Consider the following 144,179-nt stretch of genomic DNA (forward strand, 5'->3'; position numbering starts at 1 on the left):
TGTCTAGGGCCCCTGGGGCAGGTCCTTGTGCTGAGAACCAGTTTCCTCACATTGAAAGCAATAACAGATATTTATTGTATAAACAAAGGGTGGTTGACCATCATTCTAAAAATATTTCACTCTAAATAATTTGCTGCCACCTGGGGAAAGTATAATCACTGCATTTATTCATTAATCAAACAATCAAAGATGTTTACTGTACATATATCATGTGAGAGAATAATCCTGAGTGCTAGCGAGGGTACAAAGAACTAAGAGACACAGGGATCCCTCCTGAGAAGGTACAGTCCTGCAGGGAGACAGAGTGTACTCATAAAATGAATGACACTATGGGGTAAACGTTAGGAACCAGTGACTCATACAGCTAATGTCTGAAGCGTGAATTCAGAGAGAGAGGGAGAGATAGGCTTTTGTGTGTTTTGTTAAGGAAAGAGACCTGAAAGGAGGATTTGCATGAGGTGTTGAAATAGAGGAAGGTTTATGAGGAAGTGGCCTGTGATATGGAGGAAAACTAAAGATTCTAGGATCTAGGGGAGGTCCGGACACAGCAAACTCAGCAGTGTACCAGGTGAACATTTGTAGACTTCACCTGGAGTCCTAGCCCTAGCATTCAGTGGGAGTAGGCAGGGAATCTCAGTGTGCCCAGACCTGAAATTTTTCTGAGTAGATGAGTTCTTGAAAAGGTAAAGCATGAAGCTTCAGCATGAAGCCACTCTGTGTGGGAAGCTTCCTGGATGCCAGTTGGCATCTGGGTCTCTGCTGCTGACGTGCTGGCTTGTATCACATGCAAACACAATGGTTTATGAGGGTATTGTCCTGGGCTATCAAGGAGCTTGCAGTTCGAGTGTCTCACCTTGGTAGAAATGAGACACAGCAGCCCCAGTGATGGCCAGCAACCTGGCCTGGACACTCCAGGAGGCAAAAAAGTTATTGTCCTGCTCTTTTTTCTCTCTCTTTCTTACACTAGGGCCATAACCCCCACATGGTGTAAAGGTCTGAAATCATGGACTAACTAAGCTTAAGGGAGTCCATTTCAAGCTGCTGAGACAAATGACCTGATTTTGGAAGGAGTGAATGAGGTGGCTACAGGCTATTTCCAGCTCACCTGCATGAGTGCACTCTGGGACCCTGGGTGGAAAGTAAGGGGAGGCACTGCCTTCCATGCAGGTGGGACCCGCTTCCAACCTCATTTGGCAGCCAGATTCTTGGACGTCATTAGAATTTTTGTGTTGCTCTGTTCATTTTTAAAATTTTTTCAAACTTTACCTCCACCTTGTTTTACTTTCTTACTTTTAAGTTCTTTCTTCTGGTCCTTTCCCCACTTATCTTTTGTACTTCTGGAAATGAAGTGAAAGTGCTAGTTGCAACCGGCCTTTGGTGACCCCATGGACTGCAGCCAGTCAAGCTCTTATGTCCATGGAATTCTCTAGTCAAGTATACCAGAGTAGGTTGCCAATCCCTTCTCCAGGGGATCATCCAGACCCAGGGATCAAACCTGGGTCTCTTGCATTGCAGGTGGACTCTTTACTGTCTAAGCCACTAGGAAAGCCCAGTACTCCTGTAGGGCATGTTGAATAAGAGGTGAGCAGAGAACCCACTCCAGTGTTCTTGCCTGGAGAATCCCAGGGACTGGGGAGCCTGGTGGGCTGCCGTCTATGGGGTCGCACAGAGTCGGACACGACTGAAGTGACTTAGCAGCAGCAGCAGAGATTTGGAGGCACTGTTAGAAGACTGAGGGGAGGGCAGGAAAATTAGGAGCATCCCCTCACCATGGGTGGACAGACTCTCACAGGCTTGTGTGGCCAGAAGGACCCTAATGGGAGTCATCTGTCACTTGCTACCCTTCCAGCAGATGCTGAGCATGTCTAGAGGCTGAGCCCTATCTGCTCTCTTCTCAGGATGGACGTCTCCACCACAACGGGGGAGGGTGCAGGGAATGGCAATACCCTTTGCCAAAGATGACAGAGAAGCTCCCTGACACCTGGGCATGGCCCCACTTGGAGTTAGGTGCTCCAGGGTTGGAGTACTGTGGGCATCCCTGGTTAGGAATCCAGCATTTTTCAAGCTGCTCCTCAGGGCATCTTTGTGCTTCATTTGCTTCACCACTTTCTCCCCATACCCTTGACCTTATAAATGCTGCAACCATAAATCTCAAACTTGGAAAGTGCCTTAAATGACCCAAGGCCCCCCATTTTTCCTTTCGAATCTGTAACTGTTTGCTTTCTGCTTGAACAGTCATGGCAGGGACGTTTCTAGAAGTGTCTCATCCCGTTGATAGTCTCGTTATATGATTAGAATGTTCTCTCTTGCAGATGACTTACCGTTATGGCAGAAAGTGAAGAGGAACTAAAAAGCCTCTTGATGAAAGTGAAAGAGGAGAGTGAAAAAGTTGGCTTAACGCTCAACTGCCAGGGTCCAGCCCCAGTGGATCCAGGGAATTTGAAGGGTGGACGGAGACAGCAGGGAAAAAGTTACTTATTTAGAAATATAAAGAGAGATTAGGAAAGAGTAGTATAGTAGGAAAATTAGTGTAGAAAAGATGCTGAATAACTTGGTTTATGCGGAAAGCTAATAAAACCTCAAGACAAGAGGTTTGCACTATCTACGTTAGGCCACAGGTGCCCGCTTGAATAGCAGAGGGTACCCTGCCTTGGCTCCCTCTCACGTGAGTCTTAGAAGCCCTGGCAAGCGGGCAAGTAAGTAGACTCGGAGAGCCTCCTCACTCCAAGGGATCAGCCTGTAAAGGAGAGGGAGGGAGAGGGAGAAAGAGAGAGAGAGAGTCAACATGGGGGAAACCAGTCTTCCCAGAAACTGGCCCATTCTTTATTGTTCAGGAAAGCTTTTTATACTTTTGGTTGTACATGGAGATCAATGGATAATACAAAATTATGCAGTGTCAGCAGCCTTGACTCTTTTCGAGACCAGGCTTTCTCTCTGCATACCTAGCTGTATACACAAGTCTTAGGTGATTTACATCATCTTACGGCCAGAAAGCCTATTAGCATTTTACGGCCCTTTTCTGATAAGGGTCTGTCAACCAGAAAACTTATTTGCCTTAATAGTGTTGTTCTTTTCCAAAATCTGGTGCCACTCTCAGAAAGCACTAAATAAAGTTACATTCTTACATAGCAAGGACACAACAATTTATAACAAAGAAAGAGGAGTACAGTGATTTATAACAAAGAGAAAGTTCACTAACTCAAAAGTCTAGTGTTGCTAACATCAAAACTACTATATTCCTTTTTCTATATCCCAATTACATTGATTAATATTCTTCAGGTGCCTGAAAGGTAAAGAATATGGAGGCCTGACAGCACACATTAACTCAACAATGAAACCCTTCACCAAACTAATTCTTAGCTCTAAAAGGCTCTATATCTTTAAGATGCTTTAAGCTTCGTGCCTCTCTTGGTTGGGGGGCTGTAAGCAATCACAAGTTGTAAAAGTCTCCAACTGTCAGGCAAGTTAGAGAGCCATCAGAGGGATTTGAGCTGAGACACTCCTTTCATATGCAGGAGACCAGTTGGAGCTCTGTTAACTTTTTCCAGAGAAAGGTGGTCGGGGATAGCCCCCTGTAATGTCAGAAGAGTATAGTATAGCAGACAGTAAACAGACAGATTTTGGTTTCAGGGTAGATGCTCAGGCAGAGGACTCCTTGAGACCTAACTCACCTTGCCCCGTCAGGTCTCTCCGCATGACCTTGTCATGGGTGGGATCTCCCGTGCTGGCTCCTGGCACTCAACATTCAGAAAACTAAGATCATGGCATCTGGTCCCATCACTTCATTGGAAATAGATGGGGAAACAGTGGAAACAGTGTCAGACTTTATTTTGGGGGACTCCAAAATCACTGCAGATGCTGATTGCAGCCATGAAATTAAAAGACGCTTACTCCTTAGAAGGAAAGTTATGACCAACCTAGATAGCATATTCAAAAGCAGAGATATTACTTTGCCAACAAAGGTCCATCTAGTCAAGGCTATGGTTTTTCCAGTGGTCATGCATGGATGTGAGAGTTGGACTGCGAAGAAAGCTGAGTGCCAAAGAATTCATGCGTTTGAACTGTGGTGTTGGAGAAGACTCTTGAGAGTCCCTTGGACTGCAAGGAGATCCAACCAGTCCATTCTAAAGGAGATCAGTCCTGGGTGTTCATTGGAAGGACTGATGCTAAAGCTGAAACTCCAATACTCTGGCCACCTCATGTGAAGAGTTGACTCATTGGAAAAGACTCTGATGCTGGGAGGGATTGGGGGCAGGAGGAGAAGGGGACGACAGAGGATGAGATGACTGGATGGCATCACCGACTTGATGGACATGGATTTGGGTGAACTCCGGGAGTTGGTGATGGACAGGGAGGCCTGGTGTGCTGTGGTTCATGGGGTCGCAAAGAGTCGGACACAACTGAGCAACTGAACTGAACTGAACTCTTGCAATGATTTTTAAATCTTATGCCCTAAATCTTCCACCTGTTAATCCTAGCTCTGCCCTGTGAAGATTTACAAAATGAATTCACATACTGTTTTTTCTCTGCAGGCAGCTATCAGATCATCTTCAACTGTCTTTCCTCTGGGCAAATGCCTGGAATATTCCTGCCATTTCTCCAAGCTGAGTTTCCAGACCTGTCACTAGTCAGGCAGTCTCACCTGTCTATGTGCCAGGTCACTGAGGTCCTTGTCCTGTGTCCCACCTGGACTGTCCAACACCCTCCAGAAGTGAAGGATGTCTACTTCTTCAAGGGCCCACATCAGCAATACAGCCTGGAGCTGGTTGGAGGATGGGGAAGCTTCAACTCATTCTTAAGGCCTGTACCCGGCTGTCAACTCAAATGGGGATTTTTTTTTTTAACTGTGATAAAATGCACATAACACAAAATTGACCATCTTAGCCAATTTTTTTTTTTTTTTGGCTGCACCAGAAGGCATGCAAGATCCTAGTTCCCCATCAGGGATCACACCTGCACCCCCTGCATTTGGAAGTGCGGAGTCTTAACCACTGGACAGCCAGGATAGTCCCTGTCTTAGCCATGTTTGAGTGCAGAGTTCAGTGGCATTAAGTACATTCATATTGCTGTGCAACCGTCACCACCAGCCATCTCCAGAACTTTTTCATCTTGCAAAACTGAAACTCTGAACACATCAAACAAGAACTCTCCATTTCCCTCCCCCACCCCACCTCCCTCCAGGCCCTGACAACTATGAGATTCATCCTGCTTTCTGTCTCTATGAATTTAACTAGCCTAGGTACCTCACGTAAGTGGGATCATATGTTATTTGCCCTTGTGTGATTGATTTATTTCACTTAATAAGTGAAAGTTATTCACTTTCACTGAAGTGAAAGAACTTCAAAGTTCTTTTGTATTATACTGTGTGTATAATATAAAGAATTTCATCCCTTTTTAAGGCTGAAAAATATTCTGTTGCCTGTACATACTACATTTTGCTTATCTGTTCATTCATTGATGAATTCTGGAGTTGCTTTCATCCCTTGGCTATTGTTGACAATGCTAGGAACATGGGTGTACCTCTTTGAGTTCCTGCTTTTAACTCTTTTGAGTATAAACCCAAAGGTGGAATTGCAAATATTAACATTTTGTGCTTTTTGCTGCTGATTTATTGGTTTTTCCCAACCCTGTGTTTGTGAATTTCACTTTTTGATCCCCTGGTGAAAGACTTTCCTATAGAACTCCTGTCTCTACAAATGGTTCACATCATCTCAACCTGCTGAGATAATTAAAGCCATTTACATGAACTATTTGCCACTTATACCTAATTATCCTACAGTACAATGATCTTTTGCATCATTTGCTCCTTGTAAGATTGACTTGCAAGCTCTGTGCCAAGTGCTAAGTCAAGTTTGTCTCTCACAAAGCTTGGTCACCTGTTTCAAAATTATGTCAATTAATGAGAACACTGACGTAGAAAGCAACCTCGATATTGTGACATACTGCCTCTCTCATTTCCCACCCACTTCACCCTGGCCCCCTGCCCACTTCCCTTTCTACTTTGCTTCCTTCTTGGGAATCTGCACTCTTCTCTGATGTTTCGTCCACATTCCCCCCACCTCCCTCTTTTTTCCTGAGAAATACTTGGGAGGGCCTCTGGCAGGCTGGGTGGGGGTAGCTCCAGCTTGGATGGTCCCAGGAGGCCAGAAGGGAAAAGGCTTCTCAGCAGTGTGGTACCTAGAAATCATGTGGAGTAGAGGTTTAACAGAAGGAAAAATCCTAACATCACTAAGATCATTAACTAGCTCATCCCCTCCCCTACCCCCAGCTCCAGGTTCCACCCAACAGATGTCACATGTATGGCAATTTCATTTCTATATGTAGTGTGAAGGCAACAGGTAATTTTATTTTTTTGGTTTTTTAATTTAACACTTATGTTATTTTAGAATATAGTGGATTTACAATGGGGAGAAGGCAATGGCAACCCACTCCAGTACTCTTGCCTGCAAAATCCTATGGACGGAGGAGGCTGGTAGGCTGCAGTCCATGGGGTCACTAAGAGTCAGACACAGCTGAGCAACTTCACTTTCACTTTTCACTTGCATGCATTGGAGAAGGAAATGGCAACCCACTCCCGTGTTCTTGCCTGGAGAATCCCAGGGACGGGGGAGCCTGGTGGGCTGCCGTCTATGGGGTCACACAGAGTCGGATACGACTGAAGTGACTTAGCAGTAGAGAAGACTCTTGAGAGTCTCTTGGGCTGCAAGGAGATCAAACTAGTCAATCCTAAAGGAAATCAACCCTGAATGTTCATTGGAAGGACTGATGCTGAAACTGAAGCTCCGATACTTTGGCCACCTGATGCAAAGAGCCAACTCATTGGAAAAGACCTTGATACTGGGAAAGACTGAGGGCAGGAGAAGGGGGCAACAGAGAATGAAATGGTTGGATAGCATCACTGATTTAATGAACATGAGTTTGAGCAAACTTCAGGAGATAGTGAAGGACAGGGAAGCCTGGTGTGCTGCAGTCCATGAGGTTGCAAAGAGTCTGATATTACTTAGCAATTGAGCAATTCTTTTTCAGATTCTTTTCCCACATATGTTATTACATAATGTTAAGTAGAGTTCTCTGTGCAGTAAATCCTTGCTCTTTATCTATTTTATATATGTAATAGTGTGTATCTGTTAACCCCTAAACTCCAGAAAAAAACATAATCCGAAAAGATACCTGCACCCCAGTGTTCACTGCAGTGAAGACATGGAAGCAATCTAAATGTTCATCGATGGAGAAAAGGATAAAGAAGATGTACATATATACAATGGAATAAAACAGGTAGCTTTAAAAATTTTTTGTTGCTGAAGATTTCTTTTTGATATAGATCATTTTTAAAGTCTTTATTGCATTTGTTACAACATCGCTTCTGTTTCATGCTTTGCTTTTTGGCCACAGGGATGTCGGATCTTAGCTCCTCGACCAGGGATTGAACCCACACCCCATGCACTGGAAGGAGAAGTCCCCACCACTGGAAGGCCAGGGAAGTCCCCAAAGAGATGATTTTAAAGTATCAATATTTGGTATCCCTGGTCTGGTTGTTATACGAAACTGGGCAAGAGTCTCAGCCAGATTAGTGAAATATGTGAAAAGAACAGCCAACACATTGGAAGAAAACATCTCAAGACAAGTTTTAAAGTTTGGTATAGTCCAGATGCATGCTGTCCAGGCTTTTCTATCATTACCTGAAAAGCTCCCCCAAAACATCATGGCTGAAAACAACACCCACTTCATTACAGCTCATGATTGAAACCAAGTTCAGCTGGGGGATTTTTCTGTTGCGGGGGGGCACTGACTCCCTGGGTGGTGTTCAGGCAGATGACCAGATCTGGAGGGCTGAGCCTGGCTGCACTCGTGTCCCACGCCTCAGTGAGGATGGTGGAAAAGCTGGTTTAGCTCGAACTGTCTCCTGGAACACCTCCATGTGGCTTCTCCAGCTTGGCAGTTTACCTTGACTAACCTCAAGGAAACAAGAGACCTTAAGTGGTGGCTTCAGGCTCTGAGAGAGGAGTGTTCCAGTGAATGATGCCCAAAGCTGGGGGCTTTTATGTGCCAACCTTGAAATCACCGAGCGTCATCTTTGTTGACTGAGTTACAAGCCCACACAATTTCAAGAGTAGGAAACACAAAACCCTACCCTTTGATGAGAAAAGGGTCCAAGAATTTGCAACCATGTGTCAAAGCAGGCATACATGCGTATGTATATTGGAGTGTGCGGTGATCAAACCACACTTGTGTTATGCAGTTGTTAACCCCATGTATGCCACAAAATGCGGCGTTCAAAGGGTCCTAGGGACTTCCCTGGTGGTCCAGCTGCCCAGAAACTCCCAATGCAGGGGGCCTGGGTTCGATCCTTGGTCAGGGAACTAGATCCCACATGCCGCAACTAGGAGTTTGCAAGCTGCAACTAAAGATCCTGCATGTTGAAAATAGGACTGAAGATCCCATGCACAGCAACTAAGAGCTGGTGTGGCCAAATAAATATTTGACAACAAAAAAAGGATTCTGTGGATTGGGTTGTTGTTCACTCAGTTGTGTCCAACTCTTTGTGACCCCATGGACTGAGGCACACCAGGCTTCGCTGTCCATCACCATCTCCTGGAACTTGCTCAAACTCACATTCATTGAGTCAGTGATGCCATGCAACCATCTCATTCTCTGTTGTCCCCTTCTCCACCTGCCTTCAGTCTTTCCCAGCATCAGGGGCTTTTCTAATGAGTCAGCTCTTCACATAAGGTGGCCAAAGTATTGGAGCTTCAGCTTTAGCATCAGGCCTTCCAATAAATATTCAGAATTGATTTCCTTTAGGATTGACTGGTTTGATTTTCCTTGCCGTCCAAGGGACTCTCAAAAGTCTTCTCCAACACCACAATTCAAAAGCATGAATTCTCTGGTGCTCAGCCTTCTTTATGAGGAGGAAGAAATCACATCCCCTCAGGGCACTGGCAGTGTTGAGGATGAGGTATGGCATTTAAGCTGGGCACTGAAGGACAGGTACATGCAGTACGTTACAGGTTGGGGCAGGGACTGTCTGAAATACATGAGCAGAGACATTGAGGCCAAACAAGACAAAGAAACAAAAACCAAGAAAATAATGACACTGGGAGAAAAGCCATCATGATACACAGAAGGACAATGAGTGTGCTGCAGGAGAAGGTGACCTCAGGAGCAAGGAGGTCCCCTGATATGTCACACTGGCAGTGATCAAGAAGAATGGGGCAGGAAGAGCAAGCATTGCAAAGCAAGTTGGAGAGCATGTTGTAAGATAGCGTAGGCTGGAGGTGATATTTTGCAGAGAAAGGAGCTAGTAGACCAGGAGGGAATCAGGTTCTAAAAGAGCAGGGGACTGACCGGGGAGATCACGGTTCCTAGAGACTGAGGAGCTCAGAGTGGTGGGTTAAAGACGTCACCTTGAAAATAAGCAGGAGCTGTTTTCCTCAGTGGTAAGAGGACAGAGGAGCCTGGAGGGCTACACTCCATGGGGCCACAGAGAGTCAGGCATGACTTAGTTTTTAAACAAGAGGAAAGAAAAGAAGTGGATCACTGATTAAGACATTTTGAAGTACAAAGAAGTAAAGGGGAGAGATCTTTTCAATCCTCTGAGTAAAGTAGGAGGTAAAGCTCATTTATTGGAAGCAAAATAAACAACAATAATAACAATTAAAAAAAACTGATGAGGATGTTAAAGATTTCCATGAAAATTTCTAAGTGAACACAAAATGTTTTTCATTTTTAAATTTTTTAAAATTTCTTAAAATAGGCAGATAGGAATTCTAAATAATTTTGTTTATTTTTAATGTTTCTTTGAATTATAAAAATAGGTCCACTGTCAGGAATTCCCTGGTGGTCCAGTGGTTAGGACTCTGCCCTTTCATTGTTAAGGGTGCAAGTTCAATCCCTGGTCAAGGAACTAAGATCCCAAAAGTCACGTAGCACATAGCTTAAAAAAAAAAAAAAGGTTCATTCTAGAAAATTTAAAAAATAAAAAAATGTCAAAGAAATAAATGTCACCTATATACTCCACTGTCATACAAAGACAACTATTAGGGGATGGTTTGATTTATCTATTATACAGACAGTTCTGTTTCATAATATAAAATATAACTATTTTACATATTTGATATTCTATACGTAAGACTGTATACACTCTCTATATGAGATTGTTTACGTTTCAATAATCTTCACGCTGTAGAGATACCATAATTTATTTACTTTATTTTATTGAAGTATAGCTGACTTACAACGTTGTGTTAGTTCCTGGTATATAGTAAAGTGATTCAGTTATACGTATATATACTCTTTTTCATATTCTTTTCCACTATGGTTTAAGCACAGGATATTGAATGGAGTTCCCTGTGCCACACAGTAGGACCTTATTTGTCCGTCCTATATATAACAGTTTGCATCTGCTAATCCCAAACTCAGAGTCTAACCCTCCCTCACACCCTCTCCTCCTTGGCAACCACAAGTCTGTTCTCTGTGAGTCTGTTTCTCTTTCTAGATAAGCTCATTTGTGTCATATTTTAGATTCCACATGTACGTGATATCACATGGTATTTGTCTTTCTCTGACACGTCATTTAGTATGATAATCTCTGGTTGCATCCATGTCGCTGCACATAGCATTACTTCATTCTTTTTTAGAGACACCATAATGTATTTAACCATTCCTCTATTTTGGAATAGTTCAATTGTTCCCGACTCTTCATTATTTCATACATAATATAGATACACATTGTTTATATATCTATATATAGCCTTGTCTATAAATCTTTGCCTGCCAGGTTATTTTTTTCTTAGGACACATCATGCAGTCAGAGCACAGAAACTCTTTCAAAGCTCCTGAAACCTATCTTCAAAGGGCGTTTGTCAAAACGATACGCGGACTTTGACTCTCACCCACAGTAAGGGCGTTCCCGTGAAAAGAAATGCCACTTGGGAAAGCTCGGTTGCTTCTGGGAGTTGGCATACTGGGACTTTTCTTCACTCTTCATGTTTTAAAGAATTAGGATTCAGAAGTGTGACGTCCAAAAGTCTGACTTACTCTTCAGGTTCAAGGTGCCTGCCAACCTTGAGATTCCAGGATTCCGGTATTTTCACCGTCATCAGATTGCTCAATCCTTAGGCCAGTAAAAGAAGATGGAAAGTATCCCAGCACTTGCTTTGTAGAAACTGTGCCTTTGATTAAGAATAGGTGGGAAACTGTGTAGCTGGGGACAAGGGGCTTGGGTCCACAGCGCACAGCCCAGAGGTGTACACGCACCCACACACACACCCACCCACCCACACACACACACACACACACACACACACAATGGCCTTCAGCGCATAGCCTATGAATGTACCCCACGCACACTCCCTCCCTTCGTTGCTCCCACCCCGCCGGGTGCACTCTGGTGCCCGGGTGGGTGAACCCCGGCGGGCAGCTGGAGGAGCCCGGGGGCGGGGCGAGAAAGGGCGGGGCTCCCAGAGGCCCGGGGGGCGGAGCCCAGGGCGGACGCTGCCAGGCAGCGCGCGCAGCCCCCGGCTCAGCCTCCAAGTTTGCCCGGCGGTTTGGGGCGACTCTCTGGTTACCTGAGCCAGTCACCACGTCAGCGCCACATCATCTGGGCCCTTTCTGTTAGAAAGGAAACAGGAAAAGAAGGGAGCAAAAGCTCTCCGGAGCGGCAAGCCAATCGCAGGCAGCAGGCGCTGCGGGCGGAGCGCGCGCGCGGGCAGCGAGGCGGGCCCGAGGGGGCGGCGGGCATCCGGCGAGCGGCGGGCCGGTGTGCGGCGCGGGCCTTGCGGCCGGGCGGCGGGGAAGATGCTGCAGTCCCTGGCCGGCAGCTCGTGCGTGCGCCTGGTGGAGCGGCACCGCTCGGCCTGGTGCTTCGGCTTCCTGGTGCTCGGCTACCTGCTGTACCTGGTCTTCGGCGCCGTGGTCTTCTCGTCGGTAGAGCTGCCCTATGAGGACCTGCTGCGCCAGGAGCTGCGCAAGCTGAAGCGGCGCTTCTTGGAGGAGCACGAGTGCCTGTCGGAGCCGCAGCTCGAGCAGTTCCTGGGCCGGGTGCTGGAGGCCAGCAACTACGGCGTGTCGGTGCTCAGCAACGCCTCGGGGAACTGGAACTGGGACTTCACCTCCGCGCTCTTCTTCGCCAGCACCGTGCTCTCCACCACAGGTAGGAGGCCCGCCCCGCGCCCCCGACCCCCGATCGGCCTTTCGATCCGCCCGCCCCCTTCCGCCCTCTGTCCCTGTGCCCCTCCGGCGCTGCTCGCGGGGGACCGGCTCCGCGGCGCAGGAAGCCGGCGAGGTGGCCTTAGAGCTTGGGGGTGGCCTCCCGGAGCTCTTGGATCGTGGTCCCTAAACCTTAGGCCTGGGCAGCAGCAGGGGTCCCCCTCCCTGGGCTGCCTTCTTTGGTTCGCGACACTCTACCTCGAACTGCCCTCTTGGAGTCGTGCAGTCCTGGCGGCCGCGCGGTGAGGCCCGGGCTGATGGAAACTCTCGGGTGCTCCGAGGGCGCTCACCTTCCTCCCGCTCGCGTCTCGGCGGGGGAGGGCTGCCGAACCTTTAACGCGCTGAAGGGTCACTTTCCGGAGGGAGCCTGTCTTTTCATGATACGGTGGTGTTTCGGCTCTTTTCTATGTGGGGGCCCTTTCGGGGTAAGCCGAGTGACATCATTCTGCTCTTCGCAGGTGACCTTTGAGCGCAAAGGCGGATCCGATTGCTTTTCGGAGCGGGAGGAGGGGTGAGGGAAAGGAGCATCCGATCCCCCGTGAGCAGGCAAAATGGGGGCACCCTGATTCAGCAGTTTTTGGTTTTCGCAACTTTTCGTGTCCGAGGCCACCCTTCAGCTTCCAAGCACCACTTGGCTCGCACGGCTCACCTGGCAGCACATTCGCTAAAGGCGGGTGTCCTGGGGGCGGGCGAAGGCCGTCCCTGCGCCTCAGGGCGTCGTAACTGTGCCACTTTGGGTGGCGAAGGCTGAGCTGTCCCAGCCATGGCTAACTGGTGCACAGACACCTGAGGGGAGTTGTTATCCATTGGAATTTGGACCCCGGAAAGTGGCCTCGAGCATCCAGCGCAGATCAGTTCTCTGAACAGTCCGTCTCGGCTTCCACAAGGTCACCGGCTTCCTAGTTGCCAGCGACGTCCTGGAACCTAAGCCTTGTGATTTCCCTGCCAGGGGCGTGTGGCACCCCACCCCCACCTTTACAGGTGAATCAGCTTTCTGTTTCTCGGACTCTTCCTTCTCCCCACCCCCTCTCTGCCTCTCGCGGTTTATTTCTTTATAATCCCCTTGGGCTAAACCCAGTTGATTGTTCTGGTAATTATTTGGTAATGAATAATGGTAAGCCATCCAGGTATCCTGTGAAACAGTGATTCGCCAGTGTGGGGTGAATTACTAAACTGACTTGAATTTGCCCTGCAATAAAAAGAAGTAGAATTCTAGTTTGCATTGAGACACTTTTAAAAGTAGCCTTAAGGCAGACCTGTTATTTTACTTTTTAACTTTTCCAACACTCCTCTTGAGCTTTTTTTTCCCTCCCTCCCCTCCACGACCAGTTCTGCTTTCTCTGTCTTTCCTGGCTCTGTTCCCCAGAACTCAGGGTGCCTTTCCTTGGAGTATGTGCTAAATTGGGAATCGTTTTTTTCCCTGCAAAAGCAAGTGGTTTCACAGAGCTGCAGAAGATCCACAACTGGGTCACAATGTTGGGTAAATATTGTGGAGAATGATGGTAACTTTTAGTACTTTCTAAGTAACAGAGTAAGGACAGTGTTATGAGGAAAAGGACAGGTTTGCTGCTCCTGGGCAACACACTTCCATCACTGACAGCCCATATACAATTTCAACATCACGGGCACGTAGTTAAATGTCAAATATATTAGTTTACATCTTGAACAGACTATTATTCCCGAGATTCCCTGCTGTCCCTTTTTGCAATTACAAAAATCCACAGTTCTTGTTAAAAAAAAAAAAAGATGGGGAAAGATGTCTTATTATATTGGTATTCAAATTGCATTGTGGTTCCTAAGAAAGTGTGTATTCAGGCAAAACAAGAGTTCATTTAGGAAATCAGTGCAAGGAGCACTTAAGGATAAACTAGATGAAAAAGGATTGCCTCTTGGTTTGTAAAATTAGCAAAGCAATGAATTCTTGTTACTGATAAAATAGAAATTATTGATTCAGATAGAATTCTATTAAAATGTAGAACTGTATTCTGAATCAAGGATACTCTTCTCTTGGTTTTGTATTGACCCATCCCCTGGTTTTGTATTGACTCATCCTCTTCCATGTTTGATGTTCCATGTGTTTATTGGTTTTGTAGCAGAGGATCAGGTGATTTTTGGTCAATACATTATACTTCCTTACCAGCAAAGTGTTTTCCAGAAAAGTACCAGGCAACTCAAATCAACTGGAATTGTGGTTTATGCTTTTCTTCAAGTAGATTTTTTTTTAATTTTAATTTTAAAAATTTATTTTTTATTTTTGCTGTGCTAGGTCTTTTTTAAGGCACTTGGGCTTAGTTGCCTCATGCCGTGTGGGATCTTAGTTCCCTAACCAGGGATTGAACCTGCATCCCCTGTGTTGGAAGGCAGATTCTTAATGACTTGTCCATCCCCTAGACATGCTGTAATTTTTTTTTTAACTCTTCCCCCATAGTGGATGGCAACTCACAGAGATTATCATTGCCCAGTCAATCAGTGTGGTCAGCTCTTGGCCTGGCCAGAATGATAACAATTCCTGTTACAAAAATGTGGTTCTTGGTAGTCATCGTCATAATATGGAGCATGAACATTTTATGGCAGAACCTAGTCATCGTCATAATATGGAACATGAACATTTTATGGCAGAACCTTCTCATCCCAGAAAGCACAAGCTTCCATTTATGGAAATAAGTGGGTAGAGTCTTCGTGGTCTGTTTATAAGAAGCCTTGAATTGATAATTCAGTCATATTCTTTTCATTCTCTCCTCTGCCAAAGACTCTGAATAATTTCCAGAAAATCATGTCACATCTCTTTACTTTTTGATTTAAAAAAAAAAAAAAGATATAGCAACGTCCACGTAGAAATCATGAAGATGGAAGAAAGTACAGTTTCACTTTTTCAAAGGGAAGGAGATGTGGGCTTAAGAAATATTCAGAATCTAAAAGTTGAGACTTATGTTTCACTTGGTGGGAATTTTTAAGACTTCAAGCCTAGGAGACAGCATCTCAAGCGACCGTGAGAGAACTGCTCTGAGGAGGCGAGAGGGGGAGCCAGGTTATGTAGAAGTTTTGCAACCAAGGGCCTTGAACATCAAAAGATTAATGCTGAGAATTAAAGGAAACCCAGATGATATCTCAGGTTAAAGAATTTAGTGCTTGTCTAGGTATGGGAAGATGGAAGAGTCTGGGCTCACGGAAATCATTGCTTCGATATGTGCCTCATCTGTCTCAGGCCAGTACCCTGTACTCCCGTCCTGAGTTTCCTCATCAGCTCACGCTCCACGGCGGCGGCAGTGGCTGATGATGTCCTCGTTTACTGTTACAGGAGGAAAAATTCCGTTTCTCACAGGTTATTTTAGACTCAGCTATTTCCCACTTAGAACTTCCCAGGTGGTACAGCGTTAAAGAATCTGCCTGCCAGTGCAGGAGATGCAACAGACAGAGGTTCCATTCTTGGGTCAGGAAGAACTCCAGGAATAGGAAATGGCAGTATTCTTGCCTGGGAAATTCCATGGACAGAGCAGCCTGGCAGGCTACAGTCCATGGGATCGCAAAGAGTTTAACATGACTGTGTGCATGCATGTGTTAAGGTGCACACACCTTGAGGTGATGCTTGGAGAGTGAGAAGTCACTTTATTAAAGTTGTCTTTAGTAGCCAGATAAAATGATGATTGATCTCATTCATTCTTAAGAGTTTGTCATGTCAGTTACTATGATTTGCTTCTTTTTCTAAAAATTTTATTTGTTTATTTGTTTATTTATTTGGATAATAGGGTCTTAGCAGCACGTGGGATCTTCTTTTCATCATGCAGGATCTTTCCCTGCTTCCCATGGACTCTCTAGTTGTGGCACGTGGACTCAGTAGTGCGGTATTTGGGTTTAGTTGCTCCTCATGTGGAATCTTAGTTCTTTGACCAGGGATCGAACCCCAGTCTCCTGCATTGCAAGGCAACTTCTTACCCACTGGACCATCAGGGAAGTCCCAGATTTGTTTCTTTATTTATTCCCCTAAACAGGGGTCTATCATGATGGTGGATGATGGAAATGCAGTTTATGACCTTTGCTGCTTTGTGAGCATGGGGCTCACACGATTGCTGAGTCCCCCTTTCTGCCATTGGGAGCATGATGTCTTATCAGTGTTTATGAAGAGATGTTTTGAAACTTGTATTTAAAGAACTCAGAAAAGGAACATAATTTACCTTGTTTTACAGTGGCCTTTGTTTTAGCCAGGTTGGTAGCATTGGTATTTTTCACAAAGAGAAAGAGGGAAAAGGTAATAGGAGATACCTGACAGATCCTTAGTCTTCAGATTATTTTCAGAAGGAGAAATGTATTATCACTAACAGCAAATACTTAATTGAGCTTTTAGAGTAGAATCAGTTCAGTTCAGTTCAGTCACTCAGTCGTGTCCGACTCTTTGCGACCCCATGATGCTGGGGTCTTTGATGCTGGGAGGGATTAGGGGCAGGCGGAGAAGGGGACAACAGAGAATGAGATGGCTGGATGGCATCACCGACCCAATGGAGGTGAGCCTGAGTGAGCTCCGGGAGTTGGTGATGGACAGGAAGGCCTGGCGTGCTGCGATTCATGGGGTCGCAAAGAGTCGGACAAGACTGAGCGACTGAACTGAAGAATGGTTTTTACATTTTCAAATAGCTTTCTAAAAAGTCAAAAGGAAAAAAGTACTTCCTGATCTGTTAAAGTTCTATGAAAAACACATCTCAGCATCCATAAACAAATTTTATTGATGCACAGACACACACCTGTTTTCTTCTGAATTACAGTTGTTTTCTACCATGAGTAGTTGTGACAGAAACCAGAGGGCTGCGGGACCTGAAATATTTACTGTCCAAACTTTTGTAGAAAGTTTGCTGCTGCCACTAAGTCGCTTCAGTCATGTCTGACTCTGTGCGACCCCATAGACGGCAGCCCACCAGGCTCCCCTGTCCCTGGGATTCTCCAGGCAAGAACACTGGAGTGGGTTGCCATTTCCTTCTCCAACGCATGAAAGTGAAAAGTGAAAGTGAAGGCGCTCAGTCGTGTCTGACTCTTAGCGACCCCATGGACTGCAGTCCACTAGGCTCCTCCGTCCATGGGATTTCTCAGGCAAGAGTGCTGGAGTGAGGTGCCATTGCCGAAAGTTTGCTAACATCTGCTTAAGATAATGCTTGGAAGAAACCGTTCAGTCAGAGGAGTTCTAAGTGCCTGACTAATTTTTAGAAAACTTTCTAGAAGACAGTTTAGCTCTTCAGGTTTCTTTGTGGTTTTTTAAAGTGGTTTGCAACATTTAAATTAGGTACTGCCACCCACAGCTGCTTCTAGAACACATGATTATTATAGGATGTCACTAGTTTGGGTCAAATTTGTGACACTTTTTTAAAATGGTAACAAAGTTACACTTCACATTGGGATTACTTTATTTAAAATGTGTTCAGTTCAGTTCGGTTCAGTTGCTCAGTAGTGTCTGACTCTTTGCAACCCCATGAATCGCAGCACGCCAGGCCTCCTTGTCCATCATCAAATCCCAGAGTTCACTCAGACTCACCTCCATCGAGTCGGTGATGCCATCCAGCCATCTCATCCTCTGTCGTCCCCTTCTCCTCCTGCCCCCAATCCCTCCCAGCATCAGAGTCTTTTCCAGTGAGTCAACTCTTCGCATGAGGTGGCCAAAGTACTGGAGTTTCAGCTTCAGCATCATTCCCTCCAAAGAATACCCAGGGCTGATCTCCTTCAGAATGGACTGGTTGGATCTCCTTGCAGTGATGAATCCATATATTGTGTCTAGAGAAGAAACGACAACAATGAAGGGAATTCCACCAGAAACAAGCAAGTAAACTGGTCAGGAGAGAGATCCGACATCCCACACGCAGAAGTTTCCATTCTTTCTTTGCAGGAAAGGCTTTGGCCTTGCTTCTGAGCCTTTATACTAATTCTAACAAATTAAATGATCTGGTTTTCAAGCCTATAACAGCTAAAGAAAGGAAAGGCACAGCTCTAGGCAAACCTAAGTGAAAGGTCATGAAAAGGCATATACCTTAAAAACCAGGAAAATAAAAGGATCCTATGTGCCAGGCAGTGTTTCCACGTATTACCTTCTGTGTATTGCCAGGAAGTGATGAGGTGTAGTCACTATCCTCACTTTACAGAGGCTGAGGCAGAAGTTTTGCTTGAGTGACTTTTCTAACTAGATCACAGAGCTAGAAGTGATTGGCCTTGATTTGAATCTAGTGTCCCACTCTTTGGACCCCATGGACTGTAGCCCACCAAGCTCCTCTGTCCATGGAATTCTCTAGGCAAGAATAATGCTCACATTGCAGGCAGATTCTTTATCATCTGAGCCACCAGGGAGGCCCGTTGAATCCAGACATGTCTGAATTAAGAACTTGAGTTGCACCTAGTATCTGGGCATAGGAGGTTGTTTCTAGATGCATCTGATTTCCCCAGATTTGGAAGTCGAAGTCATCACCGCCATAGTTCAACATGTATGTTTAGAGGTAGGGCCTTTAAAGAGGTAATGAAGTTAAAATGAGGAGCCAGTGAGAAGATGGCTGTCTATAAGCTGAGGGAAGAGGCCTCAGAAGAAACCAACTTTGTAGATCCTTTGATTTTGCACTTCCGGCCCTCAGAAAAAGTGAAAGTGAAGTCGCTCAGTCGTGTCCTACTCTTAGCGAGGACCCGATAGACGGTAGCCTACGAGGCTCCGCGGTCCATGGGATTTTCCAGGCAAGAATACTGGAGTGGGCTGCCATTTCCTTCTCCAGCGGATCTTCCCAACCCAGGGATTGAACCCAGGTCTCCTGCATTGCAGATAGACGCTTTACCGTTTGAGCCACTAGGGACAGAACTGGGAGCAAATAGATTTCTTGGTTAAAATCACCCAGTCTGTGGTACTTTGTTGTGGAGGCCGGAGCAAACTAATATAGAATTACTCAGGTAATTATTGTTTAGTTCCATAAACAGAAATAACACCCCTCCCATGAGGAAATCACCCTTGAATATTCGCTGGGAGGACTAAAGCTGAAGCTCCAATACTTTGGCCGCCTGTTGTGAAGAGCTGACTCATTGGAAAAGACCCTGATGCTGGGAAAGGTCAAGGGCAGGAGGAGAAGGGGACAACAGAGGATGAGATGGTTGGATCACATCACCAGCTCAATGGACATGAGTTTGAGCAAACTCTGGGAGATAGTGAAGGACAGGGAAGCCTGCAGTGCTACAGTCTATGGGATTGCAGTGTGTTGGACATGACTTAGTGACTGAACAGTACAGATACAGGAGTACAAAGATAATTTTTTTAAACTTATTTTTTTATTGAAGGATAATTGCTCTACAGAATTTTGTTGTTTTCTGTCAAGCCTCAACATGAATCAGCGATAGGTATACATACACCCACTCCCTTTTGAACTTGCATCCCAATCCTACTCCTCTAGCTTGATACAGAGCCCCTGTTTGAGTTTCCTGAGCCATACAACAAATTCCCATTGGCTATCTATTTTCCATATGGTAATGTAAATTTCCAGGTTACTTTTTCCATGCATCTCACCCTCTCCTCCCCTCTCCCCAAGTCCACAAGTCTATTCTCTTTGTCCGTTTCTCCACTGCTGCCCTGTAAGTAAATTCTTCAGGACCATTTTTCTAGATTCTGTATATGCGTTAGAATATGATATTTCTCTTTCTCTTTCTGACTCACTTCACTCTGTATAATAGGTTCTATGTTCATCCACCTCACTAGAACTGACTCAAATGTGTTTCTTATATGTACCACAACTTTTTTACCCATTCATCTGTTGATGGACATCTAGGTTGCTTCCATGTTCTAGCTGTTGGAAATAGTGCTGCAATGAATAGTGGGATACATGTGTCTTTTTCAGTTTTGGTTTCCTCAGGGTATATGCCTAGGAGTAGGATTGCTGGGTCATACGGTGGTTTTATCCCTAGTTTTTTAAGGAATCTCTATAATGTCTTCCATAGTGGCTGTATCAATTTTCATTCCCACCAACAGTGCAAGAGCTTTCCCTTTTCTCCACACCCTGTCCAGCATTTACTGTTTGTAGACTTTTTGATGAGGGCCATGCTGACCAGGGTGAGGTGATATCACATTGTGGTTTTGATTTGCATTTCTCTAATAATGAGCAATGTTGAGCATCTTTTCATGTGTTTGTTAGCCATCTGTGTGTCTTCTTTGGAGAAGTGTCTGTTTAGGTCTTTTTCCCACTTTGTGATTGGGTTGTTTGTTTTTCTGTCATTGAGTTGTATAAACTGCTTGTATATTTTGGAAATTAATCCTTTGTCAGTTGTTTCATTTGCTATTATTTTCTCCCATTCTGAGGGTTGTTGTTTCGCCTTGCGTATAGTTCCCTTTGTTATGCAAAAGCTTTTAAGTTTAATCAGGTCCCACTTGTTTACTTTTGTTTTTATTTACATTACTCTAGGAGGTGGATCGTAGAGGATCTTGCTTTGATTTGTGTCAGCAAGTGTTCTGCCTGTGTATTCCTCTGAGAGTTTTATAGTTTCTGGTCTTACATTTAGGTCTTTAATCCATTTTGAGTTTATCTTTGTGTATGGTATTAGAAAGTGTTCTAATTTCATTCTTTTACATATAGCTGTTCAGTTTTTCCAGCACCATTTATTGAAGAGGCTGTCTTTGCTCAAGAGGCTGCTCTTGCCTCCTTCGTCAAAAATAAGGTACCCATAGGTGCATGGGTTTATTTCTGGGCTTTCTATCTTGTTTCATTGGTCTATGTTTCTGTTTTTGTGCCAGTACCATACTGTCTTGATGACTGTAGCTTTGTAGTATCATCTGAAGTCAGGAAGGATGATTCCTCCAGCTCCATTCTTTTTTCTCAAGACTGCTTTGGCTATTCTGGGTCTTCTGTGTTTCCATATGAATTGTGAAATTTTTTGTTCTAGTTCTGTGAAAAATGTTATTGGTAATTTGATAGGGGTCACATTGAATTTATAGATTGTGTTTGGTAGTATAGTCATTTTCACCATATTGATTCTTTCTACCCAGGGACGTGGAATATGTCTCCATCTGTTTATGTTGTCTTAGATTTTTTTCATTAGTGTCTTATAATTTTCTGTGTACAGTTCTCTTGTCTCCGGAGGTAAGTTTATTCCTATGTATTTAATTCTTTTTGTTGCAGTGGTGAATGGGATTGAGTCTTTAATTTTCTTAATCTTTCTGGTATTTCTTTCTTAGTATATAGAAATGAAAGTGATTTCTGTGTATTGATTTTGCATCCTATAACTTTTTAAAATTCACTGATTAGCTCTAGTAATTTTCTGATACTATCTTTAGGGTTTTCTATGTACAGTGTCATGTCATCTGCAAATAGTGAGAGCTTTACTTCTTCTTGTCCAATCTGGATTCCTTTTATTTCTTTTTCTTCTCTGATTGTTGTAGCTAGGACTTCCAGAACTATGTTGAATAATAGTAATAAAATAATAATTAAAGTGGAAACCTTTGTCTTCTTCCTGATCTTAGGGGGAATGTGTTCAGTTTTTCACCATTGAGAATAATTGCTGTAGGCTTATCATCTATGGCTTTTATTATGTTGAGGTAGATTCCTTCTATGCCCATTTTTTTTAAGAGTTTTAATCATAAATGGGTGCTGAATTTTGTCAAAGGCTTTTTCTGCATCTGTTGAGATGATCATATGGTTTTTATCTTTCAGTTTGTTAATATGGTGTATCACATTGATTGATTTGCATATGTTGAATAATCCTTGCATCCCTGGAATAAACCCAACTTGATCATGATGTATGAGCTTTTTGAAGTGTTGCTGAATTCTGTTTGCTCAAATTTTATTCAGGATTTTTGCATCTATGTTCAACATTGATATTGGCCTGCAATTTTCTTTGCTTGTGTTGTCTTTGGTTTTGGTATCAGGGATGGTGGCCTCGTAGAATGAGTTTGGAAATGTTCCTTCCTCTGTAATTTTTTGAAAGAGTTTTAGAAGGATAGGCATTCGCTCTTCTCTGAATCTTTGATATAATTCTCCTGTGAAGCCATCTGATCCTGGGCTTTTGCTCTTTGGGAGATTTTTTTAAATCACAGCTTCAATTTCAGTGCTTGTAATTAGGTTTTTCATAATTTCTGTTTCTTCCTGATTCATTCTTGGAAGATTGAATTTTTCTAAGAATCTGTCCGTTTCTTCCAGGTTATCCGTTTTATCGCCATATAGTTGTTCATAACAGTCTCTTATAATTCTTTGTATTTCTGCATTGTCTGTTGTAACCTCGCCTTTTTCATTTCTAATTTTGTTGATTTGATTCTTCTTTCTTTTGTTCCTGATGACTCTGGTTAAAGGTTTGCCAATTTTGTTTATCTTCCTAAAGAACCAGCTCTTAGTTTTATTCATCTTTACTATTGTTTCTTTCATTTCTTTTCCTTTTATTTGTGCTCGGATCTTCATGATTTCTTTCCTTCTACTAATTTTGGGGCTTTCTGTTCTTCTTCCAGTCGTTTTAGGTGTAAAGTTAGGTTGTCTGTTCAATGTTTTTCTTGTTTCTTGAGGTAAGATTGTATTGCTGTAAACTTCCTAGAACTGCTTTTGCTGCATCCCATAGGTTTTGAGTTATCGTGTTTTCTTTGTCATTTGTTTCTAGAAATTTTTTTATTTCCCTTTTGATTTCTTCAGTAACCTGTTGGTTATTTAGAAACGTATTGTTTAATCTCCATGAGTTTGTGTTTCTTACAGTTTTTTCTTGTAATTGATATCTAGTCTCAAAGCGTTGTGGTTGGAGAAGACGCTTGATATGATTTCAACTTTCTTAAATTTACTGAGGTTTGATTTGTGACCTAGGATGTGGTCTTTGAGAAAGCTCCATGTGCATTTGAGAAGGTGTATTCTGCATTTGGGGGGAATGTCCTGAAGATATCAATGAGATCCATATCATCTAATGTATCATTTAAGACTTGTGTTTCCTTATTCATTTTCTGTTTTGATGATCTGTCCGTTAGTGTGAGTGGGGTGTTAATGTCACCTACTATTTTTGTGTTACTTTCAGTTTCTCCCTTTATATCTCTTAGTGTTTGTCTTATGTATTGAGGTGCTTCTGTGTTGGGTGCATAGATATTTACAATTGCTATGCCTTCCTCTTGGATTGATCCCTTGACCATTATGTAGTGTCCTTCCTTATCTCTGATAATCTTTTTTAAGGTCTATTTTGTCTGATATGAGGATTGCTACTCCAACTTTCTTTTGCTTCCCATTTGCATGGAATATATTTTTCCATCCTCTCACTTTCAGCCTATATGTATCTTTAGGTCTAAAGTGGGTTTCTTGTAGACAGCGTATATATGGATCTTTTTTGTTTGTATCCATTCAACCAGTCTGTGTCTTTTGGTTGGAGCATCTAATTCATTTACATTTAAGGTAATTATTGATATATATGTTCCTGTTGCCATTTTCTTAATTGTTTGGGGTTGATTTTGTAGATCTTTTTCCTTCTCTTGTATTTCTTGGGTATATAAGCCCCTTTAACATTTGTTGTAAAGCTGGTTTGGTGGTACTGAGTTCTCTTAACGTTTGCTTGTCTGGCAAGCTTTTGATTTCTCCATCAATTTTGAATGAGATCTTTGATGGGTACAGTAATCTTAGTTGTAGATTATTCCCTTTCAGTGGTTTAAATATATCCTGCCATTCCCTTCTGGCCTGCAGTGTTTCTGCTGAAAGATCAGCTGTTACACGTATGGAGTTTCCCTTATATGTTACTTGTTGCTTTTCCCTTCTGCCTTTAGTATTCTTTCTTTGTATTTAGTCTTTGTTAGTTTGATTAGTATGTACCTTGGTGTGTTTCTCCTTGCTCTTACCCTGTATGGGAGCTTTTGCACCTCTTGGACTTGATTGGGGAAATTTTCAACTATAATCTAATACCTTTTTTTTTTTCTCATACCCTTTTCTCATACCCCAGAATTTTCTCATACGTAATTCGAAGGTTGGTGCATTTGATACTGTCCCAGAGGTCTCTGAGACTGTCCTCAGTTCTTTTCATTCTTTTTACTTTATTCTGCTCTTCAGAAGTTATTTCCACCATTTTATTTCCAGCTCACTGATTTGTTTTTCTGCTTCAGATATTCTGCTATTAATTCCTTCCAGAGTATTTTTAATTTCAGTAATTGTGTTGTTTGTCCCTGTATGTTTATTCTTTAATTCTTCTTGGTCTTTGTTAATTGATTCTTGTATATTCTCCATTTTGTTTTCGATCATCTTTAGTACCATGATTCTGAATTCTTTTTTAGGTAGTTTCCCTATTTCCTCTTCATTTATTTGGACTTCTGTGTTTCTAGTTTGTTCCTTCATTTGTGTAATATTTCTCTGCCTTTTCATTATATATATATATATTTTTTTTAACTTATTGTGTTTGAGGTCTCCTTTTCCCAGGCGTCTAGGTTGAATTCTTACTTTCTTTTGGTTTTTGCCCTCCTAAAGTTGGTCCAGTGGTTTATGGAAGCTTCCTATAGGGTGAGATTTGTGCTGAGTTTGTTTGTTTGCTTTTCCTCTGATGGGCAAGGCTGAGTGAGGTGGTAATCCTGTCTGCTGATGGTTGGGTCTGTATTTTTGTTTTGTTTGTTGTTTAGATGAGGCATCCTGCCTGGGTGCTACTGGTGGTCGGGTGATGCCAGGTCTTGTATTCACGTGGTTTCCTTTGTCTGAGTTCTCACTATTTGATACTCCCTAGGGTTAGTTCTCTGGCAGTCTAGGATCTTGGAGTCAGTGCTCCCAGTCCAAAGGCTCAGGACTTGATCTCTGGTCAGGATCGAAGATTCCACAAGTGGTTTATTATGGCATTAAGTGAAATTAAAACAAATACCCCAAAATGAGAAACTAAAGATGAACCTCAGACAAATGGCAGTTACAAAATCAGGCAAATAGTAATTAAAATAAGGGAATATACGCATATACACCCATAAGCAAAGTCAAAACAGTCCAACAAAAATAAAGTACAGTAGATTGATGCATCGAACAGAGAAATCAAAAATCACATCTACCAGTTAAGAACAAAACTAACTAAAGCACAAATCAGAAAACGAAAATAAACCAAAGTGCCAAGTGGGGAATAAAGCAATGAAAACAAAACTAACAAATATGTTGAGAGGAAAGGAAAGAATGAAAAGAGAGAAAGAATACATATGCAAAGTTAAATAGAGGTAGAAGAAGATTTATGTACATTAAAGATTAACTGCAAGGGGAAAAGTACAGTAGGAAAGGTGAACAAAGGAATAAAATGTAGAAAAAATATAATAGACTTTTAAAAATTAAAATTAAAAAAAGGAAAACTCCACAGAACTGCAAAAGCCCAACATAGGGGCAGATGTTTATAACAACAATAAAAATTGTATCTGAATATACACATATACATGTACACCCATAAGCAAAATCAAAACAGTCCAACAAAAATAAAGTATAATAGATTGACCCAGCAAACAAGGGAAACCAAAAATTATATCTACCAGTTAAGAACAAAACTAACTAAAGCACAAAGTGGAAAACAAAACTAAAGCAAGGTGCCAAGTGGGGAATAAAACCATGAAAATAAAACTGACAAATATGTTAAGAGGAAAGCAAAGAAAGAAAAGAAAGGAAAAATATATGTGCAAAGTTAAACAGAAGTAGATAAAGAAAGTTTATATACATTAAATGTTAGCTGCAAGTGGGAAAGAATAGTAGGAAAAGCAAACAAAGGAATATAGAAAAAATAATAAGAGGTTTAAAACTTAAAAAAAGAGAAAGAAAAGAAAAAAAAATAGGAAAACTCCACAGAGCTGCAAAAGCCCAACACAGAGGCAGAGTTTTATAACTACAATAAAAAAATGTGGGGGGAAGAAAAAGGTGCAAAAGTTCAATTAGATTTCATAGTGCCAAGAAAATCGACAACTACAACAGAGGGGGAAAAAAAAGAAAAAATCCAAAAGAATCTACAGAACAAGTACAAACATAAGAATAGTAAATATTTTTCTTGAGTCACTGCTATCAGGGTCCTTCCCCTCGCTGGGAGTCACAGTCCACCTCACCTCCCTAGGATGCCCTCCAAAACTGTGATCTCTGGACTTGCTGTGGGGGCAGCTCAGATTCTAGTCTGGTCTTACTCCTGTGTGTTCTTGCCTCCAATGTCCACAGCTATCAGAACTAGTGCATTTTCTTTTGTGGGAGCTCTCAATGGCCTTTTATATATTCCGTAGACACAGAGTCTGCCTAGTTGATTGTATGGATTTAATCTGCAGCTTGTACAGCTGGTGGGAGGGTTTTGGGTCTTCTTCCTTAGCCACACTGCACCTGGGTTTCAATTGTGGTTTTATTTCCACCTCTACATGTGGGTCATCCACTGGAGTTTGTGCCTGAGGCTGCCTTGGAGGCCTTGGATTTGCCCCTGTGAGGGCCAGGTGTGGAGGTGGTGCAGCTGGTTGGGTTGCAGGGGTTCTGGCAGCACCAGGTACTCAGGGGTGTTGGCAGCTATGGCAGCAGGAAATAATAGTGTTCTAGAAGGGTATGGCAACCAGTATTGGCCAGTGCACTCCAGTATTCTTGCCTGGAGAAAACCCCTGACAGAGAAGCCTGGCAGGCCACAGTCTACAGGGTTGGAAAGAGTTGGACACGACCGAAGCAACCCTGTGAGCATAGACACAAGGTTTTTCTTTGTTGCCTGTGGCAGCTCTGCATGAAGGTGGTGCAGCTGCTTGGCCTGCAGGGACCCTGGCGGTGCGAAGTGTGCAGGGACATGGACTGCCTCCGCCGCAGGAGTTATGGCCCTTTTTTTGACCCTCTTGTAGCTGGCGATCAGAAGGCCTCTTTGGCCAGTCTTTCTCTGTAGCTCCCCCCATTCAGACACTTAGGGGGCTCCCTTGCCTGCGGTCCTTCTCTGTTGTTCGGCGCATCAGGCACTTAAAGGGGCAGCCTGGCTGGGGTCCTGCTCTGCAGTTCAGTGCTGGCATGTGGGGAGGGAGAGGCTGTGGTGGTAGCTCGTGACTCAGCAGTATCGCCTGGCTTCCATGGCTGCCTGGCTTTCCTCCACAGGCATTTCCCACCGCAGTCTCCTCCCTCACATCCCCTCCATCCGTCTCTCTGCAGTCAACAGCAGCGCTCGCCCTGGGATTGCTCCACAATCACTAAACTCCAGCTCCCAGCCCTTGTGCCTTCCAGGGGACCTGCATCCCTGTCCGGTGTATGTATGGCTGCGGAGGACTGTCTGATTCTCATTCCATTTAGGCTGCCACAGATCAGCTGTTTCACTCTGAGCTTTGAATGTTCCTCCTCTGACTCAGACCAGTTGGCCCGATGTGGAGGTCAGACCCCTGCTTCCATTCCCCCACCCGCGGAGGGCAGGTCCGGTCCTCCTAACACTCCTGTTTCTCCCCCAGTTCCTTCCTCCTACTGAGTTTTGCGTGGTTCTATGTATTCTTTCCACTGGTCAGGTACTCCTGTCTGCTCTCAGCTGGTGTTCTGCATGCACTTCTGTGTCTGAAGGTTTACTCCTGATGTATCCGTGGAGAGATGTACTCCACGTTCACCTACTCCTCCACCATCTTGTTCTCCCTCAGAAATAACTTTTAACGTCCTTAGTATTGTGGCCAACGTTTTCATATGCTTGGTTTGGACATCCTTGTTGTATTATAGAACACAATCTCGTAGTTGATAGAACTGAAATATATTGAGTTGATTATTGAAATCTCAGGAGCAATACTACAACATGCTTAAGAAAGCAGAGATGAGTGTGATAAACTTTAGAACTATTTCCCAGTGATGATCAAAGAGTAGATACCAGTGTTTAATGTGTAAACTCAGACCTGTCTACAGAACATCAGTCCTTTAGTATTTTTTTTCAAGACTATAAATATGCTGTTATCTGTACCTATTTTATGACACCTGTGACATACTGTTATGGTTATAAATGACAGTATCTTCAAAGAAATGATGTGTTGCTTTTATGACATAACTGTATGTCTTGTGAAGAATACAATCTTCAGTTTTCCCAGGAGCCTCGGCGGAAGTCTGATGCATGTTAGGGCAAGTAGTTTTATGGAGCCACTTTTCAGATGACAGCTGGGGCAGTGCACCTGTTGTGTGTGGAGGAGGAGTGTGCTGGACGGTTGAAGCAAGTGGAGTTGCTGATGCTGAACTGTTTGGACCCATAACAACGTCCACTTCACATAGGTCGACTCACTACAATGTGGTTTCAAGCATAGAAACGAATCATCCACGCTGTACTCTCCCCTTGGCTGAGTGTCTCTCCCCGAGTGTCCCAGGCTAGATTTTGTCCTCAAGAGACATTATCTGATCCCAGCTGTGGCCAAATCCATGAAATACTGAGCCGCTTTGCTTCTCCGTTGACTGCTGTGTCATCACACTGCCTGTTACTGGCGGGAGACAAAGGCTCTCTCTCTTTTGAAAAGCAGGCAACTGTGAAGGTGTCTTCTTCACCCTATGATGTTTCTTTTCCTCTCTGGGACTCAGTTGGTGCTCTGACTTTCTTTGTTTCTTCGGGATGGACTCCTTGTCCTTAGAGTTGGTGGCCACTCTGTGTCAGGGCAGGGCTATGCTCCTAACCTGAGGCTAAAATGGAGAAGGGGGGGAGGTTGTCAGATTACCTGTTCCACATTTTCAACAAATAAAAACTGTAGTTTTCTAAAAAGATACCATATTTTTGCTTTACTCTCCTGGGTTTCTACTTGCTCTTTTCCGATAAATTTCTTTAATCATTTAAGTCAGGATCAGTTCAGTTCAGTTCAGTTCAGTCGCTCAGCCGTGTCCAACTCATTGCGACCCCATGAATCTCAGCACGCCAGGCCTCCCTGTCCATCACCAACTCCCAGAGTTCACTCAGACTCACGTCCATCGAGTCAGTGATGCCATCCAGCCATCTCATCCTCTGTCGTCCCCTTCTCCTTCTGTCCCCAATCCCTCCCAGCATCAGAGTCTTTTCCAATGAGTCAACTCTTCGCATGAGGTGGCCAAAGTCCTGGAGTTTCAGCTTTAGCATCATTCCTTCCAAAGAAATCCCAGGGCTGATCTCCTTTAGAATGGACTGGTTGGATCTCCTTGCAGTCCAAGGGACCCTCAAGAGTCTTCTCCAACACCACAGTTCAAAAGCATCAATTCTTCAGTGCTCAGCCTTCTTCACAGTCCAACTCTCACATCCATACATGACCACAGGAAAAACCATAGCCTTGACTAGACGGACCTTAGTCGGCAAAGTAATGTGTCTGCTTTTGAATATGCTATCTAGGTTAGTGGAGGTATAATTTACATATGGGAAAATATATCCTTTTTTAAAAACTGGAGTATAACTGACTTACAATGTTGTGTTAATTTCTGCTGTACGGCCAAGTGAATCAGCTGTATGTATACATATATCCCCTCCCCCTTGGACCTCCATGCCGTCCCCTTAGGTCATCACAGAGCACCCAGCTGAGCTTCCTGCGCTGCATATATATAGCAGCTTCCCGCTAGCTATCTGAACCTTCCATTCTTCTGTTACAGCGCTTACCACCTGGTATTGACATCATTTGTTTTCCTATCTGACCTCCCCCAAGAGCCGTCTTGAGGATAAGCACATTCTCAGTCTCCTTTGCATCCCAGCCTCAGTAAGTCCTGAGAAGCCCGCTCCAGTATTTTTGCCTGGGGACTCCCATGGACAGAGGAGCCTGGCAGGCTACAGTGACTTAGCAGAAGCATGTGCAATTTAAGGCACACTTCCTCACGCATCAGAACCTGTTTCCTCTTCTGGAAAATGAGGAAGGTTCTGAAGATGTTTCAAGAGACCTTAGATATAATCTTGTTGCCTTAATGGGGAAACAGAGTCCCAAAGTGCTTTAATAACTTTTGAAGTTATTCATATTGTTGACTGAAAAGTTTTACACCATCTAAAAATTGAGAGTTGTAATACTGTACCTATTATAATACTGTATCTTATGTCTACTCAGTGCCCTGTGGAGGGCCTTAGCTTATCTATAGGAAAGACAAGGGGATTCTTCACCCAGAGTCTTTTGTTTCTTGGGTTTTTTTTTTTTTTTTTTTTTTTTTGGCTGTGCTAGGTCTTGGTTGCAGCTCTCAAGCTTACTCTAGTTGGAACATGGGCTTAGTTGCCCCGCTGCGTGTGGGATCTTAGTTCCCCGACCAGGGATCAAATCCACATCTCCTGCATTGGGGATCTTGCCTTCCTAGATGTGTCTGTCTAGCAGGGGGAGAAATGCAGGAAACAAGATAACTAAAATACATAGCACTTCCTGTGGGGAAATCCGAGGAGAGCCACCCTGCAGCAGAGGAGACCAGGGTGCAGGGAGAGTGCATTAGTGCATGCTCGAGGCGGACTGGGGTCTAGGAAAGGGGGTCTTGTTTGTGAAGAAGCCAAACAAAGCCTTACCGAGGAGATAGCATTTGAGTAAAGAGCTGAAGGAGGTGGGAGGGCATTATACAGCATGGCGAACTGTTTCAGGACCAGGTCCCCATGTTGGAGACCACTGTGACTGGAGCCCAGTGCGCAGGGAGTGATGGGCACATGGTGAAGGATGTCATGTTAATGTTTAATTGCCAAGTTGTGTCCAACTCTTTTGTGTCCCCAGGGACTGTAGTCTGCCAGGCTTCTCTGTCCGTGAGATTTCCCAGGCAAGAATACTGGAGTGAGTTGCCATTTCCTTCTCCAGGGGATCTTCCCGACCCAGGGATCGGACCCGTGCCTTCTGCATTGGCAGGTGGATTCTTGACCCCTGAGCCACCATGGCACCCCTGCAGGATGTCACAGGCCACTGCCCAGCCTTGGGCTGTTCTCTCAGCCAGGTGGAGAGCCCTGGGAGATTTTGAGCAAAGGGCAGTGGAAGTTGGTGGTGAGACTGGTTGGATTTCGTGTACCTATTGATAATAGAACCAAGAGGATTTGCTGATGGATTGGACATGATTTGTGAGATAGAGTGGTCAAGAGGTACCCCAGGGTTTTTGGTCTTAGCCGCTGACCATATGGAGATGGAAGGAAAGCTGGGGAAGGATCAGGTGTTGGGTAGAGCTCAGATGTTGGCCTGCTGAACTTAAAATCTCTCCTGGGTGTCCAGGGGTCCCCAGGAAGCATGCTCCCACCCTAGCGTGGTGGTCCTGGGGAGACTGTAACTGTGTTTGCTCAGTGGGCCAAGATTTTAGGTTATGTCGATTTATCTGATGGCAAGAGGTTGTAGACTTGCATGGGGCGATATCTGAACTTGTCCTCGAAGGAGAGAGAGTATCCTTAAATAGGAAAGAGGGAAAAGAACTCAGATTGAAAATGTGAATTCTTTGGGCTGAGTTGTCCTTTGATGATTGCATTTAACCTTAGTTTAAACTCTGTACTTCAACCTCCAGGCTAGGAAAGAGCATCTAAATTATCATATTGTTCTTTTTTTTTAAATTTATTTATTTTCTACTTTAGTATTGCATGTGGAAAACTGAGGGGGAAAGGGCAGAAGGATTTGCTTCATATTTTCTGAAGTTTAACAATAGTATATTTAGTACTTGATAATAGTTCAATGTAAAATTTATGTTATATATTTTCAAAGAAACAACACATACAATGTACAATCTTTAGTACATTTTTTTTTTTTAGGAGCAGCTAACATCAAAGTTTGGAGAAGGCAATGGCAACCCACTCCAGTACTCTTGCCTGGAAAATCCCATGGACGGAGGAGCCTGGTAGGCTGCAGTCCATGGGGTCGCTAGGAGTTGAACATGACTGAGTGACTTCACTTTCACTTTTCACTTTCATGCACTGGAGACGGAAATGGCAATCCACTCCAGTGTTCTTGCCTGGAGAAAATCCCAGGGATGGGGGAGACTGATGGGCTGCCATCCCTGGGGTCGCACAGAGTCAGACACGACTGAAGCGACTTAGCAGCAGCAGCAGCAACCTCAAAGTTAGATGATGTTGACTAACATCAAAGTTAGATTATGTTAACCAACAGTCAGCTCCCGGTCTTGTTTTTGCTAGTTAAGGCTATGGTTTTTCCAGTAGTCATGTATGGATGTGAGAGTTGGACTATAAAGAAAGCTGGGCATTGAAGAATTGATGCTTTTGAACTGTGGTGTTGAAGAAGACTCTTGAGAATCCCTTGGACTGCAAGGAGACCCAACCAGTCCATCCTAAAGGAAATCAGTCCTGAATATTCATTGGAAAAACTGATGTTGAAGCTGAAACTCCAGTACTTTGGCCACCTGATGCAAAGAGCTGCTCATTTGAAAAGACCCTGATGCTGGGAAAGGCTGAAGGCAGGAGGAGAAGGGGCAACAGAGGATGAGATGGTTGGATGGCATCACCGATTCAATGGACATGAATTTGAGTAAACTGCAGAACTTGGTGATGGGCAGGGAGGCCTGGCGTGCTGCAGTCCATGGGGTCACAAAGAGTCTGACATGACTGAGCTGAACTGAACTGAACATCGAAGTTACTGTTCTATCAAAGTTACTAGGTCGTTTCTGTTTTTAGGAACTAAATAAGAAAAACGTGAATTTTTTTTTCCCCACAAGGGATCTAGACATTTTAGGAGTCTATCAGCTTCAAATAAACACATTTATAGTTTGTAACAGATGGGAAAATTATCATGTGACTCTGAAAACCACTTAAGTAATTTTCACTTCTTGAGAGTATTTTGTTTTTTATGTTTACTGAATTACCACTCAAAATGATCAAGTATCCTTTTCTTTTTCTAAAAAAAAAATTTTTTTTATTTGGATGTCTCTTTCACTTGTGCATAGCAGGAAGGGAAGTGGAAAGTTTGAAACTAGAATTAAAAGGTGAAAACAGTCTTGTAACTAAAATTCTTCAAATATTTGAATACCAGTTGCCAAGGCATTCAATTATTTAAAGACTGGTTAGGTGGATTACGTTAATTAAAGCAGCAGGAGAGGGCTGCCTGGGTGTCTGACGCCCCACTGAGAAGTTCTGGAGCCACCAGGTCACAACCTACCTACCCCTAGTGCTGTGACATGAGTCATAGCTGGTGACTCATGCAGTGCCCAGCGGGGTATGCAGAGCCCGACCTCACCCCCACCAAGGGGACTGGCAGTCTGCCACCTCCTGTGCTCCACCTCCATGATGCATCTCGTGTTTAAAGATGGAGAAAAAGGACAAAACTGAAATTAACAACAGCAACAAAAATGCAAACTCCTGTTAGTAGTTTATGGAACACGACCTAAATCTGCATTTGTTCTCGCGGCTCTGGCTAAACACCTGTGACTTGAAAAAATCATCTAAAAGAGGCTAAAAAGACACATTTGCCACCTGAATTTCCTCTCTTACTTCAGTCACAACTGTGTTTTGTGTGTTGATCGTTGCTGGCCATCCCCTGCCCTCTCAGGGATGTTTCATGCCACGTAGGGCTGGTCTGGGGAGTATGTGCTCAGGGCTGTTTCATGCCACGTAGGGCTGGTGGGGGGAGTATGTGTCCAGGAGTTTTTCTTGCTGACCCTGTGTTGGCCCTCTGCAGTGTCCACATGGCCAGCCGAGGGCGGGGGCACCTCTGGGCAGGGTCCCTCCTCGTCTCGAGCAGGGCTGGCTTTCCCTCACTGGCCCGGGGAGTGGAGCTGTGGAATAGGATTCTCCTCAGTGATATCGGACTGGATGAATACGACAGAGTATAGACAAATGAGTGAAAAAGTGAGAATCGTGAATTATTTAATATTTTTAGGGTTTTTCTGATGTACTGAGTGACTCAATATAGACTTCAGTCAGTGTTACTGAAAGTGTTCCTTGAAGAACTTTAAAAAGTGAGCCCAGGGGCTTGAGTGAAAGGTGATGGGATAGGTGGTGCAGAAACCTTGATCAGGAGAACAGAAGGAGTCATCTTTAGCAGGACCCACTGATGATTTCTCCAGAGGTCAGTTGTTTCTCTGTGCAACGAAGGGGCTGAGCTTCTCCTCCAGCTCTGAAGTCCTATATGGTCCTAGGTCTTGGGAGTGTCTACTGAATGCTTAGATACTGCGCCCCACATATGGAGCCACATACAAATCCTAAAAGTCGGGACTTCTCTGGTGGTCCAGCGGTTAAGACTTTGCCTTCCAGTGCATAGGGTGCAGGTTCAGTCCCTGGTTGGGCAGCTGAGATCCCACATGCCTTAGGGCCAGAATCCAGAACATAAGCAATAGAAGTAACGTGGTAACAAATTCATTAAAGACTTAAGAGAGATCTTAAATGGTCCACATCACACAAAATTCTGAAGAAATCAAAAAGACCTAAAAGGGATAACCACTGATCTCACAGAGCCTGCAGCCCAGCTACAGAGGCAAAACTCAAACATAAAACCCTCAGAGAGCCATACTGGTGTAGACACCTAACTATTGAATTGGGTGGGCCCCTGGGGGCATCTGGGCTTTTCCAGTGGCTCAGCTGTAAAGAATCGCCCTGCAATGCAGGAGCCACAGGAGATGCTGGTTTGATATCTGGGTTAGGAAGATCCCCTGGAGGAGGGCATGGCAACCTACTCCAGTATGCTGGCCTGGAGAATTCCATGGACAGAGGCCTGGTGGGCTACAGTCCATAGGGTCACAGAGTCGGAGACGACTGAGCAACTGCAAGAGTTTGCGGAGGAGAACAGGTTGGGCTTAGGTGTTCAGAGAAGCCGCATGTAGGGGACTGAGATGAACAAGCACGTTGTGTGGCACAGAGGAAAGGGGATCAGAAGGAAAGGCGTGTGTGCTCAGTGCAGGTGCCCAAAGAGGAACTGAGCCTGGCCTTCAGGAGAGCGTGGGTGGCCAGTCTCTCCCAGTCCAGAGCCATCTGTGGGCGAGGGGCTGAGAAGGACCTGCAGGTGGAGGCAAGAGCCTCAGATGCGAGAAGCTGAGTTTGCTCTGGACTCTGGGGGTTAATAGGGAGCCACTGCAGGTTCCTGAGCCTGCACTATGATGAACAGCCTGGTCTGCAGACTGGCTTACAATGGGGGAAGCTAGATGTGGGGACCATGGCTCTGAGGCTTCTGCAGACATTCAGACGCAGGTAGGTTGTACTAAAGCAGAGACAGAAGGATCCAAAGGACCACCAGAGCATGGGGAGTTGCAGGCATGTGGTATCTTCCTGGGCCACGGATAGAACTGATGTCCCCTGCCTTGGCAGGTGAATTGTGAACCCCTGGACCACTGTGGAAGTCTGCTCATAAATGCTTGGAGGCAAATGCACCCCTTAGTATACAACTTTAAATTCATGATCTTACTCTGTTTTCTTCCTCATCAGATGTGATACATATACATATGTGATACATATACATATGTGATACATATATTTTTTAACCACACACATGATCACATTTGCCGTATCTGCTTTTCCTTACTGCTGCCTTATTGGAAAGCTGTGAACTCAAGAAATGAGTTCCATGTTGAACTCACAGTTGTTCTCGTAGCCAAGATACTTCCACAGTTCCTAGGTGAGTCTGAGAGAGATTTCCATACATGGAAATGTTAAAAAGTAAAGCAAAATGTATCACATTTTTTTATTCTCTTAAAAGTCTGCCAAGACAAAGTTATGGTTACTAAGGGGGAAAGGGATGGATGGGGGGAGGATAAATTGAGAGTCTGGGATTAACCTATGCAAGTTATACATATAAAATAGATAAACAGCAAGGACCTACTGTCTAGCACAGGGACTTCAACTCAGCACTCTGTAATGACCTGTATGGGAACAGAATCTAAAAAAGAGAGGACATATGTATATGTGTAAACAATTCACTTTGTCATACAGCAGAAGCTAATACAACATTGTAAACCAACTATACTCCAATAAAAATTAATTTTAAAAAAGAATCTGCCATTTAACCCCTGAGGATCTACTCTGGTGCATTTCAGGGTTAGATACCACTTCAGCTGCACCTCCCCACCCCACCCCCAGCCCCACCAGCTCTCCTTTCTCAGATGTGCTCTCAGGGCAGTAAGAGCCCAATAGGAAGTCAATAGAGAGCTCTCCTGGGACTTCTTTGGCGGTCCAGTGGCTACAACTCCATGCTGCCAACACAGAGGGTTCGGGTTGGATCCCTGGTTGAGGAACTAAGATCCCACATGCTACACAGCGTGGCCAAAGCACACACACAGAAATAAAAGTCCAGAGCTCTCGTGCAGCAAATGAGAGGCAGGGCTTGCTCGTTTCCAGGAGACTAAATTAGCATAGGTTAAATATTATTCTTACAATGATGTTACCCTTACTTCCATTCTAATATGCTTTCTTGAATAGGGAAAAAAAAAAGTGTTACCTCTGGCCCAGAGACTTTTGCACCACCCGCAGTTTGTTTTGTTTATACCAGTGTTGAGAATTCGAAATTCTAAAAGACACAATGGTTACTGTTTCCTTCCCCGTGTCACCAATTGGATATCACATCAGGATGTATGCCCATGAGAGTGTGCTGCTCATTGGGTAGCTGATGTCTGTTTAGCTGTAGGGGGAAAGGAGAAGAATCATTGCTGGAAGACATGAAGTTTAATTAGCCCCACCTCATTATGTTTCTTCTTAATGCATAGGCTTTTAAACCCAAAAGTTATCAGCTCAAAAGCAGAAAATATTAACTCTAGCTTGTGCCCTGTTACCTTAAAGAGGGTACGCAATGTGTTAACTCAGTGTGAATGTAATTGAATTCCCCCTTGCTTGTACACATGATGGTTTTCAGAGCTACTTTCTCTTTTACCAAAAAGTGCAATAAAGCCACCCATCTCCCTCTACCCACTTGGCATGTTTTAGAAGGTGAGCACATTCAGGAACCCAGTGAGACGATTCCTTTGTTTTTGAGTATTTCCAGCCTCCTGTCTTTCCCGCTCACCTGTGCAATGAGTCTGGGCTGGGATCTAGCGATGTGTTCCTATAGAAGCATCCTCACCCTTCTCACACAGCCTGCTCATTCCTATGTGTGGTCTCATCAAAGGCTGATGTTGTTGTTCAGTTACTAAGTTGTGTCCAACTCTTTGTGACCCCATGGACTGCAGCACACCAGGCTCCTCATCCTCCACTGTCTCCTAGAGTTTGTTCGAATTCATGTCCATTGAGTTGGTGATACCATCCAACCACCTCATCCTCTGCCACCCCCATCTCCTGCCCTCAAACTTGCCCAGCATCAGGGTCTTTTCCAATGAGTTGGCTCTTTGCATCAAGTGGCCAAAGTGTTGGACCTTCAGCTTTAGCATCAGTCCTTCCAGTGAATATTCAGGGTTTATTTCTTTTAGGATGACTGATTTGATCTCCCTACAGTCCAAGGGACTCTCAAGCCTTTTCCAGCACCACAGTTTGAAAGCATCACTTCTTTGGCATGCAGCCTTTATGGTCCAACTCTTATATCCATACATGACTACAGGAAAAACCATGGCTTGGACTACACAGGTTTCATAAAAGGCTGATAGGTTCAGCCTTTTCCCTAGCAGGTAATCTGCATTTCCCCTTCAATGCAGAGGTAGTGAGAGTGTGTCTTCCAGAAGCTTCAGTGACTAATACTGTCTTCTGGTTTGATGATCCCCTCAGATTCAGGCAGAGCCCTGTCCTGGACCCTGGAGAGGGATTGTAGCTCAGCTTGGCTCTGCACCTGAAGCCCACTCTGACTTCCAGTCCCATAGACCAGTGTCTGCCCAAGATGCCAGGACCCTCGAATCCTGGCTCTGTATGTGTGCTGCTGAGCTCATTGCAGGAGGAAAGTATAGCTTTGTGGACTAAGTAGGAACCAGACATTTTGCTGACAAACTTGAAACAGTTAATATGTGTTTTGTCTGCTTAGTTCAGGCAAGGTTCTTTTCGTTCCCCTCAGGCCTCCTGCCAAAGTTAATGATTCCTCTCATGATATGTTCTGCATGAATTCACTTTTACATGGACATACTTGACCTGTTTCCCACTTTTTTCCCCTAAAAATACTAACTCTAACTTGAAGCTAATGAGTTTTGACATGCATACAACCCAATCAGGATGATATCAGGAGAATGTTTCATTGGTGCTATTGACCATGTAGGATGAGAAGGTCAATTCATAGACGAGAAGCCTCAAGGGTCCATTTTTTCATAATCCTACAGTACTGGCACTCATCTTTTTTTTTTCTTTTAATTGCCTGTAGTCCCTGTTGAGATCCACTGGCGACATTGCTGTGGGCCCTCCTGGCAATGATTTGTCCTCTGTTTGCTGCTTGGACTTCACCAGTGGATCTGGTTTGATGGTCCCGGTAACTACTACTGCTTGCTGACCACATTCTGCAGGCCGTACACAGAATGTGGCTTGTCTTGCACTTAATTGGGTCCTTCTGCTGTTCTACTTGGTGGTCTTGGTCACCTTTCCTGATTATCCTGGGTTTACACCTCATCCCAGAAGCAACTCACTGTTTCACTGTCCTGACCTGCCTGCCAGCTGCTCTCTCTGTCCTCCAGGTTTTCTTCCACATCAGGGTCTTTTGCAGTTCAGCTCTCAGAACTTAGCTTTTGGAAGCTTCTCATCTCTTACAGGCAATGGCACCCCACTCCAGTACTCTTGCCTGGGAAATCCCATGGACGGAGGAGCCTGGTGGGCTGCAGTCCATGGGGTTGCTAAGAGTCAGACACGACTGAGCAACTTCACTTTCACTTTTCACTTGCATACATTGGAGAAGGAAATGGCAACCCACTCCAGTGTTCTTGCCTGGAGAATCCCAGGGACGGGGGAGCCTGGTGGGCTGCCGTCTATGGGGTCGCACAGAGTTGGACACGACTGAAGCGACTTAGCAGCAGCAGCAGCATCTCTTAAAACAGTCTTTGCATTTGAAGATAAGAGCTGGGAGACCATACTGCCTATTCTTAGAGATATTTTTAAACCTGTCTTTCCAGGGTCCAGTGTCTGCCTGTAGCTCAGTGTCAGAGCTTCCTCCTTGGCCTTTACAGAGTTAGCTCTTTCTAACTTTGGTTTAATTCCATGTGTCATTTCAGTGGAAACTCTATTCCTTGCCAGTGAGTGAACTGTATGAAAATAGTTGTGGGATCCTTGAGACATGAGGGTGCAGGGTTAGGGGGTGGGAGGTGGAGAGAAGGTTGTAAGCAATTCAGGTTCATTTTGTGACTCTTAGAAATCTGCCCTGTGGTAGAGGGACTTGTCATTTGCATCCTCTGTCAAGTATGAAACAGTAAAAGTACTGTAATGAAAATTAACATTTTAAGAGGAAAACTCCATTTAGAGTGTGTATTTTAGGGCTCTTCCCCAGGGCATTCTCATGTAGGTCAGTACATTTTAAAAAACCAGATTAACATAATGTACTTGGGAAATGTTGATGGCTCATTAAACCTACTGTTTGGTTTTCTGAGGAATTCAGAAATATTCTTGAATCTAAGAATATTTACTGCTTTCCTTAAGCTGCCAATTTTATAAGACAATTTGGATGCCCATTTGATCCTTCTCTATAGAAGAACTAAAGTGTGCTGCCAATTTGTCTAAAATCTTGAATAATACCCAGTAAAATATTAAATTTACTTAGTGTTTAGGGACAGTCTGAGAAGGAGACACATTTTGGTAGTTTCTAGTGTCAAAAATTCTGTGTTTTGTTTTTTGGGGCATACATTTTTTGTTTGTTTTTGTTTGAGAGTGGGAAAGGCGATTTGAAATGAGATGATATCAGATGCACACAATTTACAAAGAACACACCCAGCCTCATTAATGGTAGGTGCCAAGGGAGAACCATTATAGCTTTTTGTACCCAGAAGGAGTTTTAGAATAGTCCAGTACACAGCAAAACAATAGTTCCCTTTATTCATTCATTTACTGAGTGTTTGCTGGTACAAGAAATTGTAAAGACCAGTGTTCAGCAGTGACAATGAATTAAATCTGGAGACAGCAAGAAACACAAACACTCAATAAGGATATTTACATTTTTCCTTTGCAATTTGTATATCGTTTTGCGGTTTTTTAGAATTGTTCTCACTGTGTTGCCTCCTTAAGCCTGGGTCCTATAGACTTAAAGATGTGAATGTAAATATCCTGTTTAACTGGAAGCAGTTGGGAATGGAGTATGGGACTCAAACTCCAGTGCCCAGACAGTCCTGGGGGCTCTTTGAGAGAGTGAGGTGTGAGCGCCTGAGTGTCCAGAAGTAGGACTCATGGGATTGTTACAGCCATGCACTACCTTGCGTATAGTGACTTTAAGTTCCTCCGGTTCTTCTTTGGAAACTTCTGCTAAAGATCCCGTGTTTACCCTTCCTTCAAATCACAGGCTTCCCTAGTGGCTCAGCTGGTGAAGAATCCACCTGCAGTGCAGGGGACCCCAGTTCAGTTCTTGGGTTGGGAAAATCTTCTGGAGAAGGGAAGGGCTACCCACTCCAGTATTCTTGGGCTTCCTTGGTGGCTCAGCTGATAAAGAATTCGTCCGTAATTCGGGAGACCTGGGTTCGATGCCTGGGTTGGGAAGATCCCCTGGAGAAGGGAAAGGCTACCCACTCCATTATTCTGGCCTGGGGAATTCCATGGGCTGTATAGTCCCTGGAGTCACAAAGAGTTGGACACAACTGAGCAACTTTCACTTTCACGCTTTCACTTTGGAATCACTTAATGCAAAGCTGAAAGAAAATCCAGACCATCTGAGTCTGAAATGGTCACTTTGTCCAGATGGGACACTTTAAATATTGATAGAGAGAAAGAATTGTTTCTTTCCAAAGTTAAATTGATGTTTCATAACCCTTATTGGTACTTAAGGCTTCTACCCTTTGTTCTAATGCCAAAGGAAGAATGTTTAAATGGAAATGGTTCTCCAGTCCAACCTATCCATTGTTTAGGCCAAGTCTTTAGAATGGAGCTGTTTTTTGGTAGGGGGAGGGGTGAATGCAGCAAAGCACAGAGGCGTTTTAGGACAAGTAAACTACTCCGTGTGGCCCTCTAATGATGGATGCGTGCCCAAACCACAGAACGCACAGCTCCAAGAGTGAGCCCTAGCGTAAACCGTGAGCCCGGGGTGGTAGTTTTATGTGAGGGATGGTGATGCTTGGGGGGCCGTGCATGTGTCAGGGCAGGGGCATGTGAGAATCTTTCTACCTTACGCTCGGTGTTTGCTGTGAATCAGAAGCGAACAGCTTTTTCTAAAAAAAATTTTTTAATGGAATTCTCAACATCTGAAGTAAGTAAACACCCATATTTTATTCTTTTTCAGGGACCACTTTAATATTCTGTTAATAGCAGTTACCAATTTGTAAATGGAAAAATAATTACCTTTTCCATATAAATGGTTTGTGTATATACCTACTGGGGTGAGAGTACCCCTGAGGTTGTATTCACCCTGACATAGCTCAATAAATAATGACACTGTATTGTAAAATAAAAGCCTTATTTATTGTTCATTCAGGCCACAGATACCTTTTGAGTTCCTGCTGTGAGCCATCCTCTGCTAGGCTTGAAATATGGGGGAGAAACAGAGTAAATACAATCCTTGCCCAAAGGGAACCCAGAGTCTGTCTCCAGGACCATTACATTTTGTTGCTTTTCATATTTTTGAGTGGTTGAATAAAAATGGAAAATCTAAGCCAGTAGAACATCACAGCTATGTATTTTTTACTTGACATTTTGAAACATCACATATGATCTAGTTAATAATGAACTAAGGAGCCAACAAAACCAGTACTTTGGGTTTTTGTTAAAGATTAATCTATAAATTTGCTTCTGCCAAGTGAAGTATTATTTCATTCACTCATTTATTCATATTGAATAAATTATTCATATTGAACGAAATACCTTTTGATACCTGCCATTTCCCAGGAACATTTTTAGGTGCTGAAGGAAGGTCAGGGAACAATGTAGACTGAAATTCTTACTGTAGGGTATACAGTCCAGAGAGAAATGATAATAATTAATATAAGTGACTTACAAAATTATAAGATATTTTACATAAAATAAGTAAGAAGCAAAAATAAAGTAGAGCAGAGAAGGATGACACAAGGTTTTCATTGAGGAGAAGATTGATATTTTATTTTTTAATTATTCATTTAATTTATTTATTATGGCTGCACTGGGTGATGGTTGCGGCCTGCAGGATCTGGTTCCTTAACCAGGGATTGAACTCAGGCCCCCTACATTGGAAACATGGAGTCTTAGCTACTGGACCACCAGAGAATTCCCAGCATTAGTTTATATAAGGTGCTTTGCTGAGGCTCCTCGAATAGGCCGCTTTTGAATAAAGACCTGAAGTTGGTGACTACGCCAGCCAAATGGATACTAGAGGAAAGACCATCCAGGCAGCCGGGACAGCATATGCAAAAGCCCTGAGCCCCGACTGAGCCTGTCCTGGAGCTAGGCGGCTGGTCTGGCTGGAGCTAAGTAAAAGTAGCAGATGAAATTGGAGCGATATGGGAGTCATATCAGGCAGGACCATATGGGCCACAATAAAGACTTGGGTGTTATTGTGAGAGAATGAGGCAAAGCACTGCTGGAGGATTGGAAGCAGGAAAAAACACCATGTGACTCATTTCCCAGGGTCGCTGTACTGCTGTTTGAAGAGCAGAGTGTCTGAGGCTGCACAGAGCAGGGAGTCCAGTTGGTGGACCATTACTGTGATCATCAGGGAGGTTTTGGTGACTTGGACTGTAGTAGTAGAGTGGAGAATGGTGAGACGTGGTCCAATATGGACATGCTTTAATGAAGAGACATATGTAAGATTCGCTGTTAGATTGGATGCATGTGAAAGGGAACAAGAAGAGATGAGCATGACTGTAGGGCTTTTGGCCTGGATACAGGGAAGTAGAGTTGGAGCTGCCACCAACAGAGGAGGTAAACCCATGTAGAAGCAAGATGGAGCTCAGCTATGAAAGTGTTATGTTTGGATGCCTGTGTAATGGCCAAGTGGAGATACTGAGTAGGGGGCTGGATGTATGAGTCTGGGCTGTTCCACAGGAGAGGTCAGAAAGAGGAGGAGTCGAATGAAAGACTCAGGTGGTCAGTGATGTCACAGGAAAACCAGGTGGTTGCCGTGGCCTGGAGGTCAAGCGATCAGTGATAGAGTTGTTGCGAGGAGGTGAAGGCTGAGACTGGCTGTCGTATTTAGCAATGGCAAGGTCAGTGAGTCAGTGTGGAGCCCAACCTGAGTAAGATTGGAAAGAAAATGAGAGCGTGTCCTTCAGTGGGTGAATGGATAAATCGTGGAACCTCCAGACAATGGAACATGGCTCAGTACTAAGAAGAAATGAGCTATCGAGGCATGGAGAGACATAGAAGAACCTTAACTACATATTGCTGAGTGAAAGAAGCTAATCTGAAAAGGCTACATACTGTATGATTCCAGCTATAGGACATTCTGGAAAAGATGAAACTATGGAGACAGCAAAAAGTAGTGTCCAGGGGATGGGAAAGAGGTGAATAGGTGAAACACAGAATTTTTAGGGCAAGGAGCAGCTATTCTGTATGGTCCTATAATGATGCATACATTTGTCAAACCCATAGAATGCACAACACCAAGAGTGAACCCCAAGGTAAACTGTGGACATCTGGTCATAATGATATGTTGGCGTAGGTCCATCAGTTGTAATAAATACATCACTCTGATAAGGGATGCTGATCACGGGGGAGCTGTGTGGAGTCAGGGCATCTATGGGGACTCTCTGTACCTTCTGCTCAAATTTGCTGTGAATGGTCCTGCTCTACAAAGTAAAGTCTATTAAACAGAGAGAGAGGAATAGGAATTGGAGGTAGGCGGTGGATAATGGTTTATGGTTTTGCTACAGAGAGGAGCAGGAAACTGAGCAGTAGCTGGCAGGGAAGTGGAGGATCAGGGGGACGGCTACCTGCTTCTTTAAGATGAGAGAGCAGCGCTGTCTGTGGAAAGAAGGAAAACCTGCTGCGGCGGGTACTGGTAGGTGCATGGGGCTGCGACCTCCTACCTGGGTGCAAAGCTAGCCTTAAAAACAGAAAAGTTGGCAGTCATTTTCCAGGTAGGGAAATATGCTTCTGGGTTTTTGTGGGAAGTCTTTTCTGTTGGCTTATGTTTGCTCAGTGGGATGAAAATGTAAGGAAAATTTGAAACAAAAGAACTTAAAAACCCATACTTAACCAGTGTTTCTGCCTATCTCTCAGTTTTCACCAAGCTAGCCCCCTCAGGTCATTCAAATTAAAATTTCCATTTGGCATTGTTTGTTTGTCTTTTCATAAGCACAGAATTACCAAGCTTGCAGTGGGACCTTTGTGACTGTGGTATATTTCCCAGGGCTGACCAGCGATGAGATTTCACCTTTACAAAACCTGCACAGTAGGAATTCTGCTTTATTAGTTAGTTAGGAATAGTTAGAATGTAATATTGCTTTGGGAAAATCTGGATTAAAAGTAAAAAAATTCAGGACTTCCCTGGTGGTCCAGTGGTCAAGACTCCTCCTGCCAATGCAGAGGACATGGGTTCAATCCCTGCTTCAGGAAGATTCCACATGCTATGGGACAACCAAGCCCATGTGCCACAACTGCAGAGCCCGCGCTGTACAGCCCGTGAGCCACAACTACTGAATCTCATGAGCCCTTGAGCTGGTGCTCTGCAAGAAGAGAAGCAACCGCAGTGAAAAGCCTGTGCACCGCAACTAGAGAATAGCCTCCAGTCACCACAACTAGAAAAGGCCACACGCAGCAAAGAAGACCCAGTGCAGGCAAAAAGAAAATATATATGTACACAAATACATAAATTCAGTTCAGTCATTTGGGGAGCAGAAATTCATTTTGCATTTTAAATGGTTCTATTTATTGGAAACACCATTTAAGGACTTCTCAGTGGCTACATCGGGAGAGGGAGATACAGTTTGAATACTATTATATTTTATAATTATTATTTATCATGCTGTTCACCAACTCAAAGCTCATTCTACTCACCATACAACAAGGCATTAAATTGAGAGAGAAGTTGTTGGGACAAGGAACATTGACTTTATTCGGAAAGTCAGCAGACTGAGAAGATGGTGGACTAGTGTCCCAAAGAGATGTTGATTCAATTGATTAAGTTAGAATTCAGGCTTCTTTTATACCAAAAGGGAGTGGAATGGCTGGTTGGTGCAAACTTCTTGGTGTGGAAATCCTTTGTTCTTGCAGCAATCCACATAGGTCAGGTCAGAATGTTCCTGTAAACCTCCAACAAGGCAAATGTTGTGTTTTGCAACTTTTTGTCTCTTTAGAAATGGGAAAGTATTAGCTTTTAAGGGTCAGAGCCTTGGGTTGTCCTGTGTATTTCAGGTTATGAGACAACATTCTTTAACTTGTAGCAAAAGCAATAGGAGACAAAGCTGAAAGTAAAAAACAAAAAGAAAAACAAAACGCCCAGGTCCAGATGGAGTCAGATTTGTTCTTCCCTGTTACAATACAGATGACAGAAATTAATGTTTGAGGGAATATTCTGGGCTGTGGAAAAACACAGTTATCCCTTCCCTCCCCACTCCATGATGGAAATTACTCTAGTTTTGTTTATCCAAAGAGGGCATTGATTTTTAAAATTAATAAAACCCTGATTTGGATATTCACTCTTACTGTCTTAAACAGTAAAACAAAGCCAAGTTAGCATTAGATTTGAGGTGCTTAAAAGGCGGGGGAGGGGACTGCACATGCCTTCACTTTCCCGCAGACTATGGTGAGTGTGCTCACCCTAAGCAGGAGGCTCTCTGCTTCTCTTTAATGAGGTCATACAAAGATGCGGGTTAGGAAAACAAAGTGACTCTTTCTCTCTTTGTGTTTTATTTAATGGTGTTTCCAAAACAGAAATCTGTTGAGGAAATGATGGCTTAGTAGAAGTGAGTATGTTTGCTAAGACAGATGGGCGGAAGCGCTGCAGAAGGAACTCTGTTGCGCAGTGCTGTGCAGCGACGGCGGATTCTGGAGGCCGCTGTGCAGCGGGGCGCCCAGGCCCCAGCCTCCACCGCTCCTGGCCTCCCAGCCTCCTCCCCTCCTGGCCTCCCAGCCTCCTCCCCTCCTGGCCTCCCAGCCTCCTCCCCTCCTGGCCTCCCAGCCTCCTCGCCTCGAGGTGCTCTGTGCTCTTTCTGGCTGAGCCGCCCTACTGCGCAGGCGCAGGCTGTGGGGCCCCAGCTGGTGGGAGGCAGGACGTGATGACTATCCCAGCTCTGCTCCGTCGGCTCCGTGACTAAGCTGAACCACACTCGGGAAAGTGTTTTATGCCAGGAACTAATATTTTTAGAAAGGGAAGAATTCGTGTGATTCTATCAAGCAGCTTGTCCTTCCTACGTCTGGCTCTGTGCGGTAGCATGTGTCCACAGAAATGGCAGATACATCTTCCTGCTCCCTCAGGGTAATTGCCCATAAAACAAATGATGCCAGTCTCTTTTTGGGAAAATAAAATAGAAACCCAGTGATGATTAGTGTCTTCTGACCAAAGTCTTCCAAAGTCTTTATATATTTCACCCTGGTATATATTTACTCAAGACCGTTGACGCTGGGATTGGGCTTCAGTCCTGAGGCACCAAAAGAAGAGGCAAATGTATAGGATTTGAGCTTTTCAGCCACATAACCCTAAATCGAGTTTCCCCGGTGGCACAGTGGGAAAGAATCCGCCTGCCAGTTCATGAGACCTGGGAGTTGAGGGTTCAATTCCTGGGTCAAGCAGATCCTCTGGAGGAGGAAATGGCAACCCACTCCAGTATTCTTGCCTGGAAAATCCCATGGACAGAGCATCCTGGTGGGCTACAGTCCATTGGGTTGCAGAGTCGGACACAGCTGAGCGACTGAGCGTGTCATTGGCTTCACATGCCTACCTCTTTTTTTCTTATATAGAGCATTTCTAACCACTCACTGTTCCCCTAATAATAGTTTTTTGTTTTAAATGTTCTCTTTTGTTTCAACAACTATATCTTTCATAAGACAAGAAGAGCGTAGTCGGTCCTGTGTCTCTTTGAACAACCTGCAGCATCTCTGTGTGTTTGGCATATAATAGGTGTGTCGTATTTTGAGCCATTTATAAGAAGGGTTGATTTTCCACCTTTTATGTTGCTTGGTTGAATTGTTCTCTCCCATTGCATAGATATACCTTGTATTTTAACACTAAATTGCCTTCTCATTTATCTCCCAATAATATTTAAAGTAGGAGAATCTGACAGATTATAAACATTCCCCGTGTGTTTGTGTTGAGCATTTGATCCTTTTCCCGATAATATCTAGGGGGAGAATCAGTGCTTTTTAGACTGTCCAGTGTTTAAAAGAACAGAGGCAGTCAACTCATGAACTTGGTATTGTGTTCATGACTCAGCTGACAGGGGTCTTGGCCTCCTTAATCAATAGAAATTGATCAGAGACCAGACAAATTCAGGCAAGGCTTTATTGGGGCCCCTGCTGAAGCGGGTGGAGTGGGGAGCAAGAAGAAACAACATGTTCTCTTGTTTGCTCACTCCACAAAGGACGATGAGGGTAGGGGTCTCTGGGAGTGTCCAGTGTGCAGTGTCCAGGGGTCGAGCTGGAGGGCTGACTTAGATTGTTTGCCCACCTTTAGGTGGTGGTGTGTGCAGGGGGCATGAGAGGTACCCTGCTTTTGCTCCCAACCCCCTGCTTTTGCTCCTGGCTCCTCAGAAGTGGCAGTTGGGTTTTTGGTCTTTTTGTATCTTGTTGTCCCTAATTTGCCCTTACTCTGCAGGGTGCAGGCAGGTATTTTTATTCACTTATAGTTTCTTTGTATTCTATCTCTCGGGGAGCCCAGGAGACATCTGTCCAGATGCAAGCACTGCAGCAAAGCATTCCAGGTCCCAGCCAGTCTCAGTTTGTTCGTGTTCACTACTGGGTTGTGGTTTGGGTTTAGTTTTAGTACTCCTAACTTTTATCCTGAAAAATCCTTCCTGAAAAGTACTGAATGCTGGTTCCTTCCTCTAGTTCGCACTCCTCTGCCCAGATCCTCTGTGCCACTCTCCCTCTGCCTCATTCTTGCCCTCTGCAGCTGCTGACCTGGGGTTTCAGGGTGAATGGGAAAAAACGGATTAGAAATTGAGCTCTGGCTGGGGAGGAGTAGGTGATGAGTCCTGCTATTTTTTCACCAGTCTCATCTTTTCAAGGAGGATTTGCAAAAGGGACTGTAAGCTCTCTTTCCAAAGAGAGATCTGAGATAAGAATTCTCTTGTCCAAACAGAAAAACAAGTCTCCCAGGTTTGTGGAAAGCAATAGAGAGAGAAAACCATATGATACTGGTTGGAAGAGTTTTTGGTAACATTGGAAATATGCTCCTCTGATAACATAGAACTTTCTTGGCACCATGAATAGTTTTGAAAAGGTGAGAAAACACGTATAAGAACTAGCTGTTGTGCAGTATTGTCAGTGTGGGCTGAACTCTGAGCCTGATTTATTGTAGGTGAGCAGATAAAGGTGAGGAACAAAGGAGCAGTTGAAATTCTCAGTGCTGAACTCTCAGGAACAGTGTGGAAGTCCAGCTTGGCTTCTGACCTAGTAGACTCATTCTAGTTCTTATTTCTTCTCCATGGAAAGACAGAACAGACTTGGAAGTCATTAATTAGAGCTAATGAATTGGCTCCAAAAGTTGTTTTCTTATCCAGTGAACTAATATCCCTATGATGGAAATTTGGTAATAGTTTACATACATATTTTTAAATTTTATTTTATTGAAGTATAATTGATTTACAATGTTGTGTTAATTTCTATTGCAGCAAAGTGGTTCAGTTATACATATACATTCTTATTCTTTTCCATTACACTTTATCACAGGATATTGAGTGTAACCTGTGCTGTATAGTAGGACCTGGTTGTTTATCCATCTTATATATAATAGTTTGCATCTGCTCACCCTAAAGTCCCAATTCATCCCTCCCCTACTTCTGTCCTCCCTTTTGGCAACCACAAGTCTGTTGTCTGCATATGAATTTTTAATCTCTGAAAGTGCTCTTGGAAATTGCTCTGAAAGAGGTGATTTTCTGGGAAAATGTTGAGAATAAGTGTCAGTTCTGTCTCGTGTCTGCCTAGAACAGCCTCTTCTAACTGCTTTCCCCATAAGCAACACCTCTGAGGTTAAAGCCTTCATTAGCTTGCCTTATGCAAGGCCCTGTGCTAGGATTTCAGAATTAGAAGAAATCAAACATATCTTAGAGAAACATGTAGACGATTATTATAATACAAGTGACTATCAATTAAGATTGCTTTCAGCTTCAGTAAATAAAAATCCCAGTTTATAGTGGCTTAAAGTGGTGTGTTGGTTGCGGGGGGTGGGGGGGGTGATTTTTCTCCTAGCATCTGGCAGTGAGCAGTTGGTCTAGCTGGCACTGGTCTAAGCTCTTCAGCATGGCAGATCCTTCCTGCCTGTCGCCCATCACCCTCGGGCCAGGCCCTCAGCATCACAGGATGGCTACCAACTATTGGTGATAAAGCAGGAACAAAGGTCACCCAGACCAACTTCCCTCCAGCACATTTCCATGTAGATCTGATTATCCAGAACTATGCTATGAGGTCACTCCTGGCTTGCAGGGTGATGAGGACAAGAACTGGGTGCCTCTGCCAGCCTCTGGTAGGGACGGTAGTGGGGGAAGGGCTGTGTGCCTTGGGGGTTGTCACAGCAATGCTGCGGGCACAGAGCAGAGACAGGGAGTATGGGGACAGTTCAGAAAGACGAAAGGGAGCAGCCATGTGAAACTGGGCAAGCATGAAGGGCAGGAGATGTTCTGGGAGCATCTCCAGATTCCCTTTGATCAGCCCTGAGCAGGCAGTGAGGCTGACTGACGGGCCCCAAGCATTCACCTCGGGGTCTGAGCCTTTGCCTTTTGCAGTGAGAAATGGCAGCGAGAGGGGTGCAGAGCGGGAGGAAAGCCGCTGAGGGCCCTGAGCACAGAGCGGGGATGATGAACCCTCAACCTGATGACGACAGAAAAAGCAAGGAGCCGGAGCAGTTCTCCCAAAGCCAGGGGCTCTGGGTGCCCCCTGCATGGCAGTGGCAGGCTATGAGTTGGGGATTACTCTCAGGTAGCTGGTGGGTGGACAGTGGAGCCGTCCCCAAGCTGGTTTGAGGGGTGAGCTTTCTGGTTCATTCGTACATTTGCTGGGTCAGAGGTAGTCCCAATCTATTTGCCCCTGGGTGGCTGGGAACTGGCGACTGGGTCTGATGGGGGATATGTTGGGGTGGAATATATACAGAAATGAGGGACTTTGTGGGGCATGGGTGGGTGGGGAGTAGGTACTCGTTGAAATAAAATATCTTGTTGGAGTCCAGGGTGACAGGGTGCTGCACTCACTTTACCCCATTGTAGTTCAGTCGCTCAGTCGTGTGTCTCTTTGCGAGCACATGGGCTGCAGCACACACGCAGGCCTCCCTGTCCTTCACCATCTCCCGGGGCTTGCTTAAACTCCTGTCCCTGCAGTTGGTGATGCCGTCCAGCCATCTCAACCTCTGTCATCCCCTTCTCCTCCTGCCTTCAATCTTTCCCAGCATCAGGGTTTTATTTTAATGAGTCGGCTCTTCCCATCAGGTGGCCAAAGTTTGGATCTTCAGCTTCATCATCAGTCCTCCCAATGAAAATTCAAAATTTATTTCCTTTGGGATGGACTGGTTGGATCTCCCTGCAGTCCAAGGGACTCTCAAGAGTCTTCTCCAACACCACAGTTCAAAAGCATCAATTCTTCAGTGCTCAGCTTTCTTCACAGTCCAACTCTCACACCCATACATGACTACTGGAAAAACCATGGCCTTGGCTAGATGGACCTTAGTTGGCAAAGTAGTGTCTCTGCTTTTTAATATGCTGTCTAGGTTGGTCATAGCTTTTCTTCCAAGGAGGAGGCGTCTTTTAATTTCATGGCTGCGGTCACCATCTGCAGTGATTTTGGAGCCCAAGAAATATAAGGTCTGTCACTCTTTCCGTTGTTTCCCCATCTGTTTGCCATGAAGTGATGGGACTGGATGCCCTGATCTTCAGTTTTTGAATGTTGAGTTTTAAGCCAGCTTTTTCACTCTCCTGTTTCACCTTCATCAAGATTTGTACATTGATGGAATTCATGTCAACCTTAGTTCATAGTTTGACATTGCACTCCAGAGTATAAGGTCTTCTGATGCACCCCTGTTAGCAAACACTTTCCCCAGAGTGGGTTCCCTTTAAGCACTGCGCCTCCGCCCTAGCCATGCTTCTCTTTCCTTACCGAGTACTCGGGCTGTGAAACCTGTCACTCCTTGTTTGCAGAATTCCTCTTTTACAGAGGAGGAGGCATGGAGACCTGGACTTCATAGCTGGGTTCCGGCTGCTGATGGGGTGTTGGACCAGCGTGGCAGGAACCGTCATGACTCCTCCACACCCCTCCCCTTTGCGTGATGTGATGTCGAATTCATATACATCACAGCTCTGTGTCAACCCACTCCAGTATTCTTGCCTGGAGAATTCCATGGACAGAGGAGCCTGGTAGGCTACAGTCCATAGGATCACAAAGAGTTGGACACAACTGAGCAACTAACACACACACATAGCTCACATCATCATCTGAGTTCACCTGCTCTCCCCAGCCACTCTCAGTGTAGACTGTTTAGACTGCGGAGGGAAAGAATAAGACAACAGAATCGTCTGTGCTGTCCCAATCCCAAAGGAGCTTTCGCAGTTCACATGTCTTGACAATAAAACTGCCGGCCGTATCAGGGACATTCATGGTGCTTTTTAAACAGATACGCTGTGAACTCTTATATATAGTCCACAAACAGTTATTCAGTGCTCCCTACTGATCAAGTGGCTCTTCTAGGCACTTAGGCTTGAAACAGTCGATAAGACATCTTAGTTAGTATGTAATTAAGTAAGGTGATATTTGGTGCGACGGGAAACTGAGATGGGGTAGTGGCATCAGAGCCTTGAGAGGGGATGGGACCGTGTTAGCGAGGGTGCCCTGAAGCCCTTTCTTGAGGCAGTGGTATTGGTCTGAGACCTGAGTGAAGAAAAGGAGTCGCTCCTATGATAGACCTTGGACTTTTTGAAGAGGAGACAAAGGCCGGTGTGTCTAGAGGGTAGTATGTTAGGGAAGTATAGTAGGAAGTTTGCTCAGAGAAGTACTCGAGGTTCACGTCCCATACAGTCCTATGAAAGTGAAAGTGTTAGTCGTTCAGGCGTGTCTCTTTGTGACCCCATGGACCATACAGCCTGCCAGGCTCCTCTGTCTGTGGAATTCTTCAGGCAAGAATGCTGGAGTGGGTTGCCGTTTCCTCTCCAGGGGATCGTCATGACCCAAAGATCTAACCCAGGTCTCCTGCGCTACAGGTGGTCTCTACCAGCTGAACCACCAGGGAAGTCCGTGCGGTCCTATATATCATGGCCATGAGTCTAGATTGTGCTGTATTTCCAATATTTGCACTGAAAAGTCGTTGGAGGATTTTAATCTGAAGAAAGATGGGATTTGGTTTTCATTACAGAAAAGTAACCTTGGGACTTCCCTCATGATCCAGGGGCCAAGGCGCTGCTCTCCCAATGCAGGGAGCCCCAGTGTGGTCCCTGGTCAGGGAACTAGGTCGCACGTGTAGAAACGAAAAGATCCTGTGTGCCACAACTAAGACCCAGCACAGCCAAGTAAATAGTCAATACTTGAAAAAGACAGCCTTCGAGTACTGAAGTGGGATGAATGGTGGTCCCCAAGTCGATGTCAGTGTCTTAAGCCTGGATCCTATCACCTTATTTGGAAAGAGTCCTTGCAGGTGTCACTGGGTTACACATCTCCCGGTGAGATCACCAGGATGGGCCCTAACTGCCATAAGAGGTGTCCTGATAACGAGACAGAAGAGGGGATGTGCAGATGATGCGGAGGGAAGGCCCGATGGAGCTGTAGGCAGACACTGGGGTGACATGGCCACGAACCTCCAGGAGGCTGCCTTCCTGGAGGCCTAGGACCACCAGAATCTGGGAGAGCAAGGAGGGAGCCTTCCCTGGAGCCTTCGGAGACTGTACAACCCTGGCAGCATCTTGGTTTCAGACTTCTGGCTCCCCCCAAAAAATTACTTTTCTGCCGTTTTGAGCCACCAGGTTGGTGGGAACGTGTGAAGGCAGCTACAGGAAAGGAACCCAAGTGTCTCACAGCCTGGGCATACATCCGGGGCTGGAGCAGTGGAAGTGTGGGGAGGGCTTGGAGGTGGGTAAAAAGGGCTCCAGGAGAGTAACCACGTGGCGTGGATCGGCAGCAGGGAGGATGATGAAGAGTGCTCTGATGTAGAACCTATTTGGGAAGTAGAACCGATCAGATTTGCTGATCGATTAGAGGTTGGAGACACAGGGAAAAAAAAATTTTTTTAAAGATCTCCATGGTGTTTGGGCTGAAGAACCAGATGTCAGTACTGTTAACTGCAACCAGGAAGACTAGACTAGGGGAGGGCCTCCCAGGTGGCACTAGTGGTAAAGAACCCACCTGCAAATGCATGAGACGTAAGAGACACAGGTTTCATCCCTGGGTTGGGAAGAGCCCCTGGAGCGGGGCGTGGCAACCCACTCCAGTATTCTTCCCTGGGGAATCCAACCCCATGGACAGAGGAGCCCGGCGGGTTACAGTTCATAGGGTCACAAAGAGTTGGACACGACTGGAGCAACGTGGCATGCGTGCAGACTAGGGGAGGGGCCGGTGTGGGCTGAGTTTTTCAGAGAGGTGATGGTCGGGGCAGAGATGGTTCTGAGTATGACATAATGGAGACACCTTTTCGGATATGTTAACTGAGACACCTGTGTCACACCTCTAAAGATGGGACTTCGAATAGGACGTTAGGCATGAATTTAAAAGCTCAGAATAGATGGGCTAAGTCTCTTCATTTGTGTCCGACTCTTTGTGACCCCATGGACTGTAGCCCGCCAGGCTCCTCTGTCTATGGGGTTCTCCAGGCAAGAATAACTAGAGTGGGTTGACATGCCCTTCTCCAGGGGATCTTCCCAACCCAGGGATTGAACCCACGTCTCTTATGTCTCCTACATTAGCAGGTGAGTTCTTTACCACTAGCGCCACCTGGGAAGTGACCAAAATAGAGGGGAGGACAAGTAAACTTGGGAGTCATTACAATAGTGAAAAAACATATACCAGCATCTGCACTCCACCCCAGACCAACTGAAATGAAATCTCTAAGGCATTTAAGAGTTCCCCAGGTGAAGCTAATGTGCAGCCAGGTCGAAGAGCCGTAGGTATAAAGATGGAACTTACAACCTTGTGTCTGGATGAGCTCATCCAAGACAGAACTGCCTCAAAGATGAGATGCTGCTGATGAGTCATAAGCAGACTTGGCTTATGGCTCTTGGGTGGCCATAGTCTGGGGCTGGTAGTGAGTATAGTTGAGGGGTAAGTCCTGGAGGTCTCAAGTCAGGCAGGCTCACCACAGAGAAGGACCCTGAGGAGGGTCTGTGAGCTGGGAGACACTGAATGGAAGGGAGAAGCCGAGAGAAGAGAGTGTTTCAGGAGGGGTTAGTCGGGGTGGGGGAGGGGGCTGTCAGCTTGATCCAGTGATGGTTAGAGGTTGAGAAGCGTGAGAATGAAGCTACTTGGGGATTTTCACAAAATGAAAGCCACTGGCGACCTAAAGGAGATGGACTCATTTGAACACAATGGTTTGGTTGGAGCTCATGTTGAATCACAGTTCAAAAGCATCAATTCTTTGGCATTCTGCCTTCTTTATGGTCCAAATCTCACATCCATACATGACTACTGGAAAGAACTGATGCTTTCTACCTGTGGTGCTGGAGAAGACTCTCGAGAGTCCCTTGAACAGCAAGGAGATCAAACCAGTCCATCCTAAAGGAAATCAGTCCTGAATATTCATTGGAAGGACTAACGCTGATGCTGAAGTTCCAATACTTCGGTTACCTGATGGGAAGAGCTAACTCATTGGAAAAGACCGTGATGCTGGGACAGATTGAAGACAGAAGGAGAAGAGGCTGACAGGATGAGACGGTTGGATGGTATCACCGGTTCGATGGACATGAACTTGTGCAAACTCCAGGAGATGATGAGAGACAGGGAGGCCTAGAGTGCTACAGTCCGTGGCATCACAAAGAGTCAGATACAACTTGGCAACTGAACAACAACATATTGAACCAGTAGAAAGAAGTGCATGTTTTTGTTTGTTTCTTTGTTTGCTTTCATGTTTATTTGGCTGCACCGGGTCTCAGTTGCAGCACGTGAGATATAGTTCCCTGACCAGGGATCGAACCCTGGCCCCCTGCATTGGGAGCGTGGAGTCTTAGCAACTGGACCACCAGGGAAGTCCCGGAGATCTTAGATTGGGCCCATAGATCTTCCCACTAAACCTGGAGGGAGTGAGGGAGCCTCTGATAGGCTTGTTCCTTCTGCTTTTCCCTCCTAAAATCCAGCATATTATCTGTGAGCTAGAAAATTCATTTAAGATGAGTCTATTGAGCCAAGTATTTCATCTTTGAGAATGTGGCACCTGAATCCCCTTATGAAGACGTCATCTTTATAAACGGTATGTCATCTGTTTCTGTTCATTTATATCTTTTTCTTTTCCATCTGCCTGAGCTACAGAGGGAGCCTCTTTGGGGGCTGGGGGATTGGTGAGCTTTGAGTGATTTCTTTTGAGTGAGATGGTTCGAGCTGAATGAATTCATACCTGAATGTAAATGGAGTTGTCAAACCTCACTGCCTGGAACACAGAGCTCAGCAAACATTAGTTGAAACTTAGAGCTAAAATCACCTTAAAGGCCACCACAGCTGCCCCAGGGAGAGCCAGTGCACGCCTGAGGGTGCCCTGGGGGGAGGGCCTCCAAGCTGCCGTGGTGGGTGGGGGAGGCTGACCCTTCATATGCCCCCTACTCCCAACGCCCTCACCCCTCCTCTCCTCTGCTCTGCCCTCAGGGGTCCCACTCCCCTTGATGATGAGTTGGTAGGGCTGCCATGCCTTTGGTTTCCGGCTTCAACTCCTCTTGTTTCCTTCTGGCACTCAGCGCCCCAAGACTCTGTTCTGCCTCCTCCCCGCACCCTGGTAGTCTCACAGGATGATGAAGTCAGGCCCAGCATGTGTGTTGGAGCGGACTGCGCTTCCTCCAGCCTCAAGGAAATAGCATTTTCCGGAACACTGCTCATTAGTGACAGGTTGGCAGGACCAGGAGGTGCTCCCTGGGCTGTGATCCACCCCCACCCTCAGCCTGGCAGATGGACCTGGGAATTGTGTTCCCACATGTAGGAGAAGACAGCGGATGTACATGGACCCCTGGAAGCTCACCTAAGGAAGCCCTGGAATTGAACCCTCCTCCTCATTTCAGCCCCTGCACATCTGAGTTGCCTACAGCCTGGGATTCTGTGCTCTCGAAGAACAATTGGAGGTGTTAACCCCTTTATCTGAGGATATTAAGGAATTGTTGTTTAGTTGCTAAGTGGTGTCTGACTCTTTGCAAAGCTATGGAGTGTAACCCACCAGGCTCCTTTGTCCATGAGATTCTTCAGGCAAGAATACTGGACTGGGTTGCCATTTTCTTCTCCAGGAGACCTTCCCGACCCAGGGATCGAACCTTCATCTCCTGCCTTGTGGGCAGATTCTTTACCACTGCACCACCTGGGAAGCCCAAGAAACTGTTACAGATCTGTTAGCAATTTAAAAAGTACATGTGACTGAATCTTAATGTTTGTGAGTGCCACACCTTGGTGTCGTAATTGATCTTCTGGTTCATGTGCTAACTTCCTGCACTGTCCTATACCAAAGCAGGATTTCAAGGAGTAAAGAAAGATCTAGAATGTCCTTCTTCATGTTGTGTAGCTGGAAAACAGTTCTCACACCCACAAGTCAAAGCCCTAACTTTTAAGTGTGTTCGTTCCAGGTTATTTTCAACTATTGACAGAATTAGAGTTGCATAATGCATCCTCCATGTGCCCACAAGCCAGCTGTCAGCACACTGACTCTTCCCATTCTTGTCTCCTCCATCCCACATGCCTCCCTTGCCTGCTTTTGAGTTTTCCCAGGCATATTGTGTTAGTAAATTTTGGCCAAGCAATGTTGTGGTGATGTGACTCCAATCTCTGTGGCTTCCAGTAACCAAGGCACGTGTTCTTAGTGATCACACGTGGCTTTACTCTGCAGCCAAAGCAGCAAGATGAGCCTCACCCTGTGGAAGAGTTCCTGAGGCAGATCCCACACCCACTGGGCCATGACCCAGAGCTGAGAGAAGCGAAATTTCCTAGAAGGAAAAGTCAGTCACGTTGTCAGACCCTAAGAGGAGTAAAAAGATGTTTTTGTATTCCCACATCATGGTGTGGTAGTGTTCCTATAAATTAATCTGTAGTCCAATGGCAGAGAGTTATCATATAAAGTTCCCTGGTTAGGAATTAAAGAAAACTTTGACAAACCTAGACAGCATATTAAAAAGTGAAGACATCACTTTGCCGACAAAGGTCCGTGTAATCAAAGCTATGGTTTTTCCAGTAGTCACGTGCAGATATGAGAGTCAGACCATAAAGAATTCTTTGGCTGAGCACCAAAGAATTGATGCTTTCAAATTGTGGTGTTGGAGAAGACTCTTGAAGAGTCTCTTGGACTGCAAGGAGATCAAATCAGTCTATCCTGGAGAAAATCAACCCTGAGTATTGGAAGGACTGATTTTGAACCTGAAGCGCCAGTATTTTGGCCACCTGATGCTAAGAGCCAACTCATTGGAAAAGACCCTGATGCTGGGAAAGATTGAAGGAGAAGGGGACAACAGAGAATGAGATGGTTGAATGGCATCACTAACTCAGTGGACATGAATGAATTTGGGGAGACTCTAGGAGATAGTGAAGGACAGAGGAACCTGTCATGCTTCAATCCATGGGGTCACAAAGGGTCAGACACCACTTTAGCAACGGAACAACAGCAATAACAACTCCAGGAGAAGTTAGCATTTGAAAGACTCTAGCCTGGTGGGAGGCCGGAAATGGAGTCGCACAGAGTCGGACATGACTGAAGCCACTTAGCAGCAGCAGCAGCTTGGAATTCATTCTCCTGAAGAGGTAGCAGCAAGGGCCTAAATATAGACTAGAGTCCATCAGTCAGCATAAGGGAGACTAGATATATTTTCAGGGATAGGATGGATGGTTCTTCATTCTAGTTATGAAGATTGACAAGATGTTTTTCTGCTCTTGCATGAAGAGGTATAAACATTTTTGTGAATCCAGCAAATGGATATCCTTCACTAAGACTTTCCAGCTCAAGGATTCTGTTACCTGATTGGACCAGAAGGTGCTTGATCTCTGGCTTCTAAAAAACTGTGGCATCTACCTCCATGCAAACTTTCAACCTTACTGCTTGTTGCAGTACCTATAGGAAAGAGAACTGAAACTTCCCTAAGCTTGTAACAGATTGTGTGACTATTTTGTGCCTCGTTTCATTGTAATATACCACCTAGTAGAGAAATTTTATGGGACCTACAGTTCTCTCCAACCTTCCTTTAAATTAATTTTTATTGGGATGTATTAGATGCTTTACAATGTTGTGTTAGCTTCTACTGTACAGCAAAATGAATCAGCTATACATATACCCCCTCTTTTTTGGATTTCCTTCCCATTTTGGTCACTACAGAGAAGTAAGAGCTCATAGTGCTATACAGTAGGTTCTCATTAGTGCTCTGTTTCGTGAGTAGTATCTTTAGTGTGTGTGTATGTATGCATATATATATATATCTCAACCCCAGTCTCCCAATTCATCCCACCCCCTTTCTCCCTTAGTATCCATATGTTTGTCTTCTATGTCTGTGTCTGTATTTTTGCTTTGCAAATAAGATCATCCTCTGGATCATGGAAAAAGCAAGAGAGTTCCAGAAAAACATCTATTTCTGCTTTATTGACTATGCCAAAGCCTTTGACTGTGTGGATCACAAGAAACTGTGGAAAATTCTGAGAGAGATGGGAATACCAGGCCACCGGACCTGCCTCTTGAGAAATCTGTATGCAGGTCACGAAGCAACAGTTAGAACTGGACATGGAACAATAGACTGGTTCCAAATAGGAAAAGGAGTACGTCAAGGCTGTATATTGTCACCCTGCTTATTTAACTTCTATGCAGAGTACATCATGGGAAATGCTGGACTGGATGTAGCACAAGCTGGAATCAAGATTGCCAGGAGAAATATCAATCACCTCAGATATGCAGATGACACCACCCTTATGGCAGAAAGTGAAGAGGAACTAAAAAGCCTCTTGATGAAAGTGAAAGAGGAGAGCGAAAAAGTTGGCTTAAAGCTCAACATTCAGAAAACAAAGATCATGGCATCCGGTCCCATCACTTCATGGGAAATAGATGGGACACAGTGGAAACAGTGTCAGACTTTATTTTGGGGGGAGGCTCCAAAATCACTGCAGATGGTGACTGCAGCCATGACATTAAAAGACGTTACTCCTTGGAAGAAAAGTTATGACCAACCTAGATAGCATATTCAAAAGCAGAGACATTACTTTGCCAACAAATGTCTATCTAGTCAAGGCTATAGTTTTTCCAGTGATCATGTATGGATGTGAGAGTTAGACTGTGAAGAAGGCTGAGTGCCGAACTATTGATGCTTTTGAACTGTGGTGTTGGAGAAGACTCTGGAGAGTCCCTTGGACTGCAAGGAGATCCAACCAGTCCATTCTGAAGGAGATCAACCCTGGGATTTCTTTGGAAAGAATGATGCTAAAGTTGAAACTCCAGTACTTTGGCCACCTCATGAGAAGAGTTGACTCATTGGAAAAGACTCTGATGCTGGGAGGGATTGGGGGCAGGAGGAGAAGGGGACGACAGAGGATGAGATGGCTGGATGGTATCACCGACTCGATGGATGTGAGTCTGAGTGAACTCCGGGAGTTGGTGATGGACACGGAGGCCTGGCGTGCTGCGATTCATGGGGTCTCAAAGAGTTGGACACGACTGAGTGACTGAACTGAACTGATACCATATTTGGGGTTTCCCTGGTGGTTCAGACAGTAAAGAATCTGCGCGTGGTGCTGGAGATGTAGGTCCGGAAGATCCCCTGGAGAAAGCAATGGCAATCCACTCTAGTATTCTTACCTGGAAAATTCCATAGACAGAGGAGCCTGGTGGGCTACAGTCCATGGGGTCACAAAAGAGTTGGACATGACTTGGTGACTTAAGCAACAATACCGTTTTCTAGATTCCATACATATACATTAATATATAATATTTGTTTTTTTGACTTACTTTACTCTGTAGGACAGTTTCTAGGTCCATCCACGACTCTACAAATGACCCAGTTTCATTCCTTTTAATGGCTGAATAGGATTCCATTATATATAGGTACCATCCCTCTTTATCCATCTCTCTGCTGATAGACATTTAGGTTGCTTCCATGTCCTGGCTGTTGTGAATCACATAATTTTAATCATGGAAATCCGGTAATATCTACCCATAGGAATGCAACTGTTGTGAGTGGCCACCTTATTGGATCTCTACAATGAAGGGACTGAGAAATTGTGAGGGGCCCTTTGGATTTTTCTGTTGGTATTGGGGTAATCAGTGTTCTCCCCAACCACAGAGAGGCCACAAAGTTCCTGTGTATCAGTTTGTTCCCTGAGTGCTCTTGTTAGGTCTTTGGATGTTACCCGGAACTGCTTTAACCACCAGTTTGGAAGCTACCTTGAAGGATAGAGGGAAGATTAAAATGTGTCTAGAAGACAGAGGAGAGAATACTCATCTTCTAGCTAGGATGCCTGGTGGCCAGTCTGGAACAGTGTACACATTGACAAGATAATTCAGCTAGTTCCTTCAACATGCATAGGAGAGTTTACTCTCTCTGCTTCTTATATACCGGCAACTGTACTTTCATGTAACCCTCACAACACCTGCTGGAGGTAGGAAGTGTTATTCATATTTGACAAATGAGGAAATGAAGGCATACAGTTTTGCAGGCCCAAACAACCAGTAAGAAGCAAAGCCAACAAGAATTTCACTGTGTAGAAAAGATATTTTTATTGTGACTCAAAGAAAATCTCAGGAAATTTAACTATATTAAAATAATTTACCCAGCTTACTTAGCTTAACTTAAATATGACATGGTTCGACTCCTTGTGACCCTGTAGACTAACCTGCTAGGCTCCTCTGTCCACGGGATTTCCCAGGCAAGAATAATTGAAGTGGGTTGCCATTTCCTTCTCCAGGGGATCTTCTGACCCAGGGAGTAACCTGCGTGTCCTGCATTGCAGGTGGATTCTTCACGATCTGAGCCACCTGGGAAGCCCAACTATTAAATGGTGTATTTGTCCAGTTTCTTTTATGATTGGATTCTGCATAAGGTGCAAAACATAGGGTACAAATAAAATTAATACTAAACTCCAATATTCTTTTTTTTTTTTTAAGTAGAGCCAGGATTCAACTTTAGGACATCATATTCCTTGGCCCATTCCCCTAAGCCTCACCTTTAGTTTCAGTTCAGTTCCGTCGCTCAGTCAGCCCTACTCTTTGCGACCCCATGGTCTGCAGCCCACCAGACTTCCCTGTCCATCACCAACTCCCAGAACTTCCTCAAACTCATATCCATTGAGTCGGTCATGCCACCCAGCCATCTCATCCTCTGTCATCCCCTTCTCCTCCTGCCTTCAATCATTCCCAGCATCAGGGTCTTTTCCAATGAGTCAGTTCTTTGCATCAGGTGGTCAAAGTATTGGAGTTTCAGCTTCAGCATCAGTCCTTCCAATGAATATTCAGGACTGATTTCCTTTAGGATTGACTGGTTTGATCTCCTTGCTGTCCAAGGGACTCTCAAGAGTCTTCTTCATGAACACCACAGTTCCAAAGCATCAATTCTTCGGCGCTCAGCTTTCTTTATGATCCAGCTCTCACATCTATACATGACTACTGAAAAAACCATGGCCTTTAGTTTACATGTGTGATACTGTAAAGGACTTTTTTGTTTGCACCTTCCTCCCTGTGTTCTCAATGTTCGAGAGCCTCTAAGTCTTTAAAGTCTGATGGAAGAGAAAAAGAAGTTTGTCCCAGGAACCTCTGCCTTTCAAAGGTACAGAGATTTTCCTATTAAGGGGAAGTGGACACCTGTGTTTTCCTTACATAAAACCTTAGGACATCATTACTTAGTTGGATACGACTGAGTGATTAACACTTTTTAGTTCTTCACTGGTAGCTCAGATGATAAAGAATCTGCCTGCAATGCAGGAGACCCTGGCTTGGTCCCTGGGGATCCCCTGAAGAAGAGAATGGTTACCCTGTCCAGTATTTTTGCCTGGCGAATTCCATGGACAGAGGAGTCTAGTGAGCTACAGTCCGTGGGGTCGCAAGCAGTTGGACATGACTTAGGAATTAACACTTTCACACTTTTTTCAAAGGGAGGAGTGGTTTAGTCCAGCAGGTGCCCACAGCTCCCACACCTTTATACCATACAACAGTTTAGAACCACTGATAGTCTGGAGTCAAAGTGAAAGTGAAAGTGACTCAGTTGTGTCCGACTCTTTGCAACCCCATGGACTGGGGCCTGCCAGGCTCCTCTGTCCATGGAATTCTCCAGGCAAGAGTATTGAAGTAGGTAGCCATTTCCTTCTCTACGGGATCTTCCCAACTCAGGCTTCAAACCCAGGTCTCCCGATTGCAGGCAGATTCTTTACTGTCTGAGCCACAGTCTGGAGTCAAGCTTGGGATCAAGTAAGACCAGTGCTGATTACCTGCAGGGATAGGGGTTGGAAATTCAGAGCCAGGTAAATGGGTGTGTTGTCTCCTTGTCATCCAGCACTTTTTCCGTTACCTTTTGAGCCTGCCTTCCACAGGGCAAGGTACCCACTTGCCCTGTGGGTAAAAGAAACTGAAATCTGGATGTCTGCACAGCATCCATGCCCGGGGGAAATGCCTACAGCACAGATTTTCAAACCCTGTTGTAAAGGCACATGACTGGGAAGCCTTTACAGTCTAAGAATTTTAAACCTCAGGGAAGTGATGGCCGCAAGATAATTATGTCAAACCTGAAGGCACACGTGAAGGAAGTGGCAGGTGGAAAAATCAATGCTTTGGTGAACAGATCAGAAAGCCTTCTTTAACATATTAGAACTTTTGGAAGAACCAGACTCTTGTTCTGATGCTTTCTTTGGTTTTTCTTCATCTTATTGTCTCATTGTCACTAATTTCTAAGACATGGTCAAAATGAGGGAGAGAGGAAACTAACAATAATAAAAAAGACTAACTAGGGACTTCCCTTGTGGTCTAGTGGTTAAGAAGCCACCTTCCAGTGAAGGGGACACACGTTGATTCCCTGGTGTAGGAAGATTCCACATGCCAAGGGGCAACTAAACTCATGTGCCACAACTATGGAAACCCAGTCCCCCAGAGCTTGTGCACCTCCAAAAGGAAGCCTCCACAATGAGAAGCCTGAGCACATGCTAGAGAGGAGCCCCTGCTTGCCGCAACTGGAGAAGGCCCTCATGCAGCAACAAAGACTCAGTGTAGCCAAAAATAAACAAGTAAATAATTGAAATAAATAAATAAAAGATCAGTAAACACATAGTTCAAATCCTGCCTCCCTTTTGCACTTACTGTTAGGACTTTGGTAAACAATTTAATCTCAGAGTTTCTTTTTCTGTTAGAAAAGTATTAGTCACTCAGTCGTGTCTGACTCTTTGCTACCCCATGGAGTATAACTCTCTAGGCCTCTCTGTCCATGGAATTCTCCAGGCAAACATACTGGAATGGGTAGCCATTCCCTCCTCCAGGAGATCTTCCTGACCTAGGGATCTTCCTGACCTGGGTCTCCTGCACTGTAGGCGGATTCTGTACCATATAATCCACCAGGGAAGCCCTAGGTAAAATAGAAACTTACGTGCTTATCTCAAAATCTGATATAAAGATGAAAGAAGATGATGCTTGTAAAGCAAATGCCTGGGTCAGAACATCCCAAATGTTTTACATTCATTTTCTCTTTGGAACACTCTTCCCAGGACGGCAGGGGAGATAAGAGTTAACGAGGAACAAAAATGAGGGCATTTTAAAGATTCTGTAATTGTGTGTATTCCCTGACTCTTTCTACAGATTCCCAAGCTCATCTAGATTCTTCCTGGTTTGGTTGCTAGAATAAGTTCAAACTTACTACTGCTTGTAAGTTAGCCCAATGGGCATGCTTTCCTAGAGCTAAGCTCTGGTTTTGTTCTCCTCCTGCAGGAAGTGTCCTTTTATTGTGCTGCTCTGGTATCTTGGGGCCTTGCTGACCCTGCAGAAACTGCCCCTCTCAGGCTTAGCCAATTCCTAGATGTTAAAAGGCCGACCTGTTAGCGTGCTTTCAAATTCCAACTAGCCAATCCAGAACCTCTTTTATCAGGCTGTTGCTCTGAGATCCTGTCCCTCTGCCCTAGTGCCAGAGGATTACTTAAGAGCTGGACGCCAGACAGCTGGGCCCCCTGAAAGTATGTCGACTAGCCAGTCCTAAGCCTGTTTCCCCTGCCTTGTCTGCTCCCTCCTATCAGAACCCACAGTACAGGGAGCTGCTTGGAATTCTGGGAAAGCCATACTAAAAACCCAGACCAGTCTGGTGATGATCTCATATCGGATAATGGGCCATGTGCTCCCTTCTTCTGCCTCTGGTAACCTAACAAGGGCATGGAGTGACAGTGTTCAGTGGATGGCCACTTGAGCAAGCTGGTGTTGGGAAACATGTAGAGAGATTATGACCTGATGCTTTTTCACAGGAAACAGGTAGAGCTCTGATGGTTAGTGAAAAAATTGCCCTTGGCCACTGTTTCCTGGGCAGCACTACTATAGCATGTATTTAACGTGTTCCTGCAAGTTTACCGAACGATGGCTGACCAGTGGAGCAGACCTGCTAGCATCTTGACCAAGTAAGGCTCAAGCTGAGCGCCAGGTGGGGCAGAAGCTAGGCTACAGCTGGGTATCCACCAACTCAGCGAGAATAGTGGAAAGGAGGAGGAACAGTTGCAAAAGTGTCTGCAGCGTATTTATTCCTCTGAGAAATTCATTTTCATGAAGCAGGGCTTCATAAGGTGATCTTGGCTGGGGAGGATGTGCAGAGGCATGTGGGAGAAGACGTTATAAGGATCTGTGTCTTAAAAATAGATTGAGGAACAAATCTGAAAATACGAGAAAGGGAATACGGAAAAGATCGTTGTAATGTGAACTTTAGAGCTAAAAAGACCATTCAAGAAATTTAAAAATTAAAATAAGCAGTACAAGGGAAAAGAAATGAAACGGTTGGCATCTTAGATAGAACCCATATTCTATCTGAGCAGCTCCCATATTACTAGTGTGGGGGTAAAATGAATAAGCACATGCTTATTTTTATATGTTTTAAAATTTCATCAGCATGTGGTTGATCTGCTGTGTTGCTGTGTTAGTTTCAGGCGTGTCTGACTCTTTGCAACCCCACGGATTGCAGCACACCAGTCTTCCCTGTCCTTCACTATCTCCCAGAGTTTGCTCAAACTCATGTTCATTGAGTCGGTGATGCCATCCAACCATCTCCTCCTCTGTCACCCCTTTCTCCTCCTACCCTCAATTTTTCCCAGCATCAGGGACTTTTCCAGTGAGTCAGCTCCTCACATCAGGTGGCCAAAGTACAAGCTTCAAGCCTCACTCCTTCCAGTGAATGTTCAGAGTTGATTTCCTTTAGGATTGACTGAAAGTTGTTAATGCTTAGAAAAGAAAGCATTCATAATAGGAATCCCTAAGTTGGCCAGGTGGCTCAATAAAAAATTTAAATTGGAAAATTAAACATTTTTGATTGGACAGTTCAGAACAAATGGTCAATAAGCGGGTAGTAAACAGTGAAAAATTGCTTGTTGAAGCAGAGTCATCAGAAAGAAGACAATAGAACAACCATACATGCAATATACTGTTTATGACAGAAACCAGCTCAGACTGTTTTCTGGAAGTCTATATCTATGAAGCTAAAGGCTTAGAAAAATTTCAGGAACTGTTGGCTCCAAACTCATAATAATAATCCTCTGGAGACCTAGAGCTGAAGAGACGGTAGGTGGTTGAAAAGACCTTGGCTTCATTGGTATTCTTTACAGTTTCCTAGTGTGCTTTTTACAATGTACAATTTTGATTGAAATGTTCAGCTGACATTTATATTAGCCTCTTAGGAACCGAACTCATGCTCTGGGCCAGTGGACAGCCTATCTCATTCGACCAGTGCCTCTGCCATTGTGTGTTTATTTGCAGACAGAATGCCAGGTGGAGTTACCCACATCTAACAGCTTAGGGACTTCCTGGTGGCCCAGGGGTTAAAAATCCACCTTCTGATACAGAGGATGTGGGTCTGATTCTGGTTGGGGAGCTAGGATGCCACAGGCTGGGAAGTGAAAAAAAAAAAAGTTTTAGCAATTAAGCAGGAATATAGGAGTTCTATTGGACCTTATTCTGTGTTTGTATCACTGTTAGTGCCACAAAAAGTTATGATTTCATGTTTTCATGTCCTAGTCTTCATTGATGACCATTTATCATAATGGTTCACCCATATGGCTTCTAAGTTGAATTCAAGAATCTGGGGCTCATGTGGCTTGATGGTTTATGTGCTGACCTGCCTCTTGACTCTAGCGTCACCGATGGCTCTGCACTCCCCTGCCGTCTTTGTGTGGGGGTCACACAGTCCTTTGTCTGTCCCCTTCCTTTCAGAGTCTCATCTCATGTTCAGGTCCACAGAATCACTGGGGAAAAAACCCAGTGAGCTCAGGCGGCTCACAGTCTAGTGGGAAAAAGAGATGTGAGTAAGCTAAAGTCCAGGATTGCAAATGAAAGTCTTTTTAGGAAACATTGAGACCCACTTCAGTCTCTCTACCGGGGCTGACTTCAGAGGTGGATATTCTTCTTGTGTAGTTTTCTTTTTTTTAAGCATGTGTCAGGCTAACTTAATGGGAAATGAATATGTTGTATCATAGCAAATAATGTGACTAAATGACAGTATTTTTTTTTTTTTTTTTTGGCCACGCCGCATGGCTTGTGGGAGTTGAAGCCTGGCCCAGGGCAGTGAGAACTTGGGAGTCCTAAACTGGATTGAGAGGAAAGTCCTAAGGCTATTTTTCATTTGGGCAGTTTAATGGTGAGCATTACTTCTCTCAAAAGTATCAGATACACGTGACAAAATTACACATTTGTGACTTGCTGTAGTGAACAAAATAGGAGCCCACAGAGAGCCCTGATTCAGGAGGATGTAAACACAAGAACAGCCAGCAGGCCCTCTCTCCAGCACAGTGGGGCCCAGACTGGATGGTAGCTAGCCTCCTGTCAGGGCTATTCTAGTGAAAGTGACAGACGCCAATAGAAAGCCCAGAGATAAGTCCACGCACCTATGGACACCTTACCTTTGACAAAGGAGGCAAGAATATACAGTGGAGAAAAGACAATCTCTTTAACAAGTGGTGCTGGGAAAACTGGTCAACCACTTGTAAAAGAATGAAACTAGAACACTTTATAACACCATACACAAAAACAAACTCAAAATGGATTAAACATCTAAACATAAGACCAGACACTATAAAACTCCTAGAGGAGAACATAGGCAAAACACTCTCTGATGTAAATCATAGCAGGATCCTCTATGACCCACCTCCCAGAATAATGGAAGTAAAAGTAAAAATAAACAAGTGGGACCTAATTAAACTTAAAAGCTTTTGCACAAGAAAGGAAATTATAAGCAAGGTGAAAAGACAGCCTTCAGAATGGGAGAAAATAATAGCAAATGAAGCAACTGACAAAGAATTAATCTAAAAAATATACAGGCAACTCCTGCAGCTCAATTCCAGAAAAATAAATGACCCAATCAAAAAATGAGTCAAAGAACTAAACAGACATTTCTCCAAAGAAGACATAGAGATGGCTAACAAACACATGAAAAAATGTTCAACATCACTCATTATCAGAGAAATGCAAATCAAAATCACAATGAGGTACCATCTCACGCCGGTCAGAATGGCTGCTATCCAAAAGTCTACAAGCAATAAATGCTGGAGAGGGTGTGGAGAAAAGGGAACTCTCTTACACTGTTGGTGGAAATGCAAGCTAGTACTGCCACTACGGAGAACAGTGTGGAGATTCCTTAAAAACTGAAAATAGAACTGCCATACGACCCAGCAATCCCTTTGCTGGGCATACACACTGAGGAAACCAGAATTGAAAGAGACACGTATACCCCAGTGTTCATCGCAGCACTGTTTATAATAGCCAGGACATGGAAGCAACCTAGATGTCCATCAGCAGATGAATGGATAAGAAAGCTGTGGTACATATACACAATGGAATATTACTCAAGTATAAAAAAAAAGAATGCATTTGAATCAGTTCTAATGAGGTGGATGAAACTGGAGCCTATTATACAGAGTGAAGTAAGTCAGAAAGAAAAACAGTACAGTGTACTAACGCATATATATGGAATTTAGAAACATGATAACAATGACCCTATATGCGAGACAGCAAGAGAGACACAGATGTAAAGAATAGACTTTTGGACTATGTGGGAGAAGGAGAGGGTGGGATGATTTGAGAGAATAGCACTGAAACATGTATATTATCACATGAGAAATAGATCACCAGTCCAGGTTCGATGCATGAGAAGGGTGCTCAGGGCTGGTGCACTGGGATGACCCAGAGGGATGGGATGGGGAGGGAGGTGGGAAGGGGGGTTCATGATGGGGAACACATGTACACCCATGGCTGATTCACGTCAATGTATGGCAAAAAACACACAATATTGTAAAGTAATTAGTCTCCAATTAAAATAAATAAATAAAGTGACAGAAGCTAGTCTGGGAAACTGTCATCAATTTTACCCCTACATCCTACCATCCCCTGCAGGTACAGAATCATAACAGGAAACCCAGACATTGGAATTTCATTCCAGAACCCTGTTTTTCCTTTTTTTTTTAATTAAAAAAAATTATTGGCATATAGTTGATTTATTATACAATGTTAGTTTCTGCTATATAGCGAAGCAAATCAATTATCAGTTCAGTTCAGTTCAGTTCAGTCGCTCAGTTGTGTCTGACTGTTTGCGACCTCATGAATTGCAGCACGCCAGGCCTCCCTGTCCATCACCAACTCGCGGAGTTCACTCAGACTCACGTCCATCGAGTCAGTGATGCCATCCAGCCATCTCATCCTCTGTCGTCGCCTTCCCCTCCTGCCCCCAATCCCTCCCAGCATCAGAGTCTTTTCCAATGAGTCAACTCTTCTCATGAGGTGGCCAAAGTATTGGAGCTTCAGCTTTAGCATCATTCCTTCCAAAGAAATCCCAAGGTTGATCTCCTTCAGAATGGACTGGTTGGATCTCCTTGCAGTCCAAGGGACTCTCAAGAGTCTTGTCCAACACCACAGTTCAAAGGCATCAATTCTTTGGCACTCAGCCTTCTTCACAGTCCAACTCTCACATCAATACATGACCACTGGAAAAACCATAGCCTTGACTAGACGAACCTTAGTTGGCAAAGTAATGTCTCTGCTTTTGAATATGCTGTCTAGGTTAGTCATAACTTTTCTTCCAAGGAGTAAGTGTTTTTTAATTTCATGGCTGCAGTCACCATCTGCAGTGATTTTGGAGCCCCAAAAAATAAAGTCTAACACTGTTTCCACTGTGTCCCCATCTATTTCCCATGAAGTGATGGGACCAGATGCCATGATCTTCATTTTCTGAATGTTGAGCTTTAAGCCAACCTTTTCACTCTCCTCTATCACTTTCATCAGGAGGCTTTTTAGTTCCTCTTCACTTTCTGCCATAAGGGTGGTGTCATCTGCATATCTGAGGTTATTGATATTTCTCCTGGCAATCTTGATTCCAGCTTCTGTTTCTTCCAGTTCAGCGTTTCTCATGATGTACTCTGCATAGAAGTTAAATAAGCAGGGTGACAATATACAGCCTTGACGTACTCCTTTTCCTATTTGGAACCAGTCTGTTGATCCATGTTCAGTTCTAACTGTGGCTTCGTGACCTGCATACAGATTTCTCAAGAGGCAGGTCAGCTGGTCTGGTATTCCCATCTCTTTCAGAATTTTCCACAGTTTATTGTGATCCCCACATTCAAAGGCTTTGGCATAGTCAATAAAGCAGAAATAGATGTTTTTCTGGAACTCTCTTGCTTTTTCCATGATCCAGTAGATGTTGGCAATTTGATCTCTGGTTCCTCTGCCTTTTCTAAAACCAGCTTGAACATCAGGAAGTTCACGGTTCACATATTGTTGAAGCCTGGCTTGGAGAATTTTGAGCATTACTTTGCTAGCATGTGAGATGAGTGCAATTGTGTGGTATTTTGAGCATTCTTTGGCATTGCCTTTCTTTGAGATTGGAATGAAAACTGACCTTTTCCAGTCCTGTGGCCACTGCTGAGTTTTCCCAATTTGCTGGCATATTAAGTGCAGCACTTTCACAGCATCATCTTTCAGGATTTCAAATAGCTCCACTAGAATTCCATCGTCTCCATACATATATCCACTCTGTTTTAGATTCTTTTCCCATATAGGGGAGACTCTGTTTTTTAAGTTCTTTTTTAAGTAGACCTAGCCATGCTCAATCTTTTGTGCCCCAAAATTATATGAAAAATTTAAGGAACACCAAACACATAAGGTATTGACATTTTGCTAATTACTTCCTAGTTTGTAAAAAATTTTAATATGGTTCCAAGATTTTAAAATATGAGCATTGCTTTATGATTTGTCTGGGGAGTCAACTGACATAACTTGAGTAAATTATTCACCACTTCATTACAGTTCACTGGGACTAAAGGTTTCCATCGGGTGCATTCAACTGTCTATCCCCAAAAAATTGCTGTGTGCTCAGTAGAGCATTGCGAGTGTAGAGACTGCAGATGAGATGTAAATTTTACATTATACTGTCCATTAACAAAAATTATTTGTATATTATTTATTTTAAAATATATTGTCTATTCATTTGGACGTGCTGGGTCATAGTTGCAGCATGAGGGATCTTTAGTTGCTGCATGTGGGATCTAGTTCCCTGACCAGGGATTGAACCCAGGCCCTCCACACTCTCAAGTTTGGAGTCTTAGCCACTGGACCACCAGGGAGGTCCCAACAAAAATTATTTATGCAAAGAGAAGGAGAAACTGGCTTTCAAGAAGCATTACACTTCAAAAGAATAAAATACTTAGGAATATTTCTACCTAAAGAAACTAAAGACCTATATATAGAAAATTATAAAACACTGATGAAAGAAATCAAAGAGGACACTAATAGATGGAGAAATAGATCATGTTCATGGATCAGAAGAATCAATATAGTGAAAATGAGTATACTACCCAAAGCATTCTACAGATTCAATGCAATCCCTATCAAGCTACCAGTGGTATTTTTACAGAACTAGAACAAATAATTTCAAGATTTGTATGGAAATACAAAAAATCTCGAATAGCCAAAGCAATCTTGAGAAAGAAGAATGGAACTGGAGGAATCAACTTGCCTCACTTCAGGCTCTACTACAAAGCCACAGTCATTAAGACAGTATGGTACTGACACAAAGACAGAAATATAGATCAGTGGAACAAAATAGAAAGCCCAGAGATAAATCCACACACATATGGACACCTTATCTTTGACAAAGGAGGCAAGAATATACAATGGAGTAAAGACAATCTCTTTAGCAAGTGGTGCTGGGAAAACGGACTTTTGGACTCAGAGGGAGAGGGAGAGGGTGGGATGATTTGGGAGAATGCCATTCTAACATGTATACTATCATGTGAGTTGAATCGCCAGTCTATGTCTGACGCAGGATGCAGCATGCTTGGGGCTGGTGCATGGGGATGACCCAGAAAGATGTTATGGGGAGGGGAGGTGGGAGGGGGGTTCATGTTTGGGAATGCATGTAAGAATTAAAGATTTTAAAATTAAAAAAAATAAAATAAAATAAAATAAAATAAAAAATAAAAAAAGAAACGCTCAAACAATGAAAATGCCAAAAAAAAAAAAAAACACTTGTAAAAGAATGAAACTAGATCACTTTCTAACACCGTACACAAAAATAAACTCAAAATGGATTAAAGATCTAAACGTAAAACCAGAAACTATAAAACTCCTAGCAGAGAACATAGGCAAAACACTCTCTGACATAAATCACAGCAGGATCCTCTATGACCCACCTCCCAGGATATTGGAAATAAAAGCAAAAATAAACAAGTGGGACCTAATTAAACTTAAAAGCTTCTGGACAACAAAAAAAATTATAAGCAAGGTGGAAAGACAGCCTTCAGAATGGGAGAAAATAATAGCAAATGAAGCAACTGACAAACAACTAATCTCAAAAATATACAAGCAACTTATGCAGCTCAATTCCAGAGAAATAGACAACCCAATCAAAAAATGGGCCAAAGAACTAAATAGACATTTCTCCAAAGAAGACATACGGATGGCTAACAAACACATGAAAAGATGCTCAACGTCACTCATTATTAGAGAAATGCAAATCAAAACCACAATGAGGTACCACTTCACACCAGTCAGAATGGCTGCGGTCCAAAAATCTGCAAGCAATAAATGCTGGAGAGGGTGTGGAGAAAAGGGAACCCTCCTATACTGTTGGTGGGAATGCAAACTAGTACAGCCACTATGGAGAACAGTGTGGAGATTCCTTAAAAAATTGCAAATAGAACTGCCTTATGACCCAGCAATCCCACTCCTGGGCATACACACCGAGGAAACCAGAATTGAAAGAGACACATGTACCCCAATGTTCATCACAGCACTGTTCATAATAGCCAGGACATGGAAACAACCTAGATGTCCATCAGCAGATGAATGGATAAGAAAGCTGTGGTACATATACGCAGTGGAGTATTACTCAGCCATTAAAAAGAATACATTTGAATCAGTTCTAATGAGATGGATGAAACTGGAGCTGATTATACAGAGTGAAGTAAGCCAGAAAGAAAAACACTAATACAGTATACTAACACATATATATGGAATTTAGAAAGATAGTAATGATGACCCTGTATGCAAGACAGCAAAAGAGACACAGATGTGTAGAGCAGACTTTTGGACTCTGAGGGAGAGGGAGAGGGTGGGATGATTTGGGAGAATGGCATTGAAACATGTATACTATCATGTAAGAAACGAATTGCCAGTCTTTGGTTCGATGCAGGATACAGGATGTTTGGGGCTGGTTCACGGGGATGATCCAGAGAGATGATATAGGGTGGGAGGTGGGAGGGGGGTTCATGTTTGGGAACTCATGTACACCCGTGGCGGATTCATGTCAATGTATGGCAAAACCAATACAGTATTGTAAAGTAAAATAAAGTAAAAATAAAAATTTAAAAAAAAAGAAGAGGTGGCAAGAATACACGGAAGAACTGTACAAAAAAATCTTCACGACCCAGATAATCATGATGAAAAAAACAAAAAAAGAAGAAGCATTACACTTCAGTGATATTTAATCTCTTAGTGGGAACGTACTACCGACCAAGAAAAGGCATTACCAAAGAGAGCCTTCCTAAAGTCTTGGAATGATTATCTCGGTTGCTTGGAGATGACATTTTAGTAAATTTAGTAAGATTCTGATAAATAAGATTCTAATTCTGTTGTCATTTAGGAATAAAAATGATAGCCTAAAGTATTTTAAAGCTGGAAATTATTTTCCCCCCTACTGTTACTGAAATCATGTAGTTTATTGAAACAAATGGTATACAGAAGAGGTGGGCTGTGTGATATGGGAATGTTACACTTTTGGTGAAGATTCATAACAGTGCCACCAAACAGTAATAATATCATGGGCTTCAAGACTTTTTTGCTAGTCTAACAGATTTAGCCAATCTTATGTTTTCTCTGCAAAAATGCTACCAAAGTAATCCATCCTTTACAGTCTGTGCTTGATTCCCATTGTCTCCTGGTACTTTCAGTCAAAGGTTCACTACCAAATTTGTGAATCACTTTCCAGTCGTCTTTGTTATGTTAACCACAATTTCATTATCCTATTCTATTTCCAGATCTCTGACCATTAAAATATCCTTCCTCATTAATGCCTGGCCTGGTTCCAGTCGGCCCCAATCTTCTGTGATGTGAACTGCTTTGCTGACAAACTCTTAATTCCTCTAATTTTTTTCCTCACAAGTAAAGCTTTCACATTTCTCATGCTTCTTTCTTTTCCATGAATATTATTCAGCAAGCCTTCTCCATCCTCCATACTACTGTCTGGAAACCCTAACTGGCTTATCTCCCTCTTTAACTGTGCCTAGAATCAACCGAAGCATTCCAGGAGCAGCTGCGTGTTCGAGGACCAGATGGATTCAGGAACTAATGCTCAGAACAGTGGTTCTCAGTCCTTCTGAATGCCTGAGCTTTGGCATCTCTTTACAGAAAAAATGCACGTGTGTGGAGATGTTCAGTTCAGTCGCTCAGTCATGTCTGACTCTTTGCGATCCCAGGGACTGCAGCATGCTAGGCTTCCCTGTCCATCACCAACTCCCAGAGCTTGCTCAAACTCATATCCATCAAGTCGGTGATGCCATCTAACCATCTCCTCCTCTATTGTCCCCTTCTCTTCCTACCTTCAATCTTTGCATCAGGTGGCCAAAGTATTGGAGCTGTAGCTTTATCATTAGTCCTTCCAATGAATATTCAGGATTGATTTCCTTTAGGATAGACTGGTTGGATCTCCTTGCAGTCTAAGGGACTCTTAAGAGTCTTCTCCAACACCACAGTTCCAAAGCATCAGTTCTTCAACGGTCAGCTTTCTTTATGGTCCAACTCTCACATCCATACATGACTGCTGGAAAAACATAGTTTTGACTATATGGACCTTTGTCAGCAAAGTAATATCTCTGCTTTTTAAAATGCTGTCTAAGTTTGTCATAGGTTTTCTTGCAAAAGGAGCAAGCATCTTTTAATGTCATGGCTGCAGTCACCATCTGCAGTGATTTTGGAGCCTAAGAAAATAGTCTCTCACTGTTTCCATTGTTTCCCCATCTATTTGCCATAAAGTGATGGGACCAGATGCCGTGATCGTAGTATTTTGAATGCTGAGTTTTAAGCCAGCATTTTCACTCTTGTCTTTCACTTTCATCAAGAGGCTGTTTAGTTCCTCTTCACTTTCTGCCACAACGGTGGTAGAGATGTTCAAACTGATGCAAATTCAGTAGTTCCTCAGACTCCCTATTCATCCATAACCTTCTAGGATTAACCACACTGACTATTGTGCTGAGGTCGTGCATGGGAATAACCAGAGCAATCTCTTAGGGGCCACATAGACCAGGGCCTCACCTGGAAATTGATAGAAAGCAGACAACCAGGAGGTCTGAAGCTGAAGGTTTTTATGAGTTCTCTCTAAGCAGGATATATTTTAGAATTCAGATTTGAAAACCACTTTTCAGTTATAACCCCATGAGTGGCGTTTTGTTTTTGTTTTTTCCCCAGAAGCCTATTTCACAAAAAACAAAATGCATTTAGTTGGCTTTTTCCCGAACTGACTTGTCAGACATGTTAGTCCTTTCAGGATGAGGGCCTTGTGAGATTTTAAAAACAGCCCACTGGCTTCTCTTTTGCTAGCGTTTATCAGATGAAGCGTCTCTTGACTGGCTTGATTTGGGAATGTCTCAATTCTAGTAGAAAATAAAAGAGAACTATGTTGTGAGCACTGGTCCTAATATGTGGGTTTGGGGGAATCTATGGCATCTTAGAACCTACAGAAATGACAAGGGGGAGACACAGTACAGTTTCTAAATGTGCCATTTAACCAGATAAATTGAACGAAATATTTGGGAAGAAGTGCTCAGCCCTGTGACCCAGCATCCTTTGATGTTCATTTATCTTCCTCTTTCTCTTTCTTTTTTAAAAGTATTGTTTATTTATGGCTGCGCTGGGTCTTTGTTGCACCCGGGCTTTCTCTAGCCTTGGTGGGTGGGGCTACTCTCGAGTTGCGGTGCAGGGCTTCTCATTGTGGTGCCCTCTCTTGCTGTGGAGCACGGGCCGTAGCATGCGTTGGCTTTAGCACTTGGAGCACAGGGGCTCAGGAGTTGTGGCTCTTGGGCTCTAGGGCACGAGCTCAGTAGTTGTGGTCCACGGGTTTAGCTGCTCCACAGCGTATGGCATCTTTGACCAGGGAGCAGAGTTGTGTCCTCTGCATTGGCCCACTGGACCACCAGGGAAGTCCTGTCTTTCTCTTTTTCCATGTCTGTATTCTCCTCGAGTCTTCCCTGTCTTCCCACTGTCCCCTCGTCTGCCTGGTACTAGTGTTTTGGAAGCAAGTGTGTACTGGCTTTGGATCCTAATGAGGCTCCTTGGGTGGGGGAATGGAAGGGGAGCAGGCTGGGGAGGGGAACATCCTCCTGGCAAAGTAGGTACCCCTGTCATGAATTTTCCCTGATGGCCCAAGACAGGGAGGAGTTAGCTCCTTCACACACAGAGCTTCTGCTTCAGCCTAGCAGTGAACTCAAAACAAGGCTTGATGCGTCAGGAAGAGCTGGGAAGATTTGATCCAGATCAAATGTATGGCACCCACTGTTGAATTATACTGCAGTGACAGGAGAGCACCTTTGTGTTTGCTTGTTGTTTGGGGCTGTGCTGGATGTTCATTGTGTGCACAGACTTCTCTAGTTGAGGCACACAGGTTTAGTTGCCTCACGGCATGTGGAATCTTAGTTACTGGTGCAGGGATTGGTCCCCTGCATTGGAACGTGCATTCTTTACCACTGGACTTTCAGGGAAGTCCCAACAGGATAGAGCCTTTGAAGCACCAATCTGAATTTTATCTGGCTTTTCTCTTGGGTGTGAGGGGCAGAGGAGTGAACGAGAGGCATGTGTTTTGTTTTTCTATTTTTGGCCATGCCATGGAGCATGCGAGGTCTTGGTTCCCCAACCAGGGATCGAACCCTTGCCCCCTGCAGTGGAAGCTTGATGTCTTAACCACTGGACTGCCAGGGAATCCCAGGTGTGTGCTATTTACGAAGGTGTCTTCTACCTCCTCTCCTTGCAGGTTACGGCCACACCGTGCCCCTGTCCGATGGGGGCAAGGCCTTCTGCATCATCTACTCCGTCATCGGCATACCTTTCACCCTTCTGTTCCTGACGGCGGTGGTCCAGCGTGTCACCATCCATGTCACCCGCAGGCCAGTCCTCTACTTCCATGTCCGCTGGGGTTTCTCCAAGCAGGCAGTGGCCATCGTCCACGCGGTCCTCCTCGGTGTGGTCACTGTGTCCTGCTTCTTCTTCATCCCGGCCGCGGTGTTCTCTGTCCTGGAGGAAGACTGGAACTTCCTGGAGTCCTTTTACTTTTGTTTCATCTCCCTGAGCACCATTGGCCTCGGAGATTATGTTCCTGGGGAGGGCTACAATCAAAAATTCAGAGAGCTCTACAAGATCGGGATCACATGTGAGTATCCGAGTTCACGGACTCTGTCCCAGGGCTCTGTACTTCCACGCTTTGCCTCACCCACTCAGTGATGAGAGTCACTCGTCAGAGCCCTGACTGCTTTCCATGGGTGAATTTTCCATTTTGCCGCCTTCCCATAACTTTGGTTTCATCATGATTTCCTTCAAAATTCTGTATGAAAACGTCTTGTTATTATTGAGAGTTACTTTTCCCAGGCACAGAAGAGTACTGATCAGTTTCTTACTAGTAATGTAATAGTCATTTTAAATGACAGTGGAGGACTACACCTAAGCACACAAGTAAGAATGCACCACACAAAGTAAGTTGCTGCTGAACTTTTTAACAAAGTTGCTCTACTTTATTAAATATTTTAAGCTCAAGGACACCAGAGCTAGGATAGCCTGTTAACAAACCATTACGTTCTTTCATTAACCAGGAAAATCGTAAAGCAGTTGCTTATCTCGTTCGCCCATCTGGTTCTTTTTTGAAGTTAGAATACGTTTGCTGCTTTCAGAATTTTTATATTTGTAGGAACAAAACAGTGAATTCATTGTTCAATGAAGTTCTTGGTGAAAAATGAAAAAGAAAAAAGAATTTTATACGTGGAAAATAGGCATTGAAATTCAGATGTCCAGTGACATTAAATTTTGAAGCAATTTTTTTAACTTCAATATAATACCCTGGGAAACTTATAAATCCATTCATAGAAAAATATTTATTTTTGTGTGTTCCTTTCCTGTCTTTTCACAATGCATAAAATTACATCATACTGTACATACAGTTTCCATTTCTGCCTTCCTAAGTATTTTTCAAGACTCCGCTCGTGGCCATGTCTTCTAGGAAATCAGAGTACATAACGCAGGCAGTCAGATGTTCTGTCCTGGCCCCATCCTGTGGTCTTAATGACAACAAAATGTGTAGTTGAACTACGTGTATTTTTAGCATTTCCATTAAACCATGCTCACTCAGGACACAGCCTTCAGTCATAAGTGCCCAGTGCTTTCAGTAATGCCTGGCTACCATGCAAGTTCAATAAATATTTACCAAATGGTTACCAGGGTGATTTCGAATTTCTTCTAGTTACCATATTTATCTTTACTATCCACATATTATTTTACCAGGTGACTGTACCATCATCTGGGGCTTCCCAGGTGGTGCTAAGTGGTAAAGAATCTTCGTGCCAGTGTAGGAAACGTAAGAGACGTGGATTTGATCCCTGGGTCAGGAAGATAGCCTAGAGGAGGGCATCACTCCAGTATTCTGCCTGGAGAATTTCATGGACAGAGGACCCTGGCAGGCTGCAGTCCATGGGGTCACACAGAGTCGGATACGACTGAAGCAACTTGGCGTGCACGCATCCATACTATCATCTAGTCCTACTTCTGTTGCCAAATATTCAGATTGCTTCCGATCTAAATATTAGGAGGCATTGTAAATTACACTGCAGTAAATACTTTCGTGTGTTTAACTCGTTTTTCTAGTTTATTATCTTTCCAAGAAGTGGACCAGCTGACCCAAAGTGAACATGCCCTTTGATGACTCACAGATCAAGTTGACCTAGTGTTTTCCGAATGGCATCATGAGTTTACGGTGTCATCAGAATTACCTAATGCAAGTCTTTCTTGTCTTGCATTAGGGTAAAATGTTACCTCCTTATGTGAATTTAGTTTTTTTATGACTTGAGGCTTTCTTGATGGCTCAAATGATACAGTCTGCCTAGTGTATGAGACCTGGGTTTGATTCCTGGGTTGAGAAGATCCCCGGGAAAAGTGAATGGCAACCCAGTCCAGTACCATGACCTGGAGATTTCCACGGACAGAGGAGCCTAGTGGACTGCAGTCCATGGGGTCTCAAAGAGTCAGACACAACTGAGCATGCGCATACAGCACATAAACTTACCTAAAACACATTTTCTCCTTCTGCATCACCACATATACCTTCACAGTGATCTGAAGACCAGGCTGGTCCTGAGGATACTCGGTGTCCTGGGCTAGATGATGGGGCGGGAAAAACTGGCCCCATCCTGCACCTTTCTCTTCCCACCTTTCGTTCCACTCAGCCCTACAAGGCCCTTACATGGATGTGTGGACACACTGCCTCGGTAATACGGCCATGTTCCATCAATGTCCTCTTACAAACATTTGCTCCTGGGCCTGGGTGCATGTAGGGGAGCACACCAGTGATGCAATGCCCTTTTGGGATGGTGGACCCAGGATAGAGACCCTTGCAGGTACCATCACCCCTATGAGGTGGGGACATTGTACAGAGAATTTCCAAGTTTTAAATACATGGAACATAATCTGGGGTGGGGGTTGGCATGGGGTCCCAGAGAGCAAGCCCCACTGGCCCTGCAGACTCCTCATTCCGTAGAAGAGGCATGATCAGAGTGAAAGGCCCAATTTAAGTCCATCTGCATTGGAAGGCAGATTCTTAACCACTGGACCACCAGGGAAGTCTGGGAAAATAGTAATTTTAAGTTGGTTCCAACATGTTTAAAATCAGTTTTCAGAAAAAAAAATTCATCAGAGACAGCAACAAAAAAGTGAAAGTGAAAACTCTAAGAATAACAGAAGTCCCAATTTCATGTCCCAGTGGTAAAATGTTTGAAGATTTTCAGAAAATAAATGAACTTGGGAAGCCAGAATTGGTAGCAAAATAGGAACAAGGAAGTCATTCATGGATGCAAAGTGGCAGGTTTCTTAGGCTTTAATAATAATATAGCATATTAGAAATAGCAGTGACATTGTTAGCTGAACTAATCCACAAATCTCCTTTTCCTTTATTCATTATTTAGTCAAACTCTTCAGTGCTGACAAAAATATCCATGGGATTTCAGACAAAAGCTGTGGAATTCTAGCCTATCCACAAACTAACATACCTTTGGAACATTTATTTGTTCCACCCAGTACATCCCCTATGTAGAAATCCTTAAAACACACACACACACACACACACACACACACACAGCAAAGTGATCTTTTACATACTTGCACGTATGTGCTAAGTCACTTCAGTAGTGTCAGATTCTTTATGATCCTATTGATTGTAGCCTGCTAGGCTCCTCTGTGCATGGGATTTCCCAGGCAAGAATACTGGCGTAAGTTGCCTTTCCCTCCTCCAGGGTATCTTCCCAACCCAGGGATCGAACTTACATCTCCTGCATTGGTAGGCGGGTTCTTTACCACTAGCACCACCTATATATATATGTGTGTGTATACACACACATACACATATTCATTTCTATTGTGGTTTATCACAGGATATTGAATATAGTTCCCTGTGCTGTACAGTAGGACCTTGTTGTATATACTAGTTTGCATCTGCGAATCCCAAACTCCCAATCCATCCCTCCCCCAACCCCCCTTCCCCAACCTCCCCACCCCCACCTCCCCGCCCCTTGGCAACAAGTCTGTTCTCTATTATGGGTCTGTCTGTTTTGCAGATAAATTCATTTGTGCCCTATTTTAGATTCCATGTATAAGCGATATATGGTATTTGTCTTCCTTGTTCTGATTTACTTCAGTTTGCGTGATAATCTCTAGGTCCATCTGTGAAATGGATCTGTGGAACTGCAGATGAGAGTTTCATTCTTTTTGATGGCTGAGTGGTATCCCATTGTGTGTATGTATCACATCTGCTTTACCCATTCATCTGCTGATGAACATTTAGCTTGTTTCCATGTCGTGGCTATTGTGAACAGTGCTGCTATGAACACTGGAGCGCATGCAACTTTTCAAATTATAGTTTTCTCTAGACTATAAGCCTAAGAGTGGGATTGCAGGGTTATATGGTAGCTCTGTTTTTAGTTATTTGAGGAACCCTCATACCGTTTTCCAGTTGTACCAATTTACATGTTCTCAAACAATGTAGGAGGGTTGCCTTTTCCCCTCACCCTCTCCAGCATTTGTTATCTGCAGACGTCTTAATGATGATGATTCTGACTGGTGTGAGGTGGTACCTCATTGTAATCTATTCATGTGCCTGTTGGCTCTCTGTATGTCGTCTTTGGAGATATGTCTCTTTAGGTCTAGAAGGGTAAGTCCATCTTCATTTTCCTCTGGATCATCCCTCTGAGCCATGGAATTCAAAACATGCCCAGAAATCAGAGGAGGCAATGGCTTGACTCATCAGCAGAAAGGTTGTGTCATGACTGGATCTCACTGAGTCACTGTCACTTCTCTCACACAGGTTACCTGCTCCTTGGTCTTATCGCCATGTTGGTGGTTCTGGAAACCTTCTGTGAGCTCCACGAACTGAAGAAGTTCAGAAAAATGTTCTACGTGAAGAAGGACAAGGAAGAGGATCAAATGCACATCATAGAACACGACCAGCTGTCCTTCTCCTCCATCATGGACCAAGCGGCTGGGGTGAAGGAGGACCAGAAGCAGAACGAGCCCTTTGTGTCCCCCCAGCCGCCCGCCTTGGCCGATGGCGCCGCAGACCACTAGAATAGGGCTTTGCTGGACCGTGCCAGGGCACAGGCTCAGGGCGGTGCGAGGAAGCTTCGCTTGTTCATTTTGATGAGGATGTAAAAGCAGTACTTTTTGTAAAATGGAACAAAAGAAGCTTTTATTCCAGAAGACTGTCTAAAATATGAGAAAATGGCATCTGTACCTGTAATTCATCTGTGACAAAATTATCTCGACTTTACTAATAGTAGAAGAAGAATACTTGAAGCAGGTTGCCGTTGTGGATAGAAACAGATTTTATACTTTTCATTGGGAACTTTGGGATTTGCATTTGAATTGTTTAGCTGATAGTTAAATAGTGACATTTATATTTAGAGCAAAAAAAGGCATAGAGATGTGTTTTATAAATAAGTTTATGTGTGCTGGTTTTGCATGTACCCATCTGAAAATCATTATTTTTGTAGACTCTTAAGTTAAACCTACTATTTATAATGACTAGATAACCATGAAGTGTACATACAGATATAAATATGTTTATATTCTGTACATACGGTTTAGGTCACCAGTTCCTGGTATACTTCTTAACCCAGGATTGTAGAGATTTTCCCTTTTGATTTCTCTTTATACTGAAGAATCAGAAGTTGCTGCAATAAAATGAGTGGATTAACACATTGATGCGTGAATTACTTTAGTGTTCTGTTACAATAAATATTTCTGCTCACTTGGAATAGCATGATCTCAAATGTCTACAATGTTTGTAAACATTTCTCTGCAGGTAAACAGGTAATGAAGCATATGATTTTGTTAAAAAGTTAGGATACTTTATTTTGAAAGTACGTGATGATTTACAGTCAGCTAATACTAAAGCATAGGACCCAAACACAGAAGCCCCAAATGAACATATTCTGTCAGATTAGTCTGAGAGGTTTTTTTAGTTTATAAGCTGAAATAAGTAAAATTGTAGCTGGTTGCAGTCTTACGCTTTAATATATCAAGAAAAGGTTCCCCCCACATAGATAATATGTATGCACTCCTGTGTAGAAACCATAAAGGCAGCATTCAAATACTGTACACAGTCCAAATGCAGGACGCTATTGGGATTGTTTTTCCTCATCTTTTGGCTGAGGCATGCAGGCATGTTAGTTCCCTTACCTGGGATGGAACTCATGCCCCCTGCAGTGAAAGCATGGTGTCTTAACCACTGGACCACTAGGGAAGACCCTGCTAGGAATTTTAGAAGAGAAAATTAGGCCTTGTATGATAATGAATGTTCAGTGACCCGCTAACCAAGTCCTGTCTCCTGTTGGAGCTGCCCAGGAGGTGGTACTTGAAGTGTTGGTAAAATTCAGCATCCTGCAGGTGAACAACTGAGCAGAGCATCCTTGCCTTGGGGCCACTTTGGCAACCTCTCTACTGCCTCCTTAGCCATCAAACATCGTATCCCCTGACTTAGAACACGGGCCTTCTTTATAGTATAAAATCCCGTCTGAGAGCAACAAAACCACAGGAAGAAATGACATCCCCTCTGTAGCGCCTGGGACCCCAGCTCCTGTGATGGGGAGCGGTCCTCAGTGGATCCTTTCTAGTGTTTAATTCAAAACATGTCCTCCTGTCCCTCTGACCTGGGTTGTGCTGCCTGTTAGCATATTTTGCCTATGTTCCTGGCTGTCTCCACAGTGGGAGACTGCTCACACTGGGTGGGTAATTGGTAAAGGGAGGAACTAGAGACACCTGAGAGGATACATACTTCATGGGCAGGCCTGAATTTGAGAAGTTCATGGGATCAGAATGCTTGGTACCGTGCAAAGATGCTGAAGAATAAAATTGGAAAAAAAGGTAGATTATACCCACGGAATGTCATTACATTTTGGTCCAAGCAGGAAACTGATGGGCCACCACTGCTTGACTCTAATCTGAGAGGGGAGTGCAAAATATAAAACACAAGAGCCTGAAGGGAAAGTTCTGAGTCAGGGTGTCAATAAGCAGCATAATACTTCACTTTGAAAGCTTCTGTGAATCTGCAAAGAATATACTTACTGGGCCTTAATACCCTTCACATTGTTTTGTTTTTTAGTATCTGTTGCTCCCCTGGTGGCTCAGATTGTAAAGAATCTGCCTGCAATGCGGGAGACCTGGGTTCGATCCCTAGGTCAGGAAGATCCCTGGAGAAGGGCATGGCAACACACTCCAGTATTCTTCCATGGAGAATTCCATGGATAGAGGAGCCCAGCAGTCTACAGTTCGTGGAGTCTCAGAGTCGAACACAGCTGAGCGACTAACAGGCAGTATTTATTTTTCTGGCTGTGTCACGTCTTAGCTGCAGCACACAGGATCTTGGCTACATCAAGTGGGATCTTGTTTGCAGTGCAGACTCTAGTTGTGGCTCATGAGCTCAGGAGTTGTGGGGCATGGGCTTAGTTGCTTCCTTGCATGGGGGATCTTAGTTGCCTAACTGGGGATTGAATCCACGTCGCCTGCATTGCACGGTGGGCTCTTAACCACTGGACCACTAGAGAAGCTTCCTGTTTTTATTGTTTTTAATGTGAAACATAAGGTTTAAAATGGAACAGGTTTTGCCTCCCTGTCAGATATGAAATGTAAGGGGAAGTGCATTCCCCAGACTTTATTTCTGTCACTGGCCGGGGGACAGACGATGCACTGACTGGGCTTCTGAGGGAGGGGGAAGCTGTGTCCTGGAGAACAGAAGCACGATCCCCTGGGCATGGGGTAAGGAAGTGGGAGGCTGGGCAGAGAGGCTCCGTCAGAACTATCATTGGAACCTTCTGGTTGGAGATGAGCCACTGTGAAGTCGAAGGTCAAAGAAGGTGGATTCTGAAAAAAAGAAAAGAATCAAAGCATGAAAGAGTATAAACTGAAGGACTGAAGTCCTGGCAGTATTTGAAGCTGAGTTCTGAAGAATCCCACGGAACACCCTGAGGATAGAGATATGGGAGGAATCATTGTCCTTTCTTGTGTGAATTTAACTTGTGTGTGCATTTAAAGTCACATGTGTCCAGTAGGTATGTTGATTTTGGAGCAGCAGATACACTGAACATTAGGAGAGAACTGTGTCTCAGAAAAATAGCTGCCCAGAAATCAAAGAGACTAGAGACCCAAGCTTCTCCTGTGGCTCAGCAGTAAAGAATCAACTTGCAACGCAGGAAATACAGGAGACTTGGGTTCGATCCCTGGGTGAGGAAGATCTCCTGGAGAAGGGAATGGCAACCCACTCCAGTATTCTTGCCTGGAGAATGCATGCACAGAGGAGGCTGGTGGGCTACAGTCCATGGGATCGAAATGAAACAGACACAATTGAAGCGACTTTGCACTCACATAGACCAAGGCATTAGAGTCTCCAAAAGAGTTTTTTTCCCCCATGGATAAAAGTGTTTTTGCTGTTGTTGTTGTATTTCTCTTTATTTTATTTTTTAATAAATAAATTGGAGGCTAATTACTTTACAATATTGTATTGGTTTTGCCATACATTGACATGAATCTGCCACGGGTGTACATGTGTTCCTCATCCTGAACTCCCCTCCCGCCTCCCTCCCCATACCATCCCTCAGGGTCATCCCAGTGCACCAGCCCCGAGCATCCTGTATCATGCATTGAACCTGGACTGGCAATTCATTTCTCATATGATAATATACGTGTTTCAATGCCATTCTCCCAAATTATCCCACCCTCTCCCTCTCCCACAGAGTCCAAAAGACTGTTCTATACGTCTGTGTCTCTTTTGCTGTCTTGCATACAGGGTTATCGTTACCATCTTTCTAAATTCCATATATATGTGCTAGTATACTGTATTAGTGTTTTTCTTTCTGGTTTACTTCACTCTGTATAATAGGTTCCAGTTTCATCCACCTCATTAGAACTGATTCAAATGTATTCTTTTTAATGGCTAATACTCCACTGTGTATATGTACCACAGCTTTCTTATCCATTCATCTGCTGATGGACATCTAGGTTGCTTCCATGTCCTGGCTATTGTAAACAGTGCTGCAATGAACATTGGGGTATACATGTCTCTTTCAATTCTGGCTTCCTCTGTATGTATGCCCAGGAGTGGGATTGCTGGGTCATATGACAATTCTATTTCCAGTTTTTTAAGGAATCTCCACACTGTTCTCCATAGTGGCAGTACTAGTTTGCATTCCCACCAACAGTGTAAGAGGGTTCCCTTTTCTCCACACCCTCTCCAGCATTTATTGCTTGTAGACTTCTGGATAGCAGCCATTCTGACTGGTGTGAAATGGTACCTCATTGTGGCTTTGATTTGCATTTCTCTAATAATGAGTGATGTTGAGCATCTTTCTGTGTGTTTGTTAGCCATCTGTATGTCTTCTTTGGAGAAATGTCTATTTAGTTCTTTGGCCCATTTTTTGATTAGGTCATTTATTTTTCTGGAATTAAGATGCAGGAGTTGCTTGTGTATTTTTTAGATTAATTCTTTGTCAGTTGCTTCATTTGCTATTATTTTCTCCCATTCTGAAGGCTGTCTTTTCACCTTGCTTATAGTTTCCTTTGTTATGCAGAAGCTTTTAATTTTAATTAGGTCCAATTTGTTTATTTTTGCTTTTATTTCCAATATTCTGGGAGTGGGTTATAGAGGATCCTGCTGTGATTTATGTTGGAGAGTGTTTTGCCTATGTTCTCTAAGAGTTTTATATTTTCTGGTCTTGCATTTAGTCTTTAATCCATTTTGAGTTTATTTTTGTGTGTGGTGTTAGAAAGTGTTCTGGTTTCATTCTTTTACAAGTGGTTGACTAGTTTTCTCAGCACCACTTGTTAAAGAGATTTTCTTTTCTCCTCTGTGTATTCTTGCCTCCTTTGTCAAAGATAAGGTGTCCATAGGTGCATGGATTTATCTCTGGGCTTTCTATTTTGTTCCATTGATCTATAATCAATAGATCTATGATCCAAAGATCTATATTGTCTTTGTGCCGGTCCCATACTGTCTTGATGACTGTGGCTTTGTAGTAGAGCCTGAAGTCTGGCAGGTTGATTCCTCCAGTTCCATTCTTCTTTCTCAAGATTGCTTTGGCTATTCGAAGTTTTTTGTATTTCTATACAAATTGTGAAATTATTTGTTCTAGCTCTGTGAAAAATACCGTTGGTAGCTTGATAGGGATTGCATTGAATCTATACATTGCTTTGGGTAGTATACTCATTTTCACTACATTGATTCTTCCAATCCATGAACATGGTATATTTCTCCATCTATTAGTGTCCTCTTTGATTTCTTTCACCAGTGTTTTATAATTTTCTATATATAGGTCTTTAGTTTCTTTAGGTAGATATATTCCTAACTATTTTATTTTCATTGCAATGGTATAATGGAATTGTTTCCTCAATTTCTCTATTTTCTCATTATTAGTGCATAGGAATGCAAGGGATTTCTGTGTGTTGATTTTATATCCTGCTACTTTACTATATTCATTGATTAGCTCTAGCAATTTTCTGGTGGAGTCTTTAGGGTTTTCATGTAGAGGATCATGTCATCTGCAAACAGTGAGCGTTTTACTTCTTCTTTTCCAATTTGGATTCCTTTTATTTCTTTTTCTGCTGTGATTGCTATGGCCAAAACTTCCAAAACTATGTTGAATAGTAGTGGTGAGAGTAGGCATCCTTGTCTTGTTCCTGACTTTAGGGGAAATGCTTTCCACTTTTCACCATTGAGGATAATGTTTGCTGTGGGTTTGTCATATATAGCTTTTATTATGTTGAGGTATGTCCCTCCTATTCCTGCTTTCTGGAGGGTTTTTATTATGAATGGATGGTGAATTTTGTCAAAAGCTTTCTCTGCATTTATTGAGATAATCATATGGCTTTTATTTTTCAATTTGTGAATGTGGTGTATTACATTGATTGATTTGTGGATATTGAAGAATCCTTGCATCCCTGGGATAAAGCCCACTTGGTCATGATGTATGATCTTTTAAATATGTTGCTGGATTCTGATTGCTATAATTTTGTTAAGGATTTTTGCATCTATGTTCATCAGTGATATTGGCCTGTAGTTTTTTCTTATTTTGTGACATCTTTTTCAGGTTTTGGTATTAGGATGATGGTGGCCTCATAGAATGAGTTTGGAAGTTTACCTTCCTCTGCAATTTCCTGGAAGAGTTTGAGTAGGATAAGTATTAGCTCTTCTCTAAATTTTTGGTAGAATTCAGCTGTGAAGCCGTCTGGACCTGGGCTTTTGTTTGCTGGAAGATTTCTGATTACAGTTTCAATTTCCATGCTTGTGATGGGTCTGTTAAGATTTTCTCTTTCTTCCTGGTTCAGTTTTGGAAAGTTGTACTTTTCCAAGAATTTTAAAAAGAAACCCATGGGACAGATGAAGTTTGGCCCAGATGACTGCATTGATGAGTGGCTTCAGGGAAAAAATGCTTGCAAATGCCTGGAAAACAGTCAGTCATGCTCACACTTCCTACAGACCAGCCTTAAGTGCCTTTTGGGAAATGAATGAGGAGATATTTACAAATCTGGTCAAGAAATGGTAACTGAAACAGTCTATGCAAAACATTTTTAACCTTTTACAACTATCAATAGCACACTGGTTTCTTACTAAAAGCAGCTATTATTTGCTCCAAATAAGAATTCATTTTAAATTGGCACAAGTGTGCACTAGAGGGTGATCTCTTACTCTGAATTCGGTGAGTAGAGTTTCCCCACTTGTGTGGCAAGGTACATCCACTTGGAAATCTGCTGCTAAATCTTCCATGCTGAGGAGAGCTGTGATGTCCTGATATCCTCAATTCAGGAAGGCAATCTTTTAGGGGTGTACTTTCAGAAATATGTACATAGTCAAGCAGATTTAAAAACAACCCTTCCTTAGGAAGCTGAAACTGAAATAATACAATAGTTACTATTTACTTTATTCAGCTGTACCCAGTAAGATTGCAGATCTGTCTCTTTAATACATTTAAATTTTTCCCTCTAAGTGATGTATTATTTTCCAAGAATTTTATTTATGAATATTTGGTACATCAAAGGCTTCTCAGTGAGGTGAAACATGAGGTTGTTTGCTAAAGACTATATTCCAGTATCTCACTTGTACTCCAGTATCTAACTGGTACTGTCAGATGTATCCCAACTGTAATATGTTGGGAGCCGCATTAGGCATTACTGACAAAATGGAGGCACGGCCCCCAGCCCCCTCTCCTCATTCCGCAGGCACGGACCCAGGATGAAGGAGTTAGGCCTTGTAATTCTGACTTGTCTTTTCCTTTCCTCGGCTGAGTTGACTGAAAAGGAATATTAAGGTGCTTATTCTTCTTGAGAGGAGCATGAGAAGGCACAAAGCCTTCTGCAGCTGTGCTCAGATAATAATTCATAAAGTTAATCATTGACATTTGTTTAAGGACTTTTACAAAAGAGTGTTCCAGGATGAGCACATAGGCCGCAGCTTGAGGCCATGGGAGGGATTGCTATCTGAAGCTTATTTGTGAGGAAAATGTTTATGGCAAAGGAGTTTGCCGAATTCAAGGCTTAGAAATAATTAAAATAGTTAGAAGTTTGGGGAGGGAAGTGGGAGGGGGGTTCATGTTTGGGAACGCATGTAAGAATTAAAGATATTAAAATTTAAAAAATAAAAAACTTTAAAAAAATTAAAAAAAATTTAAAAAGACAAAAAAAATTTAAGGAATGTTGTAAAGTTAGCATATTTTACTATAGCTTATAGAAGTTAGGAATTTTTAGAGACGCTATAGCTAGAAGCCTTTTTAGGAGATAATGAGCTCAGGATGCTAGGGGCAAACAGGAGTTAGGAAGATAAGTAGTAAACTGAGGCATGTAGCATGGGTTACAATGTAATCACAAGTTAACCATAGGACACTTAGAAGAGGTAGGTAATAGATGATAAGGCTGATTCCGAGAGAATCATTGAAGCAAGAACTGTGTTTGAAGAGCAACAGTGATTTATGGAGATAATAAATCTGAGAGAGGGGGAACTGAAAATGTCAAACCTCTGGCCTAATGTTTTTTGTAAAAGTTTAAAAGAGAATCTTAAACTTGAAATAAACAGGCAGTCCAAAGAAAATGGAGAGGCTGTCTCACTCACCAACACCATTCACCACTTCAGGTTGAATCCCTGGCTGCTGGAGCTGGACTCTGGCAGTAGTATGTACTGTCAGGCAATCTCAGCTTTCTAAAATGCAGTAATGAACCCAGAAGCAAAAATGATTTTAAATATTTTCCCAGCCTGTCAGTCAAGTACACTTACTAAGTTCCCTCTTCTCTTCCCTCCAAGTGTATACTTACTTTACACACAGGTCTGGTAAAATTACTTCACTCTTTTCCCAACCAACTGAAAATAAAGCAACATCTTGCTTCCCAATAGTTCACAGATTTTGTGTTAGCATACTTTCCATGTTATAATTTTTGCTGGTTCACTACAAAAAAAAAAAAAAAAAAACTCTCAAGATGCAAGTTGGCAATAATGACCATGTAATGGCTTGGGCAGCCTTAAATTAGCAGTTTCTCTGGTCCTATAAAAGCACTCTTAGTCCTTGGTCTCCCGTGCACTACACCTGGGAAGAAGCATTTGCTTCCTGGTGGTTCAGTGGTAAAGAATCTGCATACCACTGTAGGAGACTCACAGTCGACCCCTGGTCTAAAAAATTCCCTGAAGAGGGGAATGGCTACCCACTCCAGTATTCTTGCCATGGACAGAGGGGGCTGGTGGGCACTGTCCATGGGGTCACAAAGAGATGGACACAACTGAGTGAGCAACAACAGCTCTTTGGAGGGCCACTTAGCAGGAAAAATGGTCAGACATTCCAGAAATTCGACAGTTTCTCTGCTGTTCATAGCAAGTTGTATTAATAAAAATCTGCTTGGCGCTTGTGTGAGGTTTGTGGCTCTGAGTGCATTACCATTCCAGCTGAGAACCTCGTGTTAATTGCTGGTAAGACAACCAAAGAGAGCAGGCCGCTGGGAGCTCGACACCAGGAACAGACCTGGATTAAGAAGAAAAGGCCTGCCTTCACAGGCTGAGGCAAATAGCTCCCGGGATGGTACAATATTTTTTATTGATGTTATTTCAATCACACAATTCTCATAACAATGTTAACTGTGTTTAATATGCTCTGTTTAAGGAGATAAAGGAGAATGTATTCCCATACAATATGATTAGAATGAGTTTTTAAGAGGCTTGTTTTTCAAGTGATTATTTCCACTATCTAGGAAATCCACTTAGACTAAGGATCCAACATGAAATATGAAAGTCAGCGTGGTAACAAATGTATAGCTTCGCTGTCATTGACATGTGAAGATGAGATCACTGCTAACATCTTCTGTAAGTAAATTACATATCTGGGTTCGACCCCTAGGTTGGGAAGATCCCCCGGAGGAGTGCATGGCAACCCACTCCAGTGTTCTTGCCTACAGAATCCCATGGACAGAGGAGCCTGGCAGGCTACAGTGCTTGGGGCGGGGGTTGGGGGTGGGAGTGGGGGCAGAGTCAGACATGACTGAGTGACTCATATACATAATACATCATTTATTCTAGTCATTTCCCTTTGTGAACTCTGTGTACCAACCACTACTGGGACACGAAGGCACACTGGGAGCCAGATGGGGTCCCAGTGAGAAGACACACCTCCCTGGTGAGGGCCTGCCTGCCCTCTGACATCCCACACTGGATCACTGCCAAGTTCACCCTGGCCTTGGATGGTTTCCCAGCTGCCTCCTTGCTGAGAGGTTCTCAAATTATCTTCCTCGCCAGGACAATGCTCAGGCATGTCCAGCCCAAGTGTACATCCCCAGGAGTTAATAGGAGCTGAAGGTATGTAGAGCAGATTCAAGTCTGTTAAATCACTTTCAGCCTGAAACTAACAGTGTGAGAGCCTCTACCTCAGATCCATCCCCTCTGCAGGCTCAGTTACTGGGGATGTTCCTCAAATACTCATAGTTTTCAAAAACACACTAAGGTCACTCCTCCAGGAAAACAGAAAGCCCTGCCGGAAGGGTGTAGGAATTAAGTGAAAAGAGAGGCATGGGCGAAGAAAAAATGTTGCTGCTCTTGCAGTAAATAGCCAATGATGCCCTCCATCAAGCCATCAGCCATTGCAGCCGTCCCCAGTGGTGGCCCTGAGAGGATTCAGGATAGAGAGAAACAGGATACTGGCCCTAGATAGTTAAGATGCCACACCATTATATTTAAAATAGATAGCCAACAGCACAGGGAACTCTGCTCAATATTCTGTAACAACCTAAATAGGAAAAAATATAGGAAAGAACAGACACGTGTATGTATAACTGAATCACTCTGCTGTACACCTGTAACTAACACATTGTAAATCAACTCTTGATACCTTCCAATATAAAGTAAAAGTTTTTAAAAAATCAAAGGAGTAATTTCAATGAGCCCAGGCTTACATATTCCCATACGTAGAGAAGTACTAAAATCATTACCTTGAGATGTCTGTCTTTTGTGACTAACAGTAATCTTTTCTAAATTAATTTTTACTAGAGTATAGTGAGCCACTGAGCAAGCTTAGAGTTGCTTTACAGTGCTGCGTTAGTTTCTGCTGCATGGCAAAGTGGATCGGCCGTATGTATAAGCAGCAATCTTTTGGTGTTTGACTTCATGCTTTGTTTATTTTCAGTAAAAACTATGTATCCTGACTCCTCTCATCTCTCTTTGGATATATAGTTTTTGCTGGTTCCTCAAAGCAATCTAAGAGACTGACTCCAGGCTACAGTCCTCAGTAAGGTCCCCAAATATAACAGAACCTGCAATTTTCAGCTTGGGTGTTTTTCTTTAGTCGACACAGTTTAAGTCTGTAATTGAGCTGAGTAGTTTTCACAGAGATGAGTGGATTTGACTTTCTGTTTGTGAAGGGAAAGAGCTAGGAACATTTACCCTTCCAGGTCTGGAAAGATCTTAGCTTTCATAAGGTAAGGGAGGTATGTCTGATTGGGACACAGGTGTCAGGAAGGTGCAGCCATAGGAAGAAATGCAGGAGCAAGGGAAGATAAGGTTTTTAAAAAATGAAGCTTTGTTTGTTTGTTTTCTGGGCACAGTCTGATATTGCACTTTTTAAAAAATAATTATTTTCTGGGCACTACCACAAGATCTTGAAACAATTCATAAATATTCAATTTTGAGGTATACAATAATTATAATTTAGGAAGGAAAAAACAAAAGCAAAAAAGCAATGTGTAGTATAAGTACAATTAATGACATCAACAAAGAGAGCCAAGTTTTCTGATTGACATCAAGATCTCCCTCCCTATGGAACTTGACTTGCCCTCAGCTGATGAAAAACACAGTAAGTGAAGAACTGTGTGTTTGTTGCCCAAATCAAATTGAAATTAGAATCTCGTCCGAGTGAGCAGTTCACATACCTTTTATTATAATTAATGCCCACAATATTTCCATGAGATAAGTCAATGTACTTAGCTGTATAGGTAAAGATGTCCCCTGCCCCTCTCAAAAAAAACAAGATAATGTAATCAGTAGAGACAGAATATGTGCGGTCTTGGCTTGGGCTGGTGGTTTAGAAGCAGCAGCATTTTGCCTAAGAGCTGTTTCCATCTGCATCACTGATGAAGTGGCACTCTCAAAGCTGAAGAAGTAGAAGGTGAACTTCTTAGATCTTCCAGCTCAACTATCTCCTGGAAATTGAATGAAAAAAAAGCTGTCACCTTTTTTTTTTTTTCTCCAAGTGAGGCATTATTCATTTTTTCCAAGCAGCTGTCTCAGTTCTGTACCATTCATTCCTCGCCTTACAGTAAAATTCTTTCCAGAAAATAAAATATCATGGAATATCCTTAGAGTAGGTATATTAGCCTATTTTAATGTAAGCCTTCCTTTGGTAAAAGCAAGAAACTCATGCTTTGGTGGTTTTTTGTTTTTGTTTTTGTTTTGGTATAACAAGAAGGTCAAAATATGAGTGGCTGTAATAAATAGAGAGTAAGATTGCTTCCAACCACAGAGGCTTCTGTAGGATCCCTACCCTAGCCTCTATCCGTCACCACCACCATGCTCTGCTTCTCTCCCCAGAGTGCTGAGACACTATTCCATAAGGCACTCAAGGAAAGTTTATTGTCACTGTCTTATATTTCAAAGAAGAACTCCAGATGTAGTAGAAAGTAAGGCTTAGGTTTCTATCTGTCAGCTCCCAAAACCACATCATGTCCTTTCTAGAAAAACAACTTGGAATGGCTGGGGCCTCTGCCAAAGGGTGTTTGATGCAGTCAATTTGTAACCTCTGCTCCTTGTGCTCCTGGAAACCTGGGGACCTGGGGGCTGTGATCCCACTTTGCTGGCCAATAGAGGGGACTCCAAACACTGTCTGGTCACTGCAGGCCATCTGTACAGCTCAGAAATGCAGAGACAGGGCTGTCAGATCACCTTCCCTTAACTGTGCTCCTGATCCAGCCAGAGGGCTTAAAGTGGGAGAAGATCTCATTAGAATTATTAAAACCCAAAGAGGCCATAGGGCTTCACAGGTGGCACAGTGGTAAAGAATCCACCTGCCAGTGCAGGAGATGCAAGAGACCTGGGTTCAATCCCTGGGTCAGGAAGATCCCCTAGAGTAGGATGGCAACCCACTCCAGTATTCTTGCCTAGAAAATTCCATGGACTGAGGAGACTGGTGGAAATTCCATGGACTGAGGGGACTGGTGGGCTATAATCCATAGGGTTGCAAAGAGTTGGACATGACTGAGAAGCATGCACACAAAAAAGAGAGGCCTTTTAGGGAAAATGTGCAGAAAAAGACTGCTTGTGCCATGGACATAAGTAAGTTGAAAGGTTAAAGGCAGGGGAGACACTAAAGGCAGTCTGAGCGCTTTGCTATGATGGCTGACATGGCTCAAGTCCTGTTCTGTGCTGGCTTCTGACTAAATAGAGCATTAACCATGAGCTCGCTTTCTTAAACATGGATGAAATCCGTTTAGCAGCTTGGATCCTCAAAACCTTTGATATTACTTTCTTTCCTCAATTTTAGGCTGTCTAACCATCTACTAGGAAACTGAAATGTTAGGTCCATGAATCAAGGTAAATTGGAAGTGGTCAAACAGGAGATGACAAGAGTGAACATTGACGTTTTAGGAATCAATGAACTAAAATGGACTGGAATGGGTGAATTTAATTCAGATGACCATTATATCTACTACTGTAGGCAAGAGTCCCTTAGAAGAAATGGAGTAGCCCTCGGAGTCAACAAAAGAGTCCAAAATGCAATACTTGGATGCAATCTCAAAAATGACAGAATGATCTCTGTTCGTTTCCAAGGCAAACCATTCAATATCAGAGTAATCCAAGTCTATACCCCAACCACTAATGCCAAAGAAGCTGAAGTTGAATGGTCCTATGATGACATACAAGTCCTTCTAAAACTAACACCAAAAAAAAATGTCCTCTTCATCACAGGGGACTGGAATGCAAAAGTACGAAGTCAAGAGATACCTGGAGTAACAGGCAATATGACCTTGTACAAAATGAAGCAGAGCAAAGGCTAACAGAGTTTTACCAAGAGAACGCACTGGTCATAGCAAACACCCTCTTCCAACAATACAAGAGATGACTCTACACATGGACATCACCAGATGGTCAACATCGAAATCAGATTGATTATATTCTTTGCAGCCAAAGATAGAGAAGCTCTATAGACAGTCAGCAAAAATAAGACTGGGAGCTGACTGTGGCTCAGATCATGAATTCATTACTGAAAAATTCAGACTTAAATTGAAGAAAGTGGGGAAAACCACTAGACCATTCAGGTATGACCTAAATCAAATCCCTTGTGATTATACGTGGAAGTCACAAATAGATTCAAGGGATTAGATCTGATAGACAGAGTGCCTGAAGAACTATGGACAAGTTTGTGACATCGTACAGGAATACAGGAGGTGGTGATCAAAACCATCCTCAAGACAAAGAAATGCAAAAAGGCAAAATGGTTCCTTACAAATAGCTGAAAAAAGAAGAGAAGCAAAAGGCAAAGGAGAAAAGGAAAGATATATCCATCTGAATGCAGAGTTCTGAAGAATAGCAAGGAGAGATAAGAAAGCCTTCCTCAGTGATCAATGCAAAGAAATAGAGGAAAACAATAGAATGGGAAAGAGATCTCTTCAAGAAAATTAGAAATGTCAAAGGAATATTTCATGCAAAGTTGGGCACAATAAAGGACAGAAATGGTATGGATCTAAGAGAAGCAAAAGATATTAAGAAGAGGTGACAAGAATACACAGAAGAACTATACAGAAAAGATCTTCATGACCCAGATAATCATGACGGTGTGATCACTCACCTAGAGCCAGACATCCTGGAATTCGAAGTCAAGTGGGCCTTAGAAAGCATCACTACAAACAAAGCTAGTGGAGGTGATGGAATTCCAGTTGACCTATTTCAAATCCTCAAAGATGATGCTGTGAAAGTGCTGCACTCAATATACCAGCAAATTTAGAAAACTCAGCAGTGGCCACAGGACTGGAAAAGGTCAGTTTTCATTCCAATCCCAAAGAAAGGCAATGCCAAAGAATGCTCAAACTACCGCACAATTGCACTCATCTCACACGGTAGCAAAGTAATTCTCAAAATTCTCCAAGACAGTCTTCAGCAGTATGTGAACCATGAACTTCCAGATGTTCAAGCTGGATTTAGAAAAGGCAGAGGAACCAGAGATCAAATTACCAACATCCATTGGATCATCGAAAAGCAAGAGAATTCCAGAAAAACATCTACTCCTGCTTTATTGACTAAGCCAAAGTCTTTGACTGTGTGGATCACAATAAACTGTGGAAAATTCTGAAAGAGATGGGAATACCAGACCACCTTACCTGCCTCCTGAGAAATCTGTATGTGGGTCAAAAGCACCAGTCAGAACCAGACGTGGAAAATGGACTGGTTCCAAATTGGGAAAGGAGTACGTCAAGGCTGTATATTGTCACCCTGCTTATTTAACTTAGGCATAGAGTAAATCATGAGAAATGCTGGGCTGGAGGAAGCACAAGCTGGAATCAAGATTGCTGGGAGAAATATCAATAACCTCAGATATGCAAGTGACACCACCCTTATGGCAGAAAGTGAAGAGGAACTAAAGCACCTCCTGATGAAAGTGAAAGAGGAGAGTGAAAAAGCTGACTTAAAACAGTATTTAAAAAATTATGATCATGGCATCCAGTCCCATCACTTCATGGCAAATAGATGGAAATAGTGAGAGACTTTATTTTGGGGGCTCCAAAATCACTGCAAATGGTGACTGCAGCCATGAAATTAAAAGATATTTTCCCCTGAGAAGAAAAGTCTTGACCAACCTAGACAGCATGTTAAAAAGCGGAGATGTTACTTTGCCAACAAAGTCCGTCTAGTCAAAGCTATGGTTTTTCCAGTAGTCATGTATGGATGTGAGAGTTGGACCATAAAGAAAACTGAGGGCCAAAAAATTGATGATTTTGAACTGTGGTGTTGGAGAAAACTCTCGAGAGTCCCTTGGACTGCAAGGAGATAAACCTGTCAATCCTGAAGGAAATCAGTCTTGAATATTCATTGGAAGGACTGATAATGAAGCTGAAGCTCCAATACTTTGGCCACCTGATGTGAAGAACTGACTCATTGGCAAAGACCCTGATGCTGGGAAAGATTGAAGGCAGGAAGAGAAGGTGATGACAGAGGTTGAGATGGTTGGATGGCATCACCGACTCGATGGGCATGCGTTTGAGCAAGCTCTGGGAGTTGGTGATGGACAGGGAATCCTGGTGTGCTACAGTTCATGGAGTTGCAAAGAGTCGGGCAAGACTGAGTGACTGAACTGAGCCTCTTCATAGTGATAGTGAAGTCGCTCAGTCATGTCCAACTCTTTGCGACCCCACAGACAGTAGTCAACCAAGCTCCTCCATCCATGGGATTTTCCAAGCAAGAATACTGGAGTGGGTTGCCATTTCCTTCATAACTCCAGACAAAATTAGAACTTTAAAAGATATATGCACCCCTATGTTCATAGCAGCACTATTTAAAACAACCAAGGTATGGAAACAACCTAAATGTCCATCAATAGATGAAGGCATGGTACATATATGCAGTAGAATATTACTTGGTTATAAAAAGTAATGAAATAATGCCATGTGCATAAATATGGGTGGACCTGGAGATTATCATATTAAGTGAAATAAACCAGACAGAGAAAGACAAATACTACATAGTATCACTTACATATGGAATCTAAAATACAACACAAATGAACTTATCTGTGAAACAGAAACAGACTCATAGACACAGACAACAGACCTGTGGTTGCCAAGGAGTAGGAGGGAGAGGGGAGGGGAGGATTGGGAGTTTGGGATTAGCAGATGCAAACTACTATATACGGGATGGATAGAAAACAATATCCCATTGTATAACAGAGGAAGATATATTCAGTTCCACAACAGAAAACAATATGAAAAACAATGTATGTGTATAACTGAATCACTTTGCTTGTCATCAGAAATTAATGCAACATTGCAAGTCAACTATACTTTAATAAAATTTAATAATAATACTTTAATAAAATTTAAACAACTCCTTGGAAGAAAAGTTATGGCCAACGTAGATAGCATATTCAAAAGCGGAGACATTGCCGACTAAGGTCCGTCTAGTCAAGGCTATGGTTTTTCCAGTAGTCATGTATGGATGTGAGAATTGGACTGTGAAGAAAGCTGAGCGCTGAAGAATTGATGCTTTTGAACTGTGGTGTTGGGTTAAACTCTTGAGAGTCCCTTGGACTGCAAGGAGATCCAACCAGTCCATTTTGAAGATCAGCCCTGGGATTTCTTTGGAAGGACTGATGCTAAAGCTGAAACTCCAGTACTTTGGCCACCTCATGAGAAGAGTTGACTCATTGGGAAAGACTCTGATGCTGGGAGGGATTGAGGGCAGGAGGAAAAGGGGACGACAGAGGATGAGATGGCTGGATGGCATCACTGACTACATGGACGTGAGTCTGAGTGTACTCCGGGAGGTGGTGATGGACAGGGAGGCCTGGCGTGCTGCGATTCATGGGGTCGCAAAGAGTCGGACACAACTGAGCAACTGAACTGAACTGAACTGAAACAATCTACTGTCTTGGCAAGTCAAAATAACTTAGAATTCTGTGTCCAGAAAAATGAAATAGAGGTACATTTTCCCACTCCTCCCATTAATTCAACCCTGCACATAACGTATAAAATTAACACAAGAAGATTCTGAGCATTGGAGCCTGCTATGGAACTTCACCAACCAAATACCATAGGAAAAATAAAAATATATATATGTAAACTGTGGTCCCACCTCTTCCATGCCATACATGCCAGCAAAGGCAGAGTGGGGAGCCTAAACTTCTACCCTTGCCAGGCTATAACAAGGCATCCCATGCCCTCACTTAGGTATTGTCAGAAAAGGCCAAGCAGGGGCTACAGACTGCTCACCAAACAGAAAAGAGCCTCCATTTCTGCCCAGTCGCCCTGCCACACACAGAGGATTGGCAGAGTTAAGACACATCAGTTCTTCAGTGTCAGGAAGTAGCACTCCACAGACATTTTCAGATTTGTACACAGTATGAGCCTTCTGAGAAAAACCTACTGGCAACGTGAGTCATGTTGCTAGAACGGCAAACATGCTTTGAAACTGAAAGCTTATGTATTGCTCTGTGCTTAGTCACTCTGTCGTGAGTACAGAAGTGGGTTGCCATGCGCTCCTCCAGGGGGTTTTCCCAACTCAGGGATCAAGCCCAGGACTCCCACACTGCAGGCGGATTCTTTTCTGTCTGAGGTACCAGGGAAGCCCAAGAATACTGGAGTAGGGAGCCTATCCCTTACTCCAAGGGAACTTTCCGACCCAGGAATCAAACTGGGTTTCTCGTGCACTGCAGCTGGATTCTTTACCAGCTGAGCTACCAGGGAAGCCAAACAAAGAGCTGAACCCTTCATTGAAGTCACCTCCACCAAAGTATCTGTGAGTAGAGCCTTAGGAAGGGACTGGACCCACAAATCACAAGACTGGGCTGTGAAGCAAGATGGTTCAGCCCAGAGATGCTACAAGGGGAAGGAATTTAAAGTCTTCTCTTATCAGGAGACATTTGAAAAGTGAAAGTGTTAGTTGCTCAGTTGTGTCAGACTTTTTGCTACCCCATAGATTGCAGCCCACCAGGCTCCTCTGTCCATGGAGTTTTCCAGGCAAGAATACTGGACTGGGTTGCCATTTCCTTCTCCAGGGGATCTTCCTGACCCAGGGATCAAACCCAGGTCTCCTGCATTATAGGTAGAATGTTTACTGTCTGTGCCACCAGGAAAGCCCTGGAATGCATAGCTATCCCCTTCTCCAGGATATCTTCTTGATCCAGGGATGGAACCTGCATCTCCTGCATTGCAGGCAGACTCTACTGTGTCTGAACCACCAGGGAAGGCCCCTGGAGACATGCGATTACATTCAAAAAGGTGAAAGAAAAAAAAAAGCTGGGGGAATCTCTCGGCTCCCCAGAGAGTATTTGTTTGCAATGCAAAACAAAGACTTTTCTAGCTCTTTCCCTCTCTTCCTCCTCTCCCAGCTTTCTTACCTTGCCCAGAGAAAGAAAGGACTGATGCTCCAGCCACCATGCCACCACACAGATGCTCCGAGTTTCGTAGTTTGGAGGTTCCTCTCCTGTGGTTTAATCCTGCATGTGCAGGTGCATCGTGGGAAGCTGGTCCTGCTGCCATGCTCTGTGAGCAACAATCTGTCCTGTGACCCAGAGACCTCGTGTTTCCTGTTCTGATAAACAAAGATATAAAAACCTAACAGACTGGTTCTTTTGCAAGGCAAGTCTCACCTTCTGACAGCAATGCTTTTTCTAATGTCTTATTTTCTTTTTTCCAAAGTTGAGGGTTAGCAATCCAATTCTCTAGCAGGTGGCATGTTCTCATTGATCACGCCCTGTAGACCTCCTCCTTCCTCCCGTTTCTTTGAAGCTCTGACACACTTTGTGATTCATCCCCTAGAGATCTGCCCCTAGAGAGTCCTGTTATGGATACAGAGACATCCTATTAGAGGGTCTTGCTGTTCCTACAGAAACAACTTAGTATTTGACATCCCCCTCAAAACTGTCATTTCTTCTTTTGTTTACTTCTTTTAGATATTTAGGGGAAATATATGCCTGCTGTTGAGAGAGAAAGAACATGCCACGTAAACCCTTCAACTCTATCTTTTTAAAAAATTATTTCATTTGTTCATTTTGGCTGTGCTGGGTCTTTGTTGCTGTGCATGCGCTTCCCTTATGTGGAGCACAGGCCCTCGGGCACTGGGGCTTCAGTAGGTGAGATTCCCAGGACCGAGAGCTCTGGCTCAGTAGTTAGGCCTAGTAGGCTTAGTTGCTCTGAGGCATGTGGAATCTCCTTGAACCAGAGATCAAACCCATCCATTGGCAGGTGGATTTTTAACCATTAGACCACCAGGGAAGTCCTCAACTCTATGGATTATCAATAAAGCTCCAGATCCCCTGCAGGACGGGCCGCCGTATTACTATTGAATATGCACCTGTATGCATGAATGGGTCTTAGGCTTCACGTTCAGCCCTCTAACTTTACTTTTACTGCCACTTCAAGTTTTCCTTGTTTCCTGTTTTATTTACTGACATTGTAGGCACCAGCTCGGTGCCCATTTGTCTTGACTGCAGTCAGCTGCTGTTCTAACAGCCCCGTTCTGCTAAAGCGCCAGCCTTCAGCCCAGTGCTTGTGCTGGTGCCAGGCATAACTCTGTCCCTGCTGTTTCTAATTTTCTCTCCCTTCCTCCTTTTTCCTACCCCACCACCTGCTACATACCAATATGGCATTCACTTCTCGACTCTTCTGTTGTTTCAAAACTGCTCCCATGAGTCACACTATTCCATCACAACCTTTTTTCGTGTCTTCTTTCCCTCCATGGCTTGGCAACATCTCACACTCTGTCTTCCTTTTTATCCCAGATGGATTTTTATATTTTGCTATTAAGTGATTTTGTCAGGCCATTGAACAGGAGCCGTGGCTAATCCTGCCTTATTTCTAGTGTCTGGCAGAAGTGAGCTGAATATATGCCCAAGACAGGTGAGCTACGTGGAGAGTAGAAACTTTTTGTTTAATTTATTGATTGGCTGAGTCTTTGTTGCCGCACATGGGCTTTCTCTAGTTTCAGTGAGAGGGGGCCGTGCTGTAGTTGCGGTGCACGTGTTCTCATTGCGGTGGCGGAGCGCAGGCTCTAGGCGTGCAGGCTTCAGTGGTTCCAGCACATGGGCTCAGAAACTGTGGTTCACAGGCTTAGTTGCTCCATGGGATCCTCCCAGATCAGGGATCAAACACATGTCCTCTCATCGGAAGGTGGATTCTTAACCACTGGAACACCAGGGAACTCCCAGAAACTTCTTAATGCTTTGTTTATAGTGAGTAAAAATGTGGAAGTGAGGTTAGGGAACTAACATTTATTTTACAACACATCGTGTCTTGAGTTCTTACAGTGCAGCAGGCACAAGTCTAGGCGTTTGGGACAGATCAATGAACAGAAGACAAAAATCCCAATACTTGCCCCTCAGAGAGCTTACTTTAAGAGGATGCTTACTCTGCACCAGGTCCCATTTAGAGAATTACATACATTATCTCATTTTATCCTCTCAGCAACCCCATAAACTAGGTACCAAGCCCAAAATGGCATTGGGAGTGTTCTTTGATTGTCTGAGTCTTTGTTCTCTCATCTTTGGGAAGTGGTTCACGCCTGTCTCATAACGTAAATATTAGGTAAGGACACTAACAATTATTGAGCACCTACTGTGTGCTTGGCATTTTTTTTCTGGTTACTTTGTAAGCTTTTCCTCACCAACTCTACATCAAGTTTTAGGTTTAAAAAAAATCTCAATTATCAGAATAATAGAATAACCTGTTTAAAGTTACATAGCTACTAAGTGGCAGAGATGAACTCAACGCAACTTCTGTCAGATTCTGTATGCTTACTCAGAAATAATTCAGGGGTAGAGGTGGAGGAGGAGGGATAAATTAGGAATTTGCTAGAGTAGTGAGATATAGTAATGTGTACTATATCTTTACATACTATACTATATTGTGTGTACTACATAAAATATATAAACAAAAAGGTCCTACTGGGCAGCACAGGGAAATACATTCAACACACTGTAATAAATCATAATGGAAAGGAATATAAAAATTCCTTTCCCATGAAAATATACGTGTGTGGGTGCTCAGTCACTTCAGTCATGTCCAACTCTTTGCAACACATGGACTGCAGCCCACCAGGTTCCTCTGTCCATGGTGCTTTCCAGGCAAGACTACAAGAGTGGGTTGCCATTCCCTTCTTCACGGGATCTTCCCAACCCAGGGATCAAACCTGAGTCTCCTGCGTTACAGGTGGATTTTTTACTGCTGAGTCACAGGGGAAACATATATATACATATATATAACAAAATCATTTTGCTATACAGCAGAAATTAACATACCATTGTTAATCAAGTATACTTTAAAAAAGCACACCATTCAGGTGGGAAGTTATTGGTTTATCAAGTATCTTTTGTATAAAAAGTAACAATGCAGTGCAAGGTAGATTTGTTGCTGTTCAGTTGCTCACTCCCATGTTCAGTTGTTCAGTTCCATTCTTTGCAACCCCATGGACTGTAGCACACCAGGCTTCCCTGTCCATCACCAACTCCTGGAGTTCACTCAAACTCATGTCCATTGAGTCAGCGATGCCATCCAACCATCTCATGCTCTGTTGTCACCTTCTCTTCCTGCCTTCAATTTTTCCCAGCATCAGGGTCTTTTCCGATGAGTTGCCTCTTCTCATCAAGTGGCCAAGGTATTGGAGCTTCGACTTGAGCATCAATCCTTCCAGTGAATATTCAGGACTGATTTCCTTTAGGATGGACTGGTTGGATCTCCTTGCAGTCCAAGGGACTCTCAAGAGTCTTCTCCAACACCACAGGTCAAAAGCATCAATTCTTCAGCACTTAACTTTATTTATGGCCCAACTCTCACACCCATACATGACTATTGGAAAGACCATAGCTTTGACTAGATGGACCTTTGTCAGCAAAGTAATGTCTCTGCTTTTTAATATGCTGTCTAGATTGTTCATGGCTTTTCTTCCCAGGAGCAAGCATCTTTTAATTTCATGGCTGCAATCACCATCTGCAGTGATTTTGATTTTGGAACCCAAGTAAATAAAGTCTCTCACTGTTTCCATTGTTTCCCCATCTATTTGCCATGAAGTGATGGAACCAGATGCCATGATTGTAGGTTTTTGTTTTTTGTGTTGTTTTTTTTTTGATTGTAGGTTTTTGAATGTTGAGTTTTAAGCCACCTTTTCCACTTTCCTCTTTCTCTTTCATTAAGAGGCTCTTTAGTTGCTCTTTGCTTTCTGCCATAAGGGTGGTATCATCTGCATATCTGAGGTTATTCATATTTCTCCCAGCAATCTTGATTCCAGCTTGTGCTACATCCAGTCTGGCATTTCCCATGATATACTCTGCATAGAAGTTAAATAAGCAGCATGACAATATACAGCCTTGATGTAATTATTTCCCGATTTGGAACCAGTCCATTGTTCCATGTCTGGCTCTGACTATGGCTTCTTGACCTGCATACAGATTTCTCAGGAGGCAGGTAAGATGGTCTGGTATTCCCATCTCCTGAAGAATGTTCAACAGTTTGTTGTGATCCACACAGACAAAGGTTTTAGCATAGTCAACGAAGCAGAAACAGATGTTTTTCTGGAATTCTCTTGTTTATCGATGATCCAATGAATACTGGCAATTTGATCTCTGGTTCCTTTGCCTTTTCTAAATCCAGCTTGAACATCTAAAAGTTCTCAGTTCATGTACTGTTGAAGCCTAACTAGCATTACTTTGCTAGCATGTGAAATGAGTTCAATTGTGCAGCAGCTTGCAGAAATTAAGTTCCTGCCATAAATAACTTCACAACCTATTGGGGAGATAAATTTCATCCAACTGTTACAATTAAAGCAAATTTTGAGACTATGGAAAGTAAGATAGAATCCAGATAAGCTGATTTGGGGCACATGGAGATTTGTCTTCCATTCTGGGACTGATGCATCTCGGTTTTAGGGACCCTTGAGACATTTAATAGTTGACGGCCACAGGGCAATTAGACATGTGGTTGTAGATTTCAGACAGGAGAGCCAGGCAGAGCTGTGGCTATGGGCATTGGAGCTGTGAGGTGGGTGGGATGGTCCCAGACAATTCTGTAGAGTAGTAAGAAAAGATCCTGGCCAGGACAGGAGAATCCAAGGGACAGCAGCATTCAAGGCAGCAGTCTTCAAACTTGATTGTGCACAAAAATTACTTCAGGTATTGCTTCCCAAACTCTCTCACCTCTTGGCATCCAGAGAAATGATCCTATTGATAAGAAACCTGGGATCAATGAATGAAGCCATTCTTGTAGGAGGACAACCAGCCCAGAGCCTGTGACTTCCTTTGCCACTAGCCTTAAAAAGCTGGGGGGAGGCGGAACTACATCTCATTTAATTCATCTGTGGTTCACTGGTTGGGAAGTTCTGATGGACAATGTATGCTAAAAACTCAGATTCTCAATCTGTTTCCCCTGCAATTCTGGTTTAGTAGATCCAGGGCTCTAGATTTTCCATTAGCACCTGCCAGGAGTCTGATTCAGGTAGGCTGATGGTCTTCCTTTAAGAGATATAATTCTCAGGATCAGAAGGAAAAGGAATGGCCAATTCTCTGAGAAGCAGTGTCCAAAAAAAGGGGGGGAAAACAGATAGAGGGATGTGGTATTGTGAGCCAAGCAAAGAGTGTTCCAAAATAGAAGGAGAGGCCAAGAGTTATGATGCTGCCAAGAAGCCTGGGAAGGTATGAGCTGAAAGGATGCACTCAGTTAAGAGTAAAGGGTAGGGATTGTGAGCTTGGAGAGCCTGGCGGAGCAGAACACAGAATAAAGAAATAGAGACAGGGATTTCCCTGGCGGTCCAGTGGTTAAGACTCTGTCTTCCAATGCAGGTGGTGTAGGTTCCAACCCTGGTCAGGGAAATTAAGGTCCCACATGCCTTAGGCTGTGGCCAAAAAAAACAGTAGACAGTGGAGAGAGGTATAAGTTTGAGGAAAGATTTTTTTAACTGCTTTTAAAAGATGCAAGACACTTGAACACCTTCAATATTTGAGAAGGAACCAGTAAAAGGGAGGCGGTTATCACTTATGAGAATGATGGGATAATTTGATCTCTCAAAGTCTCTGAGGGAGATGAGAGGTGGGGAAGGTTGAAGGAGCATAATTTCAGAGAACAGCTGTAATCATTTCAAGAGAGCTGTTCAAACTTGTACTTTTCCCCAAATGTATAATCATCAGAATTACTAAGGAATCTAGAAAAAATTAAATTTTTCTCATTCTCCCCACTCCTGGAGAGTCTAATTTAATAAATATGAAGATTTCAATATAATAAAAACATAATAACCATGTTCTTTAAAAGCCCTGTAAGGAAGTCTGATAAATAGTCAGGCTCTAAAACTACTGACAATGTTCATTAACTCATGAAAAATCACTTTCCCTTAGTCCTTCCCAGAAAACTGGAACACTTTATTGGGATGAAAACAAAATATTCTGGGTTTGAGTATTTGGAGGTTGAGAGTAGGTTCAGTTAGTCTTTGTCCAAACAGCTTGCAAAGTGACCAAGGCTCATGTCTTTTCAAAACTTGGTAACAGCTTTTCATTATCTGAGATGCTGCTGACCTTGAGTATTGCTTGTATTTTGTCATTTATAGTGGTGGGAATATAAGAGATTAGGAAAGTCTATTTCAGAAAGTAGAGGATGCAGATGAACTTACTCTTACTTTCACTTTAGAAACACAAATAGGGCATAGGGGTTGGACAGTGACAATACAGAAATCAGAGTCAAAGGCGTGAACAACTGGAACAAAGAACCAGGACTGAGATTGCAGATATCTGGTTCAATTTACAGTTCTGGAGTATCTGCATGTGTCATTAGGAGCCAGACACCAGTTTTCTGATCTATATAATTGTAGGTAATAGTTCCAGTCCCTAAATGCCTTTTGGAAAGGTCCTAGCATTAAAATGACATAATAGATGCAATGGCATTTGGTATAAACATACCATACAGACACAATTATTGCACTGGCCAATGACCTCAATGAAAAATGTATCACCATAAATAGTTTGTCTGAAAAATTGGGCTATAAATCGTGAAGGAACTTGGCTTCCCACGTGACACTCCAATTCCATTTACTTCCTATTAGAATGAAAATAATGGAGCAGTATTTTCTGGCACTTTAGATGCCAATCAGTTTACTGATTATGGTGACATGATACGTGGATGACATAAAAATATGTGTAAAACAGCAATGTTAACCTTACTCAATGTTTTAAGCTATCAATTTCAGAGATCCCTAGTTTCCCAATACACATGGAACAAAAGCCTTTTTTTATGTAAGCCCTGAGTTTTAAATGGGTATTAAATCCCCTTTTAACCCTCCTCCTCTTAGTTGCCACCTAAAATTTATGAGAGGTCTAAAATGGACATCTTGTCAACCCCAAAGCCTCTCTTATCTCAGCAAAGGGCACCATTATCATCCCTTGCTGCTTAAACCCCAAACCCAAGATTTATCCTTTTACCTCCTGAAATCTTATACCTTTCTGTCCTTCAATTCACTAGCTACAAACATATCAGACTCTTTTCAGGTGCCCAAACAAGACAAACCTTTTTTCACGCCTAGGCTTTTGAATTGATACATTACATTGATGCCAAGGCATATATTTTAACACATTTTAATATCTCTGGAATCAAAATGTGTTTTACATCAATGAGGATTTACAATGAAAATTACACTGTCACTTTTCTTTCTTACAGGTACAATGCATGCACGCGTGCTCCGTCGCTTCTGTTGTGTCTGACTCTTTGCGACCCTATGGACTGTACCCTGCCAGGCTCCTCTGTCCGTGGGATTCTCCAGGCAAGAACTCTGGAGTGGGTTGCCATGCCCTCCTCCAGGGGATCTCCCCAATCTAGGGACTGAACCCACGTCTCTTATGTCTCCTGCATTGGTAGGCACTTTCTTTACCCCTATTCCCCTCTGGGAAGCCAAAGGTACTATAGTGGTGTTTTAAAATCCAATAGAAAAACAAGAGCACCAGTGTCCTCCCCTTCCCCTAGATTCTGTGCTCTAGCTCAGTCCTAGCCTCTTGTTACAACTCCAGCTAACTCACCTCCTGCTCAGGCAGATGCTCTGGAGCCATTTTCCCTGAAATCCCCCTCTACCTCCCATCTCATCACAAGTTCAATCCCATTGCAGAGGGCCCAGGTTCCATCCCTGGTCAGGGAAATAAATGCCATGTGCCGCAACTAAGACCTGGCATAGCCAAGTAAGATTTATTTTTAATTTACTATTTGAAATATCTCTATCTTTAAACCCATCATTGGGATGAAGGGCAAGGGAGTCTCAATTCCAAGGCTTGGGTAGCAGCATGGGTGAGAATAAGTTTCCTCCTCTAATTTTGTGGTATTGTGACAGAGAAGAACAAACCTGACTCCACATTGAATCCAGTCCTTTAGCTCTAACCCTTCTGCTCTGTTGCCTATACTTAGTCATGCTGGCTCTGCACGTTTGTAAAAGAATGTTGCCTATAGCCTGAAATATACCTAATAGCTCTTTTTCAACTGCTCTGCCTCCCAAGTTTGACCTTTAAAGGTAGCAAAAATACTTTTCCATTCAATAGAGATAAAGAGTTCAATAGAGATCAGAAAATAACAGCCTTGAAGGTATACAGGAACTTCCTGACCAGAGGTACATGGACAGCTGCAAGAACAAAGGATTCGGCACCAAGAAGTCTGCAATGAACAGTCATACCTCCTTCCCTTTAGTATAAAAGAAACCTGCATTCTAACTCAGGTCAGATGGTGCTTTGGGACAACAGCTCTCTGCCGTCTTCTCTGTCTTCTGGCTCTCTGAGTATAGTCACTATTTCTGGCCCCAGCCACCTGTCTCTCAGTGCGTTCACAGCTGTACTAGAAATACTAGCTTGAACTCAGTAACAGTGTGTCAGTGTAAAGAAATGTTGCTCACCATTCCAGTTCTACAAGGATCAAGCCATTACAGCTGCCCACTGACACTGCACCCTGGGGGGAATTCAAGACGGAAAAAACAGGAAACTCTCTGCTTTGGATAAATGGGCCCCTGGTAATTAAGATGCATATTTAAGGAAGAATTGCAATGGCCTTAGATCCTTGCATCTTTCTATGTGTAGAAAAGACTAAAATCATTAAGCTGATGTATCTGTTCTTTGTTTTAGCAGTAATCTTATATATATATAATCTTTTATACATATAAAATCTTTTGTGTATACATATATATATATATATATATATGCTGCTGCTAAGTCGCTTCAGTCGTGTCCGACTCTGTGCAACCCCGTAGATGGCAGCCCACCAGGCTCGCCTGTCCCTGGGATTCTCCAGGCAAGAACACTGGAGTGGGTTGCCATTTCCTTCCCCAATGCATGAGAGTGAAAAGTGAAAGTGAAGTCATTCAGTCGTGTCCGACTCTTAACGACCCCATGGACTGTAGCCCACCAGGCTCCTCCATCTATGGGATTTTCCAGGCAAGAGTACTGGAGTGGGGTACGTATAAATATATCTCACATATAAAAATATGACCATATATATATACTGGCTTCTCCCCTATCTCTGCAGAACAGTTCCTCAATCGTATAAGAGAACTGTCTCCCAGACTATAGTCTTCAGTGAGATCCCTGAATAAAACTGAATCTCACTGCTCTATTTTTTTTTCTTACATGTTTTTAAATTCAGTAACAATTTTGATGACCATGAAGGGATCCAGAACATCTTTTCCACCATCTGAACTCTAGGAAGACCTGGAGCCTTGGTGCCAGCAAGGGCCCTCATGCCTGTCTATCTTCTTGGCAAGCTCAGATGAATTTGGTTGAGTCTCTCCCTCTTTTGAATCTCCCATGATTGGTTGACAATCCTGAGTTTCTTTCTGTGGTGGATAAACTCCTCTCTGTGAGGATTAGATTTTCTTTGTGCTTATGTTCCAAAAGGGGTACCTGTATCCACCAGTTGGGAGACACCAGGAGACTTTGCTCAGCTGAGAGGCCCTGAGGTGGTGGGATTGGGTGATATGGTAGGAGGCTGACCTGACATCTTTCATCAGTTCAGCTACCTTAATGGAGTTTGTTGGAATAAAAGTGAAAATGCCATAGGAGAGGGCTTCCCTGGTGGCTCAGGGTAGAGAATCTGCCTGCAATGCAGAAGACCTGGGTTCGATCCCTGCATCTGGAAGATTCCCTGGAGAAGGAAGTGGTTACCCACTCCAGTATTCCTGCCTGGGAAATCCCATGGACAGAGGAGCCTGGCAGACTACAGTCCATAGAGTCGCTGGGGCTCCAAGTGTGCCTGGTAGTATCAGACTGCCTGAGGGAGAAACAGAGATCAGAAAAAAAAAAAAAAAAAGAGCTGACATGACTCTGTGGTGACACCTAGAGGAGCTAAGCTCAAAACAGCACACTGGCTCACCACAAAATTTCGTTAGCAATTTTATTCTGATAAACCAACTCTAAAGGGGGAATAGAGATTCCTAAACAGAGACAAGGGATGCCAGATAACCTCTGACAACACCCCAGATGCGTGCATGTTTGTGCTCAGTGGCTCATTTGTATCCAACTCTTGTGACCCCATAGGCTGTAGCCCATCAAGCTTCTCTGTCCATGAAATTCTCCAGGCAAGAATACTGGAGTGGGTTGCCATTCCCTTCTCCAGGAGATCTTCCCTACATGGGGATCAAACACGGTTCTCCAGCATTGCAGATTCTTTACCAGCTGAGTCACCCGGAAAGCTCCACATCCCAGACCGGTTTATGGAATTTACACTAGCAAGTGCTTGCTGGATTTGGAACTAAAGAAATCTCACCCTAAAAATGGCCAAGATGAGAGTCTTTTGACATCCCCAAACTGGTTTTTTGTACACAGTTACAGAAAACCAGACTGATAAAACATCAGTTCAAAATTTTGACCCTAAGCGAACAAAAGTTCTTCTAGGAGCATGCCTTTGAGATGTAAATATCCTACCAAAGCTCTCAGAAACTCTTAACTTCCTCTTATCTAGACCACCTATGGGCTTCCCTGCTAGCTCAGTTGGTAAAGAATCCACCTGCAATGCAGGAGACCTGAGTTCCATCCCTGGGTTAGGAAGATCCCCTGGAGAAGGGAAAGGCTACTCACTCTCCAGTATTCTGGTCTGGAGAATTCCATGAGCTGTATAGTCCATGGGGTCACAAAGAATTGGACACAACTGAACGACTTTCACTCAGACCAGCTCCAATTTCTGAGACTGAGAAGGAAAAAAAAAAGAGAGAGAAAAGATCTTTTTAAATTCAAGTGAGTAAGGTTAACTTAACTATTTATTTTTGAACTAGCAAGTTTTCTATTGTGATACCTAATTCATTACTATATTTTTAAAATTTTATTTTACTTTTAATTGGAGATAACTACTTTACAATACTGTGTTGGTTTCAGTTGTATACCAACATGAATCAGCTATGGGTATGCATATGTCCCTCCCTCTTGAAGCTCCCTCCTACCTCCCACCCCATCCCACCCTTCTAGGCTGTTACAGAGCACCTGATTTGTGTTCCTGGCACTGTATAGTAAATTCCCACTGGCGATCTACCTATTTTAAGGGTTTCCCAGGTGGTAAGAACCCACCTGCCAATTCAGGAGACGTAAGAGACGTGGGTTTGATCCCTGGGTGGGTAAGATCCCCTGGAGAAGGGCGTGGCAACCCATTCCAATATTCATGCCTGGAGAATGTCATGGACAGAGGAGCTTGGTGGGCTACAGTCCATAGGTGTCAGGAAGCATTTAACAGGAGGCTTCCTGTGTGCTGTTTTGGATCTGTCAGGAATTTTCTGTTCCTTATTAATTCCTGAATATTCAGGAATGAAGAGGGGAGGCAAGCCTCTCCCGGGGCTGAGGAATCTAGGCATTTCCTTCATTAGTTTTTCTACACCGTGATAAGTACCCTCTTTCTTTTTATGAACCATAGGGTAAAAGTGATTATTTACAACTCTCTCTCTCTTTAATATGGATCGCCTATGTTTTATAAGTCTGGAATTGTAATCTTTATCTTTGCTGAGAATAACTACAGTATATATGCCCATACCATGTTGATTAAAACACCTTTGCTCCATCAGAGCTTTGGTCCCCATGTCTTGCTTTCTCTCTCTTTCCCTCTCTCTCTTTTTCAGGCTGATCCCCTGGAGTGCAGAGGCTCTCTGAGTTCACTTTCCTGCCCAGGCTTCTAAGACCCTCTCGAGAAGGCGCTCTGCACCTTTACCCCATCAAGAGGGCGCCTGAGGCCTTTGTGAACAGAGCAAGGCCCGTGCAGGAGATTTATTGGCTTTCTGTGTAAACAAAGGCATATCAGCCTCTTTCTCTCTCCTTTAGTTTCTCATCGGTGGACTCTGGACCATCAGGTTCTGGTCTATTAAAGGACTTCAACACATAGGGTCACAAAAAATCAGACACAAACAAAGCACAGCACAGCACATTTGTTTTGCATATGGAAATGTATATGTTTCAGTGCTACTCTCTCAAATCACCCAACCCTCTCCTTTCCCCACTGTGTCCAAGTCTGTTCTTTATGTCTGCATTTCCCAGGCTGCCCTGAAAATAGATTCATCAGTACCATTTTTCTAGATTTAATATATATGCGTTTAGTCAGTTCAGTTCAGTTGCTCAGTCATGTCCAACTCTTTGCGACCCCAAGGACTGCAGCACGCCAGGCTTCTCTGCCCATCACCAACTCCCAGAGCTTGCTCAAACTCATGCCCATCAATCAAGTCGGTGATGTCATCCAACCATCTCATCCTCTGTCGTCCCTTTTTCCTTCTGCCTTCAATCTTTCCCAGCATCAGGGTCTTTTTCAATGAGTCAGTTCTTTGCATCAGGGGGCCAAAGTATTGGAGTTTCAGCTTCAACAGCAGTCCTTCCAATGAATATTCAGGACTGATTTCCCTTAGGATTGACTGGTTTGATCTCCTTGCCGTCCAAGGGACTCTCAAGAGTCGTCTCCAACACCACAGTTCAAAAACATCAATGCTTTGGCTCTCAGCTTTCTTTATGGTCCAGTTCTCATATCCATACATGACTACTGGAAATACCATAGCCTTGACTAGACGGACCTTGTCAGCAAAGTAATGTCTCTGCTTTTGAATATACTGTCTAGGTTGGTCATAGCTTTTTTCCAAGGAGAAAATGTCTTTTACTTTCATGGCTACAGTCATCATCTGCAGTGATTTTGGAGCCTAAGAAAATAAAGTTTCTCACTGTTTCAGTTGTTTCCCCATCTATTTGGCGTGAAGTGATGGAACCAGATGCCATGATCTTCATTTTTTGAATGTTGAGTTTTAAACCAGCTTTTTCACTCTCCTCTTTCACTTTTATCAAGAGGCTATTCATTTCCTCTTCACTTTCTGCCATAAGGGTGGTGTCATCTGCATATCTGAGGTTATTGATATTTATCCCAGCAATCTTGATTCCAGCTTGTGCTTCATCCAACCTGGCATTCCCCATGATGTACTCTGCATATAAGTTAAATAAGCAGGGTAACAATATACAGCCTTGACGTACTCCTTTCCCAATTTGGAACCAGTCTGTTGTTCCACGTTTGGTTCTGTTACTTCTTGACCTGCGTACAGATTTCTCAGGAGGCAGGTAAGGTGGTCTTGTATTCCCATCTCCTTAAGAATTTTCCACAGTTTGTTGTGATCCACACAGTCAAAGGCTTTGGCGTACTCAATGAAGCAGAAGTAGATGCGTTACTATACGGCATTTGTCCTTCTCTTTCTGACTTACTTCTTTCTGTGTAATGGGTTCTAGGTTCATCCACCTCATTAGAAGTGACTCAGATGTGTTCCTTTTTATGGCTGAGTAATATTCCATTGTGTATTTGTACCATATCTTCTTTATCCATTCATCTGTCAATGGACATCTAAGTTGCTTCCATATCCTCCTATTGTAAACAGTACTGCGATGAACAGTGGGGTACATGTGAATGACTACATTTTAAAATAAAGCTAAAAGATTTATGGTAGTTTCTATTTATATTCTTTGTGGATGTTTTAGATATGACATATTCCACCTTTGGAATGTATTTCCAAAATTAATTTATAAAAGAACTCTATTTGATTGGCTTAAAGAAAATTAGAACTTCTCTGATGTCTCAGTAGGTAAAGAATCTGCCTGCAGTGCAGGAGACACAGGATTCGATCCCTTGGCCAGGAAGATGCCCTGAAAAAGGAAATGGCAACCCACTCCAGTGTTCTTGCCTGGGAAATCCCATGGATAGAGGAGCCTGGCGGGCTACAGTCCAAAGGGTTTCAAACAGTTGGATGTGACTGAACAATTAAGCTCACAAAGAAAATTAAGTGTTTATATAACTTCTCAAAAATAAAAATTTACCAAAAAAACTAACTTAAATGAATTTCAGTTTCACGTGATCTGGGAAACATTCAGTATTAAATTAATATTTGGTATCAAAGTTAGTTTAAATTTATTGATTTAGTTAATACAGACATGTTAAAGTCATCAACATTAAGTATAATGCTTTTATTGTACCTAGGTTTATTAGAAATCAAATATTGATCATATTTGTAATGAAAATAACAGAAATTCTGTAATCTTTGTTACAAAATTTATCATCAAGAAAATGAACTTGGTATGAAATTTTTATAAGTAAATTAAATATAAATAAATAAAATTTTTAGGTAAGCTCTTTAGGAATAATTATGTTTCATGGCATGTCTACTTCAAAATAGTTGCCCCAGATTTTTAGTAATTTGAAACTTTAAAGTTTTGCTAAATTAGTTAGATGATTAAAATGTATTGCTTTTCTAGATCATTCCCAGCCAAACACACCCAGAATTCCTGAGAAACAGGGGCCTGGCTGCAAGGCGAAGTGTCCAGAACATAGAAATTGGGACCAGTCCTTGTGTAGACCAGAATTAAATAAGTGGACTAGAGCTGAAGGCAGAAAATCTAAGAAGGAAAGGAGTATTCCTGTCTCTAGACAAAGGGAAGGTCAGATGGGTGGCAATGAGGTCTCTTTATAAAGTTAGCAAAGGTGATGATGCTATGGTACGTGTCCATACTCCAAGGTACATGAAGGTGTCTCATCCTCAAAAGAAAAATGAGGAACTTTCCTGGTGGCCCAGTAGCTAAGACTCTGTGCTTCCAATGCCAGGGGCCCAAGTTCGATCCCTGGTCAGAGAACTAGGTTTTTCATCCTGCTACTGAGAGTTCAAATGACACAACTAAAAATCTTGCATGCTGCAGCAAAGACTGATGCACCCACGTGTCACAATGAAGATCAAAAATCCCATCTGCTGCAACTAAGACCTGGTGGAGCCAAATAAATAAATAATAATAATAATCAGTTTCCAAATTCCTTAGAGTGAACACTCTCAGGAGACAAGGCTGCATGCCTCTCATCCTTGCTGCTATCCTGTGGTGTGGAGTCAGCCTTCCCCATTCTCCTGTGTGTAACAAGTCACAAGGGCAGCTAGGAGCATCCAAGGCTCCCAGGCTGCAGGAGCTGCTCCCAGCACAGAGCTGCATGCTCCTTGTCTGGCTGGCCTGTTTCCCTCTGAGTCATTCTGAGTCCTATGAAATGTGCACTTAAGTCACATTTGAAAGGAAAATGCCCTGGGAATCGTGCCACATGTGAAGTCAAGCAAATGGTGCCCAGCCTGTGTGAGGGACCTGGGAAGGCTGACCTTCGGCCGGTGACACGCCAGGTTGACTCTTCATCCATTCACACCCCAACCCTCGGAGGCCCACAGCTGAGAAGTGCTGATTCTCACCCCCTGGGGCCCTTGTGTCAAAGGTTTCCAGCTCTTGGATTTTCTTAACAAAACCACATAGCAGCATTGCCTGCTATAGGTAGAGGGAAGCAATTCAAGCCTGATTTGTTTGTTTGTTTTTCAGCCGATGACATTTCTTCCCACCCCATGAAGTATTCCGACTCAGTCCTCTACTCTCCTTTACTGTCACCCTTAAAGTAAGTGTTTTTTGCTTTTTACCTTAAAGTAAAACATGTGAAGTTTTAACCCGACATTTAAAGTAAAATGATGTCAGACTTGTAGACACAGAGGACAAACTTGTGTTTGCCAAGGGGGAGGAGGTTGAGGGAGGGATGGACTGGGAGTTTGGGGTTAGCAGATGCAAATGATTATGTTATATACAGGAAGCATAAACAGCAAGGTCCTACTGTATAGCACAGAGAACTATATTCAATATCCTATGATAAACCATAATGAAAAAGAAAATTTTAAAAAGAATGTAGATATGTGTAAGAGTCACATTGCTGTACAGCAGAAATTAATACAACATTGTAAATCAACTACACTTCAATAAAAAATAAATAAAATATAATTTGTAAAAGAAAAAAATTTTTTAGAAACGAAGAACAAAAAAAAAAAATTGATTTTGTCAAAACAGAAGCCCAGGATAGAAAAGGAAAAGAGTCATCTTGACCAAAAGCTTCGCTCGAGGCTTGGCAGGAATGTGACAGTTAGTCTAGGCTCTGGCGTAGAAACTAGAAGCTGTGCTTTTACATAAAATTAAATGAAGAATCTTCTTCTTGTAGCTGAATCACAAGCTTCTGCTAGCAGAAGCAGATGGAGTCTGGCAGTGCTGGGAAGACGGCTTCCCAGGTGGCGCTAGTGGTTATAAAGAACCTGTCTGCCAATGCAGGAGGCTTAAGAGACACAACAGGTTCGATCCCTGGGTTGGAAAGATCCCCTGGAGGAAGGCAGGGCAACTCACTCCAGTATTCTTGCCTGGAGAATCCCATGGAGAGAGGAGCCTGGTGGGCCACAGTCCATGGGGTCGCAAAGAATTGGATACAACTGAAGAGACTTTAGCACACACAGTGCTTGCTAGGAGGACTCCTGGTTCCTCTGAGACCCTTCACTTGGTCCTTAGCTCTGTGCTCCTTGAAGCCCAGACAAACTCTCCTGCTGATTACAGTGGACCCACATGCTTACAGGAGTCAGTGGTGCTGCAGACCCAATAAAATCTTTCACTACATGGACCAAAAAAAACTTTAAATTCCTGACTCCCTTGTCACAGGGCTTCTACAACCCAGGAGCCACTGGGCAGTCAGTTCAGTTCAATGTCTCAGTCATGTCCAACTCTTTGTGACCTCATCGACTGCAGCACACCAGGCCTCCCTGTCCATCACCAAATCCTGGAGTTTACTCAAACCCATGTCCATTGAGTTGGTGATGCCATCCAACCATCTCATCCTCTATTGTCCCCTGTCTCCTCCTGATTTCAATCTTTCCCAGCATCAGGGTCTTTTCAAAAGAGTCGTCTCTTCACATCAGGTAGCCAAAGTATTGGAGTTTCAGCTTCAACAGCAGTCCTTCCAATGAATATTCAGGACTGATCTCCTTTAGGATGGACTAGTTGAATCTCCCTGCAGTCCAAGGAACTCTCAAGAGTCTACTCCAACACCACAGTTCAAAAGCATCAATTCTTCGGCACTTAGCTTTCTTTATGGTCCAATTCTCACATCCATACATGACTATTGAAAAAACCATAGCCTTGACTAGACGGACCTTTGTTGACAAAGTAATGTCTCTGCTTTTTAATAAACTGTCTAGGTTGGTCATCGCTTTTCTTCCAAGGAGTAAGCATCTTTTAATTTCATGGCTGCAGTCACCATCTGCAGTGATTTTGACCACCCAAAATAAAGTCTGACACTGTTTCCACTGTATCCCCATCTATTTGCCATGAAGTGATTGGGACCAGATGCCATGATCTTAATTTTCTGAAAGTAGAGTTTTAAGCCAACTTTTTCACTCTCCTCTTCCACTTTCATCAAGAAACTCTTTAGTTCTTTACTTTCTGCCATAAGGTGGTATCATCTGCATATCTGAGGTGATTGATATTTCTCCCGGCAGTCTTGATTCCAGCTTGTGTTTCTTCCAGCCCAGCATTTCTCATGATGTACTCTGCATATAAGTTAAATAAGCAGGGTGACAATATACAGCCTTGACGTACTCCTTTCCCTATTTGGAACCAGTCTGTTGTTCCATGCCCAGTTCTAACTGTGGCTTCCTGACCTGTATACAGATTTCTCAAGAGGGAGGTCAGGTGATCTGGTATTCCCATCTCTTTCAGAATTTTCCACAGTTTATTGTGATCCACACAGTCAAAGGCTCTGGCATAGTCAATAAAGCAGAAATAGATGTTTTCTGGAACTCTCTTGCTATTTTGATGATCCAGCGAATGTTGGGAATTTGATCTCTGGTTCCTTTGCCTTTTCTAAATCCAGCTTGAACATCAGGAAGTTCACAGTTCACGTATTGCTGAAGCCTGGCTTGGAGAATTTTGAGCATTACTTTACTAGTGTGTGAGATGAGTGCAATTGTGCTGTAGTTTGAGCATTGTTTGGCATTGCCTTTCTTTGGGATTGGAATGGAAACTGACCTTTTCCAGTCCTGTGGCCATTGCTGAGTTTTCCCAATTTGCTGGCATATTGAGTGCAGCACTTTCACAGCATCATCTTTCAGGATTTGAAATAGCTCAACTGGAATTCACTGGCTAGTGCTCACTGAACAGTGTTGCTGGCCAAAACCTTGGCTTTCTCTGTCCACTGAAGCCAAATAAAAAAAGCATGGAAACAGAGTTTGGAGGAAATAGAAAGATGGCTTTAGTTCTCAGCCAGCAGAGAGGGGGACACTGTAGGCTCATGCCTGAAAAACTGTGTGCTGCCCCCCTCAGTGCCCCCAGCTCCATGAAGAGTCTACGGGACTTTACATAAGATGGGGGCTCGAAGTCAGGAGTCAGTGATGAGGAACAAAGGTGTTAGGATCTTGACAAAAACAGTTATAGGCTGGGAGTCAGTAACCCAGTAACTGAGTCCATTATTGGCAGTTTGGTGGCTCAGCAGCCTTCTTTCTGATCTGTAACTACAAGGGAAAGGGTGTTGTAAGGGTAAACACCAGATACAGGATACCTTTAGCCTAGAGTCAAAGCATCACTGCCAACAAAGCTAGTGGAGGCGATGGAATTCCAGCTGAGCTCTTTCAAATTCTAAAAGATGATGCTATGAAAGTGCTGCACTCAAAATACCAACTTGGAAAACTGAGCAGTGGCCACAGGACTGGAAAAGGCCAGTTTTCATCCCAATCCCAAAGAAAGGCAATGCTGAAGAATGCTCAAACTACCACACAATTGCACTCATCTCACACACTAGTAAAGTAATGCTCAAAATTCTCCAAGCCAGCCTTCAGCAATATGTGAACTGTGAACTTCCTGATGTTCAAGCTTGATTTAGAACAGGCAAAGGAACCAGAGATCAAGTTACCAACATCCATTGGATCATCAAAAAAGCAGGAGATTTCCAGAAAAACATCTATTTCTGCTTTATTGACTAAGCCAAAGCCTTTGACTGTGCGGATCACAATAAACTGTGGAGAATTCTGAAAGAGATGGGAATACCAGACCACCTGACCTGCCTCTTGAGAAACCTGTATACAGGTCAGGAAGCCGCAGTTAGAACTGGATATGGAACAACAGACTGGTTCCAAATAGGGAAAGGAGTACGTCAAGGCTGTATATTGTCACCCTGCTTATTTAACTTCCATTCAGAGTACATCATGAGAAACGCTGGGCTGGAGGAAGGACAAGCTGGAATCAAGATGGTCGGGAGAAATACCAATAACCTCAGATATGCAGATGGCACCACCCTTATGGCAGAAAGTGAAGAACTGAAGAGCCTCTTGATGAAAGTGAAAGAAGAGAGTGAAAAAGTTGGCTTAAAGCTCAACATTCAGAAAACTAAGATCATGGCATCTGGTCCCATCACGTCATGGTAAATAGATGGGAAAACAGTGGAAACAATGGCTGACTTTATTTTTCTGGGCTCCAAAATCACTGCAGATGGTGACTGCAGCCATGAAATTAAAAGACCCTTGCTGCTTGCAAGGAAAGTTATGACCAACCTAGACAGCTTATTAAAAAGCAGAGACATTACTTGGCCAACAAAGGTCTATTCTGTCAAGGCTATGGTTTTTCCAGAGTCATGTATGGATGTGAGAGTTGGACTGTGAAGAAAGCTGAGCACAGAATTGATGCTTTTGAACTATGGTGTTGGAGAATACTCTTGAGAGTCCCTTGGACTGCGAGGAGATCCAACCAGTCCATCCTAAAGGAGACTAGTCCTGGGTGTTCATTTCAGGGAGTGATGTTGAGGCTGAAACTCCAATACTTTGGCCACCTGATGCGGAGAGCTGACTCATTTGCAAAGACCTTGATGCTGGGAAAGATTGAGGGCAGGAGAAGAAGGGGACGACAGAGGATGAGATGGTTGGATGGAATCACCAACTCAGTGGGCATAGGTTTGGGTGGACTCTGGGAGTTGGTGATGGACAGGGAGGCCTGGTGTGCTGCAGTTCATGGGGTCACAAAGAGTTGGACATGACTGAGCAACTGAACTGAACTGAACAAAGGAAAATTAGGTGTGAATTGTAGCTGCTGCAGAGCTGAAATGTGAAAGTTTTAGTCGCTTATTTGTGTCTGACTTTTTGTGACCCCATGGACTGTAGCCCGCCAGGCTCTTCTTTCCATGGAGTTTTTCAGGCAAGAATATTGGAGTGAGTTCCCATTCCCTTCTACAGGAGATCGAACCGACCCAAGGACTGAGCTGACCAGGGATCCAACCTGGGTTTCCTGGATTGCAGGCAGTTTCTTTACTGTCTGAGCCAGCAGGGAAGCCAGGAGAGAAAAGCAAACTTATGTACAGACATGTAGAGTTAGGAGCAGTTAAAGTTAAAAAAAAAAAAAAAAACACAAAAAACAAAACAGGAATGTTCAGGCCTGCTCACTGTTCTTTTCATCTTCTTTGTTCTCAAGAAAGGGAAAGAAAACATCTCTTCTCTCTTTTTTTCCTCTTCACTGCAACAGCGGGACATCAAAAAGCCTGTGTTTGCCACTACTTCCCGGGCAGAGTGGTCCCTTGAAGGCAGTTTCTGATCTGCTTAAACCCTGGATTCCCAGTAATAAATCATACCGTTACCATTTTAATTAAGTCATATGCGAATGAGTCATTTCTCTACAAGCTCATCAATCCCCTATGTCAGCAGGCAGATGGCAAAAGAAGGGCTGTCCACAGGCACAGAGCATTGACTGATAAAGGGCTTCTTGTTTAATGATGAAGGGGACCCAGGAGAGTCAGGCTTATAATGGTTGAGTAACAAGAGGCCTGTCTGCGCCTCAGTGACTGGTCGAGGTGACCAAGTAAGTATCCTGCTCTTCCAGCAGCCACTCTGCAGCTGTGAGTCAAGGTCACCCTGCAAACCTAGATGTCCTTGGGAAAGGAAGCAGTAACTCTGAACAGATCCATCAGTCACTTCCACCTCCTGTTTTGTTTTTTGTTGTATCTTTGATAGGCTCTGAGATCAGAAAAATAAGAAAGTTGGAGGTGTGTAAGGGAAGGGTCTTGCCCTTGAGAAAGAAGCGGAGGTGATTACAGAACCAGCCAGACAGCCTGTGAGGCCAGATGCCTGGGGGAACAGGCTGGCATTTCGGTGGCTGCTCACACATTGGCAAACTGTGCATCAGATCACAGGTCTAACGGCCTCACGGGTGCACTCACCAGGAGTCCAGTTGAACAGGTAAGCCCCTGCTCACGTGCAGGCCAGCTGCTTCTCTGATCGTGGTCCTGTCCCGTCCTAAAGAGGACCCCAGTGTTGTCCTTGGAAACTTCCATGAATCTCCCATTACTCTGGCTGTTGTTTCCCAGACCAGACAATGCCTCCCCATAGGTCTCTTCTCAGAGTCCTGGCCCTCCTTGTTCCCCAACGTTAAAGTAAAAATTTTAAGATGTTTCCATCTAGCTCAGGAAACCTCAGGGCTCCACAGGCCCTGGTGAGAAATGGAATATCTCCTGCCATATCAGGAAACAAACATGTCATCGTCATCAGCGATTGCAGCCCTCCAGTGTGAGCCAGTGAGCCCTGAGGACACTCAACAAGGAAAAGAATACCCACCATCTAGCAGCCATCAAAATACCGTCCCTCCCGCTAGTGAGCCCTAAGGATACTGGCCCCAGATAGCTGCGGTGTGTATCAAAGGAATGCTTTCCCTGAGTCCAGAATCTTTCATCTTCCCATACACAGAAAGGCACTAAACTCCTTAATGTGAGATACTATCTGGTTTTCCTTTAATTTAAAATATTCTTTTGATGTTCAGACTACCTACCCTTTGTTGCAAAACTTCTATATAACTTGGCTCCTGCCCTCGCCTCCTCTGAGCATTTCTCTCAGGGTCACTTGAGATGCTACCTTTCAGGCTTAAGTCCTAAAAGTGAACATAACTCTCAACTTCTCGGTTGTGAATGTTTTTTAAGCCCATGCTGGCACAGAAGGCTCACGGCACCTTGCTCAGGTCTAGAGCGCAGGCTGCCTAACCTCACCCACATTGATTTTTCTCTCAAGCCCTCCTGAAGCGCACTGCTCACCTGTCATAATCCCTAACAGCAGGTACCTAGACATAGCAAAGGATAGATCCATCACTCCCCCTGGGCTCTTGAACCCGGATGTAGAGGCCTCTGAAGGGGCTGAATCTGTGGCTGTGCTCAGGTACACTGGGAGCCAGAAACATATACAAAGATCCTTCTCTCACAGAGGACACAACTACTGCCTCCAGGATGGAAAGCTTGGCTTGCATAACCCAGTCTCCCTTCTGAGTCCTGAGTTCCCGAATGTCTTTCCCTCTCTGTTCAAAGAGGAGGAAAACTTCCTCCAGGAATTGCCCTATTGCAACCTAATATGAAGAGACCAGCTCTCGGTCCTGAAGAAATGACTTTCCACTGCTTGGAAACAAAGTATTGGAGGTCTCCGGGTAATAATGTACCAATGGAATGATACTATTTGGAAAACAGAAGTTTGCTTTAAGGATAACACTCTTAAACCTGGTTCAGATGGAAAATTATTCCCTGAAAGTACAGGAAAAATATTTGATAAGGAAATGTAATATAATTTTAAATATATATATATATACATATAATTTTGAATATGAGTTTCAATTAAGATGCTAACTAGGAAACTTCCCCACATGATCTGTTTGTATTCTAATTCTTTCTTTAAAATCTAAAGTTCTTCAAAATTATAAAATTTAGTTTAATTATTTAAAAAGTAAATTTCAGTTAAGTCACTCAGTCATGTCCAACTCTGCGACCTCATGCACTGCAGCATGCCACGCTTCCTTGTCCATCACCGACTCCCGGAGCTTACTCAAACTCATGTATATTGAGTCGGTGATGCCACCCAACCATCTATCTCATCCTCTGTCATCCCCTTCTCCTCCCACCTTCAATCATTTCCAGCATCAAGGTCTTTTGCAATGAGTCAGTTCTTCTCATCAGGTGGCCAAAGTATTGGAGTTTCAGCTTCAGCAGCAGTCCTTCCAATGAATATTCAGGACTGATTTCCTTTAGGATGGACTGGTTGGATCTCCTTGAAGTCTAAGAGACTCTTAAGAGTCTTCTCCAATACCACAGTTCAAAAGCATCAATTCTTCAGTGCTCAGTTTTCTTTATAGTCCAACTCTCACATCCATACATGACTACTGGAAACACCATAGATTTGACTAGATGGACCTTAGTTGGCAAAGTAATGTCTCTGCTTTAGAATATGCTATTTAGGTGGGGCATAGCTTCTCTTCCAAGGAGTAAGTGTCTTTTAATTTCATGGCTGCAGTCACCATCGGCAGTGACTTTGGAGCCTAAGAAAATAAAGTCTGTCACTGTTTTCACTGTTTCCCCATCTATTTCCCATGAAGTGAGGGGACTAGATGCCACGATCTTAGTTTTCTGACTATTGAGCTTTAAGCCAACTTTTTCACTCTCCTCTTTCACTTTCATCAGGAGGTGCTTTAGTTCCTCTTCACTTTCTGCCATAAGGGTGGTGTCATCTGCATATCTGAGGTTATTGATATTTCTTCCAGCAATCTTGATTCCAGCTTGTGCTTCATCCAGCCCAGCATTTCCCATGATGCACTCCGTGTAAAGTTAAATAACAATGACAATATACAACCTTGAGGTACTCCTTTCCCAATTTGGAACCAGTCAGTTGTTCCATGTCTGTTTCTGTTGCTTCTTGACCTGCATACAGATTTCTTAAGAGGCAGGTCAGGTGGTTTTGTATTCCCATCTCCTTAAGAATTTTCCAGTTTGTTGTGATCCACACAGTCAAAGGCTTTGGCTTAGTCAATAAAGCAGAAATAGATGTTTTTTCTGGAAATCTCTCGCTTTTTCAATGATCCAATGGATGTTGGCAATTTGATTTCTGGTTCCTCTGCCTTGTCTAAATCCATCTAGAAGTTCACAGTTCACATATTGCTGAAGGCTGGCTTGGAGAATTTTGAGCATTACTTTCCTAGCGTGTGAGATGAGTGTAATTGTGCAGTAGCTTGAAAATTCTTTGCATTGCCTTTCTTTGGGATTGGAATGATAACTGACCTTTTCCAGTCCTGAAAAGTAGACTTTCCCATGGCTGAGTTTTCTAAATTTGCTGGTATATTGAGTGCAACACTTTAACAGCATCATCTTTTAGGATTTGAAATAGCTCAATGGGAATTCCATCACTTCCACTAGCTTTGTTTTTAGTGATGCTTCCTAACTCCCACTTGACTTCACATTCCAGGATATCTGGCCCTAGGTGAGTGATCACATGATTGTAGTTATCTGGATCATGAAGATCTTTTTTGTACAGTTCTTCTGTGTATTCTTGCCACCTCTTCTTAATATCTTCTGCTTCTGTTAGGTCCATACTATTTTTGTCCTTTATTGTGCCCATCTTTGCATGAAATGTTCCCTTGGTATCTCTAATTTTCTTGAAAAGATCTCTAGTCTTTCCCATTCTATTGTTTTCCTCTATTTCTTTGCATTGATCACTTAAGAAGGCTTTCTTATCTCTTCTTGCTATTCTTTGGAACTCTGCATTCAAATGGGTATATCTTTTCTTCTTTTTTCAGCTATTTGTAAGACCTCCTCAGACAACCATTTTGTTTTTTTGCATTTCTTTTTCTTTGGGATGATCTTGATCACCGCCTCCTGTACAATGTCATGAACCTCCGTCCATAGTTTTTCAGGCACTCTGTCTATCAGGTCTAATCCCTTGAATCTGTTTGTCACTTCCTCTGTATAGTTGTAAGGGATTTGATTTAGGTCATACCCAAGATGGGCAGGTCATGGTGGAGAGGTCTGACAGAATGTGGTCCCCTGGAGAAAGGAATGGCAAACCACTTCAGTATTCTTGCCTTGAGAACACCGTGAACAGTATGAAAAGGCAAAATGATAGGATACTGAAAGAGGAACTCCCCAGGTCAGAAGGTGCCCAATATGCGACTGGAGGTCAGTGGAGAAATAACTCTAGAAAGAATGAAGGGATGGTGCCAAAGCAAAACCAATACCCAGTTGTGGATATGACTGGTGATAGAAGCAAGGTCCAATGCTGTAAAGAGCAATATTGCATAGAAACCTGGAATGTCAGGTCCACGAATCAAGGCAAATTGGAAGTGGTCAAACAAGAGATGGCAAGAGTGAATGTCGACATTCTAGAAATCAGTGAACTAAAATGGACTGGAATGGGTGAATTTAACTCAGATGACCATTATATCTACTACTGTGGACAGGAATCCCTCAGAAGAAATGGAGTAGCCATCATGGTCAACAAAAGAGTCTGAAATGCAGTACTTGGATGCAATCTCAAAAACGACAGAATGATCTCTGTTCGTCTCCAAGGCAAACCATTCAATATCACGGTAATCCAAGACTATGCCCCAACCAGTAACGCTGAAGAAGCTGAAGTTGAACGGTTCTGTGAAGACCTACAAGACCTTTTAGAACTTACACCCCAAAAAGATGTCCTTTTCATTATAGGGGACTGGAATGCAACAGTAGGAAGGCAAGAAACACCTGGAGTAACAGGCAAATTTGGCCTTGGAATGCGGAATGAAGCAGGGCAATGACTAATAGAGTTTTGCCAAGAAAATGCACTGATCATAGCAAACACCCTCTTCCAACAACACAAGAGAAGACTACACATGGACATCACCAGATGGTCAACACTGAAATCAGATTGACTATATTCTTTGCAGCCAAAGATGGAGAAGCTCTATACAGTCAAGAAAAACAAGACCAGGAGCTGACTGTGGCTCAGCTCATGAACTCCTTATTGCGAAATTCAGACTTAAATTGAAGAAAGTAGGAAAAACCGCTAGACCATTCAGGTATGACCTAAATCAAATCCCTTATGATTATACAGTGGAAATGAGAAATAGATTTAAGGGCCTAGATCTGATAGATAGAGTGCCTGATGAACTATGGAATGAGGTTCGTGACACTGTACAGGAGACAGGCATCAAGACCATCCCCATGGAAAAGAAATGCAAAAAAAGCAAAATGGCTGTCTGGGGAGGCCTTACAAATAGCTGTGAAAAGAAGAGAAGTGAAAAGCAAAGGAGAAAAGGAAAGATATAAGCATCTGAATGCAGAATTCCAAAGAATAGCATGAAGAGATAAGAAAGCCTTCTTCAGTGATCAATGCAAAGAAATAGAGGAAAACAATAGAATGGGAAAGACTAGAGATCTCTTCAAGAAAATTAGAGATACCAAGGGAACATTTCATGCAAAGATGGGCTCAATAAAGGACAGAAATGGTTTGGACCTAACAGAAACAGAAGATATTAAGAAGAGGGGCAAGAATACACAGAAGAACTGTACAAAAAAGATCTTCATGACCCAGATAATCACCATTGTGTGATCACTAATCTAGAGCCAGACATGCTGGAATGTGAAGTCAAGTGGGCCTTAGAAAGCATCACTACGAGCAAAGCTAGTGGAGGTGATGGAATTCCCATTGAACTGTTTCAAATCCTGAAAGTGCTCCACTCAATATGCCAGCAAATGTGGAAAACTCAGCAGTGGCCACAGGACTGGAAAAGGTCAGTTTCCATTCCAATCCCAAAGAAAGGCAATGCCAAACAATGCTCAATCTACCACACAATTGCACTCATCTCACATCCTAGTAAAGTAATGCTCAAAATTCTCCAAGCCAGCCTTCAGCAATACGTGAACTGTGAACTTCCTGATGTTCAAGCTGGTTTTAGAAAAGGCAGAGGAACGAGAGATCAAATTTCCAACATCCACTGGATCATGGAAAAAGCAAGAGAGTTCCAGAAAAACATCTATTTCTGCTTTATTGACTATGCCAAAGCCTTTGAATGTGGGGATCACAAGAAACTGTGGAAAATTCTGAAAGAGATGGGTTTACCAGACCACCTGACCTGCCTCTTGAGAAATCTGTATGCAGGTCAGGAAGCAACAGTTAGAACAGACATGGAACAACAGACTGGTTCCAAATAGGAAAAGGAGTTCATCAAGACTGTATATTGTCACCCTGCTTATTTAACTTCTATGCAGAGTACATCATGAGAAACGCTGGACTGGAAGAAACACAAGCTGGAATCAAGATTGCCAGGAGAAATATCAATAACCTCAGATATGCAGATGACACCACCCTTATGGCAGAAAGTGAAGAGGAACTAAAAAGCCTCTTGATGAAAGTGAAAGAAGAGAGTGAAAAAGTTGGCTTAAAGCTCAACATTCAGAAAATGAAGATCATGGCATCTGGTCCCATCACTTCATGGGACATAGATGGGGAAACAGTGGAAACAGTGTCAGGCTTTATTTTTGGGGGCTCCAAAATCACTGCAGATGGTGACTGCAGCCATGAAATTAAAAGACACTCACTCCTTGGAAGAAAAGTTATGACCAACCTAGATAGCATATTCAAAAGCAGAGACATTACTTTGCCAACAAAGGTCCATCTAGTCAAGGCTATGGTTTTTTCTGTGGTCATGTATGGATGTGAGAGTTGGACTGTGAAGAAGGCTGAGCGCCGAAGTATTGATGCTTTTGAACTGTGGTGTTGGAGAAGACTCTTGAGAGTCCCTTGGACTGCAAGGAGATCCAACCAGTCCATCCTAAAGAGATCAGCCCTGGGATTTCTTTGGAAGGAATGATGCTAAAGCTGAAACTCCAGTACTTTGGCCACCTCATGCAAAGAGTTGACTCATTGGAAAAGACTTTGATGCTGGGAGGGATTGGGGGCAGGAGGAGAAGGGGACGACAGAGGATGAGATGGCTGGATGGCATCACCAACTCAATGGACATGAGTCTGAGTGAACTCCGGGAGTTGGTGATGGACAGGGAAGCCTGGCATGCTGTGATTCATGGGGTCGCAAAGGGTCGGACACGACTGAGCAGCTGAACTGAACTGAACTGAACTGTATGGTCTGGTGGCTTTCCCTGCTTTCTTCAATTTAAGTCTGAATTTGGCAATAAGGAGTTCATGATCTGAACTATAGTCAGCTTCTGGTCTCATTTTTGCTGACTGTATAGAGCTTCTCCATCTTTGGTTGCAAAGAATATAATCAATTTGATTTTGGAATTGACCATCTGGTAATGCCCATGTGTAGAGTCTCTCTTGTGTTGTTGGAAGAGGGTGTCTGCTATGACCAGTGTGTTCTCTTGGCAAAACTCTATTAGCCTTTACCCTGCTTTGTTTTGTACTCCACGGCCAAATTTGCCTGTTACTCCAGGTATCTCTTGACTTCCTACTTTTGCTTCCAGTCTCCTATAATGAAAAGGACATCTTTTGGGGGTGTTAGTTCTAGAAGGTCTTGTAGGTTTTCAGCTTCTTCAGCATTACTTGTCTGGGCATAGACTTGGATTACTGTAACACTGAGTGGTTTGCCTTGGAAACAAACAGATATCATTCTGTCATTTTTGAGATTGCATTCAAGTACTGCATTTCTGATACTTTTGTTGACTATGATGGCTACTCCATTTCTTCTAAGGGATTCTTGCCCACAGTATAGATACAATGGTCATCTTTGTTAAGTTCACCCATTCCAGTCCATTTTCATTCACTGATTCCTAAAATGTTGATCACTTTTGTCATTTCCTGTTTGACCACTTCCAATTTGCCTTGATTCATGGACCTAACATTCCAGGTTCCTATGCAATATTGCTTTTTACAGCACTAGACTTTAATTTCATCACCAGTCCAGTTGGGTGTTGTTTTTGCTTTGGCTCCATCTCTTCATTCTGGAGTTATTTCTCCACTGATCTCCAGTAGCATATTTGAAACCTACTGACCTAGGGAGTTCATTTTTCAGTGTCTTATCTTTTTGCCTTTTCATACTGTTCATGGGATTCTCAAGGCAAGAACACTGAAGTGGTTTGCCATTCCCTTCTCCAGTGGACCACATCTTGCCAGAACTCTCCACCATGACCCATCCATCTAGGGTGGCCCTATGTGGCATGGCTCATAGTTTCATTGAGTTAGACAAGGCTGTGGTCCATGTGATCAGTTTGGTTAGTTTTCTGTGATCGTGGTTTCCATTCTGTCTAAAAACGAATTTAGCTTTTCCAAAAAAAAAAAAACCAAGAAGTGTTTTTGTGTTTTGTTTTAGCTTGAAGTGTTCTGGGCTTCCTGTTTTTATAGTGCGTCAAAATTAAAACTTAAAACGTAACATGCTAGAGTTGAAAACCCCAAAATAGATATGCCTTGATATTATATCATAATAATGTGGCATTCTCAAATCTCATTCATTAAGTGTCTAGAAATTTCCTAGAATATATGACTTAAGAAAGCAAAACTGTTAAAGCGAAACCTCAGAGAAATTATAGCTTTATTATAAACATTAATAATTTCCTGTACAAGACATGAATTTGGAGCAGAACACAGTAGGGCAAGAGGCATCCATTTGGCTGCAGTAATTCTAGGAGCCCTCTGGAACTTTCCGTCCAAAGATTGCAGCCAAAGCAGTATTATCCTGAAGCTACCAATTAGGATTTTGGCTCCCTAATTCTCCAGTTTCCTGGCTGTGGCAGACTTAGCAGTTATTCGGGATGTTGTTCTGTCGGTCTTCCCAGCAATTCTGTAAGAACTTTGTTCCCTGTATTAAACCCCTTTTGATTAAAATCCCTGGAGTGGTTTGGAATCTCCTTCTGACTAATACAAAGCTAATCCTTCCCTTTATATCACAAAGTAGAGATTATTCCCCCACTTTATAGGGGAGGAATGTAAGGTTTCCTGATCATTTATTTCAGTGTTATTCCTACTTCTCTTACCCTCTTGACTTAAGGAAAAATACTTATATGAAGAAATGTGGCTTATCATTGTGAGAAGCATGGGAAGTACTTAATCATAGATAAGAAAATATGTGAGATGCTTATTAAATAAACTGAAGAAGGCAGTCTTGGACTTCCTCTTTATTAATCTTCAGGTCTACATATTTGTAAGATAATCATACCTGCCAAAACCCATGATGCAGGAATTGTTTTTGTTATATGTTGATGCAGAGCGATTACACATGCCGTGGGCTATGAGAATGCATCTCACAAGTCTCCAGTCACAGGGAGTTTAATTGGGCAAAGGATGTGGTTACTGTGCCCTAAAATCTATCTGATAGGTTTGCCCTGAAGCCATGATGCTCAGTCAATGACTGAGGGCAGCAGGGTCAATAAGCAGGGCATGTCCAGGAGCCCCCTGATACTCTGACATCTGATTTGGCTTGAGTACTTCCTCATGGTCCAACTGAACCTTTCTTGGATGAGACCATCCTACAACCCTCTCTTCTCTCCTTCACTCAGCATTAGATTTGCATTAAGGTCCAGCAGTTTTCCTGGACTTCCTCCCATTTCCCCTCATGTGTATAGCTCCTAGTAAAGTCATTGGTGTTTAATTCCACTGTGGCATCAGCTTCTCAGAGGACCTGCACTAACACATATACTCAATACCAAAAGGAATACAATCTCCTTCTCTGCAGTTCACCCCTAGGAATAAAGACACACTTCTAGGATGAACTATATATTATAGTCCAGCAGAGGATGAGATGGTTAGATAGCATCATTGACTCAACAGACATGAGTTTGAACAAACTCCTGGAGATGGTGAGGGACATGGGAGCCTGATGTGCTTCAGTCCCTGGGGTCACAAAGTCCAGACATGACTGAGTAACTGAACAACAACAAATGCTATAATACTTGTAGGAGACATCTTAAAATGCCTTTATAAGCATGTACCTGGCACCAGGTACTGATATAAAATTTTTTTATATATTTCTAGTGAGGTCATAATTTTACTAAAGCTGAAATTGTATAGGCAACATATACATGTTAATTTTGGTCTTTCTATTGAGCCCTGGCTTAAAGCTCAACATTCAGAAAACGAAGATCATGGCATCTGGTCCCATCACTTCATGGCAAATGGATGGGGAAACAGTGGAAACAGTGTCAGACTTTGTTTTTTGGGGCTCCAAAATCACTGCAGATGGTGACTGCAGCCATGAAATTAAAAGATGCTTACTCCTTGGAAGGAAAGTTATGACCAACCTAGATAGCATATTCAAAAGCAGAGACATTACTTTGCCAACAAAGGTCCTTCTAGTCAAGGCTATGGTTTTTCTAGTGGTCATGTATGGATGTGAGAGTTGGACTGTGAAGAAAGCTGAGAGCTGAAGAATTGAATCTTTTCAACTGTGGTTTAAAAGCTGTGGTTAAACTGTGGGCTCTCTCCTCTTGAGAGTCCCTTGGACAGCAAGGAGATCCAACCAGTCCATCCTAAAGAAGATCAGTCTTGGGTGTTCATTGGAAGGACTGACGCTGAAGCTGAAACTCCAATACTTTGGCCACCTCATGCAAAGAGTTGACTCATTGGAAAAGACCCTGATGCTGGGAGGGATTGGGGGCAGGAGGAGAAGGTGACGACAGATGGCTGGATGGCATCACCGACGATGGATATGAGTTTGAGTGAACTCTGGGAGTTGGTGATAGACAGGGAGGTGTGCTGCAATTCATGGGGTCACAAAGAGTCGGACACGACTGAACAACTGAACTGAATTGATTGAGCCCTACCTACCAAGTAGAAATAAAAATTTAACTTTATTCATGTTTTAAAACTTAGACTGATCTGACTATTTGTGTCATCCCATTAGTGCCAAATTTCTCTTGAATTAAAAGGAAAAAACCCAATGGTTTCTCTGACAGCTTCTCCTATTCCCCACCTCCAGTCCTGAAATGGTGGTCAGGTGCACAGAGGGGATGTCACAAGGGAGCCTGCAGAGGAGGCAGAGACTCTGGGTCCCCAGCTCCTCGCTTTCTGGTCTCTCCCGGCCTGCTCAGAATCCCGCGGGGCTAGTAGTGGCTGGCTTGCTCTCATCTTGGTTTCCACTGATTCGAGTCTCTGCCACATCCTCCATTCAGCCCCTAAGTGTGACAGTCCATTGCCGATATCTCCCATGGAGTTCACTTGGCCCTGCCACAGCTGGCATCATGATCAGACAACAGGTCTCATCTCAGTGTCCACACTGTGTGGGGATGAAGGGCGGCTGCAGCAGATAGTACTTCCAAAGTGACATGGCCATGCCCTAGTAGAAGAGGCAGGACTTTCAGGGTTTGAGTGGGAGGCAGGAGCATCAATACCTCCAATCCCACCCTTTGTGAAAGTTTAAAAACTATTTGCTTATTTAATTTCTTTGTCTGCGTCGGGTCTTAGCTGAGGCACATGCAGTCTTTGCTGCATCATGGGGGATCCTTTGTTGCCATGCACAGGTTCTCTAGCTGTGGCTCACAGGTTTAATTGTTCTGGGTCATGTGGGATCTTAGTTCCTGGACCAGGGATTGACCTTCATCCCCTGCATTGTGAGGCAGATTCTTAACCACTGGACCACCAGGGAAGTCCCCCTCCACCTAAGTTTCACCTTCCTAAAGCTCCTCTCCCTGCCCCCCCACACCTCCTGCTCATGTACCCACACACACATAGCTGACCAAACCTCTGAAGGGTGATGTCTACTTTCTTCCTCCTTTACTCCTTTCTTCCACCGTGTCCCCAAGCTTTCTCTCATGTCATATCCTTTCCGGACTTGAGACATTCCACTAAGCCTTAATGGAGAGTGGGGGGCCCCAGCTTCAGGATGTACACTGTGAGGGAGTAGGGTGCAGAGCGTGCGGTCTGCATTCACAGGTCAGTACTGAGGCAGAGTGTATTTGGAACCGGTAGCTCCCATCCCTCACTTTGTCAGACAGCCTCCTGGTCCTACAGCTCCCTATTATGTCAGGGGACAGTCTTCACCGAAGCTCAGCTGGAGTCTGTTCTTCCATCAGTGAGTGAGTAAACCATGTAACGCCCTGAAATAAATCTCCTGCCACTTGGGATAGCAACAGTGGATTCTGTTATCTGCTGCTGAACACTGACGAAATCAACACTATGCGGAAATTGCTTAGTTGTCTGTCTTTCTCATTTCGCTGTGGAGTTCCTTAAAGACAGGGCAGTGATTTCATTTTGGTAGCATCACTGATGAGCATCACACCTGGGCTCTAACAGGAACAACGAGGTGTCCTTCCTAAGGACGAGATAGCGTGGGGATGTGGGGCAGAGTCAACTAGCAGCTTTGTTGAAAGCCGTAAACTTTTCATTCTTCATTCAAGGCCACCAGGATCACTGGGCCTCTCATTCATAGCTTTGCCTTAGCACTTGAAAAAAATATTTATTTTTATTAAAATATAGTTGAAATCAGTATAATACTTTTCACTTGAATGGTTAGTCAAATCAGATTTTAGATAACTTTTAAAAATATTTGAAGAAAATTCTGTGAAGAAGGGCATGGCAATCAACTCCAGTATTCTTGGTGGAGAATTCTCTGAACAGAGGAGCCTGTAGGCTAGTCCATGGGGTTGAAAAAGAGTTGGACATGACTGAGCCACGAAACAACAATAGCAACATAGCTGATTTACAATGTTGTGTTAATTTCAGGTGTACAGCAAAGTGATTCAGCTATACATACACATACATATATTTCAGACTCTTAACCTTTAGGTTATTACAGAATATTGAGTATAGTTCCTTATACAATTGGTCTTTGTTGGTTACCTGCTTTCTATATAGTGCCTTAGCATTTTATCATTTACTGTCTATGTTCTAGCCATCATATTCTGGGTAAAAAGCCAATAAACTGTATTATTTCCATGATATGCTATTTGCTTATCATATTTCCTTGAAGTTGTGAATTTGTGATGCTTTATTTTCTGCTTTATTGACGATGCCAAAGCCTTTTACTATGTGGATCACAATAAACTGTGGAAAATTCTGAAAGAGATGGGAATACCAGACCACCTGACCTGCCTCTTGAGAAATCTGTATGCAGGTCAGGAAGCAACAGTTAGAACTGGACATGGAACAACAGACTGATTCCAAATAGGAAAAGGAGTAAGTCAAGGCTGTATACTGTCACCCTGCTTATTTAACTTCTATGCAGAGTACATCATGAGAAACATTGGGCTGGAGGAAGCACAGCTGGAATCAAGATTGCCAGGAGAAATATCAATAACCTGATATGCAGATGACACCACCCTTATGGCAGAAAGTGAAGAAGAACTAAAGAGTCTCTTGATGAAAGAGAAAGAGGAGAGTGAAAAAGTTGGCTTAAAACCCAACATTCAGAAAAACTAAGATCATGGCATCTGGTCACATCATTTCATGGCAAATAGATGGGGACACAGTGGAAACAGTGACAGACTTTATTTTTAGGGGGCTCCAAAATCACTGCAGATGGTGATTGCAGCCATGAAATTAAAAGAGGCTTACTCCTTGAAAGGAAAGTTATGACCAACCTAGACAGCATATTAAAAAGCAGAGACATTACTTTGCTGACAAAGGTCTGTCTAGTCAAGGCTATGGTTTTTCCAGTAGTCATGTATGGATGTGAGAGTTGGACTATAAAGAAAGAACTGATGCTTTTGAACTGTGGTATTGGAGAAGACTCTTGAGAGTCTCTTGTAGTGCAAGGAGATCCAACCAGTCCATCCTAAAGGAAATCAGTCCTGAATATTCATTGGAAGGACTGCTGCTGAAGCTGAAACTCCAGTACTTTGGCCACGTGATGTGAAGAACTGACTCATTTGAAAATACCCTGATGCTGGGAAAGATTGAAGGCAGGAGGAGACAGAAGACAACAGAGGATGAGATGGTTGAATGACATCACTGACTCAATGGGCATGAGATTGAGTAAACTCCAGGAGTTGGTGATGGACAGGGAAGCCTGGTGTGCTGCAGTCCATGGGCTCACAAAGAGTCAGGCACGAATGAGCAACTGAACTGACTGACTGATTTTCCAGTATGGTGCTTTTTTCCCCAGGATGTAAGAGTTGGACTATAAATAAAGCTGAGTGCCAAAGGACAGATGCCTTTGAAGTGTAGTGTTGGAGTAGACTCTTTAGAGTCCCTTGAACTGCAAGGAGATCAAATCAGTCAATCCTAAAGAAATAGTCATTGGAAGGACTGATGCTGAAACTGAAACTCCAATACTTTGGCCATCAGATGTGAAGAACTGACTCATTGGAAAAGATCCTGATTCTGGGAAAGATTGAAGGCAGAAGGAGAAGGGGATGACAGAGGATAAGACGGTTGGATGGCAACACCGACTTGATGGACATGAGTTTGAGCAAGCTCTGGGAATCCTGGCATGCTGCAGTCCATGGGGTTGCCAAGAGTGGGACAGGACTGAGCAACTGAACTGAACTGATGGTGCTTTAAGTAGATATGTTATTTATATGAATTTCTTTTGTCTTTTGTGGGGTTTTCAGTTTATCTAAAAGTGATTTTATCACAGTTGTATCAAGTGTTAATCTTTTTGTAAGAAATGTCAAACTCAGATGAACAAACATGGTAAGAATTTCATATGGTGTAAGAATTTTTATGGAAACAGTCTGATACATTCTGGATTGTTGTTACTATCAAATGAAATTGTCCTCAAATTTTCTTTGAAGAAGACAGTTACTTTAGGGAAGCTCTAGGGACTTTTTTCTCTCTTTCTCTCTTTAAATATTTATTCATTTGTCTGTAGCAAGTCTTAGTTGCGGCACATGGGATCTAGTTCCCTGACCAGGGATTGAACCTGGGCACACAGCATTGGGGGAGTGCAGAGTCTTAGTCTTTGGGTCACCAGAGAAGTCCCAAGATTTTCTCTTTATTGGTGATAGATACAAGGGTCAGTCTTCTAGATGGTGGTTGAGTATGTTTTAAAACATTTCATCTTGAAGAAGAACATTTATTTGTTCTAAAACTGTATTAACAACAATCCTGTAACTTTAATCCTAAATCACTAGCTTTTAATCAAGACCAAATCCTCTGCTCAGAAGGCAGTATTAAATCACCTTTCATGCTGCAATTTCAGATTTCTCCATTGTGTTGGGATTAAACTATGCTATTAAACTATGCTAATGGATTTAAAGATTTTAGAAGAGGGAGAGAAAAAAGGGAAAACATAGTAAGAAGTTATTAGTAACTTCTTGGTCTCCTTCACTACACAATTCATGGTGCTAATCCCCTGACTACCAGGATAGTTGTTGCAAAACTGATCTTATTGATACCTGCATGCATGCGTGTCAGTCTCGCTTGAGTCTGACTCTTAGCAGCCCCATGGCCCACCAGGCTCCTCTGTCCACGGAATTTTCCAGGCAAGAGTACTGGAGTGGGTTGTCATTTCATACCTGCATACTGTTAAGGAGAATGACTGAGTTTGTTATGTTTCTGTAGAGGAATTGATTATATTTGTGTCAAATTACACACATCCTTTACACATTTAGTCATGGAACGTCCACAGCCTTGTCCCATCCTTCCCTCTCTGAGCTCCTCTTCCCTGCCCACTTCATCTTCCTTGCTTCCTTCTTTTTACTTTCAATCTTATTTTTTATTACAAAATATGATTTTACTAAGCCCCCTTCAGATCCTCAAACTAAGCAAATGAAATTTTGTCATCTTTATAGTTTGCCTACTCTCTGCCATTTATCAACAAAACATTTTATAAAAAGGCATATTTGCATATATATTGAAAACTAAACCCATAAAAGAATGTACAGTGGAAAAAAACACAAGTTTTTTCTTCAGGCCCCCTGACTTTCTCAGTATCGTTTACTAGAAATACCATTATTAACTTTAAAAATATATATTGCATATGTATATGTATACATATGAATGTCTGTGTATATTACATGTAAGGATTAGACATATATGTGTGTGTATATGTATATATAGGTAAGGAAATAGATTTCTATTGTGTGTGTGTGTATAGATACATACAGATACAGATTTAGATCTATATATGTGTGTGTAAGGATTGATGTATATTTTAAAGTTAATAATGATTGTTATTATATAGCCCTGATGTTTTCATCTAAAATTATAGTTTGGACTGCTTTTAATTCTTCATAGTATCATTGTATAGATAGACCATAATGTGGGCTTCTACTTTCTTTTATTAGATGTTTTTTCTTGTTTTCAAGATTCATTTGTTTGTTATTGAAAAGTATTAATCATTTTTAGCTATCAAATTATGCTTGATTGTATTTATTATTAATTCATTGCCTAGGTTATATCATGGTTAATTATCTCCTATTATTTTGAGTTCTACAGAGATTATGCTTTGTTCTTTACACACAGTGGACTGTATTGAATAGAAATTCTATCACTTACTGGGTAAGTAACTTGTTTGATACTGCTGCTGCTGCTGCTGCTAAGTCGCTTCAGTCGTGTCTGACTCTGCGACTCTGAAGACGGTAGCCCACCAGGCTCCCCCGTCCCTGGTATTCTCCAGACAAGAACACTGGAGTGGATTGCCATTTCCTTCTCCACGTTTGATACTAGTGAAATCAAATCTATAAATTCTGTAATGATGTTATCTTAGAAAGACCCTTGATCTGTGAAGGATATTATCTAAGTTGGAATTTGTTCAGTTACTGAGTTGTGTCTGACTCTTTGCAACCCCATGGACTGCAGCTCACCGGGCTCCTCTGTCCTCCACTATCTCCTGTAGTTTGCTCAGAATCATGTGCGTTGACTCAGTGATGTTATCTAACAGTCTCATCCTCTGCCTCCCTCTTCTCCTTTTGCCCTCAATCTTTCTCAGCATTGGAGTCTTTTCCAATGAGTCAGCTCTTCAGCATTTTGGCCAAAGTATTGGAGCTTCAGCTTCAACATCAGTCCGTCCAATAAATATTCAAGACTGATTTCCTTTAGGATTGACTGGTTGGATCTCCTTGCAGGCCAAGGGACACTTGAGAGTCTTCTCCAACATCCTAATTCAAAAGTATCAGCTCTTTGGTGCTCACCCTTCTTTATGGTCCAACTCTCACATCTGTACATAGCTACTGAAAAAACCATAGCTTTGACTACACAAAATTTGTCAGCAAAATGATGTCTCTACTTTTAAATAGCTGGCTAGGTTTCTCATAAATTTCCTTCCAAGGATAAGCATCTTTTAATTTCATGGCTGCAGTCACCATCTGCAGTGATTTTGGAGTCCCAGAAAAGAATATTTGTCACTGCTTCCACTTTTTCCCCTTCTATTTGCCATGAACTGATGCAACTGGATGCCATGATCTTAGCTTTTTGAATGTTGAATTTCTAGCCAGACTTTTCACTCTCCTCTTTTATCCTCAACAAGAGGCTCTTTAGTTCTTCTTCACTTTCTGCCATTAGTATGATATCATCTGCATATCTGAGGTTGTTGATATTTCTCCCAGCAAACTTGATTCCAGCTTGTGAGTCATCCAGCCTTGCATTTTTGCATGATGTACTCTGCATATAAAGTAAATAAGCAGGGTGACAATATACAGCCTTGACATACTTCTTTTCCAAATTTGAACCAGTCAACTAGTCAGCTCTAACAGTCCAACTCTAACTGTTGCTTCTTGACCTGCATTCAGATTTCTCAGGGGATAGGTAAGGTGACAGGTAAGGCTGAAATTGTACCACATCACTATTTTTTAGCTTGTATGTCAATGTGCTTTCAAATGTAATAAACCAGTTTTGAGAGTACCTTCTATTTCCTGTATGCTGGCTGAACAGACAGGAGGAGGAAACCCACCTCCACATGCATCATGTTTGAGTTGTTTTACGACAATGTCATTTGCCATGATAGACTCTTTTTCTCTTTTCTCCCAGCCCACCACCTTTCCCAACCCAACTATCAGATGTGAGAAATAGGAGGAAGAAGCTGTTATGCTTAAGAAGATGAGGGCTTTCTAGGTATATCAGCTCAGATAATGCAAGCTTCTGTGCAAACAGATCCCCAATGCCAGAGATTTAGCACAGTGGAATTTAATTTGTACTGATGTCAGTTCAGTGTGTGTGGAGGGGGTGACTTTCCACACAGTGACTAAAGATTTGGTTCCTTCCATTTCATGACTTTAGAGTCCTTTAGTTCTGGCCAGAAGACAGCAGTAGTATTTTAAAGAATGTCCGATGTTGCTTCAAAGTCAGTAGAAGCTGAACAATCAGCAGATTGCTGGAGAGGGAAGAAAGAAAGCAAGGCTGGCTGTTACGTGAGATGAATATTCAGTGTCACCATGCTCTGGCGAGCTGACCTTCGCAGTGGGGTCCTCTGCAGGAAGGTGAATTTTTCCTTACAGATAGTGGTTGGTGAACACTGCCCACTCTGAGACTCTCCTTTTTCCATGATTCCATTGCTAACCAACTCCTTCTAACTCACACATTTTTCTTCCTAGCATAAGCCTGCCATATCCAGGAGGCTGCAGGCCATACTGATTCAGGATGGAGTTCTAAGCAGCACCCTAGAGCAAGCTCTAGTTCCTCTGCCGACCCCACCCCCCTCCAGCAGTGAGGGCCCCTGCACAGTGCTCACTTTGAGTACCTGGTGACTATGGCTCACACTTCAAACTTAACAAGATTCATCACTGAAACAGTTCTAAAGAATGCAGAGAAGATGGAGACATACAACCATGAAGCGTCAATGACATTTATATCATGTAGACCATGTATGTATCCACAACACATAAATATGTCTCAAGAACCTATTTAGGGCTGGGTCATTAAGGTTCCCATTTCCAGAATTACATTCCCTCCCTTCAATGATTATGTCAAGATATTCACGTAACTTTTAAAAAGTGCTAATTTGTTTATTTATTATTTTATTTATTGTTTATCACTATTCCTACTTGTTTTTCCTCTCTTGTATTATTTTGATGTAAATCATTTCATCTGTGAATATGTCAGTGTATATCTCTAAAAGATAGGGATCTATTTTAAGAAAATTTTACTGGAATACAGTTGATTTATACTATTGTGTTATTATCTGCTGCACAGCAAAGTGAGTCAGTTATACATACACATATATCCACACTCTTTTAGATTCTTTTCCCATATAGGTCATTGCAGAGTACTGAGTAGAGTTCCCTGTATAGCAGGTTGGTTCATTACCTATTTTATGTATAGCAGTGTGTATATGTCAATCCCAATCTCCCAGTTTATCCCTCCCACTCTTATCCCCTGGTAACCATAAGTTTGTTTTCTACATCTGCAATTCTACTTCTGTTTTGTAAACAAGTTTATCTGTGCCCTTAGGATTCCACATATAGGCATATCTGCTGCTACTAAGTCATGTCAGTCATGCCCCATAGATGGCAGCCCACCAGGCTCCCCCATCCCTGGGATTCTCCAGGCAAGAACACTGGAGTGGGTTGCCATTTCCTTCTCCAATGCATGAAAGTGAAAAGTGAAAGTGAAGTCGCTCAGTCATGTCCGACTCTTTGCGACCCCATGGACTGTAGCCCACCAGGCTCCCCCATCCATGGGATTTTCCAGGCAAGAGTACTGGAGTGGGGTGCCATTGCCTTCTCCATATCACGTGACATTAAGCAGCATCACATGATATTAATCTGTCTGACTTGCTTCACTCAGTGCGACACCCTCTAGGTCCATCCGCGTTGCTGCGAATGGCGTTCTTTCTTTCCTTTCAAGGCTGAGTGGCGCTGCATTGCGTATATGCACCACATCTTCCTGACCCACTCCTCTGCTGATGGGTGTCTAGGCTGCTCCCATGTCCTGGCTACTGTGAATAGTGCTGCAATGAACACTGAGGTGCATGCATCTTTTCAAATTATGGTTTTCTCAGGGTATATGCCTTGGAGTGGGATGGCAGGAGCATATGGTAGCTCTATTTTCAGTTTTTTTAAAGAGCCTCCATACTATTCTCCCTAGTAACTGCACCAATTTACATTCCCACTAACAGTGGAAAATGGTTCCCTATTCTCCACACCCTCACCAGCATTTACTGTGTGTGGACTTTGTGATGATCGCCATTCTGACCATTATTCTGAGTTGATACTTTATTGTAGTTTTGATTTGCATTTCTCTAATAATTGGCAGTATTGAATATATTTTCATGTGTCTGTGGGCCACCTGAAGGTTTACTCAAAACCCATTTTTAACATCACCACAATGCCATTATCACATTTAAAATATTACTAATAACATCACCAAGTATCCAGTAGGTATTAAAATCTCCAATTATCTCATAAATGTCACAAATTTTTTTTATAGTTTTTTTAATCTGGATCTGATTGGTTCATTGATTACAATTAGTTGATTTCTCTTTTAAGTGTCTCCCCTATGTTTCTTTTTTCCTTGTTATTTACCTGTTGAAGAAGTCTGAATTCAATTTTTAAAATTTTTAAAATGTTTTTGCATTTGACTTTCCATAGGGTTCCAAAAGCCTTAGCTCTCAGAGCCCTTTGGTCTCCTTAACAGGAGCCCATGCTTCTCTACCTCGGGACAAGAGGTTGGTTTCTAAGGGCTTCAGATACCTCACCATTGCCCACTTCTCCCTGTCTCCCCTCCCACTCCCTGTCCAAGTGACACAGAGGACATTCACTTTTAGGCATCATTAAAGATGGTGTATTGTAACATTTAGTAAGGTATTCTATGCCAAGCAAACAAAAACTCTGTAAATGTTTCTGGTAGGAAATTAAGTAGTTCTGTGAGAAATGATTTGGTTAAACAGAGCCATTTTCCATGAAGCGAATGCATGACGTTTGTGAAATAATAGAGAAAATATATATAGATCTCTTCTGGTTCCTGACACAGAGCTCTTAAAAGCCTAATATGACCGTTGGGAACACCTTCTGTTCTTATATTTGGTCGCTGACCCCGGTTCCTGACACAGGGCTCCAACCCCCTGAGAATCCCCTGAGTAATAGCAGTGTCTTTTGCTCTGCTGAGGTGACTCCAGGTGGGCTCCTGAAAGGCTCCCGATTGAGGGCTGGTCATCAGCAAGCCAAAGCCAGGATCAGAAGTTTGGAATGTTCAGCCCCACCTCGAATCTCCTGAAAGGTAATTGAGGCTGGAAAAGAAGCTACTGACTCACCATGCCTACATGAGGAAGCCTCTATAAAAATCCCCAAAGTTTGGCAAGCTTTCAGGGTGGGGAACACATGCTGAGAGGAGGGTGGTGAGTTCAGACAGGCATGGAATCCCTGTGCCTTTTGCCACATACCTGGCCCGATGCATCTCTTCCACGTGGGTGTTCATCTGGATCCTTCATCATACCCTTTATAGTAAACTGGTAAATGGTAAGTAAACTCCCTGAGTTCTGTAAGCTGCTCTAGCCAATTAATTGAACCTGAGGAGGGGTTCCTGGGAACACAGGTCCAGATGACAGCTAATTTGCACAGATACCACATTTTAAAAAATATTTATTTGTATTTATTTGACTGTGCAGGGTCTTAGTTGCGGCATGTGAGATCTTTAGTTTCGGCCTGCGAAGTCAGCTGCGGGATATGGGATCTAGTCCAGCTATAGGGATGGAACCCGGACCCTCTGCATTGGGAGTGCAGAGTCTTAACCACTGGACTGCCAGGGAAGTCCCAGATATCATATCTCTATTCTAAAGAATTAAAAAATATAACTGATATAAAAATATAACTGATATAAAAATATAACTGATATAAAAATATAACTGATAATATAACAGAAGCACTGTTCAGGGATGGCCTCACCATTTTTGGTGAAATGATACTAGGAGGGAAAGCTCCCTGAATTTGCACAGGTATCAGAATTTTACTTATATGCTTATGTCTCACATCACTCACCAACCCTCAGATACAGAGACATTTTCATAATAATTCATTTGATGACTGTATATACTTCCCACGGGTGCCCTTCAGAGATTCTGAGAATCTCCCAACTTACCTCCCATCCCAGACTAATCCCTGAAGTTTTCCACTACCCACATGTGTCTGTATCCAGCAGAAGGTCAGTGACTATGACCTTGACCATTGTTCATTGTTCAAAGGTTTGATCCACAACTTTAAAAAAGTATGTACAAATGTGCTTTATTCCTCATATCCTGTGCTTGGGCAAAACTCTCCAACATCACCTGAAACACGGGCAGGCTTGTCACACGCACTTGGTGACATGACATGTCTCCACCTACGGCTGCTGGTAATTACTCTCTCTGTCAAAGAGAACATTTCTCCTCCGCGTGACTTCATCTGCCGGCTGCGGCTGAAAAGCTGATCCCACAACTCCATGGGCTCCAGAACCTCTCATTTTAACAGGACACGTGCCAAGTGCATAGGAATGAGGCAACGCTGAAGATGCACAGATGACAAAGTGTTGCCCCGGGGAAGCTCCTCTGGGGGGGGGCGGGGGGCGGGAATGGCGACATCCGCTGCTAGCGGAAGCTTGGGTTACTCTACACAAGGGCTTTGCAATAGGCCTCTGTGTCACAGGAGCACCAGGCCACTGTGACTTGACATCTCAGACCCCAGACCTCCCCATCTCTCACTGGAAGCCCCCTGATAGGTAAATGTGTCAGATGTGCAGACACAATAATGGATAGTAATAGGTGCGTGTTGGTCTCATTCATTCACAGGACACCTTTCTTTTGAGCATCTCTTGTGGTTTTGCTAGGAACCAGGGGCTCTGAATCAAAGCTGAATAAAACCTACTTCCTTCTCTGGAGGAACCCAAGGTCCAGCGTGGAGGAGGCAGCATACCCAGGATGCGGTGACAGAGGCATCTGTGGGGAATGATAAGACCAGAAGGCGAACCCAGAAATCAGGTTGGGGAGGCAGGGAAAGCAGCCCAGAGACAGTAAGACTAGTACTGTCTGAAGTTCTGATGCTTTTTATTTCCTGGAGATGACCCTAGTGGAGGAAATCACCAGCAGAATGCGACAGGTAAATTGAGTGAATATTTCAGAGAGAGGGGAATTGGGGATGATTCAAATCACAATATTTGAGTGATATTTTTTGGACAAAAAATTATTTTTAATTTTACAGAGAATCCACAAGAATTACAGTGAACTCTGTTAGAGGAATAGAAACTCCCATGCTTTTTCATCTTGAGGTAGAGGTAGATAGATGACATTATTCAGCTCTCACCTTCCATCTCTGGGCGTGTGTGCACGCTAAGCAGCTTCAGATGTGTCCAGCTCTTTGTGACCCCTATGGACTGTAACCTGCCAGGCTCCTCTGTCCATGGGATTCTCCAGGTAAGAACACTGGAGTGAGTTGCCATTCCCTTCTCCAGGGGATCTTCCCATGGGATCGAACACGTGTCTCCTGCATTGGCAGGCAG

At 43.2% G+C, this 144,179-nt stretch overlaps 1 protein-coding gene across 1 annotated transcript; it reads left to right on the top strand.

Moving 5' to 3' along the window:
- Nucleotides 1-11,738: 11,738 nt before the first annotated feature.
- Nucleotides 11,739-82,350, top strand: KCNK1 (potassium two pore domain channel subfamily K member 1). Its single transcript, XM_015104331.4, has 3 exons — nt 11,739-12,151; nt 76,875-77,270; nt 81,459-82,350. Exons 1-3 carry the CDS (start codon nt 11,797-11,799, stop codon nt 81,716-81,718), a joined length of 1,011 nt encoding a protein of 336 aa, XP_014959817.2. The 5' UTR covers nt 11,739-11,796; the 3' UTR covers nt 81,719-82,350.
- The last annotated feature ends 61,829 nt before the right edge of the window (nt 82,351-144,179 follow it).

Source organism: Ovis aries, chromosome 25 (genome assembly GCF_016772045.2).
Source record: "Ovis aries strain OAR_USU_Benz2616 breed Rambouillet chromosome 25, ARS-UI_Ramb_v3.0, whole genome shotgun sequence".
NCBI lineage: Eukaryota > Metazoa > Chordata > Mammalia > Artiodactyla > Bovidae > Ovis > Ovis aries.

Coding starts and splice junctions, on each gene's coding strand:
- KCNK1 (XM_015104331.4), top strand. CDS start 11,797: ATGCTGCAGTCCCTGGCCGGCAGCTCGTGCGTGCGCCTGGTGGAGCGG. Junction 12,152..76,874: donor CACCGTGCTCTCCACCACAG/GTAGGAGGCCCG, acceptor CTCTCCTTGCAG/GTTACGGCCACACCGTGCCC. Junction 77,271..81,458: donor CTACAAGATCGGGATCACAT/GTGAGTATCCGA, acceptor TCTCTCACACAG/GTTACCTGCTCCTTGGTCTT.